This window comes from Pseudophryne corroboree, chromosome 6 (assembly GCF_028390025.1).
Source record: "Pseudophryne corroboree isolate aPseCor3 chromosome 6, aPseCor3.hap2, whole genome shotgun sequence".
NCBI classification, from domain to species: domain Eukaryota; kingdom Metazoa; phylum Chordata; class Amphibia; order Anura; family Myobatrachidae; genus Pseudophryne; species Pseudophryne corroboree.
Window position 1 is genome coordinate 754,502,275 of NC_086449.1, and position 144,179 is coordinate 754,646,453.

General features: G+C 46.7%; 1 long non-coding RNA gene across 1 annotated transcript; it reads left to right on the forward strand.

Moving 5' to 3' along the window:
• The first annotated feature begins 7,259 nt into the window (after positions 1–7,259).
• LOC134935670 (uncharacterized) lies at positions 7,260–80,353 on the forward strand. Its single transcript, XR_010180329.1, has 3 exons — positions 7,260–7,378; positions 79,597–79,795; positions 80,089–80,353. It is a non-coding gene; the product is annotated as an uncharacterized LOC134935670 (long non-coding RNA).
• The last annotated feature ends 63,826 nt before the right edge of the window (positions 80,354–144,179 follow it).

Sequence of the window (144,179 nt, forward strand, 5' to 3'; positions counted from 1 at the left end):
CCGGATTGCTAATACACAGGCCGCTGCTAATGTGTCACTATTCTCTCAATATATTCCTACAGAGGGGTTAATACTGTTACTGATTACATGGGGATTTCAAGTCATTCTACTTTGCTGCCTATTTTTTAAAAAAAGTAATCAAGTTTAGTATGTGAGAACTTTTTGTCACTGCTTATAAAACTGTAGCAGGTCCAACCTTTCAGGTTATAATTACTTCCATCCCAAACATAGCTACACCTATACTATTACACGTCTACAGTGGCGTAACTACCACCGCTGCAGCCACTGCGGAGGCTTGGAGGCGCATGGCTGCGGGGGCGCCACGACTGATTGCTGCTATGCTATGAGCCCAGGAAGGAGCCAGAGGGCGCAGTGCCCGCCTCTCGTGTGTCCCTCTTGGGTCTCCGGAGGCAGCGGCGTGTCTGTCAAATGGAGTGCCGGTTCGTAAGCCAATCAGAGCTTGCGAACCGGCAGCAAATCAGGAGCCGCAGCTGCCGATCCGTGAGCTCTTATTGGCTCACGAACCGACGCTTCATTTGACAGACACGCCGCCAGAGACACAGGAAAGGCTCATGCTGTGCCCTCCGTCTCCTTCCCGGACTGTACCTCTACCCTCCTTCCTGGACAGCACAGCAGCGGGGGGAGGGTGTGTAGCTGGTACTGGGGGGGCATATTTGGCACTGGGCGCATATGTGTAGCTGGCACTGGGGGGGGGCAGATGGGGCACTGGGGCCATATGTGTATCTGGCACGGGGGGGTATATTTTGCACTGGGGGCATATGTGTATCTGGTACTGTGGGGACATATGTGGCACGGGGGGCACAGCCCTAGCAAAAAACATTACCCCCTGGTAACAAGCACGACACCCAGCTAATGAAATCTCTGGCAACAAGCATTACCCCCTAGCAACGAGCATGACACCCAGTGCATGAAATCCCTGGCAACTAATATTACCCCCTGGCAACAAGCTTGACACCCAGCACATGATACCCCTGGCAACAAGCATAACACCTGGTGCATGAAACCCCTTGCAATGAGCATGACACCCTAAGCATGAAAACCCCTGGCACCGTGCATGGAACCAAGAGCATGAAACCCCTGGCAACGAGCAGGTCATTTCAAAGTAATTAGAAGCCTTACTGTAGGGCTTAATGTGTAATGGGCATTGCGGTGTGTGGCATAAAGTATCACGGACATTGCGGTGTGTGGCATAATGTATCACAGACATTGCGGTGTGTGGCATAATGTATCACGGACATTGCGGTGTGTGGCATAATGTATCACGGACATTGCGGTGTGTGGCATAATGTATCACGGACATTGCGGTGTGTCATAATGTGTCACAGGCATTATAGTGTGTGGTATACTATATATCGGGCATTGTGGTATGTGATATAATGTCTCAGGGGTATTGAAGTGTGTGGCATAATGTATAACAGGCATTGCGGTGTGTGTCATAATGTGTCACAGGCATGACGGTGTGTGGTGTACTGTATCACAGGCATTGTATGTGCTATAATGTCTCAATAGGCATTGCAGTGTGTAGCATAATGTATAACGGGCATTGCGATGCATGGCATAAAGTGTCACAGGCATTACGGTGTGTGGCATAATGTCTAAGGGCCATTGCAGTATGTGGCGTAATGTATACTGGGCATTACTATAAGGAGAAAAAATGAAAAATAATGTAAGGGGCATGAATCAGGATAATTTTTTTTCCTGTGGTGGCCAACGTCTGGGCGTGCGGGTTGCAAAACTGGGGTATAAGGTAGTCTTTTCTTGCAATGCCACGCCCCTTTAAGCAAAGCCACACCCATTCCAGCAAGACCATGCCCCATTTTTGAGGCGCGCGCAGATTTATCACTTTACTAGTGGCAATTAAGGGTGGGGGGGGGCGCCAGAGAATGTTTTGGCTTGGGGGAGAAAAATTTCTAGTTACGCTACTGCACGTCTAGTACATTTTTTTTACGGCTTTAGCTTTCTCTCTCTATCTATCTACCTGTCTCCAGTTACATTATGGCTGCTGCTTGCCAGTGCGCTAGCTTCAACACTGGCAGACTGGCGCTAGCCACAACATTGCCACCCAACCCCATTTCTGACTGGGCATGGGACTGAAGTCCCACCATTCCTCCCTTAATGGTGGCCCTGAGCCCAGTTACTTAACCAGTGGTAACCTTAGTAAACTCTTCAGCAGTGCTCTATTTTCTAGTGTCAGCGGACCCGGCTCCTTGGTGTGACATCATGACATCACAAGTTCAGGGGGCAGGATGGCTTATGGTGGTGCAGAGCCTTGCTCAGGCCCGTGCTGCAATGGAAATGAACACAACTTTGCATTACCCCCCACTTGGATAGGCTGAAAGCCAGGGGTTTACTTGAGACCCTCTCCAGCATAGCAGCCGCACAGGGGCACAACCTCATAGTGGGAGTGGAATGGCCTATGCTGCCAGGATCCACACCCTCTGCGGAACATCCTCATAACCTTGCTCAGACATCAATGGGCTTTTCCAGGTGGAAGATATCATACTGTAGGTCATACAGCTGCACCCATCAGCATGTAGTAAGTGAGACACTTATGCAGAATAGTCTGCGGTGCTGAGGGCGTGCTGCTGGGGTGTGGTACAGAAGATAGACATTAAAAAGATCGACAGTCATTAGGTCTACACCATAGGGTCGACAGTCAAAAGGTCGACAGGGTCAAAATGTTGAGTCAAAAGGTCGACACAAAATGTATTTATTTTTGGTGTTATTTTGTGTTTTTAAACATTTTTACAAATTTGTTAAAATGCGTCCCCTCGTGGGCTCACTCCACTCGCCACACTTCGGCTTGGTGGCTCACCATAAGGTTACTGTTACTAATGGTAATAGTTTGTGACATGGATAGTAAATGCAGTAAAAGTTGTAAAAACATAAGAGATCATGCGTGTTGATTTTTTTAATGTCGATGTTTTGACCCTGTCAACTTTTTGACCCTGTTGACCTTTTGACTGTCGACCCTATGGTATCAACCTATTGACTGTCTACCTTTTAACTGTCTATCAACCACCTCCCATGTGCTGACTTTTGGTGATGACTCAGACTGCAGTGATTACTTGACTGCAGTGATGACTCCAGCTGTGGTGCTGTGGGTGTGGTGCTGACTCAGACTTCGGTGATTACTTGACTGCAGTGATGACTACAGCTGTGGTGCTGCGGTGCTGAGTGTCTGAGAAGCCGAGTTGCAATAAAATTTAATCAATGTGTTTTATTTTTTTTGTGTAGGGGCCTATGTGTTTGTTCTTTTCCTATTGGGGCCAATGTGGATTTTTTTTTTCTGTGGGGAACAATGTGCTTGTTTTTTCCTGTCAGGGGCCAATCTGTTATAACAATAACAGTGGTGGTAGTATTAATTCTAGATATATCTGGATGGGTTCCGGTATGAATGGTCGACCATGTTATGGTCGACAGTCATTAGGTCGACCACTATTGGTCGACATTGACATGGTCGACATGGGCACATGGTCGACACTTGAAAATGGTCGACACATGAAAAGGTCGACATGAGTTTTTTAACTTTTTTTTGGTGTCGTTTTTTGCGTAAAGTGACTGGGAACCCTAATTAGTGCACCGCGTCCCCTCGCCATGCTTCGGGCATGGCGCCTTCGCTTGGCACACTTTACCGTTCCAATCGTAGTCCATGTGGATCGTAAAGTATGGAAAAGTTCCCCAAAAGAAAAAAAAGTTAAAAAACTCATGTCGACCTTTTCATGTGTCGACCATTTTCATGTGTCGACCATGTGTCCATGTCGACCATGTCAATGTCGACCAATAGTGGTCGACCTAATGACTGTCGACCATAACATGGTCGACCATGTGAACGGATACCATCTGGATGGGGGGAGGGGCACCCCAAAATTTCTTGCACAGATTGCTAGTAGACTTGGAGGCTTGGATGGTGTACGGACAGTGTAATGGTTAGAATTACTGCATCATAGCACTGAGGTCATGGGTTCGATTCCCACCATGGCCCTAACTGTGTGGAGTTTGTATATTCTCCCTGTACTTTCGTAGGTTTCCTCCGGGTACTCCAGTTTCCTCCCACAATCCAAAAATATACTGATAGGTTAATTGGATCCCAACAAAAATTCACCCTAGTGTGTAAGTGTGTGCGTGTGCATGTGACAGGTATTTAGTATGATATCCCGGCTGTTGGGATCCCGGCAGCCAGAATACATGCAGCGAGCAGAGAGTGTCAACGCAGGTTCGTTGCGCTTGCCATGCTTCGGGCCTGGTTGCGAGCTATGGTCACCCTCTGTTTATATTAACCCTCGGGTGGTGGCATGGACGAGTGGGGATTACAGGCAGCGGTTGGTATTTCACCGGGTGTTGGCATTCCGGTATCGGCATTGATTGCCTCCCTGTGTAAGTGAATATAGATTGTAAGCTCCACTGGGGCAGGGACTGATGTGAATGGCCAAATATTCTCTGTAAAGCTCTGCGGAACATGTGTGTGCTATATAAATATGGTAATAATAAATAAAATAAAATAAATTATGTAATAGCCTGTGAGCTGCAGGTTGTGTGTGAATTTCAGTGAGTCTGCCCGTATTCTTAAAGCGGCAATCATTTACAAGGCAAACCAACCTGGTTTTGCGTTGTAAATGATTGCCGCTTTAAAAATAAATTCCCACACAGCCTGCAGCCTGGGGCCAGCCCTGCTGATAATGTTGGGGCTAGTTGTGAAGTACACAGTGTATTCATAGCTGGCCTTAATTTCAATTCTATAAAAAAAACTGTAAAACATTATGGGGTATATATTCAATTGGTGTCGAATCCCTCATTTTGTCGCAAACCGGGCCTTTTCCGACAGAAGAAAAACTGTTGAATTGCATTCGACAATTCAATACGCCACTTTTCAACAAAATTACTGTCTGATCGTTACGACTTTTGACTTTTCGACAGTCGAGTGTCTGTAATGGTAAAAAACTGGGTTTTCGACAAAACCATATTCAATTGAAGATTGTCGAATTGGTGTCAGTGGTTTTCGATGTGACTTTCGACAATTTCACTCCAACAAGTTTTTCTGTCGTGAGCTGACGAGGAATTTTAAATACTTGAATTTTTTTTTCCCTCCTAGCATATAAATTTATATTTTAAGTAATTATATAAATGGTTTTTGTATTTATGAGCCACATTATTATATTTTGATTTTTTTTTCCGAATAGTTTTTTCTTTACTGGGTTGAGGGAAGGAATATACCCATGATTCCATATTTTTACCCAGGTTACACTTCACCAAAGCCTGAGCTTAAGACTTCAGGGAGAAGAGCAACCATTACAGTCAGCTGTCTTGTGGAATTGGTGTTTTTTAGGGCAATCTGCGTTTTTAACATATATTTAATATTTTTTTTTACACTGACTACAATAATGCCGGTTCCCAAAATGGCTGCTTAGCACGCAGCAAACAAGACTTTAAGCTGTCGAGGAGTGCGGGAAGTTGAATCCCGGCCGCCCACAATCCGAGCATAGGTCACTTTCCGACAGGAGGCGTGTCGAATCCATTTCAAATTTAATATGTCGATTTCAGTGACCGGGAAGGAGGGATTCGACAGTCGAATGCTGTTGGATCGACAAACTGTCGAATTCGGTGCGGGATTCGACACCAATTGAATATACCCCTATACATCTTGTTTAAACACAAGTTCCTGACTTGTCCAATAAAAGTGTAGCACCCACACTGCCTGCTGCAAGAGATGCTATGCTTTATCTGTTAAGTAAAGAAAGCATAAAAACTAAATGCCATCTCTTACTAACAATGACTTCACACATTTGTGTCTATTTAATAACCTCCACTGAATTTATTGGAGTAAAATTCAAAACCCTCGAGCCATATAAATGACATATTCTTCTGCGTAGATAAATTGAGAGGTTATTATAATCCAAGTCTCCAAATGGAAAAAATTAGCTTCTTAAAATATACACAGGAAACATTACTCTGCGTTCAATGTAACACAACAGTGCAGGTCTACTACCTCCAGACAGTTTTTCATTTTAATTCATTATTAAAATACATCTGTTCCTTTGTTTAATAAACAAACCCTGCGCAATGTTTTGCTATACACACAATCTCAGTATCCACCTTATTGATTACACCAGTACACCTGCCTATTAATGCAAATATCTGATCAGCCAGTCACGTGGCAGCAACTCAATGCATAAAAGCATACAGAATGGTGAAGAGGTTCAGTTGTTGCTCAGACCAAAGACCAGAATTAGGAAGAAATGTGATTGGATGTTACTTTGGTGTCAGTGTGGTGATGGGGACAGTGAGGTAAAACACATATTACAGATATCAACTGATATGTGTTACGTTCCCTGTACTTGGTACTCCAGAGACTGGGCGGATGATCCCCAAGTACAGGAACGTGATGCTGCGGTAAGAACAGGGGTACAGCAGCAACCCCTACAGAACCCTGACTCCGTTGTCTCGCCTACGTGGTCAGTCTATGCCTGCGAGACTATGTTTGCTTGGGCCCACGGCATCCGCGTTTGAAGGGCGGATTAGGTGTGCCCAACTCCGATGCCCCCGCTCTTAGTAGGAGACAAGGCGTAAACCGAGACGTGGCGAGAACAAGGAGAACCTCTAACTAAACGGAAATGCCGGAGGTAGGGGAAGGCTACAGAAAACTGCAACAAAGGTATGTGCGGTGCGGCCGCCAAAACAGACAGAAACAAAGGTATGTGCGGCACGGCCGCCCAGACAAACGGTAACAAAGGCGACGCTGTCCTGACGCCAAACACGACACCTGTCCTATCTCGTCAAGGACAGCAAAAAGCGGAAACCTCCGCAGAAAAGGTCAAAGTCAAACTAAGAGAGTGACACGGCCTAGGCAGTAAGGTGCAGCAAAGCGGCTACTCACAACACCGATACAGGTGCACGCAGGTGAACTGGAATCCCACGGCTGTACACACTGGAACACAGGACTGAAAGGCTGGATTGTCTCCAATAACAGATTCCGGACACCAGGATTCAGGATTCAGGACTCAGGATTTCTGGATCACAGGGGAGCAGGATCACAGAACAGAAACACTCCTAGGCAGGAAGCAGCTCAACAAGAAGCTATCACCAGCGAGGCTGCCTTGGTCTGGCTTCCATAAAAAGCCCTGCAGACCAATCAGGCAGCCCAGCCCCCGGATCCTGATTGCTGCAGCTGTCCGTGGGCGCGCGGCGCACAGCGTCCCGGCTGCTTAGCAACTGCCGGGACCGCTGTGCAGAGCGGCCGCCTGGCGTCCCTGGTTGCTGAGCAACCAGCCGGGGAGCCACAGACGGAAAGGACGCACCGGCCCTGTTGCCACACAACAACCGGGAGCCAGCGCGACCCGCTACACCACCACCGCTAACAGTATGTTGCAAACAATGCCCTGAGATTTGTACATTTTTAGGGGGTGAGGGTAGTGCCAAAGGAAATATTCATCCTGGGCTCCACTTGGTCTAGAAATGGCCCTGTTTGAGGGATTTGTCCCAATGTCCCAATCAAGACTGCATTGTCCAGATCGGCGTGAGAGTTATGAGCTATGACCCATTTATGCTGCTCTGCATAGCACATGCTTTTTTTGCGAGTGGCAGCGGATAGTTCTCTGCGAATGGACTGGAGTGGGGTGTGGTATGTTAGGTAAACAGTCCTTGTGTTGACATGCATCAAGTCAACATAATGTCAGCCTGCAGCATGTCGGCATGTTCAGCATGTTGACAGTGACCATTTTGATATTCATTATATCTAAACAGACATGTCGATATGATAGAACGTCAACATAATGTTCCTGGTTGCCCAGTGGTCACTTACCTGTTCCCACGGACTACAGTGGCTCCAGCATCTCCTTCAGAGCACTGGTGTATCTAGAATGGGTGTAATGTGTGCGGTACACACATGCCCCTGGAGTCTAGGGGTGCTCACACCGCGCACACCCTAAACTAATTTATTCAATACTTACACTCCGGAGTCCAGTGTCGGCTGCTGCAGAAACCGCTGGGAAAGTGGTGCCATGGTAATTTTCCCGCATTTTGCGCATGCACAGTTGGTAAATTACAAGGAAAATGGCCGACGTGTCTTCTATGATGGTCTGGGTTCTGTGAGAGGCCGGATTTGGCCCTCTATGAGGGGCAGTATTCAGCCCTCTCTGAGGGTGGCTGAATTCTATCAGGGATCATATTCAGCCCTCTGTGATAGGCCTGGATTCTATGATGGGCCCTATGTAATGTGTAGTGGCCACATTCAAGGATGTAATCGGCCCTCTATGAGGATTCTCTATGAGAGACCAGATTCTATGAGGGTCCGTATTTGGCCCTCTCTTGGGGGGCATATTTGCCCTTCAATGAGGGGCCATGTTTGGCACTCTCTGAGGGCCATGTTTGGCCCTCTAAGAGGTGCCATGTTCAGGGCTGAACATGAGGGTCCATGTTCAGGACATTATCAAGGAGCCAATTTATCATATCTAGCATTTTAAGATTGGTGTGAATATGATAATAAAGAATAAATTAGCAATAAGAAAATGCAGTTGTTTTACTGAAATTTAGTCTTCTTCTATTGTTGGGACATAGCCATCCTGGTCAGCAACCTGTGCATGCATCATCAATGGGTGCCGACAATGAGGGATCCTGAGGGTCTCTCTTAGGAAGAATTGCAGGTACAGTAGCCCATAGACTGTTATGGACTAACACCATCTTGAAATGCTGTTAGTGGCCAGAGCCAGACTCCACCATCATAGCAGTCCCCATAGAAATGTTTGAGGGCTGCTTGTAGTCAGAAATGGAAGGACATTTGCTACTCTGGTATAGATGTTTCCCTCTGTATCTGGGAGGTGAGTACATGTAACTGCAATGTACCGGTGTGCTGGGCTTATATGCTGTGTAGGGACTTGCAGAAAATTGGGTTACCTTGACAAAGGGGTGAAACTTAAATGTTTTGATCAATATACTGTATGACAGGGTGTAGTATGGCTGACCGGCGGTCAGGAGACCGCCGGTCAGCTTACCGACGCCGGGATCCCAGCAGCATACCGACGCCGGGATCCCGGCAGGGAGGGGCGAGTGCAGCAAGCCCCTTGCGGGCTCATTGCGCTTGCCGCGCTGCGGGCTCGGTGGCGACCTACGGGACACCCCCACGAGTGGAAATAGTCCCTGTTGGTCGGCATGCCGACCATCGGGATAGTGAGGGGTCGGGATGGTGGAGGAGGTCATGTGACTGTCGGTCTCTCGACCGCCGGTCACAAGAATACCACCCGTATGACAAAATCCCCTGTGTTTGCTACATAGAAACAGGTTTGCAGTATATTATTGTTAGTGCCAATAGCAAATGTATTTCTGTTTTGTAAACATACATGGCATTAATACTGCCATGCATCTGGTACCATGTACAATATGGTTAAAAGCGGGCATGGACATATTTCTTTCCAAAAAAATTTGCCTGGTGCTATCATGGCAGATTTCAATTAAGGCTATAAAAGGCGTAGGGCCGGATGCATGAAGCATTGCATTTTGCGTGCGATGCATCCCGCCACTCTTTGCAAGCATAATGACATTTATGAACGCCGTATGCTGGAAGAAGATCCCAAAGGATAGCTGTAGCGGTAACAGCTGTCCTTTGCGACGATAGGACTTCCAGGTTTATGACCCGGAGTACTATCTGCGCATGCGTCTAGTGAGGCACACGCCGTGTGTGCCGAGAGGGATTCATTTGGATCCCTTTCAGCTGGATATTGCAAAGGGAAGCCCACCGCATCCATGGCCCGGAATCTATTGCATACCGGGGTTTGGTGTTTGTACGGTAAGTGACCAAACCTCTGAAAATGTCATTTTCTGATGTCTGCCCACATTTTAAAGCTTGCTGCGTCCTGCTCCTAGTCGGGTAAGGCTCACAAGCCAGCTATGCTATAGTGTTCCCTCTGTATCTGGAAGGCGAGTATATTTAACTGCCACCTCTGGGAGGGGTCAGCCGGATTGGCACAGTGGGGGGCATGCAGGGTGTGTGGCTCAGCATTGGTGGCGTAGGGGGTGTGACATCGTGGTCACACACATCACCAGAGATTCGGGAGACTTCTGGCCATTCCAGTAGACAAGTACAAATATTAATTTGCTATACATGTGAAAGGGATTCTTTTCACGCTAGTAAAATCACAACTACAGATGAGTATCCCTTATCCAAAATGCTTGGGACCAGAAGTATTTTGGATATCGGATTTTTCCGTATTTTGGAATAATTGCATCCCATAATGAGATATCATGGCGATGGGACCTAAGTCTAAGCACAGAATGCATTTATGTTTCATATACACCTTATACACACAGCCTGAAGGTCATTTAATACAATATTTTTAATGACTTTGTGTATTAAAGTAAGTTTGTGTACATTGAGCCATCAGAAAACAAAGGTTTCACTATCTCACTCTCAGTCAAAAAATTCCGTATTTCGGAATATTTGGATATGGGATACCCAACCATATTTGGCATGTGTAATTCCTATACTGTATGCCCACTATTACATGGACGACCTGGCAAACTTAGACTGAAGAAGAAGTAGAAATTGTGATTTTCTGTAAGTACACAGAGCTGTGTGATGACCAGATAAAGATAAGACAGCACTTTTCATCCTTTGCAATAAGCCAATAACCAATGAAAAATACATTCTCAGCATTGTTTTTAACTTTAAGCTATAGCAACTTAAATAGCTAACTTCACAAATCCATTAACACTGTTCCCATCTCCAATGAAGGCCAAGGAAAAATACATGTTATTTTCTAGTGTTGTACAAAATATGTCTATTATTGGAAGATTTTGTTAGAACAGGGATAATATGTGTGAAGTTCTGCTACCTAAGACTGTGACACATTTCTTCTTGTACAGAAGAAAACGAGATATTGGAAAGCGTATCATTATCAGCTGAGGCTACCACTTGTTAATTGGTTTTCTGATATGGGGGAAAAATATAATTAAAGACATACTGTAGAAAAGTTTCTTTGTTCTATACATTTAAAGGACACGTTGTTGCTGTAAAGACAGTGCAAAGTCAAATTAACTTGGAAGATTTTATTTTAAGTGGACTTTATATCTACATGAAGAACTGCCTCCTACCTTCCACAATTTACTGTACAGCGTCTTCGTGTGACTGTACTTGCTGGATTCCATGAAGCTCAGTCTACAGCAGAGACAGGCGACCTGATACAATTGTGTCACCCTTCAGCCTTCATAAAGGCCACACAATAGACATAATCTTAGTAATGTATTATGGGGGTCATTCCGATTTGATCGTAGCTGTGCTAAATTTAGCACAGTTACGATCATCTTCCCTGACATGCGGCGGGACGCCCAGCACAGGGCTAGTCCGCCCCTCATGTCAGTGCCGGCCCACCCACAGAAATAAAGGCATCGCACAGCAGCGATGCTTTTGCACTTCAAGAGTAGCTCCCGGCCAGCACAGCTTTAGCGTGCTGGCCGGGAGCTACTCATTGCTCCCTGGCCCGCAGCAGCTGCGTGTGACATCACGCAGCTGCTGCGGCCCGCCCCCGTTCGGTCCGGCCATGCCTGCGTTGGCCGGACCACTCCCACGTACTGGCGGCCAAACGCTGCCGTTCCGCCCCCTCCCACCCAGCAATCTCCTCTGCCTGTCAATCAGGCAGAGGCGATCGCAGCCCTGCTACGGCCTTCGGCCGTCTGGCATGCGCAGTAGAGACCCGTTCGCTCGGCTGCAAAAAACAGCAGCGAGCGAACAGGTCAGAATGACCCCCTATATCAATAAATTAACAACAATGAAAGAGACATCTACAGTATTTCCAAGAACTAAACCAGCAGGAATTTTAAATGAGCATTACAAGCTACACAAAAACATGACAATTAAACAAGAACGTGCGGCAGGCCACATAGGTAAACGCAGGGGTGGAGCGGAGGGGGGTTCTTCCAGTTGCCCGGAATCCCCCGTCCTCTTGGCAAGTGGCTCACATTATGACAACAATAGCAATGGTGTATAATACGAATCCTAGAGCTGCCACCACATCATGCAGTTTAAGGGACAAAGCAGAGCTGCTGCACATGCCCAGTGGTAGCAACTTCTTCTTCCAAGTTTGATGTGGGTGTGGATCTGAGTCCTCAATCAGTGCACTGGACCAGAGAGTAGCTGCCAGGAAGAAGAGACAGGAGCCTTATCAAGAGGTGGGGAATAGAAACATAGAAACATAGAATTTGACGGCAGATAAGAACCACTTGGCCCATCTAGTCTGCCCCCTTTTTTTTTTTTTTTACATTCTTTTTTTCTCTAACCCTCAAGATGAATAGGGAACTGTGGGGGCAGAGCACCAGGACCAGGCTCAGCAGGGACATCCCCATTGCTTCTGAGTATACCCCCCACATTCTCATACCCACCCGTACTATGATCTTATCAAAATAATGTTAGGCCAATTCTTCTTGTGCCACTAGTTACCTGCTATTGTTGTGTGTTTTTTTTCTTCCTTCCTCTCTTCTACCCCACCGTGTTTTTTTCCTGTTATGTTTACCTCCACTGATTGCACACCCTGCCATTGCGCCCTACATAGAGGGTACATCATACTACTACATAAGCATCAGTTTTCCCATATATGAACTTGGCCCTTGTATGGCTCACCTCCCACAGTGTAACCCTCATAGTGCGCCCAACATGGCTGCCCCTTATGGTACACTTGTGGATGGGATGAAAAATACATAGGCCTGATGGTTTTGATGGAACCCTACTCTGAACTGTAGGACTCTGAAATCACCCCCATTTTGTGTCATCTCTTCTAGGGGTGGACTATTCCACCCTGGGTAATCCTATGCTGAGCGCCCAAGATGGCTGCTGCACTTGGTACCTTGTGAGGGTGGAATACAAAACCCTTGGAAGTTATTACCCAAAATGCCTACACAAATCATGCCTTATGCTTTCTGTGTGCTTAAGGTTTTCTTTTATGTCTGTGTGGCTTATCTATTGCTGTATTACTCAAATCCTCTGTGCATTGTTTTTGATATCTGTAAAGCGCCTTGAGTCCTGTTGGAGAAAGAGCGCTATATAAGTAAAATTATTATTATTAATTATTATATTATTATTATTAACCTTGGTTGATCCTTATTTCATTGTAAGGATATCCTTATGTCTATCCCATGCATGTTTAAATTGCTCCACTGTCTTAGTCTCTACCACCTCTGATGGGAGGCTATTCCATTTGTCCACTACCCTTTCTGTGAAGTAATTTTTCCTCAAATTTCCCCTGAACCTTCCCCCCTCCAGTCTCAATGCATGCCCTCGTGTCCTATTGCTTTTCTTCATTTGGAGAATGTTTCCCTCCTGGACTTTGTTAAAACCATTTGATATATTTGAAAGTTTCTATCATGTCTCCCCTTTCCCTTCTCTGCTCCAAACTATACATATTGAGATTGTCTTTCTGGGTATGTTTTGTGATGTAGGCCATGCACCATTTTAGTTGCCCTTCTTTGTACAGTTTCTAATGTATTAATATCCTTTTGAAGATATGGCCTACAGAATTGAACACAGTATTCTAGATGAGGCCGTACCAATGACCTATACAGTGGCATTATTACTTCTTTTTTTCTGCTGCTGATTCTTCTCCCAATGCAGCCAAGCATCTGACTAGCCTTCCTCATTGCTTTGTTACATTGCTTACCTGTCTTTAAAGTCACCTGAAATAGTGACTCCTAGATCCCTTTCCTCCTCAGTAGTTTCCAGTATAGTGCCATTAATACTATATTTAGTCTTTGGATTTTTGAGACCCAAGTGCATGATTTTGCATTTTTTGGCATTAAATTGTAATTGCCACACTCTTGACCATTCCTCTAGTTTACCTAGATCCTCAATCATTTGTTTTACCCCACCTGGTGTATCTACCCTGTTGCATACCTTTGTGTCATCTGCGAAAAGGCATACTTTCCCTTTAATGCCATTTGCAATGTCACCAATGAAGATATTAAAAAGTAGTGGCCCAAGTACAGATCCCTGGGGTACTCCACTGGTAACATTTTCCTCCTGTGAATGCACTCCATTTACCACAACTCTCTGTTTTCTATCCTTCAACCAAGATCTTATCCATTCAATAATCCTAATATCCAATTCCAAACTTTCAAGTTTATTTAGCAGTCTGCGATGTGGAACAGTGTCAAAAGCCTTAGTAAAGTCTAGATAAGCTATATCCATGGCTCCATCTTTATCCATCACTTTAGTCACACAGTCAAAAAAGTCAATAAGATTAGTTTGACATGATCTCCCCCCAGTGAATCCATGTTGTTTGGGATCCTGTAAATTGCCGGATTTGAGATAATCTACAACTCTTTCTTTTAAGAGTGTTTCTATCAATTTCCCTACTACTGATGTAAGACTCACTGGTCTGTAGTTGTTTGCCTCTTCCTTGCTTCCACTTTTGTGCAGTGGGACTACGTTTGCTCTTTTCCAGTCCTCTGGAATTTCTCCTGTAGCTAATGACTGGTTAAATAATTCTGTCAATGGTGCTACCAGCACCTCTTTAAGTTATTTTAGTATCCTTGGATGTATCCCATCTGGCCTCATAGATTTGTCCACTTTCAGCTTTGAGAGTTCTGTTAGGACCTTCTCCTCTGTAAATGTACTAGTTCCATTTTCCTGAATATCCCTGCAACTTAACTGTGGCACCTTCCCCTCTCTTTCAGTAGTAAATACCAGGGACGTGTGGTGAGCTCAATGGCTCAGGAGGCACTGGCTGACCCCAGAGCCAGATTTACATGCAATATATGAGCCAAAGGGTACATCTGGGCATTATACACAGGTGCAGCACTATAAACTCCTGGAAATTTGGTGAGTTTTGATCTGAGATATGTGGAAAAGATAAGCAGGTGAGGCACTGCCTCACCTGCCATAGACTTTTTACCCCAGAGTTTGGGCTATAAAAATTATTAGAATAATGCAAAGAAGATATTTCAAAAAATTATTAGTATTTTTCATATACTTTATTCAGTCACTCTGGTTTAAACGTAATTATGACAGGAAAGGCTCTGCCTCACCTGCGTTACCCCACCGCTCGTCACTGGTAAATCCTGAGCAAAAATAATTATTAAGATGATCTGCTATTACATTGTCTCCCTCAACAAGACCCCCAGTCTCTGTCTATAGTTTTATTATTCCGCCTTTTGTTTTTCTCCTTTTGCTTATATACCTAGAAAAAGTTTTGCCTCCTTTACCCACTGACTGGGCCATTTTCTCCTCAGCTTGTGCCTTTGCACATCTGATTACCTTCTTAGTCTCCTTCTGTTAACAAGATATATCTCTTTGTCTTCATTATTTTGTGTCTGCTTATATTTCCTAAAAGCCATCTTTTTTGCTTTCACAATATTTGCTACTTCTTTCGCAAACCACACTGGCTTCCTTTTCCTTGTGTTTTTCCTAACACTTTTGATACAAAGGTCTGTTGCCTTTAATACTAGAGACCAGGCTAGGACTGGCCCACAGGGATACAGGGGAAACCACCGGTGGGCCCCACTGCCTGGGGGCCCACCTCCTGTTCTAAGGATCAGATTCTAGACTGTGCAGGTGAATTATACTTGATACATATATTACCTTATTCTGGACTATGGTGTATTTTCTACAGTGCATTGCTGGTATTAATCTGGTACATTATCATAGCTGAATTTACTGCATATATTTATGAAGGGGCCCCCTCTGCATACTGGCCACACCCCTAACATAGGCCCCTACCACTGCATTCCCCCGGAGGGCCCTACATGCCCCAGTCCGACACTGCTAGAGACCATCTATGATGTTAAATGTTAATACTGTATGGCATACAGTATACAGTGTATAAAAAGACCAATGTTTAATGTCAAGGGTTGTTACTAGGTTCTTCTACCGCTCCCCCAGACTCCAGCACTTACTTTAATGGTCCACAGAGTGGGAAACTGTGGATTGCCTTTGGAAACCCCCCTAAAGAAATCCTGCGTTTGTAACTGGGCCCCAAGTGAAGGGTTAGAAGGCCTCATGAGACCCTAGGGCCACTTATTGCCCATCAATGGTCTCTAGTACAATATACTTGGTGACTTTTTTTTTTTAAATTCTTTATTTATGTGTGGTTAAACAGAGTAGGCAGACATTACATAGGCATGTAGGGCAGATGGTCGTATGACCGGATGTCAATCAGAAACCACAATTTTTCAAATAACATCTAAAACAAACAGAAAAATTAACGATGGGAAATAGTTATAGGGTTCAGGGAGGGGGGGGGAAGGGAGGAGGGGGGGGGGCATAGGGAGGGGAACCGGATAGTATCCTACTCACAGTGTCTCCTGGAGTGAAATAGAAGAAGGAGAATGGGAAGAAACAAGGCTTAGGAGAGAGACAGGAAGAGGTGACAGTGAAGAAAAGGAGAAAAGATAGGGAATAGAGAGAAGGTGGAACAGGAAGGAAGAGAAGTAAGTCAGAGCGACAAGCGGTGCCCATGGGACTGCGATATGGTCTAGGGGGGGGGGAAGAGGAGGGCGGAGGTCCGCGTTCAGCGAAGAGCCAGGGGGCCCAGACCTGCTCAAAGATATGGCCTCGATCATGGAGATAGTATGTGATCTTCTCCATGGATGCAATATGCCATATTTTGGCTTTGAGAGACAGGAGGGAGGGCGCAGAGGGATTTTTCCAATTGAGGGCTATCAGGGATTTAGCCGCTGCTAGAATGTGCGCAACCAGTTTTTGGGATAATTTGGAAAGTGTCGGGGGAGGGTAGCACATCAGAAAGATCCATGGATCCTTCTGGACAGGGGAATCCAGAAGCGAGTTAAAGGAGGGAGTGGACCAAATTCCAGAATGGGGTGATGGATGGACAAGTCCACCATATGTGTAGCATCGTTCCTCTGGCTCCACAATTTCTCCAGCAGCTAGGAGAGGAGGACGGAAAAAGTTTGTTGAGCCTGTCAGGGGTGTAGTACCAGCGATAGTAGAGTCTGTAGGCCGTCTCCTTAAAAGCCGTAGCAATAGAGGATTTAGCTATCCCGAGTCTCATGTCCTCCCATTCCGCACCCTCTGGGGGGGGCCCCAGGTCGCGTTCCCAAGCAAGTTCGTGGAGTCGGGAGGAAGAGAGAGAAGAGTCTAGTAAAGGGAATAAAGTTGGGAGATCAGGCTTTTGGAGAGGTGGGAAGAAATGCATAGATTTTCAAAAGGGGTGAGGGCACGGAGCAGGGAGGGAGAAGGTAGAGAGCTTAGGAAATGGCGGATTTGTAAAAATTGGAAGGGGTTAAGCGAGTGTGAAGGGGTCCTCTGTTGAAGATCAGGTAGAGACAGCCATTGGCCTCGATCGGCAAAATTAATCGGGAATTTAAAGCCCAACGTCGTCCATAGACGAAATCTCGTAGTCGAGAGTCCGGGGGGGGGGGGGGGGGACATCGGGTTCTGCCAGATAGGGGTCAAGGGTGAGGGGGTAGTGGAGAGGCCCATCTTCCGGGAGAGAGAGTCCCAAATTTTGAGGTTAAATGTGACCGTGGGGGGGAGTTTGGAGGTTGAGGGCCGGGAGGCAGGCGGGAGACCCCACAAGGGGGTCATATCGGAGAGACCAACAAAGGCTGCCTCGATATCCAGCCAGGCTGTGGATCCCGGCGGGGCATAGGAGGCGACAATATGGGACAGGTGGGAGGCCAGGTAATAGAGTTTAATATCAGGGAGCCCCCTACCGCCAGCGGAGGTAGGTCGCTTCAGGGTATTAGCGGCGATGCGGGGGGGGGGTCTATGATTCCAGATGAAACGCATGAGGGCACGATGAATGGTCCGGAAAAAGGAAGCCGGAACGGCCACAGGGAGGGTCTGGAAAAGATAGAGCCATTTAGGGATTATAGACATTTTAACCACTATGATCCTACCCAGCCACGAGATGAACAGGTTGTTCCAGGAAGAGAGGTCAGCAAGGGATTTGGTGAGAAGAGGTGGAAAGTTTTCCCGGAAAAGGGAGTCATAACGTGTGGTTAGGTAGATTCCTAGGTATTTAATCTTGGTGGATTGCCATTTAAAATTGAAATTGGCCCAAAGGGATTCAGCTTCTCGACGTGGGACATGAAGTAGCATAGCCTCAGACTTAGAACAATTAATCTTGTAGCCAGATACGAGGCTGTAAGAGTGCAGGACTGAAAAAAGATTAGGGAGTGAGATTAGGGGTTGGGTCAGTGTGAGTAGAACATCATCAGCGAAGAGAGAGATTTTGGGATCAGTACGGCCTACTTGTATACCATGTATATTTGGGTGGGCTCTGATTTGAGAAGCGAGGGGTTCGATAATAAGGGCAAAAATTAGCGGTGAGAGAGTGCACCCCTGACGTGTTCCGTTTGCGATGCGGACCGGAGCGGACGGAATTCCATTGATTAAAACCGTGGCGGAAGGGGTGGAGTACAGCGCCAGGATACCAGTAAGGAAGCCACCAGACAAGCCGTAGGCCTCCAAGGCCGCTCTCAAGAAGCTCCAGGAGATCAGATCAAATGCCTTCTCAGCATCTAAGGAGAGCATTATGGCAGGGGAGCCCCTGGAGTTCGAAATATGTATAAGGTCAATAGCACGTCTGGTGTTATCCCTCGCCTGGTGGCCCGGGATGAACCCCACCTGGTCATAGTGGATAAGGGCAGGGAGGTACGGGTTAAGGCGGTTGGCTAGTATTTTGGCAAAAATTTTCAAGTCCAGGTTCAGGAGGGATATTGGTCGGTAGCTGGCACAATTGAGGGGGTCCTTACCCTCCTTGGGGATCACCACTATTCTCGCCTCCAGCATCTCAGGTGGGAAGGGGTCGCCATGGACAATCCTATTAAACAGGGAGTGGAGGTGGGGGGACAGGAGATCGGAGAATTTTTTGTAGTAGAGAGCCGTGAACCCATCCGGGCCCGGAGATTTACCAATTTTAGTCTGTGCAATTTCCTCCATCGAGATCTCACTGTTAAGATGGTCCATGGCGTCCTGGGGGAGCTGGGGTAGGTTGGCCGCTGAGAGAAAGTGAGAGACCAGGTCAGGGTAGGGTGGGGTGGGGGGGGGGGAGGCAAGCAGGGGTGGTGGGAGGTTATAGAGATCAGCATAGTAGGATTGAAAGGCAGCCCTGATGGCGTTGGGATCATGAACAATCTGATTAAGAGAGTTTCGGATGGAGATAATATTGGTTTTGGCTCTCGTGGAGCGGATTCGTGCCGCCAGGATCTTGTCTGCTTTGTCTCCCTTCTCGTAGAAAGACTGGCGAAGCCATTTAAGACGTTTGGCCACCCGTCTGGAGAGAAGGAGATTAAGTTCCGCTTTAACCGTACGGAGTTCAGACAAGACCGCCGGATCGGAGGACGCCTTATATTGGGTCTCAAGTGTGTGGAGTCTGATGGAGAGTCTGTTAACCTGAGTGAGGGATTGCTTTTTGAGTTTGGAGGCCAAATTAATGATGTGTCCCCGAAGAACTGCCTTGTGTGCCAGCCAGAGAGTGGGCCTCGAAATATCAGGGGAGTCGTTTAAGGCAAAATAGTCGGAAATCGTGTCCCAAAGTTGGGAGGTTATTTCCGGGCTATGGAGTAGGGAGTCATTTAGGCGCCAAGTCATGGGGCGAGGGTGGGAGAGCAGTCCTGAGAGATCGCAAGAGATAGGGGCGTGGTCAGACCAGATCAGGGGATGTATGTGGGCAGCGCGGAGGTTCAGGGCGAAATCGTGGCTGAGCAGGATCATATCAATGCGGGAGTAAGAATTGTGAGGGGCAGAATAATAGGTATAGTCCAGAGCAGAGGGGTCTTTTATCCTCCAGGAGTCATAGAGAAGCTGGGATCGCATAAGGCGGAGGAGGGATCGGGAGTGACGAGAGTCTGACGGGGAGGTAGTAGGAGGGGTAGGGGAACGGTTTAATTTTGGATTCGGTACTGAATTAAAGTCCCCAGCAAGAATAAGGTCGCCTTGCCGGACTTGGGTGAGGAGGGTGTCTAATTTTGTAAAGAATGAGTCCTCCTGCTGGTTAGGGACATAAATGTTGGCGAGGGTGCAAAGTTTGTTATTAAGTTTCCCCACTAAGATAAGAAACCTGGCCTCTTTATCAGCGTGGGAGTCCTGAAGCTCAAATGTAAGGTGACGGGCGAGCAAAATCGTGACCCCGCGTTTTTTGGCAGAGTGATCACAGGCATGGAAGGAGTCAGGATATGGTTTGCAGCGCAAGGCGGGGTGGGAGCCGTGGAGGAAGTGGGTCTCTTGGAGGAAGACCAGGTCGCCCTTGTGAAGTTTAAGGGAGTCAAAGAGCTTACCTCGCTTCTGGGGGCTGTTCCTGCCCTTCACATTAAAGGACAGTACTCGAAGACCCATGGGCAAGCCACAAAGAGGTAGGCAGAGAAGATGAAGCATAGAGCATCAAGAGTAGAGGAAAGAGAAAGAAAGAAAGAGGGCAAAGGAAGAGAAGAAACAAGAGACACTGTGGTGTGAGAGGGGGGAAGAAGGGAAGGAGACTGCAAGGGGGAGGAAGGTAGGTGGTCGTCCGGCAGTAGGGGCCAGGACCAGTAGTGCTGACAGGGGGGAGGGATACCAGGTGCCTGGGGGGCACCTAGGTCAGCAAGAGGGCTCAAGGTTCTAAGGGGGCACGGGATGGAGACCGGGGGGTGGATTACCAACCGCATAGTCACAGCCAGGAGGCCCACCACCCCCGGGGAAGCCTGAGGGAGAAAACTGGAAAGAAAGCGAGGAAGAGGGACAGACGGAGCGCCAACTCCAAAGGGAGAAGAAGAGAGGAGCAAGGAGTCAAAACAAGACAAGAAAGAAAGAAAGAAAGGAAGCAGTTTAGCATTACTCATCATAGAGGCAAATAAACATATCAACATTGTAGTAAGAGATAACAATCAAACAGTTAAAAACCATCGAAGGGTTCGGGAGAACAAGATGTATGAGAACAAAAGTGAAACTACTCCCCGGGTAGGGGGGTCGACCATGGAAGGTCGAAACAATTACAGAAAAACAATAACTCAGGAAGCTGGAAGTCCATCAGGGAACTGGAGGTGGAATCGTCGAGGTTGCTGACGTTGGGATCGTGAACCATTCCGATAGAGGAGGCTGAGGCGGGTTTCGTTGTGTCCGCGGTGGAGGGCGTTGAGCAGAAACCTCTTGTTCGGTGGTGTGGATGCCCAGCTTGGATAGGAGAGCTTGAGCCTCGGGGAGATTCCTGGCTGTAAGCAGCTTCCCCTGATGCCACACCAGGATACGAAAAGGGAAGCCCCATCGGTATTTCACATTGTGACGGGTAAGCAGGGAAGTGATGGGCTTAAAGTCCCTACGTTTGGCGAGGGTGAGCGGGGAGAGATCCTGGAAGATCTGCAGGGGGACATTCTGGAAAGTCACGGATCCCATCCATCGGGCCTCCCTCATAATAGCCTCCTTTGCAGTAAAATAATGTAGTCGGAGGATGACATTCCTGGGTTGAGAGGAGTCCTGGGAGCGAGGGCGGAGGGCTCGGTGTGCTTGGTCCAGGAGGAGGTGTTCCTCAGGGGTGTCAGGCGACAGAAGGGCAGGCGCTTAAGGTAGAGGTCAAGGTGCGCTGCCTCGACCTCTTCAGGGATGCCCCGAATCCTCAGGTTGTTTCTCCTCGCCCTATTGTCTTGATATTCATGCTCCTCCCTCAATTGGGCGACATCTTGGCGGAGTTGATGAAAGTCGGTCTCAACCGTTTGCTGGAACGTCACCACCTCTTCCATCCGACGTTCAAGGTGGTCCGTCCTGGAGCCGATGTCGGCAATGTCGGATTTCAGGGAGTGAAGAGCCTGGACGGAGGTTTTAACATCCCGCACCTCCTTGAGGAGGGAGAGGAAGTCTCTTCTGGTAAGGGGCGTGAGGTCATCGTCATCGGCCTCCGAGTCGGAGGCACCCTGGGGAGGGTCCGGAGCATCGGGGTGCTCTTTTTGGTGAGAAATGGTGTGAGGTCGGAGCCCTGCGACTTTTTGCTGCCCCTGGGCATCGTGGATATATAAGAAAGAGGGTGATGAGGAGGGTGAGAAGTAGAGAAGGCGCTCCAGCAGCAGAGCTCAGGGCCAGGGTGGGTGAGCCAGGAGCTCTAGGGAGACATCACGGCGTAGTTCGCCTAGCAAGGCAGGTGGCCCAGGTCCAGGGGGGCCTCGGCAGAGGCGTGGGTCCCCACGGTCCCGTGGAGAGGCTAGGCCATCAGGAGGAGTATATGGCAAAGCCTTTCGGTGCAAATGGGGCCTGGACACGTACCAGCCAGTGGCCGGGGTCACACCACGACCAGACAGCAGAGGCGGGGGGGCCTAGACCCGGCTCTCCCGGAGGGCCCACAGGGGGTGGGGGGAGCAAGGTGGTGTAGGGCCTCGTGGAGCCGTGTGTAGTCAGGGAGAGGGCCCTGGTCTCCTATAGAGGCCTGACTGTAGGCGCCAGAGGGGCGCAGCAAGGGGCCCAGCAATCCGGGGGCCCGGGCTTGAGTGTAATACGGGGGCACAGGCGGTCAGGGGGGCAGGGTGTGCTGCACCCACCGGGAAAAGGCTTCACAAGGGATGGGGGCCGGTCAAATTACCTGACGGGCCGTAATCACACCGAGGGCCCACGAATCCGGCACCAGAGCACGGGCACAGGGAGAGCCGGCTGATGTCCCCTTCAGTGTCACAAGCAAGTCCTCCGGGAAGCAGCGTCTGGATGGTTGCAGGAAAGCAGCTGCTGTCCCCCATCTGGATTGCAGCAGGAGAGAGCCCCCTGTCCCCCGCCGGAAGTGTAGAGGCGGCGGCCAGGCGTCTCCCGCAGCGCCCTCCGGCACACGAGGGGGAAAGACGGCCGCCACCGCCGGGAGCACGGAGCCTGTGCGGCCGAGTCTGGTTGGGTCCCCAGGCCTCCTCGGGCGCGGAGAGGCTCAGCGGGGCTCGGGGTAAGGGTCTAGGCAAGGGGTGCCGAGCGCAGACCCTCGGTAGAAGCCGCGGGGAGGGCCGCTACGGACTTCCGGCCCCACCGGTCAGGAATCGAGGCCCCGACCTCTGAGTATCGGACAGGCCGCAATCCGCAGGAGCCAGTATACCGGCTCCCCGACTCCGCGGCCGTAGTCCAGCGGGAGGCAGGGGTCACAGAAGAGAAGAGGACGGGATTAGGAGGGGGGAGAGGCACGGGGGGAGAGATATGGGGATGAAAAGGTGAAAGCAGCCTAGGAGCTCCCCGTCCGTGCTGCCACCTTGGTCCGGCTCCAGGCCACGCCCCCCTTGGTGACTTTTTAAATCCTTCCCACTGGTACAATACAGTATTAGCACGAGGAACGTGGTGCTGCGACTCTGCATCATTGCTACTACAAAATAGTAAATGGTGTGGGGTGGCATTTCTTTGGGGGGCTGTGCGGCCCCCCAAAGAAATGCCACCCCACACCATTACTGACCCACTGCCAAACCGGTCATGCTGGAGGATGTTGCAGGCAGCAACACCGCACACACTGCACCCATTTCTCCTATACTTACCTTTCTGGCGTCCATCGGTGTCCGTGTGTGGGCCCCCTCCTCTTCCGAGTCCCGTAGCTGGCATCGCTGTTAGTGCTCTGAGAGAGCACTAGAGACTCTGGTACAGTGCCAGAGTCTACAGCTCATGCGCAGGTCTCCAAAAAAATGGCCGCCACACCAATTTTCTGGAGACTTGCGCATGCGCTGTAGACTCTGCCACTGTGCCAGAGTCTCTAGTGCCCACTCAGAGTGCTAGCAACACCGCCGCTGCCACGGAGACTGCACACGGGTCCCCTCCTCTCTAGATACACCCGTGCAATGGGGGGCAAATAAGGGTGTGTCAGCTTGCAGCATGAGTCAGTGCATGCATGTGCATCAGGTGGTACAGCAAAACTAGGTGAAACTCAGCAGGGTTTACTTTTTATGCCAAGGACCAGAAAGTGGCTTACACAGTTTGCAAATAAATATGAGCATCTCACGACTTCAATAGGAAACAGTCTGTCAATATTAATGTGGTTCAGATCACATTTTCTGCATAAAGTACTGTAAAGTAATACAAAGAATTATATAATTTCACCAACAATGGGTGGTATCTTATTACCCATGGTAAAACATTGATTCACGATTTTTCCCCAATTTGTTTTTACTGGCTATCCTATTAGATCGCCTGTAAAAAAAATGCGCTTTCTCCCGAAAACACACAGGTTCAGTGAAACCTGTGTGTTTTCATGAGAAACAAGCAAAAATGGGCTATTTCTGGGGATTTTGTTTCGCCTACCTGAGGCAGGTGAAACAAAATCCCTGATGGCCGCAGTGACCTGCAGTGTCCCATGCCCGCTGGAGGCCACCATGGCCTGAGAGCCAGCACTCAGCTCTGTGACCCCCGGCTGAGCTATGTGACCTGCATCATTCCCCCCCCCCCCCCCCAAGGTGGAACGCTGCACTGGGAGCAGTCAGGAACTGGCACCTGGTGAAGTACACAAAAGCCCCAATGAGCCGCAGCTTGTGCCAGCTTATCTGGCCTAATAGGATAGACCTGGGCAATACCAATACTCGTGGTAATGTACAGCGGGTAATAGGATACTGCCCAATGGGTGTAAGCCCCTCCAATTAATTTAGGCCAAATTTTAGCCATTCAGAGATTTCAAATGTTAATAACTTGAAAGTTGCCTCAGTTAACTGCACTAGAAATAACAGCAAAATATATGCGTGGAACAGGCCTCTTTCATTTTAGTGTTATTACATGTGCTGGATGCTGCAAAAAGCAACTTGAACAGATGAATATGAAAATATTCAACAATGGTGAAGAATATCTCAAAATATACTGGCTATAAATAAGCAGTCGTTACATGCAAATGTGTTATTAAAAGTTGCAAAATATTCATCTACAGTATATGGAATCACTCTGATGTATTCACATAAATAAATGTTTACTTTCTCACTTCTTTGTATGTATTGACAGAACTGGGGCTGCTTGGAATATAATATGCATTGTATAAGAATCTTGTGCTCTCCAATCACTTCCTCTCTAGTATAAGGGAGTAGTTGCTATTTATGTGTATTGAGAGTTTTAAGATTTACAGTATAGGGGCCCATTTATCAACAAGTGATAATACTTGTTGTGAATGAGAAAACTTGCTGCGTATGATAAATGTTGCTACAGTCCTATCATGTGTTCAGCTCCCAACTGTCATGTGTTCAGCTCCCAACTGTCATATGTTCAGCTACCAAATGTCACGTGTTCAGCTCCCAACTGTCACGTGTTCAGCTCCCAACTGTCGTATGTTCAGCTCCCAACTGTCATATGTTCAGCTCCCAACTGTCATATGTTCAATTCCCAACTGTCATGTGTTCAGCTCCCAACTGTCACATGTTCAGCTCCCAACTGTCATGTGTTCAGCTCCCAACTGTCATACAGTATGTTCATCTCCCATCTGTCATGTGTTCATCTCCCAACTGTCATATGTTCAACTCCCAACTGTCATATGATCAATTCCCAACTTTCATGTGTTCAGCTCCCAACTGTCACGTGTTCAGCTCCCAACTGTCACATGTTCAGCTTCCAACTGTCATATGTTCAGCTCCCAACTTTCATGTGTTCAGCTCCCAATTGTCATATGTTCAGCTCCCAACTGTCATGTGTTCAGCTGCCAACTGTCATGTGTTCAGCTCCCAACTGTTATGTGTTCAGCTCCCAACTCATGTGTTTAGCTCCCAATTGTCATATGTTCATCTCCCAACTGTTATGTGTTCAGCTCCCAACTGTCATATGTTCAATTCCCAACTGTCATGTGTTCAGCTCCCAACTGTCACGTGTTCAGCTCCCAACTGTCACGTGTTCAGTTCCCAACTGTCATAAGTTCAGCTCCCAACTGTAATATGTTCATCTCCCAACTGTCACGTGTTCAGTCCCTTACTGTCATGTGTTCACTGCTCCCTTACTGTCATGTGTTCAGCTCTCAACTGTTATGTGTTCAGCTCCCAACTGTCATGTGTTCGGCTCCTAACTGTAATGTGTTCTAAAAATTACAGTTGAAAGCTGATTGGCTGGAGCACCATTTATCATACGTTTTATCATTCACAACAAGTTTTATCAGAGATTTCTTGCATTCCCTTCAGGCCACCTCCCAGTCTCCGCCCATCGCCTGACTGCACCAGCTCTCCCGTATGCAATAGCAACTTTGTGCGAACACTATGGCTTCTGTAGGGATTTTCAGAAAAATGTGCGCATACACAGTAATAAATAATCACTCAACTGTATTCAATTACCATCCACCTCTGAATCAGGTATTTAAACTGGCCAAACACTATATACTGTCCAATCTGGCTGGTTGGAATAAAAATCTGGTAATGCATGGAAGCAACTGACAATCGTCCATTTGCTCCCAAACACTGGGAATCAGACAAATTGGTTATATCCGTGATTTAACCAATTTATCTGAATCAATTTCCAGTGTTTGGAAGCAATTGGTTAATTGTCATTTGCTCCCATACATTACCAAATTTTTATTCCAGCCAGCCAGATTGGACAGATGGTCTGCCAGATAATTGTATAGTTTATGCCCAGCTTTAGGGGGTAATTCAGAGTTTATCGTAGATGTGGTAAAGTTAGCACATCTACGATCAGTTACTCAGACATGCGGGGGGACACCCAGCACAGGGCTAGTCTGCCCCGCATGTCAGTGCATCACACGCCCCCCCCCCCCAATGGTCCAGACACGCCTTCATTGTTCATTGTCCGACACCCCCCCTCCCGCCCCTCGATCACCTTTGCTTGTCAATCAGGCAGAGGCAATCGCAGCCCAGAGATGCTGATAACATCTCACTGGGCTCCTGGGGTGCGCACGCACAGTGGGGCCGCTGTACGTGCGCACTCCACAAAAAAATTCAGACTGTGATCACTGCCGCTGCAGCGATCCAGTCTGAATTAGTCCCTTTGTTATCTACAAACAGATCAACCTACTTTACACGCAACCCAAGCATAGTCGCCTGCTCTGGGAGAGGGCAGCCAGGTCGGCACAGAAGGGAGCAGTGTGGGGGGGCTGATTAATGCCGGATTACCAAATAGGCAGAGCGCGTGTGGGCCCCGCGCCTTTTAGAGTCACCACGACAACAGATCAAAATAATATTGATTTGAGCTTGAAAGAAAATTACAACCAAGCTTTCTTAAATTGTTTCCAAAAAATAGAAAAAATGAATCAACTCAAAGAAACAAAAACTTTACATTAAAGACTCTATAGAGAAAATATTATACTGTATTAATGTCATGTACCCGTTAAAAAATTATAGTACATAAACCATGGACATCAGATTCACATTACAGTTTCCAGATTGTAGACTGTTGGTAAAATTAAAAAAATAGGATTTTAATACCTACCGGTAAATCCTTTTCTCCTAGTCCGTAGAGGATGCTGGGGACTCGAAAAGGACCATGGGGGTATAGACGGGATCCGCAGGAGCTTGGGCACACTAAAAAGACTTTGACTGGGTGTGAACTACCCCTCCTCCAAACCTCAGTTATAGGAACTGTGCCAAGGAGAGACGGACATTTCGAGGAAAGGATTTTTGTTAAACTAAGGGCGACAAACATACCAGCCCACACCACAAACATACTGTACAACTGGAGTAGCATGAAACCAGATAACAGTATGAACTAACAACAGCAACAAGCTGAACATAACTGATACACAACCCCGTGTAACCGAAAATAACCAGTATCAACCTAACTGCAAGGAACAGTCCGCACTGGGATGGGCGCCTAGCATCCTCTACAGACTAGGAGAAAAGGATTTACCGGTAGGTATTAAAATCCTATTTTTTCTTACGTCCTAGAGGATGCTGGGGACTCCAAAAGGACCATGGGGTCTATACCAAAGCTCCAGAACGGGCGGGAGAGTGCGGACGACTCTGCAGCACCGATTGAGCAAACATGAGGTCCTCATCAGCCAGGGTATCAAACTTGTAAAACTTAGCAAAGGTATTCGAACCCGACCACGTAGCTGCTCGGCAAAGTTGAAGTGCCGAGACCCCTCGGGCAGCCGCCCAAGATGAGCCCACTTTCCTGGTAGAATGGGCCTTCACTGACTTCGGCAACGGTAGCCCAGCTGAAGAATGAGCTTGCTGAATCGTACTACAAATCCAGCGTGCAATAGTCTGCTTAGAAGCAGGATTTCCAATCCTTTTGGAAGCATACAGGACAAACAAAGCCTCTGTTTTCCTGGAAAGCGCCGTCCTGGCGACGTAAATTTTCAAAGCTCTTACAACATCAAGAGACTGTGGAACCGCCACAGCATCTGTAGCCACAGGGACCACAAAAGGTTGGTTAATGTGAAACGAAGAAACCACCTTCGGCAGAAATTGTTGACGAGTCCTCAATTCCGCTCTATCCGAATGGAAGATCAAATATGGACTCTTGTGAGACAAAGCCGCCAGCTCTGACACTCGCCTGGCAGACGCCAAAGCCAAAAGCATGACCACTTTCCAAGTGAGAAACTTTAACTCAACCTTACGCAAAGGTTCAAACCAGTGAGACATAAAAAACTGCAACACCACTTCAAGATCCCACGGCGCCACAGGCAGCACAAATGGAGGATGGATATGCAGCACTCCCTTCACGAAAGTCTGAACCTCTGGAAGGACGGCCAATTCTTTTTGAAAGAAAATAGATAAAGCCGAAATCTGCACTTTGATGGAACCCAATTTCAGGCCTGCATCGACACCTGCCTACAAAAAATGGAGAAACCGACCCAAGTGAAACTCCTCTGCAGGAGCTGCTTTGGTTTCACACCACGAAACATACTTTCTCCAAATACGGTGATAATATTTCGCCGTAACCTCCTTCCTAGCCTTAAGGAGAGTGGGGATGACCTCCCTGGGAATACCTTTTCGAGCTAAGATTTAGCGCTCAACTTCCACGCCGTCAAACGCAGCCTCGGTAAGTCCGGAAACACGCAGGGCCCCTGCAGTAACAGGTCCTCTCTTAGAGGAAGCCGCAAAGGATCTTCCACAAGCAATTCCCGAAGATCCGGATACCAGGCCCTGCGTGGCCAATCTGGAACGACGAGAATCGCCTGAACTCTTGTTCGTCGTATGATCCCCCAGCACCTTTGGAATGAGAGGAAGCGGAGGGAACACATACACCGACTGAAACACCCACGGAGTCACCAGGACGTCCACTGCACTGGCTTGGGGGTCCCGTGACCTGGAACAATACCTCGGAAGCTTCTTGTTGAGGCGAGACGCCATCATGTCTATTAGAGGAATTCCCCAACGCCTTGTCACTTCTGCAAATACCTCTTGATGAAGAGCCAACTCTCCCGGATGGAGATCGTGTCTGCTGAGGAAGTCTGCTTCCCAGTTGTCCACGCCCGGGAGGAAGACTGCTGACAGAGCGCTCACGTGCTGTTCCGCCCAGCGAAGGATTCTTGTGGCCTCCGCCATAGCCGCCCTGCTCCTTGTTCCGCCTTGGCGGTTTACGTACGCCCCCGCTGTTATGTTGTCCGACTGGATCAGGACAGGACGACCCTGAAGAAGGTTCTTCACTTGCAGCAGGTCGTTGTAAATGGCTCTTAACTCGAGAACATTTATGTGGAGACAAGATTCCTGGTTTGACCATTTTCCCCGGAAATTTCTTCCTTGCATGACTGCGCCCCAGCCTCGAAGACTTGCATCTGTCGTCAGCAGGACCCAGTCCTGGATTCCGAATCGGCGTCCCTCTAGATAGGCTTATTTTCCGGTGCATGTGCAGGTGAGACCCGGACCATTTGTTCAGCAGATCCCACTGAAACACCCGGGCATGAAACCTGCCAAACGGAATGGCTTCGTAAGCCGCAACCATCTTCCCTAGAACCCGAGTGCACTGATGAATCGACACACTTGTCGGCCTCAGAAGCTCTCTGACCATTGTCTGTATTTCCAGAGCTTTGTCTTCCGGAAGAAACAACCTCTGTAACTCCGTGTCTAGAGTCATGCCCAGAAAGGGCAGCCGAGTGGCCGCGATCAACTGAGACTTCGGCATATTTAAAACCCAACCGTGTTGTCGCAGAACCGACAGAGAAAGATCCACATTTCTTAACAGCTGTTCCTTGGACCTCGCCTTTATCAGGAGATCATCCAAGTAGGGGATAATTGAACCCCTTGCTTGTGAAGGAGAACCATAATTTCTGCCATGATCTTGGTGAAGTCCCTCTGGGCCATGGAAAGCCCAAACGGTAACGTCTGAAATTGGTAATGACAATCCTGCACCGCAAATCTCAAATCTGAAAAAGCTGCTGAGCCAGGCAGCGAAACGCGTCGGTGGGCATTTGGTCACCCTTATTTTGAGGATCCCCTATTGATGTACATGCTGACCTTCTCTTTGGATTGGACTTAACCAATTTATGGACCATCTCCTATCATCTATCTACCACAGACTGCAATACTGAAGACAACCGTAGCTTTGGTGGGGACCCTTACTGAATTTATCCTTGGAACTATCCTCTAGCAGATGTTATGCAGTCGGTATTACATAATGGACTGTGCCATCAGTTCTAAAGGAGATATAAACTGTCCTTTGCTGTGATAAGCCATCCAATAATCAATTGGCCAATTTGCGTCAAGTTGGGGTGACCTTTTTAATTATAATTTCTCTATGTATATGTGTTATGTGTATTTATGAATTTTTATTAAATTAAATGCACCGGTACAGACAATCCAGTTTTACTTAAATTATTAGCGCTGCCACTTTCCCCCTTTTTTTCTGTTGCAAATCTCAGGAAGGCCTGATGCGGAGGATATATCGGGACGTGTAAGTAGTAGAGATGAGCGCCTGAAATTTTTCGGGTTTTGTGTTTTGGTTTTGGGTTCGGTTCCGCGGCCGTGTTTTGGGTTCGAACGCGTTTTGGCAAAACCTCACCGAATTTTTTTTGTCGGATTCGGGTGTGTTTTGGATTCGGGTGTTTTTTTCAAAAAACACTAAAAAACAGCTTAAATCATAGAATTTGGGGGTCATTTTGATCCCAAAGTATTATTAACCTCAAAAACCATAATTTACACTCATTTTCAGTCTATTCTGAATACCTCACACCTCACAATATTATTTTTAGTCCTAAAATTTGCACCGAGGTCGCTGTGTGAGTAAGATAAGCGACCCTAGTGGCCGACACAAACACCGGGCCCATCTAGGAGTGGCACTGCAGTGTCACGCAGGATGTCCCTTCCAAAAAACCCTCCCCAAACAGCACATGACGCAAAGAAAAAAAGAGGCGCAATGAGGTAGCTGTGTGACTAAGCTAAGCGACCCTAGTGGCCGACACAAACACCGGGCCCATCTAGGAGTGGCACTGCAGTGTCACGCAGGATGGCCCTTCCAAAAAACCCTCCCCAAACAGCACATGACGCAAAGAAAAAAAGAGGCGCAATGAGGTAGCTGTGTGAGTAAGATTAGCGACCCTAGTGGCCGACACAAACACCGGGCCCATCTAGGAGTGGCACTGCAGTGTCACGCAGGATGTCCCTTCCAAAAAACCCTCCCCAAACAGCACATGACGCAAAGAAAAAAAGAGGCGCAATGAGGTAGCTGTGTGAGTAAGATTAGCGACCCTAGTGGCCGACACAAACACCGGGCCCATCTAGGAGTGGCACTGCAGTGTCACGCAGGATGTCCCTTCCAAAAAACCCTCCCCAAACAGCACATGACGCAAAGAAAAAAAGAGGCGCAATGAGGTAGCTGACTGTGTGAGTAAGATTAGCGACCCTAGTGGCCGACACAAACACCGGGCCCATCTAGGAGTGGCACTGCAGTGTCACGCAGGATGTCCCTTCCAAAAAAACCTCCCCAATCAGCACATGATGCAAAGAAAAAGAAAAGAAAAAAGAGGTGCAAGATGGAATTGTCCTTGGGCCCTCCCACCCACCCTTATGTTGTATAAACAAAACAGGACATGCACACTTTAACCAACCCATCATTTCAGTGACAGGGTCTGCCACACGACTGTGACTGATATGACGGGTTGGTTTGGACCCCCCCCAAAAAAGAAGCAATTAATCTCTCCTTGCACAAACTGGCTCTACAGAGGCAAGATGTCCACCTCATCTTCACCCTCCGATATATCACCGTGTACATCCCCCTCCTCACAGATTATCAATTCGTCCCCACTGGAATCCACCATCTCAGCTCCCTGTGTACTTTGTGGAGGCAATTGCTGCTGGTCAATGTCTCCGCGGAGGAATTGATTATAATTCATTTTAATGAACATCATCTTCTCCACATTTTCTGGATGTAACCTCGTACGCCGATTGCTGACAAGGTGAGCGGCGGCACTAAACACTCTTTCGGAGTACACACTTGTGGGAGGGCAACTTAGGTAGAATAAAGCCAGTTTGTGCAAGGGCCTCCAAATTGCCTCTTTTTCCTGCCAGTATAAGTACGGACTGTGTGACGTGCCTACTTGGATGCGGTCACTCATATAATCCTCCACCATTCTATCAATGTTGAGAGAATCATATGCAGTGACAGTAGACGACATGTCCGTAATCGTTGTCAGGTCCTTCAGTCCGGACCAGATGTCAGCATCAGCAGTCGCTCCAGACTGCCCTGCATCACCGCCAGCGGGTGGGCTCGGAATTCTGAGCCTTTTCCTCGCACCCCCAGTTGCGGGAGAATGTGAAGGAGGAGATGTTGACAGGTCGCGTTCCGCTTGACTTGACAATTTTGTCACCAGCAGGTCTTTCAACCCCAGCAGACTTGTGTCTGCCGGAAAGAGAGATCCAAGGTAGGCTTTAAATCTAGGATCGAGCACGGTGGCCAAAATGTAGTGCTCTGATTTCAACAGATTGACCACCCGTGAATCCTTGTTAAGCGAATTAAGGGCTGCATCCACAAGTCCCACATGCCTAGCGGAATCGCTCCCTTTTAGCTCCTTCTTCAATGCCTCCAGCTTCTTCTGCAAAAGCCTGATGAGGGGAATGACCTTACTCAGGCTGGCAGTGTCTGAACTGACTTCACGTGTGGCAAGTTCAAAGGGCATCAGAACCTTGCACAACGTTGAAATCATTCTCCACTGCACTTGAGACAGGTGCATTCCACCTCCTATATCGTGCTCAATTGTATTGGCTTGAATGGCCTTTTGCTGCTCCTCCAACCTCTGAAGCATATAGAGGGTTGAATTCCACCTCGTTACCACTTCTTGCTTCAGATGATGGCAGGGCAGGTTCAGTAGTTTTTGGTGGTGCTCCAGTCTTCTGTACGTGGTGCCTGTACGCCGAAAGTGTCCCGCAATTCTTCTGGCCACCGACAGCATCTCTTGCACGCCCCTGTCGTTTTTAAAAAAATTCTGCACCACCAAATTCAAGGTATGTGCAAAACATGGGACGTGCTGGAATTTGCCCATATTTAATGCACACACAATATTGCTGGCGTTGTCCGATGCCACAAATCCACAGGAGAGTCCAATTGGGGTAAGCCATTCCGCGATGATCTTCCTCAGTTGCCGTAAGAGGTTTTCAGCTGTGTGCGTATTCTGGAAAGCGGTGATACAAAGCGTAGCCTGCCTAGGAAAGAGTTGGCGTTTGCGAGATGCTGCTACTGGTGCCGCCGCTGCTGTTCTTGCGGCGGGAGTCCATACATCTACCCAGTGGGCTGTCACAGTCATATAGTCCTGACCCTGCCCTGCTCCACTTGTCCACATGTCCGTGGTTAAGTGGACATTGGGTACAACTGCATTTTTTAGGACACTGGTGAGTCTTTTTCTGACGTCCGTGTACATTCTCGGTATCGCCTGCCTAGAGAAGTGGAACCTAGATGGTATTTGGTAACGGGGGCACACTGCCTCAATAAATTGTCTAGTTCCCTGTGAACTAACGGCGGATACCGGACGCACGTCTAACACCAACATAGTTGTCAAGGCCTCAGTTATCCGCTTTGCAGTAGGATGACTGCTGTGATATTTCATCTTCCTCGCAAAGGACTGTTGAACAGTCAATTGCTTACTGGAAGTAGTACAAGTGGGCTTACGACTTCCCCTCTGGGATGACCATCGACTCCCAGCGGCAACAACAGCAGCGCCAGCAGCAGTAGGCGTTACATGCAAGGATGCATCGGAGGAATCCCAGGCAGGAGAGGACTCGTCAGAATTGCCAGTGACATGGCCTGCAGGACTATTGGCATTCCTGGGGAAGGAGGAAATTGACACTGAGGGAGTTGGTGGGGTGGTTTGCGTGAGCTTGGTTACAAGAGGAAGGGATTTACTGGTCAGTGGACTGCTTCCGCTGTCACCCAAAGTTTTTGAACTTGTCACTGACTTATTATGAATGCGCTGCAGGTGACGTATAAGGGAGGATGTTCCGAGGTGGTTAACGTCCTTACCCCTACTTATTACAGCTTGACAAAGGGAACACACGGCTTGACACCTGTTGTCCGCATTTCTGGTGAAATACCTCCACACCGAAGAGCTGATTTTTTTGGTATTTTCACCTGGCATGTCAACGGCCATATTCCTCCCACGGACAACAGGTGTCTCCCCGGGTGCCTGACTTAAACAAACCACCTCACCATCAGAATCCTCCTGGTCAATTTCCTCCCCAGCGCCAGCAACACCCATATCCTCCTCATCCTGGTGTACTTCAACACTGACATCTTCAATCTGACTATCAGGAACTGGACTGCGGGTGCTCCTTCCAGCACTTGCAGGGGGCGTGCAAATGGTGGAAGGCGCATGCTCTTCACGTCCAGTGTTGGGAAGGTCAGGCATCGCAACCGACACAATTGGACTCTCCTTGTGGATTTGGGATTTCGAAGAATGCACAGTTCTTTGCTGTGCTGCTTTTGCCAGCTTGAGTCTTTTCATTTTTCTAGCGAGAGGCTGAGTGCTTCCATCCTCATGTGAAGCTGAACCACTAGCCATGAACATAGGCCAGGGCCTCAGCCGTTCCTTGCCACTCCGTGTGGTAAATGGCATATTGGCAAGTTTACGCTTCTCCTCCGACAATTTTATTTTAGGTTTTGGAGTCCTTTTTTTTCTGATATTTGGTGTTTTGGATTTGACATGCTCTGTACTATGACATTGGGCATCGGCCTTGGCAGACGACGTTGCTGGCATTTCATCGTCTCGGCCATGACTAGTGGCAGCAGCTTCAGCACGAGGTGGAAGTGGATCTTGCTCTTTCCCTAATTTTGGAACCTCAACATTTTTGTTCTCCATATTTTAATAGGCACAACTAAAAGGCACCTCAGGTAAACAATGGAGATGGATACTAGTATACAATTATGGACTGCCTGCCGACTGCAGACACAGAGGTAGCCACAGCCGTGAACTACCGTACTGTACTGTGTCTGCAGCTAATATAGACTGGTTGATAAAGAGAAGATGTCTATGTAACTATGTATGTATAAAGAAGAATGAAAAAAAACCACGGTTAGGTGGTATACAATTATGGACGGACTGCCTGCCGAGTGCAGACACAGAGGTAGCCACAGCCGTGAACTACCGTACTGTACTGTGTCTGCAGCTAATATAGACTGGTTGATAAAGAGAAGATGTCTATGTAACTATGTATGTATAAAGAAGAATGAAAAAAATCCACGGTTAGGTGGTATTACAATTATGGACGGACTGCCTGCCGAGTGCAGAGACACAGAGGTAGCCACAGCCGTGAACTACCGTACTGTGTCTACTGCGACTGGATGATAAATGATATAAAAAATATATATATATCACTACTGCAGCCGGACAGGTATATATTATATATTATATAATGACGGACCTGCTGGACACTGTCTGTCAGCAGAATGAGTTTTATTTTTATAGAATAAAAAAAAAAAAAACACACAAGTGAAGTCACACGACGAGTGTTTAACTTTTTCAGGCAATCACAATATAAGTATACTACTAACTATACTGGTGGTCAGTGTGGTCAGGTCACTGGTCAGTCACACTGGCAGTGGCACTCCTGCAGCAAAAGTGTGCACTGTTTAATTTTAATATAATATGTACTCCTGGCTCCTGCTATAACCTATAACTGGCACTGCAGTAGTGCTCCCCAGTCTCCCCCACAATTATAAGCTGTGTGAGCTGAGCAGTCAGACAGATATATAATATATATAGATGATGCAGCACACTGGCCTGAGCCTGAGCAGTGCACACAGATATGGTATGTGACTGACTGAGTCACTGTGTGTATCGCTTTTTTCAGGCAGAGAACGGATATATTAAATAAACTGCACTGTGTGTCTGGTGGTCACTCACTATATAATATATTATGTACTCCTGGCTCCTGCTATAACCTATAACTGGCACTGCAGTAGTGCTCCCCAGTCTCCCCCACAATTATAAGCTGTGTGAGCTGAGCAGTCAGACAGATATATATAATATTATATATAGATAATAGATGATGCAGCACACTGGCCTGAGCCTGAGCAGTGCACACAGATATGGTATGTGACTGACTGAGTCACTGTGTCTATCGCTTTTTTCAGGCAGAGAACGGATATATTAAATAAACTGCACTGTGTGTCTGGTGGTCACTCACTATATAATATATTATGTACTCCTGGCTCCTGCTATAACCTATAACTGGCACTGCAGTAGTGCTCCCCAGTCTCCCCCACAATTATAAGCTGTGTGAGCTGAGCAGTCAGACAGATATATATAATATTATATATAGATAATAGATGATGCAGCACACTGGCCTGAGCCTGAGCAGTGCACACAGATATGGTATGTGACTGACTGAGTCACTGTGTGTATCGCTTTTTTCAGGCAGAGAACGGATATATTAAATAAACTGCACTGTGTGTCTGGTGGTCACTCACTATATAATATATTATGTACTCCTGGCTCCTGCTATAACCTATAACTGGCACTGCAGTAGTGCTCCCCAGTCTCCCCCACAATTATAAGCTGTGTGAGCTGAGCAGTCAGACAGATATATATAATATTATATATAGATAATAGATGATGCAGCACACTGGCCTGAGCCTGAGCAGTGCACACAGATATGGTATGTGACTGACTGAGTCACTGTGTGTATCGCTTTTTTCAGGCAGAGAACGGATATATTAAATAAACTGCACTGTGTGTCTGGTGGTCACTCACTATATAATATATTATGTACTCCTGGCTCCTGCTATAACCTATAACTGGCACTGCAGTAGTGCTCCCCAGTCTCCCCCACAATTATAAGCTGTGTGAGCTGAGCAGTCAGACAGATATATATAATATTATATATAGATAATAGATGATGCAGCACACTGGCCTGAGCCTGAGCAGTGCACACAGATATGGTATGTGACTGACTGAGTCACTGTGTGTATCGCTTTTTTCAGGCAGAGAACGGATATATTAAATAAACTGCACTGTGTGTCTGGTGGTCACTCACTATATAATATATTATGTACTCCTGGCTCCTGCTATAACCTATAACTGGCACTGCAGTAGTGCTCCCCAGTCTCCCCCACAATTATAAGCTGTGTGAGCTGAGCAGTCAGACAGATATATATAATATTATATATAGATAATAGATGATGCAGCACACTGGCCTGAGCCTGAGCAGTGCACACAGATATGGTATGTGACTGACTGAGTCACTGTGTGTATCGCTTTTTTCAGGCAGAGAACGGATATATTAAATAAACTGCACTGTGTGTCTGGTGGTCACTCACTATATAATATATTATGTACTCCTGGCTCCTGCTATAACCTATAACTGGCACTGCAGTAGTGCTCCCCAGTCTCCCCCACAATTATAAGCTGTGTGAGCTGAGCAGTCAGACAGATATATATAATATTATATATAGATAATAGATGATGCAGCACACTGGCCTGAGCCTGAGCAGTGCACACAGATATGGTATGTGACTGAGTCACTGTGTGCTGTGTATCGCTTTTTTCAGGCAGAGAACGGATTATAAAGTAAACTGCACTGTCCTCACTAGTAAACTCTCTCCACTCAGTCTCTACACTTCTACAGTAACAGTACTCCTCCTAGTCAGCTCCAGTAAATCTCTCTCAGTCTCTTATAATCTAAATGGAGAGGACGCCAGCCACGTCCTCTCCCTATCAATCTCAATGCACGTGTGAAAATGGCGGCGACGCGCGGCTCCTTATATAGAATCCGAGTCTCGCGATAGAATCCGAGCCTCGCGAGAATCCGACAGCGTCATGATGACGTTCGGGCGCGCTCGGGTTAACCGAGCAAGGCGGGAAGATCCGAGTCGCTCGGACCCGTGAAAAAAAACATGAAGTTCTGGCGGGTTCGGATTCAGAGAAACCGAACCCGCTCATCTCTAGTAAGTAGGCATCCTTTATGTCGACTGACACCATAAAATCCCCCCCTTCTAGGCTGGAGATCACAGCTCGAAGAGATTCCATCTTGAACTTGAAAGTTTTCAAGTATGGATTGAGGGATTTTAGGTTCAGAATCGGTCTGACCGAACCGTCCGGCTTCGGTACGACAAAGAGGCTCGAATAGAACCCCTCCCCCTGTTGGGATGGGGGAATGGGAACAATGACCCTCTGTTGACACAACTTTTGTATCGCAGCATTTACCACATCTCTTTCCAGAAGATACACTGGCAAGGCCGAAATGAAAAAGCGGTGAGAGGGCATCTCCTGAAACTCCAGCTTGTACCCCTGAGACACTATGTCTAAGACCCAAGGATCCAGGGCTGATTGAACCCAGACCTGACTGAAGATACGGAGACGGCCCCCCACGGCCCGGACTCCCGCAGGGAAGCCCCAGCGTCATGCGGTGGACTTGGTAGAGGCGGGGGAGGACTTTTGGTCCTGGGTGCCTGATCCTGCAGGCGACTTCTTTCCCCTTCTTCTACCCTTAGAAGCGAGGAAGGACGAGCCTTTACCTCGTTTGTATTTATTAGGCCGAAAGGACTGCATCTGCTGATGGGGTGCCTTTTTCTGTTGTGTGGGAACATAAGGAAGAAAAGATCACTTACCCGCAGTCGCGGTAGACACCAGGTCAGCCAGGCCGTCACCAAACAAGACACTACCTTTGAAGGGGAAAGCTTCCATATTTTTCTTGGAGTCGGCATCAGCATTCCATTGATGGATCCACAGTGCCCTCCTGGCCAGGACCGCCATGGCATTGGCTCTTGATCCCAAGAGGCCAACATCCCTCGCCGCATCCTTTAGGTAATCTGCAGCGTCCTTGATATAACCAAGAGTCAAAAGAAAATTATCTTTATCAAGGGTATCCATATAAGAAGCTAAATTATCAGCCCATTTAGCAATAGCACTACTCACCGATACCGACGCCACAGCAGGTCTGAGCAATGCACCCGTATTAACAAAAAATGGCCTTCAAAGACGTTTCCAGCTTGCGATCCACCGGGTCCTTGAGAGCAGCCGTGTCAGGGGACGGAAGCGCCACCTTCTTGGACAAACGGGATAGAGCCTTGTCGACAGTCGGAGACGACTCCCATTTTTCCCTGTCATCAGAGGGGAAAGGATATGCCATAAAAATTCTCTTGGGAATCTGCCACCTCTTGTCCGGCGACTCCCAAGCTTTTTCACAAAGAGCATTCATTTCATGAGAAGGGGGAAACTTCACCTCAGGTTTTTTCCCTTTAAACAGGCAAATCCTTGTTTCCTGAACCGCAGGTTCGTCAGAAATATGTAAAGCATCTTTAATAGCCACAATCATGTACTGAATACTCTTAACTACCCTTGGGTGTAAAGTAACCTCATTAAAATCGACATTGGAATCTGAGTCCGTGTCGGCATCTGTATCTACCATCTGGGTAAATGAACGTTTTTGTGACCCTGAGGGGGTCTGCACCTGAGCCAAAAGCATCCTCCATGGATTTTCTCCATGTCTGTGTCTGAGAATCAGATTTATCCAACCTCTTAGACAACAAAGCAAAATTAGCATTAAGTGTACTCAACATAGCAACCCAATCAGTGGTCACCTGCGTCGACAGAGCCATTTCCAGCTCCTTTTCTGTGCCCCCAGTAACTTCCTCCGGGGAGGAACACTCAGCCTCAGACATGCCGACACAAAGTACCGACACCCACACACACACTGGCCAATAAAGGGGACAGCCTACAGGGAAGCCCAGAGAGAGAAACACAGAGGAAGTATGCCAGCTCACACCCCAGCGCCCATATATTACACCACACTAATATATGCCAGCAGCGCTGTACCAATAATAATAAAAGCAGCAAAAAATGTGTGCCCCCCACCCCCCTGCTTTGCTCCCTTTTACTTGAGGGGAGCCTGGAGGTCCGGGCCAGCGTTCTCTGCAGCGGCTGTGGAGAGAAGAAAATGGCGCTGGTGAGCTGTGCGGTTAAGCCCCGCCCCTTCCCGGCGCGCTTCAGTCCCGCTTGAATTTGATTTTTTTTATACTGGCGGGGGTCTGCTATACGGTGCCCGGTCACCGAATATCATTTTTACCAGTCTCCAATACTTCAGTAACTGCTGCCCAGGGCGCCCCCCAGCGCCCTGCACCCTGCGAGTGCCGTTGGAGATGTGTGTGGGAGCATGGAGCGCAGTGCTACCGCTGCGCTGTACCTCGTTACTAAAGTCTTCTGCCGTCACTGAAGTCTTCCGTTCTTCTAATACTCACCCGGCTTCTTTCTTCTGGCTTCTGTGAGGGGGGTGACGGCGCGGCTCCGGGAACAAGCAGCTAGGCGAACCAAGTGATCGAACCCTCTGGAGCTAATGGTGTCCAGTAGCCTAAGAAGCAGAGCCCTTGAACTAAGAAGAAGTAGGTCTGACTTCTCTCCCCTCAGTCCCTCGCTGCAGGGAGCCTGTAGCCAGCAGGTCTCCCTGAAAATAAAAAACCTAACAAAAGTCTTTCTAGAGAAACTCAGTAGAGCTCCCCTAGTGTGTGTCCAGTCACTCCTGGGCACAAAGTCTAACTGAGGTCTGCAGGAGGGGCATACAGGGAGGAGCCAGTTCACACCCAGTGAAAGTCTTTTTATTGTGCCCAAGCTCCTGCGGATCCCGTCTATACCCCCATGGTCCTTTTGGAGTCCCCAGAATCCTCTAGGACGTAAGAGAAAACGTATTGGGAGATCATTTGCGAGGGGAGCACCGAGATTTTGACTACCTAGGGGCCTCTATAGGGTTTAATCCGCCACTGTGCGTGATGCAAAACAGGGGACGGGCAGAGGCGCAGCAAGTAAAAGGAGAATGGACTGGGAGCGTGGTTTCCGCAATTGTGTCATTTGGGGTAATATCATGAGCCTCTCGCCCGTTCCAGGAGAGCAGGCAAGTATGATTTCAAGTCACAGATTTACATGCAATGGGCTTACTCATAGACATTGTATATAATAACATGCAATCGGACACAAGGTAGAGCCGGTGTGACAAATCAAAAGAAGTTTAAATAGCAGAATTCTTATTATACCTTTATTGAGTTTATGCTGCTACTTTATTTTGGGTAAGAAGGGGTAAACCAGGAGCGGCATACAGCTAATGGAACAGAGGCTTGTTTATAACCAGATGCATAAAAGTACTGGGAAATGCATAAGTAAGCAGAATTCTTTGCCTTTGAAAGTGACAGTAATATACAATATTTAATTATAAAGCTATTGATTTTGTGCAGTGGGAGCCCAGAAAATTTACACAATATTTATTTTTTGTTGTAAAGAATTATCGATGTTACATTCAGAGTTATTCTTTCCGGCATGGTGTAGAAATGTTATTTTTTGTTTTTATTTGCATATTTACTTTCTGAAAGAGTTTGGCTAGTAGACTAATGGCACAAGGGGTTCGAAGACGTCCCATTACACCAAGTAATAACTTATCTGAATATTTTACCTTGTTAAAGTACAAAGGAATCTTGGTTCATAATGTTTCTCCTTCAACAGCTTCTACAGAAAAACAAAACCATCCTCTTGAGTTAAGGACGCTAATCTAATATTATTTACACTGGATAAATCTCTGAAGTCCCTTCTGTAGCACAGTAGGCACAAATGCAGCTAGTGGGTCTCTCCTCCGGGAGATCCTGGAGGGGGAGGTCCTAGGGGCAACTGTGGGGGTCACAGCATATGTCATAACAGCCCTGCCCATCTGCTTTGCTGAATAACTGGACAGGATGTGGGATGGTTTTCTTCTTAGCTGGGATTGGGAAATTTGGGAGTCCACCACACACTTTGGGAGAATAAGCAAGTATGGTCTGCACTACAGCACTTTGGCTTTAAACTGTTGGCAGAGTGGTGTGGTGTCGGATAGGGATGTTAGTCCACACAACGGCACTTAACCAGGATGATTGGTTTATTCAGATAACAGAGATAACAGCCTGTAGTATATAGAAGATGTTCTGCAGCAGCAGGAACTCACAGTATACATGTTAAGCAGTACAGCAGTGACACAGTGATTTAGTACACACAGGGTGCGGCTGCGGGGCAGACAAGGTCACACACTCAGGAGAGCAGAAGCTGCACGTCAGTGCAGTTGTCTCTCCCAGGAAGAACTCTCTCAGACTGTGCACTAAGCTCCTCCTCCTGCACTGAGCTGACACTAGGAGGGAAAACACTAGAGCAGGGAAGCTGCCTCTAGTGCTGGGAACGGAGACAGACAGCAGAGTAATCCACTGTCTAAACAATGACAAAATGGCATGGTTGGCAGAAGGCCAGCAGTTTACACTAACATATAGGAGAAGTTGTAAAGAGTGATGGAGTTTCTGATAAAGTACAGAGTAGAATAAGTGCAAAGAGGGGGGATGCTGGTACATATTACACGGGCTCAGGCCTCTGTAAGGGCCCAAGAGGGAAGGCATGGCATTGTGATAGATCGCCATTAGTGGTTTCCTGCCATTGAGGTAAAACACAGATAGCACCATTGAAAGTGGCCATCGATAACCAATCCTATGATGGCCATCCTTACTGCACACAATGTTTTCAATGAGGGAGCATAGCTATTCCCCTCATGCAACCACTCCCTCAGAGCAGTCCTGCAGAGTAGCCACACATGCAGGGCTGCCAACTTGGGGGTACAGGTGGAACACAGGAATAGGACCTGGGAGACAAGGGGGCTCCCGATAGACAAAGTGCTCAGATGGAGGTATTTTCCCCCCGGGCCCTCCTCTCAAGCTCCCAAGCTGCTCTGTAAAGTTTTACACTATGCAAATTGTAAATGTTGCTTAAGTGCTGATTGGTTGCAATGGGTAACTTCTTCACTGACTCACTTCTCCACACTTATCACTGTTTCATACATTTACTCCCAGATCAGCTGTCTTTCCTTTAGAGCTGCCTCCTGAGTTGCCCCTCTCCCAGCTATTCTCCTCTCTTCTTCTCCTCCCACCTATTCCCATTGGACAGGCGACAAGCATAGTGTGCACCGCACAGAGGGCAATGGGACAGGTTCCGAAGTGAATGCAAACCACACACTATTCCAAAGTTTACGTAGTTAAGTGATTATTTGATACCATGCTGCACAAGCGTTACCCTGAATATATGCACAAAGGCACCACTGCGTGTTGAGGGTGTGACAGTGAAACGGCTGTGTCCTCAGATACATAGCCACTTCTAAAGTAGTCATGTTCAGCCTGTCTGCTCTATGCGGGCAGGTCTGAGGGAGATACAGTATAAGGGGCATGTGGGAAGTCTGATGGAGCATATGGAGAGGTCTGTGGGGCACACAGAACAAGCTCCAGGTACTAGAAGTCAATGTCACAACTCTAAATCAATCAGGCCTTAAGGGTTGATTTGGGGAATTGAGGAAGTGGAGGGCCCTGGCTTTTTCATTTGTCCCATGATTTCTGATGGCAGCCCGGCACGAGATGTAGTCAGGATCCTGGTGGTCACCATATCGATGATAACAGAACTGGCTACGAAATCCTGGCGGTCAAAATACTGACGAACCCCAATGGTGAGTATTAGGGTTAGGCTCTAAGGGGAGGGTTAGGATTAGGCTGCGGGAGGGGGCAGTCAGGGTTAGGCTGCCGAAGGGGGCGCTTAGGGTTAGAATACTTACCAAAATTCATCGGGATTTTGACAGCCAGGATTCCGCTATTAAGACCATTGGGCTGGTCAGTGCCGGGATATCAGGTCCAACCCACCCGGCAGATCTGTGCACCTCTATTGGCAAAGTACTAGAAAAATGAGAAATCCTTTGGAAAGGATTATTTTTGCGCAGTGATTTGTAGGCATTCTGCTTTATGCGCAGAGGGGCACATGGCTATTGCACACCACAGAAGGTTTTTGCACCAGCTCTGAATTGCATATGAATTGAACAAACTACATGACATTACTGCATTTAGGCCCTCATTCCGAGTTGATCGCTCGCTAGCTGCTTTTAGCAGCAGTGCAAACGCTAAGCCGCCGCCCTCTGGGAGTGTATCTTAGCTTAGCAGAAGTGCGAACGAAAGGTTCGCAGCGCTGCTACAAAAAAAGATTGTGCAGTTTCAGAGTAGCTGCAGACCTACTCCTACTTTGCGATGACTTCAGACTATTTAGTTCCTGTTTTGACGTCACAAACACGCCCTGCGTTCAGCCAGCCACTCCCCCGTTTCCCCAGCCACTCCTGCGTTTTTATCAGTTACCACCCAGAAACACCCACTTCCTGTCAATCACTCAACGATCAGCAGTGCAACTGAAAAGCATCGCTAGAGCTTGTGTAAAACTGCATCGGCTTTTGTGAAAGTACGTCGCGCGTGCGCAGTGCGCACCATACGCATGCGCAGAAGTGCTGATTTTTTGCCTGATCGTTGCGCTGCAAACAACGGCAGCTAGCGATCAACTCGGAATGACCCCCTTAGTTCACATGCACAGTATTCTGCATACCTGAATACCAGATACTGTACTTCCATGTTGCATAGTAACACGTGACATGCGTGTCTACTTATATCCGTACGTACGTATCCGTATTTACTGTACATGTGTAATATAAGCTGAAATCCATTTCTATACATGGACACTGTTGCTTGGAGTAAGGATAATACTGAACACATCTGATAAAATTGATTATTGTGTAATGTCGAACAAAACTTATAATGATCCCATAATCCAGACTAAGCTTTTATTTTAGGAAGTGTTGTTGTTTACGGCTTACGTGGGAGATTGCTCACAAATGTACATCTAATACCTTAAAGATCAAAAAAGGGGATTTGTCTAGAACATAAAGTCAATGCTGCCTACAACAGAGAGGTTCAATAATGACCACATGTAAAAGTAGCATTTAAATTCAATTACTAAATTGACACTAGAGAAATCCCAGAAAGTACTACCCACCAGAGATGATCGGGATTCTGGCGTTGGTATTTTGACTGCCGGGATCCTGCCCAGATCCCAGTGAATTGTATTGGTATTGTTACTATGCCTGTGTGTTAATCTCGATACAACTGCATTGTTGAAACAAAAGCAGTCAAGTCAAATGTTTTATCTGCAAACACCATGATTACCCCGGGAAGACATATGAGAGATCAGTCCTGACGATTCCAGCTGTAAAATGGATGGTTGAGGTGTTTGGCCATCTAAAACAAAGGCGTCAACTGGCATCGGTCTAGGCCTCCACAATACACGATTTAGTGACATGCTGAACCTGCAACAATGCGGCTGTCAATGAAGCATGCTAGCAGAAATGTGGACAGATGTTGTGGATATTTGGAAATTGCGCATGTGCTATAGAAAGCATTCTGCAATTGCACATACACACATGCAGACATACTAATCCGTCCATTGACGAATCACTTTTTCCTTGAAATTGGCGTTTATGGCTGGTACAATTATCTCAGTAGGGTACCCAAAAATGTGGGATTTTGAATTTTGGATAAGGGATACTCAACCTGTAACCGGGTGTTGACCATACGAATGCACGGAACTGATCAGTCTCTTGGGATGTCATGGGCGTGTAAAGTGACTGCCATTCTTGTTGTAGCATACGGATGGCGATAGGATGCCTGTTTCAGGTATATATTATGCACCCAGCAGCATGCAGTGAGGGCATATCATGATGAGGGCTGCAGGAGGAAGACCAGTGGGTGGAGGAAGACCAGTGGGTGGGCCCGGTCTTCTGCATGCAGCTCATGGATACTCAATATAAATGGGCGGTATCACACTTTAGCATAAAGTAGTCGAGAAGGCTGCGACTGACGGATGGAAAAGTTACCACACAGTCCACAGATGAGCAGCCTAAACTCACAGAAGGACGCTGAATGGCGAGCAGTGTGGATGGGCCGTGATGATGCAAATTGTGCCCACCCCTTCTCTACAGATATTAAAAGTAGGAAAGTTTGGATCAACTGTGATTTATCTTTTCTCTAACGTCCTAGAGGATGCTGGGACTCCGCAAGGACCATGGGGAATAGACGGGCTCCGCAGGAGACATTGGCACTTTAAGAAAGACTTTGACTCTGGGTGTGCACTGGCTCCTCCCTCTATGCCCCTCCTCCAGACCTCAGTTTGAGACTGTGCCCAGAGGAGATGGGTGCACTGCAGGGAGCTCTCCTGAGTTTTCTGCTAAGAAAGTATATTTGTTAGGTTTTTTATTTTCAGGGAGCACTACTGGCAACAGACTCCCTGCATCGAGGGACTGCGGAGAGAGAAACAACCCTACTTCTCTGAGTTTCAAGGTCTTGTTTCTTAGGCTACTGGACACCATTAGCTCCAGAGGGAGTCGGAACACAGGTTCGCCCTGGACGTTCGTCCCAGAGCCGCGCTGCCGTCCTCCTCACAGAGCCAGAAGAAAGAAGCCGGGTGAGTATGAGAAGAAAAAAGGCTTCAAAAGGCGGCAGAAGACTTCATGAGCTTCACTGAGGTAACGCACAGCACGGCAGCTGTGCGCCATTGCTCCCATACACCTCACAAACGGCAGTCACTGAAAGGGTGCAGGGCGCAGGGGGGGGCGCCCTGGGCAGCAATATAAACCTCTTATTTGGCAAAAGAGAGCATATATACAGCTGGACACTGTATATATGCATGAGCCCCCGCCAATTTTACACTTTTAGCGGGACTGAAGCCCGCAGCCAAGGGGGCGGGGCTTCTCCCTCAGCACTCACCAGCGCCATGTTTTTCTCCACAGCACCGCTGAGAGGAAGCGCCCCGGACTCTCCCCTGCTTGTACCACGGTAGAAGAAAGGGTTTTAAAGAAGAGGGGGAGCACATAATTCGGCGCAGATAATAATAACAGCGCTACGGGGTAAACATTAAATTGCTGTGTTTTTCCTGGGTCATATTGCGCTGGGGTGTGTGCTGGCATACTCTCTCTCTCTGTCTCTCCAAAGGGCCTTGTGGGGGAACTGTCTTCAGAAGAGCATTCCCTGAGTGTGTGGTATGTCGGTACGTGTGTGTTGACATGTCTGAGGTAAAAGGCTCTCCTAAGGAGGAGATGGAGCAAATGTGTGTGTGTGTGTGTGTGTGTGTGTGTGTGTGTGTGTGTGTGTGTGTGTGTGTGTGTAGTGTCTCCGTCGACAATGCCGACGCCTGCTTGGATATGTGAAATTAAGTGCTAAGATTAATTTATTACACAAAAGATTAGAGAACAGACAGGGAATCTACCCATATCTGTCCCTATGTCACAGAGACCTTCAGAGTCTCACAACGCTCACTATCCAAAATAATAGACACTGATATCGACACGGAGTCTGACTCCAGTGTCGACTACGATAATGCAAAGTACAGCCAAAACTGGCAGAATAGTATTCAATATATGATTATTGTAATAAAAGATGTTTTGCATATCACTGATGACTCATCTGTCCCTGACACGAGGGTACACATGTTTAAGGGGAAGAAAGCTGAGGTAAATTTCCCTCCTCTCATGAAGAAAAAGAGCGTGAATCTCCAGACAAGAAGCTGCAGCTTCCCAAAAAGAATTCTCAGGGAGTATCCTTTCCCTAGGGGGGCCAGGATACGATGGGAATCTTCCCCTAGGGTGTACAAGGCATTGACACGTTTACCCAAAAAAGGTAGCTCTGACTTTACAGCTATCCTCAGGGATCCTGCAGATAGCATGCAGTAAAAGTACTTTGAAGTCCATTTACACACATTCTGGTACACTACTCAGACCGGCGATTGTGTCGGCGTGGGTTTATAGCGCTGTAGCAGCGTAGACAGATACCTTATCAGCGGAGATTGAAACCCTAGATAAGGATACCTTGTTATTGTCCCTAGTATGTATGTATGTATGTATGTATGTATGTATGTATGTACGTACGTACTACGTACGTATGTATATATATTTATATGTAAAAGATGTTGTTGTTATATATATATATATATATATATAAGACATGCCCAAAGAGACGTTAGTCTACTGGGTTCTAGAGTCAACGCTATGGCGATTTCTGCTAGACGTGTCCTGTGGAACATGCAATGGACAGGTGATGCCGACTAAAAGAGGCATATGGAGTTGTTGCCTTACAAGGGTGAGGAATTGTTCGGAGAGGGCATCTCGGATCTCGTCTCCACGGCTACGGCAGGTAATTCAACATTTTTGCCATATATTCCCTCACAATCTAAGAAAGCGCGTCATTATCAGATGCAGTCCTTTCGTTTCAATAAAAGCAAGAGAGCATGTGGATCGTCCTTTCTTGCCAGAGGTAAGGGCAGAGGGAAAAAGCTGCACAACACAGCTAGTTCCCAGGAACAGAAGTCCTCCCTGGCCTCTGCTAAATCCACCGCATGACGCTGGGGCTCCCCTGAGGGAGTCAGCTCCTGTGGGGGCACGTCTTCGACTGTTCAGCCACGTCTGGGTCCACTCACAGGTGGATCCATGGGCAATAGAAATTGTTTCCCAGGGTTACAGGCCGGAATTCGAAGAAGTGCCTCCTCGCCGGTTTTTCAAATCAGCCATACCGAAACAACCCCTGGAAAGGGAGATAGTGTTACATGCGATTCACAAATTGTGTCTGCAACAAGTGGTGGTAGAGGTTCCCCTGCTTCAAAGAGGGCAGGGGTGCTACTCAACTCTGTTTGTGGTTCCGAAACCGGACGGTTCGGTCAGACCCATTTTAAATTTAAAATCCCTGAACCTTTACTTAAAACGGTTCATGTTCAAGATGGAATCACTCAGGGCGGTCATCGCCAGCCTAGAAGGGGGAGATTTTTTGGTATCTCTGGACATAAAGGATACATACCTGCATGTCCCCATATATCCTCCTCATCAGGCGTACCTGAGATTGACGGTACAGGATTGTAATTACCAGTTTCAGACGTTGCCATTTTGGGCTTTCCACGGCCCCGGGAATTTTCACCAAGGTACTGGCGGAAATGATGGTGCTCCTGCGCAGGCAGGGTGTCACAATTATCCCGTACTTGGACAATCTCCTCATAAAAGCGAGATCATGGGAGAAGTTGCTGAGCAGCGTATCACTTTCACTGAATGTGTTACAGCGACACGGCTGGATTCTCAATATTCCAAGGTCGCAGCTGAATCCTACAACTCGTCTGCCTTTCTTGGCCATGATTCTGGACACAGACCAGAAAAGGGTTTTTCTTCCGAAGGAAAAAGCGCAGGAACTCATGACTCTAGTCATGAACTTTTTGAAACCAACACAAGTGTCAGTACATCATTGCACTCAAGTTCTGGGAAAGATGGTGGCAACATACGAAGCCTTTCCATATGGCAGATTCCATGCAAGGGCCTTCCAATGGTACCTATTGGACAAATGGTCCGGGTCGTATCTGTAATTGCATCAGCGGATCACCCTGTCCTCCAGGGCCAGAGTATCTCTCCTGTGGTGGCTAAACAGTGCTCACCTTCTAGAGGGCCGCTGGTTCGACTCAGGACTGGATCCTGGTGACCACGGACGCGAGCCTCCGAGGTTGGGGAGCGGTCACACAGGGAAGAAATTTCCAAGGACTTTGGTCAAGTCAAGAGACTTGTCTTCACATCAACATCCTGGAACTAAGGGCCATATACAACGCCCTACGTCAAGCGGAGATCTTACTTCGCAATCGACCAGTTCTGATCCAGTCAGACAACATCACCGCAGTAGCTCATGTAAACCGCCAAGGCGGCACAAGAAGCAGAGTGGCGATGGCGGAAGCCACCAGAGTTCTTCGCTGGGCGGAGAATCATGTAAGCGCTCTGTCAGCAGTGTTCATTCCGGGAGTGGACAACTGGGAAGCAGACTTCCTCAGCAGACAAGATCTACATCCGGGAGAGTGGGGACTTCATCAGGAAGTCTTCGCGCAGATTGCAAGTCGGTGGGAACTACCCCAAATAGACATGATGGCATCCTGTCTCAACAAAAAGCTACAAAGGTATTGCGCCATGTCAAGAGACCCTCAGGTGGTAGCTGTGGATGCCCTAGTGACACCGTGGGTGTTCCAGTCGGTATATGTGTTTCCTCCTCTTCCTCTCATACCCAAGGTGTTGAGGATAATAAGAAAAAGAGGAGTGAGAACAATTATCATTGTTCCAGATTGGCCACGAAGGACCTGGTATCCGGATCTGCAAGAAGTGCTCACAGAAGATCCGTGGCCTCTTCCTCTATGGCAGGACTTGTTACAACAAGGTCCCTGTCTGTTCCAAGACTTACCGCGGCTGCGTTTGACGGCATGGCGGATGAACGCCGGATCCTAGCGGAAAAAGGTATTCCGGATGAGGTCATTCCTACGCTAATAAAGGCTAGGAAGGACGTGACATCTAAACATGGTCACCGAATATGGAGAAAATATATTTCTTGGTGTGAGGCCAGGAATGCTCCTACGGAAGAATTCCACCTGGGCCGTTTTCTTCACTTCCTACAAACTGGAGTGAATTTGGGCCTAAAATTAGGCTCCATTAAAAGTTCAGTTTTCGGCCTTATCCAATTTCTTTCAAAAGGAATTGGCCTCATTACCTGAAGTACAGACTTTTGTGGAGGGAGTACTGCATATTCAGCCTCCTTTTGTACCTCCGGTGGCGCCTTGGGACCTTAACGTGGGGTTAAGTTTCCTTAAGTCACATTGGTTTGAACCACTTAAGACAGTGGAGTGGAAATATCTCACCTGGAAGGTGGTCATTTTGCTAGCCTTGGCTTCGGCTAGGCGAGTTTCGGAATTGGCAGCTTTATCACATAAAAGCCCCTATCTGGTTTTCCATATGGATAGAGCGGTATTGCGGACCTGTCCTCAATTCCTGGCTAAGGTGGCCTCATCTTTTCATATGAACCAACCTATTGTCGTGCCTGTGGCTACGCGTGACTTGGAGGATTCCGAGTCCCTTGATGTGGTCAGGGCTTTGAAGATTTACATGGCCAGAACAGCTAGGGTCAGGAAGACAGAAGCTTTGTTTATTGCTCGCTGGATCTGTAACACGATTCAGCAAGCGCATTCTACGGCAGGATTGCCGTTGCCAAAATTGGTTAAGGCCCATTCGACTAGGAAGGTGGGCTCTTCTTGGGCGGCTGCCCGAGGGGTCTCGGCGTTGCAGTTGTGCCGAGTAGCTACTTGGTCGGGATCAAACACCTTTGCAAAGTTCTATAAGTTTGAAACCCTGGCCGAGGAGGACCTCCTGTTTGCTCAATCGGTGCTGCAGAGTCATCCGCACTCTCCCGCCCGTTTGGGAGCTTTGGTATGATCCCCATGGTCCTTACGGAGTCCCAGCATCCTCTAGGACGTTAGAGAAAATAAGATTTTAAACCTACCGGTAAATCTTTTTCTCGTAGTCCGTAGAGGATGCTGGGCGCCCGTCCCAAGTGCGGACTACTCCTGCAAGACTTGTATATAGTTATTGCTTAAATAAGGGTTATGTTGTAGTTTCATCGGTTTGGACCGAAACTATGTTGTTTTTCATACTGTTAACTGGTTAGTTTAACACAAGTTATACGGTGTGATTGGTGTGGCTGGTATGAATCTTGCCCTTGGATTAACAAAAATCCTTTCCTCGTACTGTCCATCTCCTCTGGGCACCGTTTCTCTAACTGAGGTCTGGAGGAGGGGCATAGAGGGAGGAGCCAGTGCACACCCAGAGTCAAAGTCTTTCTTAAAGTGCCCATGTCTCCTGCGGAGCCCGTCTATTCCCCATGGTCCTTAAGGAGTCCCAGCATCCTCTACGGACTACGAGAAAAAGATTTACCGGTAGGTTTAAAATCTTATTTTATCTGTGATGAGTACATGAAGTCCTGAACTATTTATCTCTCTGAGTCTGTACTCAAAGTGTTCTAACATGGGCCCTCATTCCGAGTTGTTCGCTCGCAAGCTGCTGCTGGTGATCATAATGTGATTGACAGGAAGTGGGTGTTTCTGGGCGGAAACTGGCCATTTTATGGGAGTGTGTGAAAAAACGCTGCCGTTTCTGGGAAAAACGCGGGAGTGGCTGGAGAAACGGGGGAGTGGCTGGGCGAACGCTGGGAGTGTTTGTGACGTAAAACCAGGAACGAAACTGACTGAACTGATCGCAGTTGCCGAGTAAGTGTGGAGCTACTCAGAAACTGCTAAGAAGTGTCTATTCGCAATTCTGCTAATCTTTCGTTCGCAATTTTACTATGCTAAGATTCACTCCCAGTAGGCGGCGGCTTAGCGTGTGCAAAGCTGCTAAAAGCAGCTTGCGAGCGAACAACTCGGAATGAGGGCCATTGTCACAGTCCAGCAGTTGTTGATTATGTCCATGAAAGAATGTTTCACTTATTCCAGAACGCTAACAGTTATTATGGATAAGTAAGAACCTTTTGCTTAGAGATGAGCGGGTTCGGTTTCTCTGAAACCGAACCCGCACGAACTTCATGTTTTTTTTACGGGTCCGAGCAGACTCGGATCCTCCCGCCTTGCTCGGTTAACCCGAGCGCGCCCGAACGTCATCATGACGCTGTCGGATTCTCGCGAGACTCGGATTCTATATAAGGAGCCGCGCGTCGCCGCCATTTTCACACGTGCATTGAGATTGATAGGGAGAGGACGTGGCTGGCGTCCTCTCCATTAGAAATTAGATTAGAAGAGAGAGAGAGATTGTGCAGAGTCAGACAGAGTTTACCACAGTGACCAGTGCAGTTGTTGTTAGTTAACTTTTATTTATTTTAATATATATCCGTTCTCTGCTATATCCGTTCTCTGCCTGAAAAAAAACGATACACAGCAGCAGCCAGTCACACAGTGTGACTCAGTCTGTGTGCACTCAGCTCAGCCCAGTGTGCTGCACATCAATGTATAAAAGGCAAAGCTTATAATAATTGTGGGGGAGACTGGGGAGCACTGCAGGTTGTTATAGCAGGAGCCCCCAGGAGTACATAATATTATATTAATTTAAAATTAAACAGTGCACACTTTTGCTGCAGGAGTGCCACTGCCAGTGTGACTAGTGGTGACCAGTGCCTGACCACCAGTATAGTAGTATATTGTTGTATGTATTGTATACTATCTCTTTATCAACCAGTCTATATTAGCAGCAGACACAGTACAGTGCGGTAGTTCACGGCTGTGGCTACCTCTGTGTCGGCAGTCGGAACTCGGCAGGCAGTCCGTCCATCCATAATTGTATTACAATATATACCACCTAACCGTGGTATTTTTTTTTCTTTCTTTATACCGTCATAGTGTCATACTAGTTCTTGTTACGAGTATACTACTATCTCTTTATCAACCAGTGTACAGTGCGGTAGTTCACGGCTGTGGCTACCTCTGTGTCGGCAGTCGGCAGGCAGTCCGTCCATCCATAATTGTATTATTATTATAATATATACCACCTAACCGTAGTTTTTTTTCCATTCTTTATACCGTCGTCATAGTGTCATACTAGTTGTTACGAGTATACTACTATCTCTTTATCAACCAGTGTACAGTGCGGTAGTTCACGGCTGTGGCTACCTCTGTGTCGGCAGTCGGCAGGCAGTCCGTCCATCCATAATTGTATTATTATTATAATATATACCACCTAACCGTGGTTTTTTTTCCATTCTTTATACCGTCGTCATAGTGTCATACTAGTTGTTACGAGTATACTACTATCTCTTTATCAACCAGTGTACAGTGCGGTAGTTCACGGCTGTGGCTACCTCTGTGTCGGCAGTCGGCAGGCAGTCCGTCCATCCATAATTGTATTATTATTATAATATATACCACCTAACCGTGGTTTTTTTTCCATTCTTTATACCGTCGTCATAGTGTCATACTAGTTGTTATGAGTATACTACTATCTCTTTATCAACCAGTGTACAGTGCGGTAGTTCACGGCTGTGGCTACCTCTGTGTCGGCAGTCGGCAGGCAGTCCGTCCATCCATAATTGTATTATTATTATAATATATACCACCTAACCGTGGTTTTTTTTCCATTCTTTATACCGTCGTCATAGTGTCATACTAGTTGTTACGAGTATACTACTATCTCTTTATCAACCAGTGTACAGTGCGGTAGTTCACGGCTGTGGCTACCTCTGTGTCGGCAGTCGGCAGGCAGTCCGTCCATCCATAATTGTATTATTATTATAATATATACCACCTAACCGTGGTTTTTTTTCCATTCTTTATACCGTCGTCATAGTGTCATACTAGTTGTTACGAGTATACTACTATCTCTTTATCAACCAGTGTACAGTGCGGTAGTTCACGGCTGTGGCTACCTCTGTGTCGGCAGTCGGCAGGCAGTCCGTCCATCCATAATTGTATTATTATTATAATATATACCACCTAACCGTGGTTTTTTTTCCATTCTTTATACCGTCGTCATAGTGTCATACTAGTTGTTACGAGTATACTACTATCTCTTTATCAACCAGTGTACAGTGCGGTAGTTCACGGCTGTGGCTACCTCTGTGTCGGCAGTCGGCAGGCAGTCCGTCCATCCATAATTGTATTATTATTATAATATATACCACCTAACCGTGGTTTTTTTTCCATTCTTTATACCGTCGTCATAGTGTCATACTAGTTGTTACGAGTATACTACTATCTCTTTATCAACCAGTGTACAGTGCGGTAGTTCACGGCTGTGGCTACCTCTGTGTCGGCAGTCGGCAGGCAGTCCGTCCATCCATAATTGTATTATTATTATAATATATACCACCTAACCGTGGTTTTTTTTCCATTCTTTATACCGTCGTCATAGTGTCATACTAGTTGTTACGAGTATACTACTATCTCTTTATCAACCAGTGTACAGTGCGGTAGTTCACGGCTGTGGCTACCTCTGTGTCGGCAGTCGGCAGGCAGTCCGTCCATCCATAATTGTATTATTATTATAATATATACCACCTAACCGTGGTTTTTTTTTCATTCTTTATACCGTCGTCATAGTGTCATACTAGTTGTTACGAGTATACTACTATCTCTTTATCAACCAGTGTACAGTGCGGTAGTTCACGGCTGTGGCTACCTCTGTGTCGGCAGTCGGCAGGCAGTCCGTCCATCCATAATTGTATTATTATTATAATATATACCACCTAACCGTGGTTTTTTTATACCACCTAACCGTGGCAGTCCGTCCATAATTGTATACTAGTAAACTATCCAATCCATCCATCTCCATTGTTTACCTGAGGTGCCTTTTAGTTCTGCCTATAAAATATGGAGAACAAAAAAGTTGAGGTTCCAAAATTAGGGAAAGATCAAGATCCACTTCCACCTCGTGCTGAAGCTGCTGCCACTAGTCATGGCCGAGACGATGAAATGCCAGCAACGTCGTCTGCCAAGGCCGATGCCCAATGTCATAGTACAGAGCATGTCAAATCCAAAACACCAAATATCAGAAAAAAAAGGACTCCAAAACCTAAAATAAAATTGTCGGAGGAGAAGCGTAAACTTGCCAATATGCCATTTACCACACGGAGTGGCAAGGAACGGCTGAGGCCCTGGCCTATGTTCATGGCTAGTGGTTCAGCTTCACATGAGGATGGAAGCACTCAGCCTCTCGCTAGAAAACTGAAAAGACTCAAGCTGGCAAAAGCACCGCAAAGAACTGTGCGTTCTTTGAAATCCCAAATCCACAAGGAGAGTCCAATTGTGTCGTTTGCGATGCCTGACCTTCCCAACACTGGACGTGAAGAGCATGCGCCTTCCACTATTTGCATGCCCCCTGCAAGTGCTGGAAGGAGCACCCGCAGTCCAGTTCCTGATAGTCAGATTGAAGATGTCAGTGTTGAAGTACACCAGGATGAGGAGGATATGGGTGTTGCTGGCGCTGGGGAGGAAATTGACCAGGAGGATTCTGATGGTGAGGTGGTTTGTTTAAGTCAGGCACCCGGGGAGACACCTGTTGTCCGTGGGAGGAATATGGCCGTTGACATGCCAGGTGAAAATACCAAAAAAATCAGCTCTTCGGTGTGGAGGTATTTCACCAGAAATGCGGACAACAGGTGTCAAGCCGTGTGTTCCCTTTGTCAAGCTGTAATAAGTAGGGGTAAGGACGTTAACCACCTCGGAACATCCTCCCTTATACGTCACCTGCAGCGCATTCATAATAAGTCAGTGACAAGTTCAAAAACTTTGGGTGACAGCGGAAGCAGTCCACTGACCAGTAAATCCCTTCCTCTTGTAACCAAGCTCACGCAAACCACCCCACCAACTCCCTCAGTGTCAATTTCCTCCTTCCCCAGGAATGCCAATAGTCCTGCAGGCCATGTCACTGGCAAGTCTGACGAGTCCTTTCCTGCCTGGGATTCCTCCGATGCATCCTTGCGTGTAACGCCTACTGCTGCTGGCGCTGCTGTTGTTGCCGCTGGGAGTCGATGGTCATCCCAGAGGGGAAGTCGTAAGCCCACTTGTACTACTTCCAGTAAGCAATTGACTGTTCAACAGTCCTTTGCGAGGAAGATGAAATATCACAGCAGTCATCCTACTGCAAAGCGGATAACTGAGTCCTTGACAACTATGTTGGTGTTAGACGTGCGTCCGGTATCCGCCGTTAGTTCACAGGGAACTAGACAATTTATTGAGGCAGTGTGCCCCCGTTACCAAATACCATCTAGGTTCCACTTCTCTAGGCAGGCGATACCGAGAATGTACACGGACGTCAGAAAAAGACTCACCAGTGTCCTAAAAAATGCAGTTGTACCCAATGTCCACTTAACCACGGACATGTGGACAAGTGGAGCAGGGCAGGGTCAGGACTATATGACTGTGACAGCCCACTGGGTAGATGTATGGACTCCCGCCGCAAGAACAGCAGCGGCGGCACCAGTAGCAGCATCTCGCAAACGCCAACTCTTTCCTAGGCAGGCTACGCTTTGTATCACCGCTTTCCAGAATACGCACACAGCTGAAAACCTCTTACGGCAACTGAGGAAGATCATCGCGGAATGGCTTACCCCAATTGGACTCTCCTGTGGATTTGTGGCATCGGACAACGCCAGCAATATTGTGTGTGCATTAAATATGGGCAAATTCCAGCACGTCCCATGTTTTGCACATACCTTGAATTTGGTGGTGCAGAATTTTTTAAAAAACGACAGGGGCGTGCAAGAGATGCTGTCGGTGGCCAGAAAAATTGCGGGACACTTTCGGCGTACAGGCACCACGTACAGAAGACTGGAGCACCACCAAAAACTACTGAACCTGCCCTGCCATCATCTGAAGCAAGAAGTGGTAACGAGGTGGAATTCAACCCTCTATATGCTTCAGAGGTTGGAGGAGCAGCAAAAGGCCATTCAAGCCTATACAATTGAGCACGATATAGGAGATGGAATGCACCTGTCTCAAGTGCAGTGGAGAATGATTTCAACGTTGTGCAAGGTTCTGATGCCCTTTGAACTTGCCACACGTGAAGTCAGTTCAGACACTGCCAGCCTGAGTCAGGTCATTCCCCTCATCAGGCTTTTGCAGAAGAAGCTGGAGGCATTGAAGAAGGAGCTAACACGGAGCGATTCCGCTAGGCATGTGGGACTTGTGGATGCAGCCCTTAATTCGCTTAACAAGGATTCACGGGTGGTCAATCTGTTGAAATCAGAGCACTACATTTTGGCCACCGTGCTCGATCCTAGATTTAAAGCCTACCTTGGATCTCTCTTTCCGGCAGACACAGGTCTGCTGGGGTTGAAAGACCTGCTGGTGACAAAATTGTCAAGTCAAGCGGAACGCGACCTGTCAACATCTCCTCCTTCACATTCTCCCGCAACTGGGGGTGCGAGGAAAAGGCTCAGAATTCCGAGCCCACCCGCTGGCGGTGATGCAGGGCAGTCTGGAGCGACTGCTGATGCTGACATCTGGTCCGGACTGAAGGACCTGACAACGATTACGGACATGTCGTCTACTGTCACTGCATATGATTCTCTCAACATTGATAGAATGGTGGAGGATTATATGAGTGACCGCATCCAAGTAGGCACGTCACACAGTCCGTACTTATACTGGCAGGAAAAAGAGGCAATTTGGAGGCCCTTGCACAAACTGGCTTTATTCTACCTAAGTTGCCCTCCCACAAGTGTGTACTCCGAAAGAGTGTTTAGTGCCGCCGCTCACCTTGTCAGCAATCGGCGTACGAGGTTACATCCAGAAAATGTGGAGAAGATGATGTTCATTAAAATGAATTATAATCAATTCCTCCGCGGAGACATTGACCAGCAGCAATTGCCTCCACAAAGTACACAGGGAGCTGAGATGGTGGATTCCAGTGGGGACGAATTGATAATCTGTGAGGAGGGGGATGTACACGGTGATATATCGGAGGGTGAAGATGAGGTGGACATCTTGCCTCTGTAGAGCCAGTTTGTGCAAGGAGAGATTAATTGCTTCTTTTTTGGGGGGGGTCCAAACCAACCCGTCATATCAGTCACAGTCGTGTGGCAGACCCTGTCACTGAAATGATGGGTTGGTTAAAGTGTGCATGTCCTGTTTTGTTTATACAACATAAGGGTGGGTGGGAGGGCCCAAGGATAATTCCATCTTGCACCTCTTTTTTCTTTTCTTTTTCTTTGCATCATGTGCTGATTGGGGAGGGTTTTTTGGAAGGGACATCCTGCGTGACACTGCAGTGCCACTCCTAGATGGGCCCGGTGTTTGTGTCGGCCACTAGGGTCGCTAATCTTACTCACACAGCTACCTCATTGCGCCTCTTTTTTTCTTTGCGTCATGTGCTGTTTGGGGAGGGTTTTTTGGAAGGGACATCCTGCGTGACACTGCAGTGCCACTCCTAGATGTGCCCGGTGTTTGTGTCGGCCACTAGGGTCGCTAATCTTACTCACACAGTCAGCTACCTCATTGCGCCTCTTTTTTTCTTTGCGTCATGTGCTGTTTGGGGAGGGTTTTTTGGAAGGGCCATCCTGCGTGACACTGCAGTGCCACTCCTAGATGGGCCCGGTGTTTGTGTCGGCCACTAGGGTCGCTAATCTTACTCACACAGCTACCTCATTGCGCCTCTTTTTTTCTTTGCGTCATGTGCTGTTTGGGGAGGGTTTTTTGGAAGGGACATCCTGCGTGACACTGCAGTGCCACTCCTAGATGTGCCCGGTGTTTGTGTCGGCCACTAGGGTCGCTAATCTTACTCACACAGTCAGCTACCTCATTGCGCCTCTTTTTTTCTTTGCGTCATGTGCTGTTTGGGGAGTGTTTTTTGGAAGGGCCATCCTGCGTGACACTGCAGTGCCACTCCTAGATGGGCCCGGTGTTTGTGTCGGCCACTAGGGTCGCTTATCTTACTCACACAGCGACCTCGGTGCAAATTTTAGGACTAAAAATAATATTGTGAGGTGTGATGTGTTCAGAATAGGCTGAAAATGAGTGTAAATTATGTTTTTTGAGGTTAATAATACTTTGGGATCAAAATTACCCCCAAATTCTATGATTTAAGCTGTTTTTTAGGGTTTTTTGAAAAAAACACCCGAATCCAAAACACACCCGAATCCGACAAAAATAATTCGGTGAGGTTTTGCCAAAACGCGTTCGAACCCAAAACACGGCCGCGGAACCGAACCCAAAACCAAAACACAAAACCCGAAAAATTTCAGGCGCTCATCTCTACTTTTGCTTACGCAAAGGCTAACGATTTCAGCATATCCCGGGCAAGCAGTGCTAGAGACTGAACACACAATATATATACAGAAAAAAAAATACAGTAAAAATTAGACAGAGGGTAAGAGATTCTGCGGTTTCCATGGTAACATTATGTGATGCCTCCAGGTTTTTGTTTTTTTTAGTAACTCATAACAATACCGAGTACAAGTGAAATTGTAACTCATTGCAGATTTATCTATCTATCTATCTATCTATCTATCTATCTATCTATCTATCTATCTATCTATCTATCTATCTATCTATCTATCTATCTATCTATCTATCTGTCCACCCATCCATCTATGGGGTCTATCTATCTATCTATCTAGTTGGATACAATATCCTGGCTGACAGGCTGCCGGCTGTCAGGATCCCGACAGCCGCATCCCGCCAATCATAATACCGGCAGCGAGCTGCGCTCGCCATGCTTCGAGCCCGGTGGCGGGCTTAGCTCACCATGGATTCTATTCTCCCTCAGGTAGTGGAATGGACCCACCACCCGAGTGGGAATACTGGGAGGCAGTTGGTATTCTGTCTGCCAGCATTTTACCAACTGTCTGGTTTCCGGCGTCGGGATCCTAAATGCCAGGGTCCTGACAGCCAGTATATTAACTACATCCCCTATCTATCTATCTATCTATCTATGGGGCCCGTTAAAACTCACTGTGTATGATAAATGATGCTCCATTTAATCAGCTCCCAACTGTCAATTTTTAAACACATGACAGAAGCTGATTGGCTGGAGCACCATTTACCATACACAGTGCGTTTTAAATAGCTAATACTCATTGATAAATGGGCCCCAATCCCTCTAAAGACTCAAATTACTCAAACAGGCTGCCATGTTCAGGTGGAGAAATTGCGCCTTAACATGATGGTGTGCCTACTGACTCACTGAGGTGGATTTGCGCTGCTGTAAGGGGGTTTCAGTATGAAAATCATTAGCCACAACATTAGCATAAAGATGCAGACGTGTCGGTAGCAAAGGCACAACCATGTCTGCGTCTGACTCAGAATGAGCCCCAGTCTGAGGAGAGGAACTGAGATGAGAACATTCCTTTATGAGCACACAGTTGGCCTAATTGTTAAGAAACATTGCAGAAAAGCTGCACTTTTATTTTACAGAGAACCTACTGGAATGGGGTAAATGCCGGGTGAAGAGGTGCAGTTTTAGATATCTGCTGTGCCATCTTTCACTGTACAAATGCTTCTATATTTTGCATCAGAAACTATGTTTAGAATGAGAGTAGGATATACCTGATAATCATATGCTGTCCATATTCTGGATAATTGCTAGTCACATGTAAAGCCTCATCTTGGACATATTATATACTGTCAGTGTCGGACTGGGGCATGTAGGGCCCACCAGGGGAATGCAGTGGTAAGGGCCCATGTTTAGGGGTGTGGCCAGTCTCTAGAGGGGGTGTGCCAAGCCACCACATTGGTTTGCCTAACCATTTTGAAAGAGTTGGTCCCCTAGGTAAGTTTATACAGTAAATACTGTAGTGCATGCAAGATAATGTACTAGATTAGTAACAGCACAGTCTGGAGCCTGATCCCAAGAAGAGGGGGTGGGGTCACAGGCAGTAGGGCCCACCGGTGGTTTCCCCTGTACTCCTGTGGGCCAGTCCAACCCTGCTTACTGTAGTCATCACACTACACCTTGGTTGACATATTGGGCAATATTAGAAGATCGCGGGGGTGATAGTCAATTGTTTCTGTTTTTTGCACTGATCACACCCATAGTGGTTGGGTTTAGCCTAAACGGGTCACTTTTTGTGCATTTCAGCTCGCCACCCATCACGCCTGAATGGAGCTACAATTGAATAGCTCCATTTTGGGTCATTCCGAGTTGTTCGCTCGCAAGCGGATTTTAGCAGATTTGCTCATGCTAAGCCGCCGCCTACTGGGAGTGAATCTTAGCATCTTAAAATTGCGAACGATGTATTCGCAATATTGCGATTACACACCTCGTAGCAGTTTCTGAGTAGCTCCAGACTTACTCGGCTTCTGCGATCAGTTCAGTGCTTGTCGTTCCTGGTTTGACGTCACAAACACACCCAGTGTTCGCCCAGACACTCCCCCGTTTCTCCGGCCACTCCTGCGTTTTTTCCGGAAACGGTAGCGTTTTTTCCCACACGCCCATAAAACGGCCTGTTTCCGCCCAGTAACACCCATTTCCTGTCAATCACATTACGATCGCCAGAACGAAGAAAAAGCCGTGAGTAAAATTCCTAAGTGCATAGCAAATTTACTTGGCGCAGTCGCAGTGCGGACATTGCGCATGCGCATTAAGCAGAAAATCGCTGCGATGCGAAGATTTTTACCGAGCGAACAACTCGGAATGACCCCCATGGTACGATGTATTGTTGGCACTGAGATATTATTCTGCGCTTCATCTAACAATATAATTTATTATTAGATTATCCTTTCATCACACTGTGCATGTTAAGTATCTCCTTATCTGCTGTGGCACACATCTCAGTTTCAGATCGCAGAATGACAAATCTTGTGGTTTAGAACTGAAAAACCACACTCTAAACACTTTGCTTCCCTAGATCATAATACTGTGGTTGTCACATATAGCTCTGTCCTCACTAACATAAGGACATGACGAGCTTTTAAACAGGGCACTGCTTGCCATGAGATCAGCTCACCACCTGAAATACTTTGTGCTGCATTCCAGTGATTCGATTGGCTATCGATTTATCCCCAACCCACTTCATAATATGATCACATAGACATACAGGAGATGAAGACTTCTCCAAGTAATGTTGCTATGACTTGTTTCAAAATGACCTCACTAAGTAAGCCAAGTTCACTTAAATAATAGATAAATAAATATATTGTGATGCAGAAATATATTTCTATAGAGTTCTTTTTGGAACATTCCCATCTCCTGCACTACCGAAGATAAATCTCTTCAATCGCCATGCCCAAGACACTGTCCGCCTCTCGCCTCCCTCCCGCCGCGACAGGCCTGCGTTAGCAGAGGAACCTTTTCTATTAACATTCAGACTTATTCCCAGCAAAGCTTAGAGATTATTCCACTATTGCTGGGAAATGACAATCCACACCTCCCCCTCCGAGTATGCATTAGTAAACAAAAAATGTTGATTGTATTTAGTTTTTTTTTCTTTACTGTCAGAAGAGTGAATTAACCACTTTACAGCTGACAAGGCCAAGAGTAAAGAATCTTTTTTGTGCAAAGCTGGTAGAAGAATGTTTATGGAAACAATACATACAATCATGTACTCAGTATATGTGGGCTCTCGAGGTCAAGATGATGAAGAAGTTAAATGGAAAACATTGTAAAATAGGAAGAGATATTAAAACTAGTGATGTGCACCGGACATTTATCGGGTTTTGTGTTTTGGTTTTGGATTCGGTTCCGCGGCCGTGTTTTGGATTCGGACGCATTTTGGCAAAACCTCACCGAAATTTTTTTGTCGGATTCGGGTGTGTTTTGGATTCGGGTGTTTTTTTCAAAAAACCCTAAAAAACAGCTTAAATCATAGAATTTGGGGGTCATTTTGATCCCATAGTATTATTAACCTCAATAACCATAATTTCCACTCATTTCCAGTCTATTCTGAACACCTCACAATATTATTTTTAGTCCTAAAATTTGCACCGAGGTCGCTGGAGGGCTAAGCTAAGCGACACAAGTGGCCGACACAAACACCTGGCCCATCTAGGAGTGGCACTGCAGTGTCAGACAGGATGGCACTTCAAAAAAATTGGCCCCAAACAGCACATGATGCAAAGAAAAAAAGAGGCACACCAAGGTCGCTGTGTGACTAAGCTAAGCGACACAAGTGGCCGACACAAACACCTGGCCCATCTAGGAGTGGCACTGCAGTGTCAGGCAGGATGGCACTTCAAAAAAATAGTCCCCAAACAGCACATGATGCAAAGAAAAAAAGAGGCGCAATGAGGTAGCTGTGTGACTAAGCTAAGCGACCCAAGTGGCCGACACAAACACCTGGCCCATCTAGGAGTGGCACTGCAGTGTCAGGCAGGATGGCACTTCAAAAAAATAGTCCCCAAACAGCACATGATGCAAAGAAAAAAAGAGGCACACCAAGGTCGCTGTGTGACTAAGCTAAGCGACACAAGTGGCCGACACAAACACCTGGCCCATCTAGGAGTGGCACTGCAGTGTCAGGCAGGATGGCACTTCAAAAAAATAGTCCCCACACAGCACATGATGCAAAGAAAAAAAGAGGCGCAATGAGGTAGCTGTGTGACTAAGCTAAGCGACCCAAGTGGCCGACACAAACACCTGGCCCATCTAGGAGTGGCACTGCAGTGTCAGGCAGGATGGCACTTCAAAAAAATAGTCCCCAAACAGCACATGATGCAAAGAAAAAAAGAGGCGCAATGAGGTAGCTGTGTGACTAAGCTAAGCGGCCCAAGTGGCCGACACAAACACCTGGCCCATCTAGGAGTGGCACTGCAGTGTCAGACAGGATGGCACTTCAAAAAAATTGTCCCCAAACAGCACATGATGCAAAGAAAAAAAGAGGCGCACCAAGGTCGCTGTGTGACTAAGCTAAGCGACCCAAGTGGCCGACACAAACACCTGGCCCATCTAGGAGTGGCACTGCAGTGTCAGACAGGATGGCACTTAAAAAAAATTGTCCCCAAACAGCACACGATGCAAAGAAAAATGAAAGAAAAAAGAGCTGCAAGATGGAATTGTCCTTGGGCCCTCCCACCCACCCACCCTTATGTTGTATAAACAGGACATGCATACTTTAACGAACCCATCATTTCAGCGACAGGGTCTGCCACACGACTGTGACTGAAATGACTGGTTGGTTTGGGCCCCCACCAAAAAAGAAGCAATCAATCTCTCCTTGCACAAACTGGCTCTACAGAGGCAAGATGTCCACCTCATCATCATCCTCCGATTCCTCACCCCTTTCACTGTGTACATCCCCCTCCTCACAGATTATTAATTCGTCCCCACTGGAATCCACCATCTCAGATCCCTGTGTACTTTCTGGAGGCAATTGCTGGTGAATGTCTCCATGGAGGAATTGATTATAATTCATTTTGATGAACATCATCTTCTCCACATTTTCTGGAAGTAACCCCATACGCCGATTGCTGACAAGGTGAGCGGCTGCACTAAACACTCTTTTGGAGTACACACTGGAGGGAGGGCAACTTAGGTAGAATAAAGCCAGTTTGTGCAAGGGCCTCCACATTGCCTCTTTTTCCTGCCAGTATACGTACGGACTGTCTGACGTGCCTTCTTGGATGCGGTCACTCATATAATCCTCCACCATTCTTTCAATGGTGACAGAATCATATGCAGTGACAGTAGACGACATGTCAGTAATCGTTGCCAGGTCCTTTAGTCTGAACCAGATGTCAGCACTCGCTCCAGACTGCCCTGCATCACCGCCAGCAGGTGGGCTCGGAATTCTTAGCCTTTTCCTCGCACCCCCAGTTGCGGGAGAATGTGAAGGAGGAGCTGTTGACGGGTCACGTTCCGCTTGACTTGACAATTTTCTCACCAGCAGGTCTTTGAACCTCTGCAGACTTGTGTCTGCCGGAAAGAGAGATACAACGTAGGTTTTAAATCTAGGATCGAGCACGGTGGCCAAAATGTAATGCTCTGATTACAACAGATTGACCAGCCGTGAATCCTGGTTAAGCGAATTAAGGGCTCCATCCACAAGTCCCACATGCCTAGCGGAATCGCTCTGTTTTAGCTCCTCCTTCAATATCTCCAGCTTCTTCTGCAAAAGCCTGATGAGGGGAATGACCTGACTCAGGCTGGCAGTGTCTGAACTGACTTCACGTGTGGCAAGTTCAAAGGGTTGCAGAACCTTGCACAACGTTGAAATCATTCTCCACTGCGCTTGAGTCAGGTGCATTCCCCCTCCTTTGCCTATATCATAGGCAGATGTATAGGCTTGAATGGCCTTTTGCTGCTCCTCCATCCTCTGAAGCATATAGAGGGTTGAATTCCACCTCGTTACCACCTCTTGCTTCAGATGATGGCAGGGCAGGTTCAGGAATGTTTGGTGGTGCTCCAGTCTTCGGCACGCGGTGGCTGAATGCCGAAAGTGGCCCGCAATTCTTCGGGCCACCGACAGCATCTCTTGCACGCCCCTGTCGTTTTTTAAATAATTCTGCACCACCAAATTCAATGTATGTGCAAAACATGGGACGTGCTGGAATTTGCCCAGATGTAATGCACGCACAATATCGGTGGCGTTGTCCGATGTCACAAATCCCCAGGAGAGTCCAATTGGGGTAAGCCATTCTGCGATGATGTTCCTCAGTTTCCGTAAGAGGTTGTCAGCTGTGTGCCTCTTATGGAAAACGATGATACAAAGCGTAGCCTGCCTAGGAACGAGTTGGCGTTTGCGAGATGCTGCTACTGGTGCCGCCGCTGCTGTTCTTGCTGTGGGAGGCAATACATCTACCCAGTGGGCTGTCACAGTCATATAGTCCTGAGTCTGCCCTGCTCCACTTGTCCACATGTCCGTGGTTAAGTGGACATTGGGTACAACTGCATTTTTTAGGACACTGGTGACTCTTTTTCTGACATCTGTGTACATTTTCGGTATCGCCTGCCTAGAGAAATGGAACCTAGATGGTATTTGGTACCGGGGACACAGTACCTCAATCAAGTCTCTAGTTGCCTCGGAATTAACGATGGATACCGGAACCACGTTGCAGCAGTATGACTGATGTGATATTTCATCTTCCTCACAAAGGACTGTTGGACAGTCAATTGCTTACTGGAAGTAGTACAAGTGGTCTTCCGACTTCCCCTCTGGCATGACGATCGACTCCCAGCAGCTACAACAGCAGCGCCAGCAGCAGTAGGCGTTACACTCAAGGATGCATCGGAGGAATCCCAGGCAGGAGAGGACTCGTCAGACTTGCCAGTGACATGGCCTGCAGGACTATTGGCTTTCCTGTGTAAGGAGGAAATTGACACTGAGGGAGTTGGTGGTATGGTTTGCAGGAGCTTGGTTACAAGAGGAAGGGATTTAGTGGTCAGTGGACTGCTTCCGCTGTCATCCAAAGTTTTTGAACTTGTCACTGACTTATGATGAATGCACTGCAGGTGACGTATAAGGGAGGATGTTCCGAGGTGGTTAACGTCCTTACCCCTACTTATTACAGCTTGACAAAGGCAACACACGGCTTGACACCTGTTGTCCGCATTTGTGTTGAAATAATTCCACACCGAAGAGCTGATTTTTTTTTGTATTTTGACCAGGCATGTCAATGGCCATATTCGTCCCACGGACAACAGGTGTCTCCCCGGGTGCCTGACTTAAACAAACCACCTCACCATCAGAATCCTCCTTGTCAATTTCCTCCCCAGCGCCAGCAACACCCATATCCTCATCCTGGTGTACTTCAACACTGACATCTTCAATTTGACTATCAGGAACTGGACTGCGGGTGCTCCTTCCAGCACTTGCAGGGGGCGTGCAAATGGTGGAAGGCGCAAGCTCTTACCGTCCAGTGTTGGGAAGGTCAGGCATCGCAACTGACACAATTGGACTCTCCTTGGGGATTTGTGATTTAGAAGAACGCACAGTTCTTTGCTGTGCTTTTGCCAGCTTAAGTCTTTTCATTTTTCTAGCGAGAGGATGAGTGCTTCCATCCTCATGTGAATCTGAACCACTAGCCATGAACATAGGCCAGGGCCTCAGCCGTTCCTTGCCACTCCGTGTCATAAATGGCATATTGGCAAGTTTACGCTTCTCCTCAGACGCTTTTAATTTTGATTTTTGGGTCATTTTACTGAACTTTTGTTTTTTGGATTTTACATGCTCTCTACTATGACATTGGGCATCGGCCTTGGCAGACGACGTTGATGGCATTTCATCGTCTCGGCCATGACTAGTGGCAGCAGCTTTAGCATGAGGTGGAAGTGGATCTTGATCTTTCCCTATTTTACCCTCCACATTTTTGTTCTCCATTTTTTAATGTGTGGAATTATATGCCAGTATCAATAGCAATGGCCTACTACTATATATACTGCGCACAACTGAAATGCACCACAGGTATAGAATGTAGATGGATAGTATACTTGACGACACAGAGGTAGGTACAGCAGTGGCCTTCCGTACCGTATTGCTATATATACTGGTGGTCACTGTGTCAGCAAACTGCAAAACTAAAATGCACCACACGTATAGAATGTAGATGGATAGTATACTTGACGACACAGAGGTAGGTACAGCAGTGGCCTTCCGTACCGTACTGCTATATATACTGGTGGTCAATGTGTCAGCAAACTGCACAACTGAAATGCACCACAGGTATAGAATGTAGATGGATAGTATACTTGACGACACAGAGGTAGGTACAGCAGTGGCCTTCCGTACCGTACTGCTATATATACTGGTGGTCACTGTCAGCAAACTGCAAAACTAAAATGCACCACAGGTATAGAAAGTAGATGGATAGTATACTTGACGACACAGAGGTAGGTACAGCAGTGGCCTTCCGTACCGTACTGCTATATATATACTGGTGGTCACTGTGTCAGCAAACTGTACAACTGAAATGCACCACAGGTATAGAATGTAGATGGATAGTATACTTGACGACACAGAGGTAGGTACAGCAGTGGCCTTCCGTACCGTACTGCTATATATACTGGTGGTCACTGTCAGCAAACTGCAAAACTAAAATGCACCACAGGTATAGAATGTAGATGGATAGTATACTTGACGACACAGAGGTAGGTACAGCAGTGGCCTTCCGTACCGTACTGCTATATATACTGGTGGTCACTGTGTCAGCAAACTGCACAACTGAAATGCCCCACAGGTATAGAATCTAGATGGATAGTATACTTGACGACACAGAGGTAGGTACAGCAGTGGCCTTCCGTACCGTACTGCTATATATACTGGTGGTCACTGTCAGCAAACTGCAAAACTAAAATGCACCACAGGTATAGAATGTAGATGGATAGTATACTTGACGACACAGAGGTAGGTACAGCAATGGCCTTCCGTACCGTACTGCTATATATACTGGTGGTCACTGTGTCAGCAAGCTGCACAACTGAAATGCACCACAGGTATAGAATCCAGATGGATAGTATACTTGACGACACAGAGGTAGGTACAGCAGTGGCCTTCCGTACCTTACTGCTATATATACTGGTGGTCACTGTCAGCAAACTGCAAAACTAAAATGCACCACAGGTATAGAATGTAGATGGATAGTATACTTGACGACACAGAGGTAGGTACAGCAGTGGCCTTCCGTACCGTACTGCTATATATACTGGTGGTCACTGTGTCAGCAAACTGCACAACTGAAATGCACCACAGGTATAGAATCTAGATGGATAGTATACTTGACGACACAGAGGTAGGTACAGCAGTGGCCTACTGTACCGTAATGCTATATATTATATACTGGTGGTCAGAAAACTGTGCAAAACTGAAATGCACCACAGGTATGGATGGATAGTATACTTGACGACACAGAGGTAGGTACAGCAGTGGCCTACTGTACCGTAATGCTATATATTATATACTGGTGGTCAGCAAACTGTGCAAAACTTAAATGCACCACAGGTATGGATGGATAGTATACTTGACGACACAGAGGTAGGTACAGCAGTGGCCTTCTGTACCGTACTCCTATATATTATATACTGGTGGTCAGCAAAATTATGCACTGTACTCCTCCTATATACTACACAATGCAGCACAGATATGGAGTGTTTTTCAGGCAGACAACGTATACTGGTGGTCACTGGTCAGCAAAACTCTGCACTGTACTCCTCCTATATAATATTATACTGGTGGTCCCCAGTCCCCACAATAAAGCAGTGTGAGCACAGATATATGCAGCACACTGAGCACAGATATGGAGTGTTTTTCAGGCAGACAACGTATACTGGTGGTCACTGTCAGCAAAACTCTGCACTGTACTCCTCCTATATAACACAGCTGCTCCCCAGTCCCCACAATTAAGCAGTGTGAGCACAAATATATGCAGCACACTGAGCACAGATAAGGAGCGTTTTTTTCAGGCAGAGAACGGATAAAACTGGTGGTCACTGATCAGCAAAACTCTGCACTGTACTCCTCCTATATTAATATACATCTGCTCCCCAGTCCCCACAATTAAGATATAAGCAAGCACAAATATTTGCATCAACAATGAATAAATGGAGAGGACGCCAGCTACGGCCTCTCCCTAACATTTCCAATGCACGAGTGAAAATGGCGGCGACGCGCGGCTGCTTGTATAGAATCCGAATCTCGCGAGAATCCGACAGCGGGATGATGACGTTCGGGCGCGCTCGGGTTAACCGAGCCATACGGGAGTATCCGAGTATGCCTCGGACCCGTGTAAAATGGGTGAAGTTCGGGGGGGTTCGGTTTCCGAGGAACCGAACCCGCTCATCACTAATTATAACATAACACATCAGAGGAAATAATCGCTGTAATCATATGGAGTGCACAGCTTTATGTACAGTAGAACAAAGAAATTCTTTTTTAGGTGACAAATTGTTTTGACCAGGCAACCTTAGCACCTAACTTTGGTGACAGGTCCATACGGTGGTAGCCACCAAAAGCAGCAATGCAAGCTCATTGATACTGGTCCAAAGTAGGGCATGTCTCAGGGTCACTCAGTGCTGAGATACAGAGGCGTAGCCAGAACTTAATGGTCCCCATAGCAACATTTTGAAGGGCCCCTGTCCTGTTAATTTTATGCCCCATAATAGTGCCTTAGCTCATTTTCTGAACCACAGTAGTGCCTTCGGGAATGTTATTTCCCATAGTAGTGTGCTAGTATATTTTATGAACTACAGTAGTGCTCTAATTCACATTATGTCACATTGAAGGGCTGCCTGGCTCTACACATTATGCAACACAGTTAGGGCCAGTGCAAGGTTGCTCGGCACCCTAGGCAAAACTTTTCCTACTGCCCCTTCCCCCCTACCCACCCCACAAGTCTGTTGCATGGCAGCTGCTCTATTCCCCACCCCCCAATCCAATGTGCATGCTGCTGCTGTTCCCCACCCCCAATCTGTTGCATGGCTGCTCTCTTCGCCCCACCTTTCATGGCTGTGTGGGTGCCTGCTGCTCCCTTCACCCCCCACACACACTCTGTTAAATGGCTGCGGTTCTATCCCCCCCCCCCCCACACTGTCTGTGTGCATGCTGCTGCTAACCCCCCCCCCCCCATTTGTGTGCATGCCTGTGGCTCATTTGCACCCCTCCCCCACCCAGGTTGCTGCTCTCCTCTACTTCCCTTATCAAATGCAGACATGCACTCTGCAGCCACCTTACCTGCGGGCCGCAATGCAGAGTTGGGACCGAGTAGCCTGGGAAGGAGTCTGGAATGAAGGGCAGTGCCGCACGTCACCCCTGGCCAGGACTCCAGCAACTGTCAAAGTTACGGCCTGTGCCTGGTGGAGCCATAGCTGGTGACTGCAATATGGGATCACTTAGTGGCCATGGTTATTGCAAGATAGGGTCCTGGGAGGGTTACGGCGGCTGTTACCGGTTTGACGCCACCTTTTCCAGGCAGCCTCAGCAGACCGCCCCCTCAAGTCCTGTTGCCCCTAGGCAGCTGCCTAAGCTGCCTAGTGGAAGAGCCGGCCCTGAACACAGTATCCCCAATTCACATTATGATACAGTTCCTATTATGTCACACTACAGTGCCTCCACTTTATATTGTGCCACATTACAGTGCTTTAGTTTATATTATGTAACAGTATAATGCCCTCCAGTTCATTTTATATCACATTACAATGAGCAGGTCCAGGGGACCAATATAAATAGATATATTGTAGCCCCCAAGGTAAAAGTTTGTAAGTGCCCCTGCAGTATGTATCTACCAATGGTGAAAAATGTATACTGTACAACACATTTAATTTTGACAGGGAAGATGGGCCCCTCTCAGGTCTGGGATTTATGCCCAGTTTGCGTAGCGTAAAATCCAGAAACTGGTTCTGCACAAGCTCAAAAAACAAGAGGCATACTCATAGGTGTACAGTAAGTAACTAGACCTATGGTTACCCAATAGGAAAATTTCCATGGGCCCCCCAACTACACGGTGTGGGGCAGGCAGTCACCAGTGGCAGGGATGATATGGGGGGGAGCAGTGATGGCCCTCCCCTCCAACACACAGTCACAGCCCCTGCCCCATGCTGCAGCGCCAGACAGAGGATGAGCCTTGGCCATCTGGCCACATACAGTAACCAAAATAAATGACTGTTTGACTACAACTATACTACTAAGCTGATTAATTAGTGAATCATAGAGTTCTTAAATACCAAGGTATATCCTAAGCAATTAGGATTAGGGAGACTACTGTATATCATTTATTTTTAAAATATATTTTATCATTTGTACTTACTTTATGTTAGTCACCATACACTTAACGCTGTTTATAAACTAAACAGACAGATAGGTCAAATATTAGATCAAGTACAATCATAATGGATAAGGGGCAAAATATATACTACAAATTTATGCTACTGATGATGGTGATGACAGCAGCCCTAGCTAACCACTTCTGATTGGCTGAATAGTGCTTTCTTTATTGATCACATTTATATTATATGATTTTTTTTACAACATACTTGTTTTTTTTGTTACTTTCGTTCATACACAAAATGCAATAGTGTACCTGTTTTATTTGTATTTTATTTTTTTAATTAAGCCTTATAGCAAGTGTGTTTTTTTTTTTTTTTATTATTATTTGCTAATAAAACAAATGGTAAATTACTTTTTTTGTATACATGGAGCTGGTTAGGTGTATGTGTATCTGGATGTATCTATGCCTGACCGAACCCTGGTGCATATGTAACTGGTTCAGAACTGGGTACTTTTGAGATAATTATGGTTCAGCACGGAGGTGTAAATAAAGGCAATGTTACAAATGAGAATGCTTCAAAATTGTATGTCTAATGATGTAGGATATTCTGGGGCCAGCGGTCCCAAAAGTGGAACCAAAAGTCATTTTGATCATATATTCTGGTCTCCACTCGCAGATGTATTATAGTGGGACCTACAAATCTAAATAAAAATGCATAACGTTTTCTGGAGCAACTCGATCACAGATGTTTTTAGTATACTTTGCGCAATAAAACTTAATATGCAGCTACAGTATGCGCAAATTGATGTGTACCCCACACATCAACAAAACTAGAAGCACAAAGAAAAAATTTTTTGCACACAGGAATGAAGCTCTTATCAAGTATCACATAACAATATGTACATATCAGTGTGCATATATAAATAAATACAATCACCTTTAAATGGAGTGCAGTCCTCAATAGATAGAGGAATTTAATGAATGAATAGTCTTTCTGAGGGATCTCTCCTCCAGATGCAGAGCACAATCTGAACTTATATTATCCTTGGATGGACCTGTAAAATAAGTGGCTCTTTTCCCTAATATGAATGAGGAAGGTGAGAGACACTATAAAACACAGATCATAGTGTAGTAGTATTAAAAACCACACGAGTTTAATGCCACAGAGTAAACTTACAAGACATAAGAATAAAAACAGCACATCACAAAAGTCTCCATAGGACAACACAGCATATATCACCAAAGGGGATTCCTGGAGCCACAGATGGTCCTTGAGTGGATGGTCACCAGGCTTTCCTTATGCCTAATTCCATGCAGGATAAATGCCCAGAGCGATAGGTTTGTCCGTGTGTCCCAGAGTCCATATAATATTCTATGTGTGGCAGGTTATAAAGTCCTTTATTGGATATGTGTGACCATTAACCGTGTATTCGGTAAACTTCCTCACTGGAGTGGCTTCCATTTTTATTTGCTGTTGGACTCTGGGACACACAGACAAACCTATCGCTCTGGGCATTTATCCTGCATGGAATTAGGCATAAGGAAAGCCTGGTGACCATCCACTCAAGGACCATCTGTGGCTCCAGGAATCCCTTTTGGTGATATATGCTGTGTTGTCCTATGGAGACTTTTGTGATTTGCTGTTTTTGTATTCTTATGTCTTGTAAGTTTAATCTGTGGCATTAAACTCGTGTGGTTTTTAATACTACTACACTATGAGCTGTGTTTTATAGTGTCTCTCACCTTCCTCATTCATATTAGGGAAAAGAGCCACTTATTTTACAGGTCCATCCAAGGATATATAAGTTCAGATTGTGCTCTGCGTCTTGAGGAGAGATCCCTCAGAAAGACTATTCATTCGTTCGTTCGTTCGTTCGTTCGTTCGTTCGTTCGTTCATTCATTCATTCACTCTATCTATTGAGGACTGCACTCCATTTAAGGGTGATTGCATTTATTTATATATGCACACTGATATGTACATAATGGGGGTCATTCCGAGTTGTTCGCTCGCAAGCTGCTTTTAGCAGCTTTGCACACGCTAAGCCGCCGCCTACTGGGAGTGAATCTTAGCTTATCAAAGTTGCGAACGAAAGATTAGCAGAATTACGAATAGACACTTCTTAGCAGTTTCTGAGTAGCTCCAGACTTACTCGGCATCTGCGATCAGTTCAGTGCTTGTCGTTCCTGGTTTGACGTCACAAACACACCCAGCGTTCGCCCAGACACTCCTCCGTTTCTCCTGCCACTCCCGCGTTTTTCCCAGAAACTGTAGCGTTTTTTCACACAAACCCATAAAACGGCCAGTTTCCGCCCAGAAACACCCACTTCCTGTCAATCACATTACGATCACCAGAACGAAGAAAAAACCTTGTAATGCCGTGAGTAAAAAACCTAACTGCATAGCAAATTTACTTGGCGCAGTCGCACTGCGGACATTGCGCATGCGCATTAGCGACTATTCGCTCCGTTGCGAGAAAAAATACAGAGCGAACAACTCGGAATGACCCCCATTGTTATGTGATACTTGATAAGTGCTTCATTCCTGTGTGCAAAAAATTTTTTCTTTGTACTTCTAGTTTTCTGGAGCAAGTCAGACCCTCTATTTTAGTGAACTCCAAATAATTAAATCCATCTGATGTCATGGATGCTCATTAGGATTGAGTTTTGGGGTCTGGGATGCCACTTTTATGTTCCTGGAACCATTGCAGGACATTTCTAGCTTACATATCACACTGTTCACCATACATTGAAACGGGATACGTTAAGCATCCTAGCTGACGGGATGTCGGCGTTCATGTGACCGACGGCAGAATCCCGACACCACTCAGGAGACTGGCACCAGGTCACCGATAGCCAACATCCCGAAGGCGAGTCTTGGAATTTTCGGTTAGGGTTAGAGCCTGGGGGAGGGTTAGGATTAGGCACAATTGTGTGTGTGTGGGGGGGTTAGGGTTAGGTACAAGGGGGGTGGTTAGCCCGAGGGTTAGCCGAGGTTTAGCCGTAACCGACACCCCTGGAAGGGTTAGTCATAACCACCACCTCCCAAGGCATAGTGGACAGTGGAGGGGGGCTAGAAATACCCCCTCCGAAGTGTCTTCAGTGTCGGGTTGTCACTGTTGGTCATATGACCGCCGGCATCCCAACCGCTGGGATGTCATAAGTATTCCATTGAGACAGTGACTATGAAGACAACAATGTGGCATGTATACCTTGGTTTATGGATCTTGAGAGTCCAAATATGTGCCACAAAAACGTGTTCTCTAACCCATTATCAGGACAGACACTTATTGTAGTTGAAGAAGCCTCACCCTCTTTTGTCAACAGTACTGTATGTTTTCAAGGACCACTTTTGACTGAATGCTGTTTGGTCTGTTCTTGATACATCAACAATAATATTGTGTGTACAAATCCCAGCAATGTTATTTTTCATATATACCCATTTCACCCCCCCCCCTTACAATGCTTTGATCAAATCACTTACATTTTTTGTCTATCCTACTCTTCCTCTGAATTGCATGCACACAATCCATTAGCATCGTACTGATTTCCTTAATTGCATTGTCTGATCAGTCAGTTACATAATAGGAAGGGCCGGTAGTCTGAGTACAATGGTTACTCTGTGTGTTTATCCCAAATTTATCACTTAACAGGTACTTTCACTATTTCAAAAATATTTGGGTAACCCAACGACTCCTTTACTCAGTAGAGAACACTAATGGAAAAAAGCCTCCACCAGGACCTGATGTGCAGAGCAAGCCTTAGCAGAGCATAGTCTTAGTTACCTTATTATTACATTGCTTCTGTTTGCCAACACTGCAACAGCTATTGCACTGGGGGGAGATGTATCAAACCTTGGAGAGAGATAAAGCACCAACCAATCAGCTTTTAATTGCCATTTTAGAGGTGTTTGCAAAAGTGATAGTTAGAAGCTGATTGGTTGGTACTTTATCTCTCTACACTGTATGTCTCTCCAAGGTTTTATACATCTCCCCCTGTGCCTCAAATCTTAGGGCAATTTAGAGAGGCAGCAGCATTATAACACAGGCCTGACATTACGTTCTGACATGACCTGCTATTTGACAAAATAGTGGAACTTAGGCCCAGATTTTTCAAGCTTTGGAGAGCGATACATTGCACGGTGATAAAGCACCAGCCAATCAGCTCCTGACTGCCATGATAGAGCATGTGTTTGAAAAAGGACAGTTAGGCTGTTTGGTTGGTACTTTGGGGTCTATTCATAAAGCAGTGAAAAGTGTGGAGAAGTGAGCTAGTGGAGAAGTTGCCCATGCCAACCAATCAGCATTGAAGTAACATTTATCATTTGCATACTATACAATTGTATGGAGCAGCTGATTGGTTGCCATAGGCTCACTTCACTTCCACAGGCTCACTTCTCCAAACTTTTCACTGCTTCATGAATAGACCACTTTATCACCATGCAATTTATCACAGTCCAAGGCTTCCTAAATCTGGGCCTTACTCCGTGTTACATCACTAGCCAGATGTTTCTTCTAAATGAAACCTGGATAACTCTAGGTAACTTTTTTGAAGCATGCAATTTTTAAGCGGAAGCACACACGTACAGCAGATTTTTTACTTCCGCAATAGCTACAGTAGACAATATCATATTTGTTGACCAGCTAGTTATTGACCATGTTTTTAAAAATGTGGATGCTATGAATAAAGGAGAATATTTTAGTAATAGCTTAGATTGTGTCCAAAATATTGAAGAAGAACAAGAAGATGGAAAATGAAAGAGAAGAGTGGGAGTGAGAAAGAAAATGACAAGAAGCGACAGTCACCTTTTCTTTGAGAACAGGATAAAAAAAATGGCACTCCTTTTTTTCTCTCGTAGCCAGACAAGAGATCATTAGCGACTGGGACACCCAAAAATAAAAAAGATAATAGGAAAGCAGCTGTAAGGTCAGATTCTTTAGCAGGATTTTTCAAGGAACAAGGTATATAAGATATCAAACTTGTTAAAGACTAGAAGAAGAAGGTGGAAAAAAAATGTTTCATTTTTGGCTAAAAGGCACATCCAGATATCCAGCTACAGAGGCAAGAAACTTTCCTTCAGTCGAACAAGAGCACCGAGTAATGAATGACAAAAAGAGGCAGCATAACTTTTCTCTACCAAAGATCCAGACATTCTTCAACTCTTTTTGATGTCTAAACAAGAGATGTTCGCTGTGCGGAGACAAAAGCAACACAAAGAAGGAACCTCGGATTAAATGACTGCAAGAACTCCTTAATCTGTTACTTTTCCAGGGAGAAAAACCATGTAACAAAGACTCTACAAATGCAATATTCAAAAAGTAAAAATACACTGTCTACTTGTAAATGGCAAACTCTCAGATTTAAGGTCTGCTCATCTTATGAATGTTCGTTTTCTCACTTAAAGTTAAAATAGGTCACATGCATGTCAATAGGGAGAACGAGGTCTTTGATGAAGATACTGTTGAGGTTGTATTAATGGATCCTATCTAAAGCAGGCAGGCAGAACTGCTGCTTGTTACGTGAAAAGTCACACTAGATGGTTACTCTACCAAGGTGAGTGAAGTTAAGTCTTATGGCATCGTTGGTGTTTATGCTCCTGGTAATGAGCTTGAGGATAGAGGACATAGCGGCGGTAGATAGTTAAATTCTGCAGGTAGAAGGTAGAACTCAGCATGACATACAGATACTGTACTTATATTGGAAAAGGTAACATTACATAAAGTCTATTCTGATGTCAGGAGAACACTGTCATGGGTCAACTATAGTAAAAATCAGATGAGTAGATTAGTATGTACAGTGCATCCGGAAAGTATTCACAGTGCTTAACTTTTTCCACATTTTGTTATGTTACAGCCTTATTCCAAAATGGGATAAATTCATTTTTCCTCTCAAAATTCTACACACAATACCCCATAATGACAGCGGGAAAACTAAGAAATCACATGTACATACAGTAAGTATTCACAGCCTTTGCCATGAAGCTCAAAATTGAGCTCAGGTGCATCCTGTTTCCACTGATCATCCTTGAGATGTTCCTACAGCTTAATTGGAGTCCACCTGTGGTAAATTCAGTTGATTGGACATGATTTGGAAAGGCACACACCTGTCTATATAAGGTACCACACTTAACAGTGCATGTCTGAGCACAAACCAAGCATGATGTCAAAGGAATTGTCTGTAGACCTCCGAGAAAGGAATGTCTCGAGGAACAAATCTGGGGAAGGGTACAGAAAAATATCTGGTCCCAATGAGCACAGTGGCCTTCATCATCCATAAATGGAAGTAGTTCGAGCCACCAGGACTCTTCCTAGACCAGGCCGGCCGTCTAAACTGAGTGATCGGGGGAGAAGGGCCCTAGTCAGGGAGGTGACCAAGAACCCGGTGTTCACGATGTCAGAGCAACAGCATTCCACCGTGGAGAGAGGAGAACCTTCCAGAAGGACAACCATCTCTGCAGCAATCCACCAATCAGGCCTGTATGGTAGAGTGGCCAGACGGAAGCCACTCCTTAGTAAAAAGCACATGGCAGTCCACCTGGATTTTGCCAAAATGCACCTGAAGGACTGTCAGACCATGAGAAACAAAATTCTCTGGTCTGACGAGACAAAGATTGAACTCTTTGGTATGAATGCCAGGTGCCATGTTTGGAGGAAACCAGGCACCGCTCATCACTAGGCCAATACCATCTCTACAGTGAAGCATGGTGGTGGCAGCATCATGCTGTGGGGATGTTTTACAGTGGCAGCAACTGGGAGAATAGTCAGGATAGAGGGAAAGATGAATGCAGCAATGTACAGAGATATACTGGATGAAAACCTGCTCCAGAGCGCTCTTGACCTCAGACTGGGGCGACGATTCATCTTTTAGCAGGACAACAAACCTAAGCACACAGCCAAGATATCAAAGGAGTGGCTTCAGGACAACTCTGTGAATGTCCTTGAGTGGCCCAGCCAGAGCCCAGACTTGAATCCAATTGAACATCTCTGGAGAGATCTGAAAATGGCTGTGCATTGACGCTTCCCATCCAACCTGATGGAGCTTGGGAGGTGCTGCAAAGAGGAATGGGTAAAACTGCCCAACAAATAGGTGTGCCAAGCCTGTGGCATCATCTTCAAAAAGACTTGAGGCTGTAATTGCTGCCAAAGGTGCATCAACAAAGTATTGAGCAAAGGCTGTGAATACTTATGTACTTGTGATTTCTTAGTTTTCTATTTTTAATAAATCTGCAAAAATCTAAAAAAAACTTTTCACATTGTCATTATTATTGTCATTATATGTCATTAGTATTGTATGTAGAATTTTGAGAGGAAACATGTATTTATTCCATTTTTGAATAAGGCTGTAACATAACAAAATGTGGAAAAAGTGAAACGCAGTGAATACTTTACGGATGCACTGTACATAGAACACAGTTTTGTGATACTACAAAAAGTTGCAAATGCAGTGGTGCCGAGTTTGTAGAGGGTTTATAATAGTTAAAATCCCCATATACTCCGCATTTATAAAGATTGGAGAACCTTGAAATAATTGTTTTATACGGTAATATAAAATACTGATCACTCCTATTTGTTTCCACAGATATCTCCTGTGTTTACTAAACTTTCACTGACAAACACCGACTTCATATTCGTTATGGAGACAATGATGAGGGGCTTGTCTCCAATAATGAGACATTAAAGTCTTTATGCTACGATTTGACCATGTTTTGGTGGAGATGGGTCATTGGGTCTCAACCTGGCAGCCTACACTTGGCCTGATAGCCAAGTACTTATTACAGGTTAGACTCTTACCAGATCCACTGCGATAAAATGTTTATAAGGAAAAAAATATTTTAAGAATGTCGCAAAATATGGTGATAAGAAATTACAGTCACAGGGATAATTTCTATTTAAAAAAGTAACTAGACCCCTAAAAGTGTACTGCATTTTCTCATCATCCTCATCCTCATCTGTGTCAGCACTGATGACAAGGTCATCATCCCACATAAATTCATCCCCATTGGAATCAATCATTATAGATTCTCAATTGTTGTTTAGAATATGTAACATGCTTTTTCTTTATGGTTGACAGGTGTCCAGCTTCAGCAATACCAGTCATAGCACTCAAGTCCATGCTTTAGCATAGGAACTTAAAAAACAAGTAACTTCTATTTCTTGATCATCGTCATCATCATCATCATCATCATCATCATCATCATCATAACTAGTGATCCTCCTTCATAATTACTAGTCATCCTCCCATTTCCAAATAATTGAGGGTATGTGGATGCAAAAGGCTGTACATTGTCTAAAATTTCAGCTGACACCCTAAGGCTGTCTTCAACGTTATATAAAAGCCCAACTGGTTCTTTTTTAAACTTAATTTTGCTCTTCTGATTAATGATTTGGAGGTGAGATAAATATATTAGAGCTAGAAGGAGAAGCAGACAAAGTTACAGAAGTTTCATGACCTTGGTGGACACATGCTTTTGTACTGGACATGCTAACTCAAGTAGAATCAGGAGCGGTACTGTAGTAAGTGCCCATGTTCTGAGCCATTACCACTATGGAGCAGTACAGTAGTAAGTGCCCATGTTCCGAGCCATTACTACTATGGAGCAGTACAGTAGTAAGTGCCCATGTTCTGAGCCATTACCAATACGGAGCAGTACAGTAGTAAGTGCTCATGTTCTGAGCCATTACAACCACGGAGCAGTACAGTAGTAAGTGCCCATGTTCTGAGCGATTACCACTACGGAGCAGTACAGTAGTAAGTGCCCATGTTCTGAGCCATTACCACTATGGAGAAGTACAGTAGTAAGTGCCTATGTTCTGAGCCATTACCACCACGGAGCAGTACAGTAGTAAGTGCCCATGTTCTGAGCCACTACCACTACGGAGCAGTACAGTAGTAAGTGCCCATGTTCTGAGCCATTACCACTAGGGAGCAGTACTGCAGTAAGTGCCCATGTTCTGAGCCATTACCACTACGGAGCAGTACTGCAGTAAGTGCCCATGTTCTGAGCCATTACCACTACGGAGCAGTACAGTAGTAAGTGCCCATGTTCTGAGCCATTATCACTACGGAGCAGTACAGTAGTAAGTGCCCATGTTCTGAGCCATTACCACTACGGAGCAGTACTGTAGTAAGTGCCCATGTTCTGAGCCATTACCACTATGGAGAAGTACAGTAGTAAGTGCCCATGTTCTGAGCCACTACCACTACGGAGTAGTGCAGTAGTAAGTGCCCATGTTCAGAGCCATTACCACCACGGAACAGTACAGTAGTAAATGCCCATGTTCTGAGCCATTACCATTACGTAGCAGTACTACAGTAAGTGCCCATGTTCTGAGCCATTACCACTAGGGAACAGTACTGCAGTAAGTGCCCATGTTCAGAGCCATTACCACTACGGAACAGTACTGCAGTAAGTGCCCATGTTCTGAGCCATTACCACTACGGAGCAGTACTGCAGTAAGTGCCGATGTTCTGAGCCATTACCACTACGGAGCAGTACAGTAGTAAGTGCCCATTTTCTGAGCCATTATCACTACGGAGCAGTACAGTAGTAAGTGCCCATGTTCTGAGCCATTACCACTACGAATCAGTACTGTAGTAAGTGCCCATGTTCTGAGCCATTACCACTACGGAGAAGTACAGTAGTAAGTGCCCATGTTCTGAGCCACTACCACTACGGAGTAGTGCAGTAGTAAGTGCCCATGTTCAGAGCCATTACCACTACAGAGCAGTACAGTAGTAAATGCCCATGTTCTGAGCCATTACCACTAGGGAGCAGTACTGCAGTAAGTGCCCATGTTCTGAGCCATTACCACTACTTTATGGGATGTCAGTTATTTTATTGTTGTTTTCTTCTTTTTTTTAATCCATCTCCATTATTATTTTTCTCATTATGTTTTCTCTTAAAGGGCGGGATGGACTAAAGGGAAAATGCATCCAAAAATCTGAAAACTCCCATTTTTCGTAATTTGGCTGCATTTCCCATATGTACCAAGCTCCAGAATGCGATACATTTTAGGAGCTTGGAGCCGGTGGGTAACGCCATGTTTAGGTGGCATTACCCAATAGAAGCCTACTGTATGGGTCCTATCCCCGGAAGACCTTCAATCGCAAAGGACAGCTCTTATCGGGAGAGCTGTCTTTTGTGATTTTAAATGCATTTCTAAGTACATTCCAGAGTAATTAACACCGATTTGTACCTGATAAGTGGCAGGATGTGCTGCATCATGGTTGTGGTGCTTAGTACATCTTGCTCAAAGTTTTAAATAGTTGTTGCTTTGGGGGAAATAGTTTTTGCTTTGTTATTTTCTTATTATGGCAGGCCTAGTATTAGGCACAATATCCGGCACCTGTTGATAACCAGATTAACCACTTGCCTGGCGTGGTCGTATTGTATGCAACAACAGAAGGCTGGGCGTTATCTGACCTGGTCACGAACAATGCAACCCACCAGAAAAACATAGTGGCCGACTTCCGGAAGATAATCTTCCTGCAGCCAGCCAATCACAGAGGTACCTCCTGGTCCCTCTGCATGACTGCACCCTCTCCCAGTGTCTGCCGTGCTGCCGATAACTGCTGATCAGTTAGCACAGTAGGACCCCTACCTGGTGGTTGCACAGACAAGCAGCTTCCCAACAAATGTAAATAACCCCCCCCCCCCTAATCCCAGTCCACTAGTTTGTACCTGGTGGCTGTTCCGATGGTGATGTTTGGATGTTTGAAAACTGATATTTTACAAATGTGAAAGAAAAAAACATTTTTTTGTAATTAAAATAATTTTGGATAAGCTTTAATTAATTCTTAAAAAAAACCTCCAACAAATTCTGAGTGGTTTTTGGAAGAAAATTTGCCAGGTAAGTGGTTACTGAGGTAATCATATGACCACTGATGTCATCAAAGGTCCCTGAATAAAAAGTGTTCTGCTTATAAAAAGCAACTGTGTGCCAGAGTATTATACTCACTACATGAGCCAAAGCATTCCTGGTTTCCATTTCATCTCTATCCAGTACTCTGTGAACATTTCCCCTCCAGTATATAGGACCCGGTTTGTTATGACCGTTCTTCTCCATATATCTGCAATGGCATGTTACATCTGGGAGAAGGTCACAACCTACGGACCTTTCAGGAGCAAGGCCCAAATATCCTCCCAGGAGTCACTGGGGAAAGTGGGGGCTCACTAGATTTTATGTCTCTGATGCTACCAGTGCAAATCCAGAATGGTTTAAGCCAATGCACTAAACCAGTTAGAAACCGGGACATCCTGTTTGAAACTTCTTTCATGACTTTTGTAATAAGTAGAACTGTTAATATTAAGATGCTCCTATTCCGTATACTGATCCATGGCAGCAGCAGTAAAGCAGTATACTTCAGTGTATTAGTTGTATCAGTTGTTACCACACAAGATGTAGAGAAAGGAGGTAGTCCAGAACTCTAATACTCTATTACATATTAGCCACTGACACACAATACTGTTTAATATCTTTTGTTTGCTCCATGATTACTATTGCTACCCCGAGGATCATGTATTTATTTTACATAGTATTATTTTGTATTAAGGCCACAGAGCTGTCTATAGGGCCAGTTGAGAGTTGCATGCACTTGCACTACATGCGCAGATTTTCCCGCATGCAGAGCTGCCCGTGTCTGTGTGGCTGCTTCACCCCACCTACATGCTGACTTTGTAGCCGTCATATTCCTCCAGCACTGAAGTACAAGATACAGTATGCATCTGAATTCAGATGGATCTCTGCATGCGCACAACTCAGCAGGGCCCGCAGTTGAGGCTGCCCGCCCTCCACACGTCCTCATGATACTTAGGGGGACATTTACTAAGCAGTGATAAGAGCGGAGAAGTGAGCCAGTGGAGAAGTTGCCCCATCAACCAATCAGCAGCTCTGTATAATTTTATAGTATGCAAATTATAGATGTTACTTCAGTGCTGATTGGTTGCCATGGGCAACTTCTCCACTGGCTCACTTCTCCGCCTTTATTACTGCTTAGTAAATGTCCCCCTTTGTCTAGGTGCAAATGCCTGCTGCCCGCCAGGGATGCCCATTCAGCCACAAGTGAAGAAGCGACTTAGATGTGTACAACTCTGAAACATCTTTAGATTGGCTCGGACGCATGTGTCGTGCAAAAAATCACACAATCCGTCTGCAAAACGGACTAGCGGGCAGCACTGTTATGTTCCGCTCTTCCCCCTGCTTTTCGCTGCCTGCTGCTCTGCTACTCAATACTGATTTGGTCAGTTCCATACCTTTGCAGGGAATTAAAGTGAAATTAACAATGACTTGCTGAACAATGCTGTTGCTGGTGTGTATCTGTATAAACGTTTGGAGAGAGATAGAGTGGAGAGAGATAAAGTACCAATCAATCAACTCCTAACTGTCATTTTCAAACACAGCCTGTGACATGGCAGCTGATTGGCTGGTACTTTATCTCTCTCCACTTTATCTCTCTCCAGGGGTTGATACATCTCTCCCATAATAGCATAAGACTTCAATATCAATACTATTCAATATTAATGGTAATAGTTCAAATAGCAGTCTTCTTAATTTAAATTGCTCTTTTTTTCCCCTCGCTGATTACTTTTTCTTTTACTATAGTACATTTATTTTAGATAGTATTTACTTAAATAATGCTTTGCTGCTGCATTAACGATGCTGCATTAATAAATGATTTATTAAGCATAACGTCACAAGTTGTTTGAATGAAAGTACAGCAATCAAACATTCCAGAGAACCTAATGGATCCTACACACTGGGCGATATGAGTGAAAGATATGAACAATCTCGTTCATTAATGAACGAGATACCGTTCATATCTTTCAGTGTGGAGGCACCAGCGATGAATGATGCACGGCCCCGCGCTCGTTCATCGTTGGTGCCCCGTCGCTTGTGCATGCAGGCCAATATGGATGATTTCGTCCATATTTTCCTGCACTGCTATGGTGTCAGGTGACGGGGGGAGTGAAGAAACTTCACTCCCCCCGTCACTGCCCCCCGCCGCCGGGTCGCCCGTCGGCCGTATCTGCCGTCGGGCAGCTCGGCTGGGGATCTCTCAGTGTGTAGGGCCCATAACAGTCACCAGTGTCACTCTGATATATTATTACATCCTCCAACGGCAGGTATGCATATGGTTCCCCATTCATTGTACAGTAGCAAACAGCGCACTCCTCTTCTGTGCTGAACCCAAAGATGGACAGTTACTATAGAAACATAGAATTTGACGGCAGATAAGAACCTCTTGGGCAATCATGGGGTATATTTACTAATTTACGATTTTGATAGTTTTCAGATCGATTAAAAACGATCTTCATCGATGTTGTGCATACAGGGCTAAAACACACATTTACAACAGGTGATTTTTTAATATATATTTTTCAATATGCACTGGTGTATTTATAATGGGTGCAGTGTGTGTGCAGTACACATGGGCCCCCAGGGGTCCAGGGGGGCGCACACCCTGCACCCATTAATTTAAATAATCAACAGCCGGCGTCCCGTGGCGCAGCAGCAGCACTGCAGAAATCACAGGGCCATTTCCCCAGGGATTCACGCATGCGCAGTAGCAAAATCACTGGGAAAATGGCTGCCATGCCATTTTCCCGGTGATTTGCACATGCGCTGTAGGTTCTGGGACAGTGCTAGGGACCCAAGTGATCAGAGCTGGACAGAGCTGCTGGCTAGAGAGGAGGGGGCCCAGACGGATCCAGCACACGGGCCTCCTCCTCTCTAGAAACGTCCATGCCTGGATGCCCAACATCGATTAAGATTGATTTTAATCGATCTGAAGTCTCTTAAAATCAATCAAAATCGACCTTTAGTAAATAAACCCCTTCTGCACCTTCTGCTTTTATCCTTTTGGTATCTTCAACCTTATTTGTTCCTTAAGTCTTTGTAAGTTCTCTGTTCTACAACTTCCCATTACATTAAAAATGATGAAACTATTTGATAATGAATTCATTATATTTTGCATGATAATTTATTTACTGTTCTTTAAATACCCTGCTTGTGTCTTTTCCTACCCTTGCCTCAATACAAAATAACAGAAGGAATGGTACACTAGAGTACAGTGTTTCTCAGTCTCAACCCTCAAGTTCTTCCCTACAGGGCGTGGTGTGAGGATTTCTGTCTATGAAAGCAGGTGGAATAGATTAACTCACCTGTGCATGACTTAAGAAATCCACAAAATATGACTTGTTGGTGATATTTAAGGACTGGAGTTGAGAACCCCTGGTGTAGTGTATTACATGTTACATAGCTACAAGCTGGTAAGACAAGGGTATCATTCAAAAATGAAATGCTGCCTCACTTTCAAATCATACTTGCATACCTCCCAACATGACCATCTCCAGGAGGGACAGAATGCTCCGCTTCTGGACTTCCTTCTAACTATATGATTGCCATCACCTGTGAAGAAACACCTTTGTTATCCATTACCTGTTCAACACAGGTGAGGGCAATCATAAATTAAGAGAAAAGTCCAGGAACAGAGCATTTTGTCCCTCCTGGAGAGGGTCATGTTGGGAGGTATGTACTTGCCTACCTGACCCTCTCCATGAGGGAGAAAATGCTCTGTTCCTGGACTTTCCTGGTAATGTATAATTTCCATCACCTGTGGTGAGCTAGTTGATTGATAAGAAAGGTGTTTCACCACAGGTGATGGCAATCATACATTACCAGGAAAGTCCAGGAACAGCGCATTTTCTCCCTCATGGAGAGGGTCAGGTAGGCAAGTATGTTTTAAATCGGAGGTAATGGAAAAATTCCGAATCACTCTGAGTTCTGACTTTGACAGGTAAAGTTCGGGACTGTCAGATTCAATGGAGTCTTCTTTTCTTCAATACAGTAGCTTACAGTACAATATGTAATGACCACAACTGACTGTCCGGTGTTTGTGGAACTGGCAGGTCACTGGAACCAGTTATGCATCCTTCAGGTTATTATTGCAAAAAGTTTATATTCCCAATTTGAAATGTTTTTTTTTTTTTTCTGAATCACATATTTCCCAGCAGGCAAGATAAGTGTTGAGAAACAATAAAATATTGTTTGGATAGAGACATATACAAGTCGTGTACCAAGTTGCGGCTTTAATCTAGATGTGTTGTACAGTACTGTAGGTTTGGACAAACTTTGATATTACAACTGTTGTAGAACTACCTTACACAACTTAAGTAATAGTTTCATAGTAGTTATAGAATTGTAGGAAACCTAAACTCACTGCAAGTATTAACCATATTTCTTTATATTAAATGACAATAATTCAAAGTAATACATGTAGTAGTAGTAATAATAATAATAATAATAATAATAATAATACATAATTATTATCATTATTGACATTCACAATTACTAATGCACTTCAATTGTACTATAGTCATTCTACAGATTGTTGCAAAGTGAATGACTTACTACATGCCTTTGGAGTGAAATCAGCTCTAAAGGGCCCTACTCATTTGACGATGCGCCGCCGAGGTGCCCGACGGCCGAAACGACCGACGAGCGACCCGGCGGCGGGGGGGCAGTGACGGGGGGAGTGAAGTTTCTTCACTCCCCCCGTCACGCGGCTGCATTGAAGTGCAGGCAAATATGGACGAGATCGTCCATATTGGCCTGCATGCACAGCCGACGGGAGACCAGCGATGAACTAGCGCGGGGCCGCGCATCGTTCATCGCTGGAGTCTCCACACTGAAAGATATGAACGAGTTCTCGTTCATTTATGAACGAGATCGTTCATATCTTTCCAAAAATCGGCCAGTGTGTAGGGCCTATAACTGCTGCCAAACAAGCCAAAAAGAGCACCTCAGCTAATCAGCTTTATATAGGAAATTAGAGAACTGTTAGCCTCAGGAAAAGGAAAACATGGGCAAAGCTTAACCTTTAAAAAGGCATTGGTTCCATTGGGTGCGGTGATTAACGCTGAACCAACTGGCCGATCATAATAAAAAATGGGTTTATTCTGGCAATTGACAATAATGATTCATAAGGTCAGTCAACATCATCCTTATGTCTTATATGAAATTAAATATTGGGCTGACTTTGACAAGTGACAATGACTGACAAAGTCATCATTAGGCCTGCATTAATTTAAAAACATGTTAAAAAGGCACAATGATTTTTGACAAGGCTAGGTACAGCTATCAGCCTTAAAATGAATGACTGATGTTTGAATATGACATTTGACAAAGTCCTTAAAAGGACACTGTACAAAAAAATATAAATGTATGCTTGAAAAACAGCTATTCATTGTACCCATGGTGAGCAAAGTCTTTACAAAACACAGAGGGGCCAAGCTGCCTAAGTGGTGCCTGCACACCCCCGACCAAGACCAGGAGCCAGCTGGGAAAATGAAGTGACTGCAAAGACTGAAAATGACATGTTATGAAAAGACTGTTTGCCGTGCGATGTGAGTGTGGTCACGATATCTGAGCGGGTTTGTTATATTACCAAAAATCGTCTTGATTTCTCATAGTGATGGCCATGTGTCTGTGTGACACTCTGAAAACGGATCCCCCTTGTGATCTGGACGTATGGGGATTATATAAATGCAGGCACCCTCACTCATTGACTGAGAAACCTAAATGAGCCCTTTGCATTAGCTGGCCCAGTCGCGCTGAAGGGGTTAAAACTTCTCCTTTACACAGACCTGGTGGCGTCAGCAGCACCACGGCCCGAACTTAGCAGGCACTAGGACCTTGGCTGACCTGCAGGGTATGTGGAGAGCGGGATTCTGAGGAGGAAGCTGATTGACTGCCGCGGAGCGGGAAAGGAGGGTGGGGGTGGGGGGTTCACGCCTTTTGAGGAGAGTAGCCACCATTGAGGTGACCGTGGAGAGGAGCACTCTGACGGGAGGTGACAATGTGAGGGGTGCGTGTGAGGTGCCGTCCTGAGGAGCGAGGTCACCGCTGGGAGCGAGAGCCTGCAACCGACGAGACCCGCGGGAAGAGCCGCCAGATGCTGCCATGACAGGAGCTGGGACTTCAGCACTGCCGCCAGACTGCGCCCCGTTGAGAAGAACTGCGAGAGCTGTGGTGAGCAGTGCTGGGAATGGGGCAGTAGACAGAGAAGGAAGACTTACTGCTGGAGGGACTCTGAGCCTTGCACCTGTCGGCGGGATCCGGAGAGCTGAGTTTCGCGATGTGCGCCTGTCAGCACGTTGCAGAGTCTGCCCGGTGACTGGAGCAGCTAGAGCGGGAGTCCCCACAGAAGACCGGAACCGTGACCCGGGTTTAGGAGCTCCAGGACAGCCATTGGTGGGGTAAGCTGAAGGGGAACATTCACTGTACCGGCAATCGGAACCAGTTGCCACCGCTAGCCGGCCCGTCAAACCCTGCCCCATTTCACCTCAGATAGACGGAGGATATTACCTCACTCCAGCTGACTGGTGTCTACACCACACAAGCAGGACACCTACCTATACTCAGAGGCCCCAGTGATAGCAGCCAAAGTCAGTGAGCCTGGCAGTCAAATGTTTCTGATGCTCCAAAGACACTACATCACTTATACCTACCAGTGTTGCTTTTACTCTCCTGCTTGCATGATCTACTTTACTTCTCTGCACCCCGCTGAACTCTACTGCTTGCATATCATATTACGTCTGACAGACTCATTTGTAAAGCTTGTCCTGTCTATTACAGGAACAGTCAACAGTTAGTGCCTTGCTTTGTGAGAGGATATCCACTGTAAGCTAATATCTTTCCATAAACTGTCGCTACACTGGCCTCTGCCAATTACCACTTTTAGCTATCTGTAACTTTTAGCTATCTGTACTAGATGTACCTCTAGTGTAATCGCTTATAGAAAGAGACTTGCTCTTCACCACTGTGACTAAAGCAACTGTAATATACAGTGTGTGATGTTGTTATCCAGGTAATGGTCCTCAGGTGCTGAATAAGGCTACCTCAGGTTATAGACTGCCACCTGGTGGAAATAGTTTGTATACTGACTTTCCTGTGAGGAACTTTGATTTCGTGTATACTTTAAATCTGCTTGCAACCAGTTTCGCACACTATCATTAAGATCGCTATTGATAGCCCAACTCTGCTACGGAATAATAGTGTATTATCCCTGCTTAAGAGGTTGCATTTGTAACTGAAGATAGATAGTTAAAACTGACTTTGAGTGTCTGTGGTGTTATGTTGCCACCTGTTGTACAATTTGGTTAACACCCATTGAATATCATTTTACTGTCCATGTCAACTATATGCTGAATTATTCTGTTGTACCACGGAAATCCTACGTTGGGTTATTTTAGCATACTTTGTACCCTGTCTTTAACTATTTAACCTTACAGTGGTGACCAATTTTGTTCCTGAATAATAAATATTATGTCACCGTCCTAACGTGTGGTGACTACTGTGTTGGGTCCTCCAGGGTTGGGGTTCCTCGCCTTTCTGCCTAGGGTCCAGCCATGAGATCCGGTCCAAGAGGTAATTCCGGGTGAAGAATCCAGGTACGTCATCTGAAACCTGCACCGATACAGCATTACATTTACTTACCTGTTACAACTGTATTCTAAAATGTGTTCAAATATATGTAAATTATTCACTAATATGACTTCCATTTTGAAAATTCCTTACTCATGGAGCTAGTAGTGAAGCCTCCTATAGCACAAGTGGAGCACTGACATGCAGCTGATTGGTTGTACCCCTGATTCCTGAAGCACAGTTAGCATAGAAGAGATAAGATGGTGGGTACTATACCGTCACCATGCTACTAAAATAAATGTAATACAATTACCAGGCACTGTACAGTCATGGCATGTGGTATACAGTATTTCTGCTGCACTTAGTTGTTCGTTGTGGCAATAGGTCACAAAGTAAAAAAAACAGCTGGAATGCAGTCTTTACATTGCATGTGATTCAGTTAAGTTATATTTTGCATTGTGATCTTGTATTATATCTAAACATAGGGGTCTATTCATGTTGCAGTGAAAAGAGTGGAGAAGTGAGCCAGTAGAGAATTTTCCAGTGGCAACCAGTCAGCTGCTATGTATAATTTTATAGAATGCACTTGATAAATGTTACCTCAGTGCTGACTGGTTGCCATGGGCAACTTGTTCACTGGCTCACTTCTCCACTCTTTTCACTGCTTCATGAATAGACCCCATAGCTTTGTTTTATCTTCCCTGTGTACACTTCTGCCGTAGATGTCTGCACTTTACAAATAAAATAATATTGGTTAGTGAAAGAAAATTAAACATGATTAGACAGATAATAATTGAGCTATTTAATTGTAAAATGACCCCAATGTACTATAATAAGCTGTCTCTGCTAGGCCCCAAACCAAGTACACTGCTTTGCATAAGCTCCTAGCCCTAACCTTTCAGGGAACCCATCAGGGGCACGGTCCTTTTAGTTAGGTGTAATTCTTCAGGGATTGGGTACCATGTTACATTCATCATGTCAACATAGATGATATTTCAACATGATGAACTGTCGACAAACATTCCCTGGTGGTTTAGTGATGTATCACCTTGCCCCGGTTTCTGCAGTTGCTCCAGCAGATCTTTCAAGTCCCGGCAATCACGTATCAGGCGCCTGTGTTATGATTCTGTTATTGCAACAATCAAGTCCTTGTATTTGCATTTGTACTTACCTTGTCATCTGACCTGCAGGTCAGGTTTCCTGTTTGTCATGTGAACTTTTGTTGTTTGATCATGTCAACTGATTGAATTTCCTCCAGTCGTAATGCACCTGGTGTCAGCTGACTTTAGCAACCTATTAGAGACTTGCATTCCCTATGTATTCCCTGTCTGCCTTGTGTCCTGTGTACTAGTGATGTGCACCGGAAATTTTTCGGGTTTTGTGTTTTGGTTTTGGATTCGGTTCCGCGGCCGTGTTTAGGATTCGGACGCGTTTTGGCAAAACCTCCCTGAAATTTTTTTGTCAGATTCGGGTGTGTTTTGGATTCGGGTGTTTTTTTACAAAAAACCCTCAAAAACAGCTTAAATCATAGAATTTGGGGGTCATTTTGATCCCATAGTATTATTAACCTGAATAACCATAATTTACACTCATTTTCAGTCTATTCTGAACACCTCACACCTCACAATATTATTTTTAGTCCTAAAATTTGCACCGAGGTCGCTGGATGACTAAGCTAAGCGACCCAAGTGGCCGACACAAACACCTGGCCCATCTAGGAGTGGCACTGCAGTGTCAGGCAGGATGGCACTTAAAAAAAATAGTCCCCAAACAGCACATGATGCAAAGAAAAAAGGAGGTGCATCAAGGTCGCTGGATGGCTAAGCTAAGCGACACAAGTGGCCGACACAAACACCTGGCCCATCTAGGAGTGGCACTGCAGTGTCAGGCAGGATGGCACTTCAAAAAAATAGTCCCCAAACAGCACATGATGCAAAGAAAAAAAGAGGCGCAATGAGGTAGCTGTGTGACTAAGCTAAGCGACCCAAGTGGCCGACACAAACACCTGGCCCATCTAGGAGTGGCACTGCAGTGTCAGACAGGATGGCAGATTTAAAAAATAGTCCCCAAACAGCACATGATGCAAAGAAAAAAAGAGGCGCAATGAGGTAGCTGTGTGACTAAGCTAAGCGACCCAAGTGGCCGACACAAACACCTGGCCCATCGGAGTGGCACTGCAGTTTTCTAGCGAGAGGATGAGTGCTTCCATCCTCATGTGAATCTGAACCACTAGCCATGAACATAGGCCAGGGCCTCAGCCGATCCTTGCCACTCCGTGTCGTAAATGGCATATTGGCAAGTTTACGCTTCTCCTCAGACGCTTTTAATTTAGATTTTTGGGTCATTTTACTGAACTTTTGTTTTTGGGATTTTACATGCTCTCTACTATGACATTGGGCATCGGCCTTGGCAGACGACGTTGATGGCATTTCATCGTCTCGGCCATGACTAGTGGCAGCAGCTTCAGCACGAGGTGGAAGTGGATATTGATCTTTCCCTATTTTACCCTCCACATTTTTGTTCTCCATTTTTTAATGTGTGGAATTATATGCCAGTATCAATAGCAATGGCCTACTACTATATATACTGCGCACAACTGAAATGCACCACAGGTATGGATGGATAGTATACTTGACGACACAGAAGTAGGTAGAGCAGTGGCCTACTGTACCGTACTGCTATATAGTATATACTGGTGGTCAGCAAACTGTGCAAAACTGAAATGCACCACAGGTATGGATGGATAGTATACTTGACGACACAGAGGTAGGTAGAGCAGTGGCCTTCTGTACCGTACTGCTATATATTATATACTGGTGGTCAGCAAACTGTGCAAAACTGAAATGCACCACAGGTATGGATGGATAGTATACTTGACGACACAGAGGTAGGTAGAGCAGTGGCCTACTGTACCGTACTGCTATATACTATATACTGGTTGTCAGCAAACTGTGCAAAACTGAAATGCACCACAGGTATGGATGGATAGTATACTTGACGACACAGAGGTAGGTAGAGCAGTGGCCTTCTGTACCGTACTGCTATATACTATATACTGGTGGTCAGCAAACTGTGCAAAACTGAAATGCACCACAGGTATGGATGGATAGAATACTTGACGACACAGAGGTAGGTAGAGCAGTGGCCTTCTGTACCGTACTGCTATATATTATATACTGGTGGTCAGCAAACTGTGCAAAACTGAAATGCACCACAGGTATGGATGGATAGTATACTTGACGACACAGAGGTAGGTAGAGCAGTGGCCTTCTGTACCGTACTGCTATATATTATATACTGGTGGTCAGCAAACTGTGCAAAACTGAAATGCACCACAGGTATGGATGGATAGTATACTTGACGACACAGAGGTAGGTAGAGCAGTGGCCTTCTGTACCGTACTTCTATATATTATATACTGGTGGTCAGCAAAATTATGCACTGTACTCCCACTATATACTACAATGCAGCACAGATATGGAGCGTTTTTCAGGCAGAGAACGTATAATACTGGTGGTCACTGGTCAGCAAAACTCTGCACTATACTCCTCCTATATAATACTGCTGGTCCCCAGTCCCCACAATAAAGCAGTGTGAGCATAGATATATGCAGCACACTGAGCACAGATATGGAGCGTTTTTCAGGCAGAGAACGTATAATACTGGTGGTCACTGGTCAGCAAAACTCTGCACTGTACTCCTCCTATATAATACTGCTGGTCCCCAGTCCCCACAATAAAGCAGTGTGAGCACAGATATATGCAGCACACTGAGCACAGATATGGAGCGTTTTTCAGGCAGAGAACGTATAATACTGGTGGTCACTGGTCAGCAAAACTCTGCACTGTACTCCTCCTATATAATACTGCTGGTCCCCAGTCCCCACAATAAAGCAGTGAGCACAGATATTTGCAGCCACCTGAATAAAACTGAAAGGACGCCAGCCACGTCCTCTCACTATCATTTCCAATGCACGAGTGAAAAATGGCGGTGACGCGCGGCTCCTTATATAGAATACGAATCTCGCGAGAATCCGACCGCGGGGTGATGACGTTCGGCCGCGCTCGGGTTAACCGAGCAAGGCGGGAAGGTTCGAATCTGCCTCGGACCCGTGTAAAAAGGGTGAAGTTCGGGGGGGTTCGGATTCCGAGGATCCGAACCCGCTCCTCACTAGTCCTGTGTCGGTAATAGTTTCTTGTTGGATCCTTATTATTCGGCCCCTGTTCCTTGAAACAGTTGTGACTTGCAAGCTGTCTGTCCTGAAATGATTATCTCAGCTAATTACCTGAATTACTGAACCTTTCTTTAGTTGCTTCCTCGTATTTGCTGAGTGATTTGTGCATTTAAAAACTGCTGGGATTTCAACCTGTGCCTTGCTGGAATCCCTGGTTAATTGCCAATGCTATCTTTTCTTTGGATTGCTGTATAAACTGGACATATCTCTCAGCCGTAGACTTTAACTGTGGTTCTCGTGTTTCATACCATATTACTACTACTGCTGTGGATACCATTGTGTTTATCCATTGCTACTGCATTCTAAACTATGGTGCAGATCTGTGTATTCTTTCCTTCCTTGAATTAATCAGTGGTAAAGTATTGTGCTGCACTCCTGGATTTATACTGCTCTTATGGTTAATGACTACATCTATTGTCTGCATATTATTACACTGAGATATCCTTGCAATTATTTGCTCCAACGTCCTGAGCATATCTAGTGTTTTACGTTAGTACTCCAGTTAATTGGGACCTTGCCATATTGTTGTTACCTTATACTACTACTCCAGGTATATCCAGCGATCTCCTATCAATTATATCAGTCTCTACTGATTGAGGTTTAAGACCTGGTGGCATCCTAAGTACCAGTGTGTGCATAATACACTAAGGCAACAACGGGTGGCTATTGTAGACAGAATACCCTCACTATTGCTCTAGGGGTCTGATATAATTGTACAGGAGTTATCTAACAGTCTGACTGGCATTCCGGTAAGTACAGATGGAGCCACGCTAATCGTAGCACCATCTGTGCCTGGCCGTGCCCACCTGGGTGCGCCTATTACCGGGTCCAGGGCTCGCACGCGTCCGTGATGTGCACGTGCCCCATTCACTTGAATGGGAGCGTCTCAGTACACTCCAGGCGTGACTAGACGGATGGATTGACTAGTCATGCTGGGTGCTCTCGTATGCAATGGAGCCGCCTCAGATGAGCGCAGCTCCATCTGTAGTTCTCCACTAACCCTAATCCCTAACACTAACCCTCCCCCTAGTGCCTAACCCTAACCTCCCTCCAGAGCCTATCCCTAAACCCTCCAGCTGTGCTTAACCCTAATTGTCGGAATCTTTAGAATGTCAACATTTTGCATATCGACAATTCAGATGTGGACATACATTGTGAAATTATTGACAGTTTAAGGATGCTGACATAGGTGCCTGTCAACATTTTGAACCATGTTGACATTTTGATGTCGACATAGTGGTGTTGACATTATGGATGTCAACATGGTTACTTTGTACCTTCTGAATGGATATCGCCTTCAGCATCTGCCGCCATGCAGTTTCTTTAGTGGACCTAATATTCTGAATGGGGTGTGGTCATAAAACCATTCTTGGTCACAACTGTCAAAGTCGAAAAATATAGCGACCTATGATGCCTTGTACTAACCCCAATGCACGTGCCCGCTGCTCGCGCACCGACTCCCCCGTGCGTACGCATCCCCTCAGGTTGCGTAGGGGACGCTCTGACGTCGCCTGCGCATGGAGATGGGTATTTAGGGCGGTGTTTGTGTGCGACTAGCGAGCGACTCGATCGCTACATATTTAACCAATATAATGCGTTTTATAGTTAATATTCCCCTTCATAATGTCAGCAAGTATGGTAAGTTTAAAACGGCTCTTGGACCTGAGAGATTCCTCTTTGCATGCTGGGAGGACTCAGACAAAGGTTGGAGGGTAGTGTATGGTGTCCAGCTGTGGGGTATTGAAGGGATGTTGTGCCTATGATAATTGGGAGGGACTCGCATAGTTCCTGCTCATGGTTATGCACAGAAATAGAAAAATAAGATTAATTGCATTCCGAATAAATTACACATAAATGCAGGGTGGGTGAATGGAATTCAGTCACTTCTTTCCCACAGACTGAAAACTAATAGCCTTATTTACACTAAGCTTTGAGATTCTATGAAGAGGGCTTACACCTTTGTTTATGAATAGAACCAGGTTTCTCTCCAGAATAATGAGTGCTGAGTAGTCAATTGTCTCAACTGAAAGTGGGGTAAACAAAGCCCAAAGACAGAGTTTGTTTGGAAGATCCAAACAATAGCTTTCCTCAATATAACAAGACAAAGAGGAATTTAGAATACTAACTAATCCTAGCCATCGCCCACTTCTTGAACTAACCAATGATCCCAGGTGCAGTACATGTCCCACCCCCTAACCAATGGAAAGAGGGCACACAGTATCTATTGTAGTATGTCTTGAGCTAGTAAATAAATATAGTTTGCAATAGGCTTGGGGACACAAGACTCTTCTCTCCACAACGGTTTTCATCACTGATTAACTGGGAGCTGGATATCCAGATAGCGCAGGCGATTCATTCCCATATGTGTAAGTTATTCTCTGTAACCAACTTATTCTCTGTATTTGCCATACTATCTCTCTCTCTCTGTTATTGTTAAACTGTTGTATATTGTATATGTGTAGTTATTATGTTTAGATATTGATGTTAGCCTGTAGTGTATGAACTGTTAACTGTTTTCCCCTTTTTACATAGCTAGATATTGTTAGTAAAGGTTTTGGAACCTTAGCAAGGTATTGTGTGTATATTACATTGCTGAGAGTATTCAGAGCGTCTCAATCGCTCAAGAGGCTCTCATACAATAGAGGTTAATTAGCATTGCATTGTGCTCACATTACAAAACCAAGGTTTACAGTATAGGCTCAGCCTTTCATTGTGTTGCATACAAGGTTTACTGAGTGTCATCCCGTGAGCATCTGCGCCGCTCGTGTTCCCCTCGTGGTCACGAGCGTCCGCTACGCTGGTAGCATAGCATTACGGTAGTTGGCCGCCTATAGCGTGCTCGACACCAAGTGTTAAGCTGTGAGCGAGCGTGCCGCATGTGCGTCTCGACCACGGCTAAGCGTCTGCTACACTAAGTGCATACCCTTACGGTACCCCATACGCCAATTGCGTACTGAGTCTCTTACCCGCATATAGTGAATGTTATAAGATAAATATTTAGCTTTATCAATTGGGGCCTCATCCTTCCTCCACATATCCGCACTAGCGAACACAAGCAGACTTTATCTGTCAGCAAAGGGGGAAGGTAGTATCCCTTGGTATCCGTGTTGGTGGTTGGGGATACAGTAGTGCTGACTAGATAAGCGTCTGCATCGCTACGTTGTAGGAGTGCTGGTGGAATCCGGGAACCGAAGAAGGTAAGAACATTAAGCTATTGTCTTTTTAAATCTGGTTTTTATTTCTATTTGGTTCCAACTGCACATGCAGATTGGATTGCTTGTCTGTTTAAATAGGTTTAAAAGTATTTTTTTTTGGTCGCTCTGCATGGCTTGATAGTTTTATTTTTTTTAGCTCAGGCCTAGAATAACTTAAGGGGCTGGAATGATGATTTTCTTTGTGACAAAAGAAGCCGCATGGTCTGTCCTCCATTTTGTGTAAACCTCATGGATATGGAAGGGGGAGGAGCAGCGGCCATTTTGGGAAGGTCAATTTTTTTTTTCTCTGAATGGCTGATTTTCAGTTGACTCGGGAAATAATCAGCCATCCATTGTCAAAAAGAAATCATCATTTAATGAGTTTTTTAATGCATTTATCTAATCCATATCATAAATCAATTATAAATAGTTCAGATGGGGATTAATATAAGTTAATAGTAAAATGAATATTTGATTTAGGAAATACACAAATAAAACAAAGTTGTGGGGTTTTTTTTGTTTCTTTTCTCTTTCCCCAGTGTAGCCTGTTTAACTCTGCTACTTGTGAGATGGGCCATTGAAATGCAAATGAACCTGTGTAACTGGGTTTTGTTTTGTTTTTCTCTCCCAGCAGTGAGAGAAATCACCTTCACAAATGGTTAAAAAGCACATTCATATGCAAATTAGAAGCACTGAATAAGGGGGGTCATTCTGAGTTGTTCGCTCGCAAGCGGATTTTAGCAGATTTGCTCATGCTAAGCCGCCGCCTACTGGGAGTGAATTTTAGCATCTTAAAATTGCGAACGATGTATTCGCAATATTGCGATTACACACCTCGTAGCAGTTTCTGAGTAGCTCCAGACTTACTCGGCATCTGCGATCAGTTCAGTGCTTGTCGTTCCTGGTTTGACGTCACAAACACACCCAGCGTTCGCCCTGACACTCCTCCGTTTCTCCGGCCACTCCTGCGTTTTTTCCGGAAACGGTAGCGTTTTTCCCCACACGCCCATAAAACGGCCTGTTTCCGCCCAGTAACACCCATTTCCTGTCAATCACATTACGATCGCCAGAATGATGAAAAAGCCGTGAGTAAAAATCCTAACTGCATAGCAAATTTACTTGGCGCAGTCGCAGTGCGGACATTGCGCATGCGCATTAAGCGGAAAATCGCTGCGATGCGAAGATTTTTACCGAGCGAACAACTCGGAATGACCCCCCAGGTCTCATATATGTAATAGTGATTAGTACATATATGTAATATCTATATGTGCGTGCTTACATCAATGTATGTTATTAGATTAATTTAGAATTGCATTTTTTTATTTGTGTATTTTCACACCTCACCTTCCTGCTTGCCATTTATCATTGATAACGTGCTGAGAAAGATTTGTCGCTATTGGTAGTTAAAAGTAATATTAATACGTTAAGGAGTAATTTGTAAAACACGCGCACGGCTTGCCTAAGATACAAGGAAGTTCTGTGTGGTGCTCGGTAGATGATTACAGTTAAAGATCATTTACATTGATATAAACGTGTTAGTTGTATTTCTGTGGATATACCTGGCTTGCGTACATGTGTCTCTAACAAAGGGCGGGACTAGCGTACGCGACGCAAGGGCCGACGCACGGAGCGTATATTACGCAACAGAGCGTCTGGGTATGCCCACATAATACAAATCACACGATAGTATTGTTTTAGTAGGCGATATGGAGGCAACGAGATAATAGCGCAAGTAAATCTCAGTGTCCTAAATTTTAAGCTAATAGATCCTTCTCTAGTTGCAACTCCTCGGGATTAGCCTGCGATACTGAATGAAAGGGATTTCTGCGCAGAAACGAAAGTAAAGAGTATATGAGGTGAAAGAGTGTGTATACATATATATAAGTTTCTAATTTTTGGGTGGAACCACAGGAAATCATCGAGTTCTCGTGAGGTACATACGTGTAAGTGACGGCACAGTGGCTTGGGAGGCATCCCTTGTTAAACATATTAGATAAAGAGCACTAGAGTATAGCAGACCAGGAGGTCTACTGTAGACACAGACCAGGAGGTCCAGAAACAGACCAGGAGGTCTAGGTACAGCAGACTAGGAAGTCTGCTATAGATAAAGAGTAAAGGAGCACAACACCAGGAAGGGTTGGTGCGGTACCCATATAGGCCATTAAGCTCTGGCTGAAGGAATTCGCAGCCACAATTTTCGATTCCACTGGTCGCTCCGCACATAAGATTAGTTGCTTATGTGCAGAACGATTGTATCGCATGTAATTGTGTGCATTAGTTAGTAACTTGACCCAGTACCATTTGCGTACGCTAGAAGGGTCATAAATGCTATTTGTACATTCTAACGTGATTTGTGTAATTTTTTTATTTTAAGGGAGGTTCGCTGGTCACTCGGGAATTCTCTAACAACCAATAGTTACTGGGAAGGGTTAAGTGCTCTTCGGATCACATCCACATGTTCCAGTAAATAAAGGTTCATAGGGGCCCTAGGTTGGGTACAGCAGCTCTGAGTCAGTGATTGCAGTACTGGCCAACGTGGGCGAGGAGTGAGTGGAGGTACTCGGTAAACTTCCGCCGCCGGCCTGCCCCGGACATCTTGGTTTTTGTAAGGGTTCGCTGAAGACCCTGATTTGAAGGTCAGAGGTAGTGAAAGCAACACCTGCAAAGATGGGGGCCAGTTGTTCAGGTAGGGGGCGATCAACCTCGGTTCAGGTTGACTTAGTAAACCGACCAATCGGGTCGGCAAGGTATATAATGTGTGAGAAATACGGTTCACACACAGAGGTTTTGTGCGATGAATGGGAAAGAATGACTGTGCATGACGGGGAAAAGTTCCCACGGGTAGGCAGTTTTAGTCCCGAGGTGTTACAAAATCTAAGGAGAAGGATATGTCTCATTAAATCTGCAAAGAGACGGATCAAACATTATGATTATTTACAGTCATGGCAACGGGAAAGTGAGATACAAAGGGAATTAGCTTACACAGCTGACTCTCACTTTGGTAAGAAAAATATGGCAACAAGAGAGAAGGTGGTTACAGAGAATGGCACACTGGGGTGTGATAAACATGCACTTAGCAACTGTATAGATGATAAGAATAATTGTAACGAATGTAACAATGATAAAAGTAAAACTGTTAAATGTACAATTGTTAACCCGTGCAAGTTTCACTCCATGTTAAACTTCCCTCAGGATTACCAGCAAGAAAGTGAGCCCAGCACGAGGTCGGCACCATTTCCAGCAGCCATCATACAAGACATCCAGGTGGACTCGACCAAATCGGTAAAGGCAGTAATCAAACCCCCTAACGGAGGGTCAGGTGAGGTCGTGTCCACAGGTACGTACAGTGTTATATATCACGCACAAACAAATGTATCTCATATTGTAGAACCAACACAAGATGATGTTATAATTGAATGGAACATCAAAAGACACCTGGAGTCACAGGGCAGTAAGCAAATGACAATCAGTATACAAGCCCTGACAACGAAGCCACACCAGCTTAAGCCACAAACCCCTGTGAGAAATTCAAATGTGATAGTTTGTTATCATTGTCACAAAGAGGGACATTTTGCAAGAGATTGTAGATCAAGAAATATACAAAAGTCATATCAACCCCCTAGACAACGACATGACCATGATATCCAAAGAAACAGGGAAGCACAGGGAGGTAAGAAGCCTCAGATCCCTGTGGGTAAGTCAAAGGTGATAAGGTGTTATAATTGCCAGAAGGAAGGTCATTTTGCACGTAGTTGTAGGTTTAAAGATCCACAGAAGGTATATCAATCCCCTAGACAAAAACACGAGCAGAGTTATGACACACAAAATTGTAATCAGGGATCACATAAGAAGAATTTTGGGCCGCACCTGTAAGATGCAGTCAGGAAAGGTGATCATTAGGACTGATAGTAAGCCTGAGGTTATAGTTAATGAAATTGGGAGGTCAGTTCCTTGTAGACACAGGAACGGCCGGGTAAACGTTGTAAATTTATCTATAAATGTTTCTTTTTCCCTATCTCTGACGTTCATCGGCAGAACTCAAACATCACATAGCTACTTGATCTTTGCAGAAGTCTACCTAACCCCAGTGTGACCTACCGACATCGGTGTGTCCTGGCCAGGCACAAAAGGGTGGAGTGTGGAAATACTGGTGGGGGAGACTGCGCAAAGATACCAATGGATGTGTTGGTGTGACAGCCTGATGGTGAACGGAAGATCTGACAATGTTTTTTTTTTTGTTTGTTGTTTAATGAAAAATGTGATGAATTGTTCTCTCTCTCGTTTGTTTTTTTCCCCCCTCTTCTCTCTCATGTTCTTATGTTTTAAAGATGGTATGTCACACATCAGTTAGACAAATGGTAATGCAAGATTTTTGCTCCTTACAGAAAGATCGCAGATTTGGAAGGAATATTGTATCACCAGAATGTTCGTTTGGAAGACTGAGAGACAGCACCTTTGAGATGACAGCAGAGCAAGAAGAACAACGAGACTAGAGGACATAAGACATCGTAACATTTTTCTTTCCCCTCAAAGTATTTTTTTTTTGTACCCCCATTACAAATTTCTCCTTTTCCTCCTATAAGATGGACTTGCCCCAAGAGACTGTGATCCGGATTTTCCTGTTGACCATGATGTTGACCAGAGCAGTCTGTTTCGGTGAGAGTACCATGGAGGTCGAGAAAAGATCGGGAATGGGTTCTGATGACCAGGATGGAGGCGTAGATTTCCAAGAGCAACACAATCACTGAGTAAAGGCGAGTATCAGAAAACGATCTGATAGCATTGACAATAGAAGGAATTGTGAAGGATTGTTAGCTGAAGAGAACTGCATCTGTAGGCATTGTGACAATTTAGTTGAGGATGGGTGCATCAAGAAATGTCAGTCCAGTTTTAATGTCCACATGGACCGACATCCATTGAGTGACTATCACTCCTTAGTGGGTAAAGTGTTAAACCAGACAGACTGTTGGGTATGCTCTCAAGTACCTCAAGGTCATAGCAAATCAGGACTAGTACCATTCCCTTTAACTGTAGGAGAGGTACTTGAGTTAAGTGGTGGGAGGCCGGTGGACAAGAGGTTCAATATCTCTAGTCCTCCTAGTTTGAAACTCCACCAGTATCATGTGGATAGGTCTTTAGTATGCTTTAACATTTCCAATCCCCGAAAGCCGGGAAATTGGGAAGTGTCATGGAGTAATCAAACCATGACATTTTCATATAGAGCCGATAGAATGCTCATAGACACAGAACTTATACGCCAGATAGCGACCATGGAAAATATTTCCGGTATAGGTATACTCTAGGAAGTAGGACCATGCGAGTTGGAGAAGTATCACCAGGATACTGTGCACATATCGTACAACCTTATACGTGTACTAGACAGATGGGAGAGTTAGGGTTAGGAGAGTTCACATGGAAAGTTTGTAACATGGTTATGTCATACTCAGTCCCATATGTTCTCCCCGATGATGCATATTTCATATGCGGGAGGAAGGCGTATAGGTTCCTCGCCCCAAACTCAGAGGGATTGTGTTATGTTGAAAAAGTACTGCCTGAAGTAATGACTGTATCCCATAACCAAATGAAAGATATTCACCGTGGTGCCCAAGCTCCTTATACTCACACTCATTACGAGCACGTCGTTAAAAGGCACCTGATAGAGAAGACAGAGCATCATGCCTCTGATCTGATCCATGAATCCTCCGGGATTCAATTCCTACTCGTGTTAGATATCACTCGTACCGCCAGAGGAGTGATAAATTATAGATATATATCTGCGCTTGCAAATTTATTAGACAATATCACCGAAATGTATGACGACACATTCAGGTATACTGGGAGAGAGTTACAAGCCTACAAAACAGAGCTGGTTCAGCATATGATGATTCTCAATTACCTCACAGCTGTGACAGGCGGGTATTGTGTTACCCTAGCGACTCAATATGGTGTAAAGTGCTGCACGTATATTACAAACAGCACTGAGGACCCGGCCGAGGTCATAGACCAAAAGATGGATGACATTTTGCAATTGCAGTGGGAGTTTCGAAGGAAACATAATCTCACTCTCGCTGCTGTGGGTAATGAGCTGACCAGTTGGGTGTCATGGTTGAACCCACGAAATTGGTTCTCTGGTTTAGGAGAATGGATCCAAGGTATTATAATGGACGTAGGGAAATTTCTCTTGTGTATTCTGGGAGTCGTCATATTGGTTGGCCTGATATTTAGATGCGTTCGGACTTTAACGAAGTGTAAAGGTAGTACTAGAGTGATGAGTCTGAGGAGCGAGGACACTGTAATAACAACAACTAATTTGACTTATGACCCAACGATAGAGACAATATTGTGATGAAAATGTGATTCCACGGTCCGTTTCTTTCACCCGTTTACCCTTTGTTTTCCTCCAAGGTACAAAGACATCCGCTTGGAAGAAGAATTTGACAACCTCTTTTATACAGACCATTGATGAACTATGCTACAAGCCCCCAATATCCCTAGTGACTTTAACTTTTACGATAGCCCAATACTTTAGAGACTGTAACTTTATGGACAATGGAACAACTTTTGCTCGCTATTTATAGCAAAAGCACCGAGAGACATCAGACAACATGTACATCAAGACAAGACATCAGACAAGACCTCAATCGGCGACTGTTTATATAAACTCACATAGTTTACGACTGCATTTATAACGATTGTTTCTTATCCTCATCTCTACAACCTCCAGGTAATGACACACATAGTCGATAGGGAATATAGACACATATATCAGCATTCACACGTCCCCCCCCTTCATGTATCATCAACTAAATGTGCTCCCCATTTGTTGCAACCAAAAGCCGAAAAGAGCTCGGTAGAGTTTGACAGGCCATCCACAGATCCCTGACACGGGATAAGAAGGATTCAAATGTATACTTCGCAATACCTCGAAGCTTGATTTAAAACACGTACGGCACGATGATACATGACCCCTCAAACATGGATTCATACACACACGCTTCTACTATCTCACTAGGTCATACTTTTCCCACCTTCTCCTCTCCTCCCTCTACCCAATCATAAAAAGGTATTCCATGATGACATATATTTTTCTGTTTGAATTGTTTAGGAAGTGGCAGTTATTGATGACTGCCAAAGGGTCGACTGTCAAAGTCGAAAAATATAGCGACCTATGATGCCTTTTACTAACCCCAATGCACGTGCCCGCTGCTCGCGCACCGACTCCCCCGTGCGTACGCATCCCCTCAGGTTGCGTAGGGGACGCTCTGACGTCGCCTGCGCATGGAGATGGGTATTTACGGCGGTGTTTGTGTGCGACTAGCGAGCGACTCGATCGCTACATATTTAACCAATATAATGCGTTTTATAGTTAATATTCCCCTTCATAATGTCAGCAAGTATGGTAAGTTTAAACCGGCTCTTGGACCTGAGAGATTCCTCTTTGCATGCTGGGAGGGCTCAGACAAAGGTTGGAGGGTAGTGTATGGTGTCCAGCTGTGGGGTATTGAAGGGATGTTGTGCCTATGATAATTGGGAGGGACTCGCATAGTTCCTGCTCATGGTTATGCACAGAAATAGAAAAATAAGATTAATTGCATTCCGAATAAATTACACATAAATGCAGGGTGGGTGAATGGAATTCAGTCACTTCTTTCCCACAGACTGAAAACTAATAGCCTTATTTACACTAAGCTTTGAGATTCTATGAAGAGGGCTTACATCTTTGTTTATGAATAGAACCAGGTTTCTCTCCAGAATAATGAGTGCTGAGTAATCAATTGTCTCAACTGAAAGTGGGGTAAACAAAGCCCAAAGACAGAGTTTGTTTGGAAGATCCAAACAATAGCTTTCCTCAATATAACAAGACAAAGAGGAATTTAGAATACTAACTAATCCTAGCCATCGCCCACTTCTTGAACTAACCAATGATCCCAGGTGCAGTACATGTCCCACCCCCTAACCAATGGAAAGAGGGCACACAGTATCTATTGTAGTATGTCTTGAGCTAGTAAATAAATATAGTTTGCAATAGGCTTGGGGACACAAGACTCTTCTCTCCACAACGGTTTTCATCACTGATTAACTGGGAGCTGGATATCCAGATAGCGCAGGCGATTCATTCCCATATGTGTAAGTTATTCTCTGTAACCAACTTATTCTCTGTATTTGCCATACTATCTCTCTCTCTCTGTTATTGTTAAACTGTTGTATATTGTATATGTGTAGTTATTATGTTTAGATATTGATGTTAGCCTGTAGTGTATGAACTGTTAACTGTTTTCCCCTTTTTACATAGCTAGATATTGTTAGTAAAGGTTTTGGAACCTTAGCAAGGTATTGTGTGTTTATTACATTGCTGAGAGTATTCAGAGCATCTCAATCGCTCAAGAGGCTCTCATACAATAGAGGTTAATTAGCATTGCATTGTGCTCACATTACAAAACCAAGGTTTACAGTATAGGCTCAGCCTTTCATTGTGTTGCATACAAGGTTTACTGAGTGTCATCCCGTGAGCGTCTGCGCCGCTCGTGTTCCCCTCGTGGTCACGAGCGTCCTCTACGCTGGTAGCGTAGCATTACGGTAGTTGGCCGCCTATAGCGTGCTCGACACCAAGTGTTAAGCTGTGAGCGAGCGTGCCGCATGTGCGTCTCGACCACGGCTAAGCGTCTGCTACACTAAGTGCGTACCCTTACGGTACCCCATACGCCAATTGCGTACTGAGTCTCTTACCCGCATATAGTGAATGTTATAAGATAAATATTTAGCTTTATCACACCCTTCTCTAATTTTAAGATCTGGGCAATTTATTTGCATCTCCAGCCACTTGTAACATGGTCTGTGGTGCCGAGTGTATGGGGGGGATCCTCTCTCAGTCTCCCCCACTCCCCAAACCACCCCTGGCTGACCATCAATCGGTGTCCCTTTGTGCATAGTGTATTCGTAAAAAATTTTGAAGACGGGGGCCTGGACAAACCTCCAGAGTGGGCCATGCCCCCTCACAGTGCTGGGGCCCGACAGAGCTGTGGGCTCCCTGCACATGGCTACAGTATAATTCTATGATTTGCTTAAATCCAGGGACAAAAAACTTGGATGGCACTCCCACTACTATTATCATAATATAGAATGGAATAAAAGAACAATGTAATGCATTAAAAAAAAAAAAATGTTAAATAGTCACAGGGTTATGGAAATAGAGCATTGAGTCTGAGTAGACAGGACACGGGTTTTGGAATGAACTTTATGTAAGTGAACAATGAATGGCCAAGGCTTTGTATTTCATACCATTTGTGAACAAAGTCTTACAGCTGACTCTTCCTGCGCCAGATTTAATGCTAACATTCTTTTTAATCTTTTTGTCTTTTAAGCAAACACAATGGCACTTGGCATTTGCACTAAGGTAAGGTATTTTTTTTTGAAGATCCCTGACTTTCAACTAACCAAACAGATGAAAGCTTGCCAAAATTAATGTTCCACTTTCCACTGTAAATTTATAGACGTTGTACGACTTGGCAAAGCTTGCAGTTTAGTGAGTGCAGAAGGAACTGTGGAGTCTGCATAAAAGAAAATTTGTTTTTCCTCCGACTACTTGTCTTATTTACATCAATTCAATTCGCACCTAGAGACGCCACAACCATTTGATATAAAATGAAAATAATTTGGGAACATTAATTCATACAATCCATTATGAAAAGAGCAGAGGCATGTTTTGGAACCTTTATACACAAAACGGCAGGAGATACTATGGAAAAAGCGAAATAGCGAATAAAAGGGAACACAATTCCGATCACTGCGGGGGCCCCAACAAGGTGCCTGGCGGACGTTCATACAGCCCTCTTTAGCGTGGTGGGGGGTCTCAAAGTTGCAGTGTTGTTTGCAAATATCGTTTAAAACCATGCAGCAATTTTGGCCATTCATTTGATTCAGTAATAATGCTGCCACAGTCAGAATATTAACGTCCTTAACACTATTTGCTCACTTGTAACTGCTGAATAGGCGGCAGTATATGTACAATATATATAATTTATAATGAGCTGGAAAACAGCGAATAGTAGGTCATTAGTAATTTGGGTAAAAATGTTTTGCTGATGTGCTATTTATGCTGACAATGGGGGATAAACAGGACAATCTTAAATTGGCTGCACATGGCTGTTTCAGTCTACGAAATAAGATTTAGCTTTTCCTATGAAACTTTCATCATATTACCAATTTCCAGCCGTAGACTTCATAGATATACAGTATGTCTAATATATCAATTGGGCGGAATGGTGTCAACATACAATACATGTAAAATTAAGAGCTGCTGAATATATAGCTATATATACTGTACAGTATATGTAGAACTACCTATACTTTGCTTTGTAAGATATTGTTAATTATGTACTGGCAGGGTATGCTGGGACTTGAAAACTTTGTTGTGGACACCCACAAGTGGGAATAGCCCTGGTGCTCCGGGATTCCGTCTGTCGGCATTGTCGGCTGTCGGGATTTCTGCACGCCATAACGCCGGCATTTTAACTGCAACCGATTGCTCAGAGGCATTGATCCATTCCCATAATTTCTCCATAAACTCCTCTCATTTGTATTGTTACCCCAGGCCTGCATATGTCACACCATGGGGGTAATTCAGACCTGATTGTAACAGCAAATTTGTTGGCAGTTAGAGTTGGGTGGGTTATTTTGTTTCTGTTCAGGGTAAATACTGGCTGTTTTATTTTTACACTGCAATTTAGATTTAAGTTTGAACACACCCCACCCAAATCTAACTCTCTCTGCACGTTATATCTGCCCCCCCTGCAATGCACATGGTTTTGGCCAACTGCTAACAAATTTGCTGCCGCAATCAACTCTGAATTGCCCCCACGGTGTTGCCGAACTGCTAACAAATTTGCTGCTATGATCAGGTCTGAATTACCCCCCCCCCCATGTGCTGCTGCGACTTTTAACAAAGTCGCTGCATTGCTAATATGCAAATGTTAGCGTCAACCTTCCCCTTGTTTACTAGCGTGTGTCGGAATGTGCAAGCCTGTAGATGTCAACTTTCAATGCCCCTGGACAGTGCAACTCCACTTGATATGATATATCTGCATTCTCTGTGTTGACAGTGACTATGTAGACCGGAGAAAGCAAGTACCGGAATACCGGCACGTTTCAAATGCTACAGTACCTAAGGCTTTATAACTTAAAACAATCTGCTTTAGGAGCATGTTTAAAGCATACTTGCCTACTCTCCCGGAATTGCCGGGAGGCTCCCAAAAATCAGGTGGCCCTTTCCGGCCCCCTGGAAAAGCAGGCAAGTCTACCGATTTTTAAGGTCCCCCACTGCCCGGCTGCCCACTTAGTGAGTAAAGTGGGCGGTCTGAACAGTTAAAAAACGCGATTCTTGCTGAATTGCGTCATTATAGCCACACCCCTGCTGTATAATGCAGGTAATATCAGCATTACAGAATGGCGGGCGTGGCTTCAATGATGCAAAGTGGTGACCCTGCCCCCTCTGAACATCATAGCCCTGCCCCACCCCCCTGCTGAACCGACCTGGGTGCTCTCTCCCACAGAGAGCAGCCTGGATGTCGACATGTATGCTGCTTTAACTAGCATTTTCATAGTGTTGGGGTATACTGAGTCACTGTCGTCATAGCGACTGAAGGCATCCCTGTGAATGCTGTCCAGTGCCCAAAGACTGCTGGTGTTATATCTTTTATCATCTCCATGCAAAATAATATTACTTCCTTAACTCTGTTCTATTTTGGTAGCAACTGGTCAGGATAAATAAAATGCACAAGTCTCCTGACAAATGTCAGAAGTCAGAACATATGTTCTGCTGGTTGGGCTGTCCAATTATCAGAGCCAGTTCACCGTCAAGGTCAATTTGTTGTGTCAGTAAGTGAAGGTGGTGGCAGACTGGTGTGTGTCTGTGCCATGCATACTTCAGCCACACATATCTGCTATGTAGCTGTGGCATCTGGTTGCACATAGCAGGCAGTGTAAATGTGACCTGGTGTTGGTAAGTTCTGTCCAAGGAGTGGATACAGGCCTGATTAATGTGGCTGGTCTAAATATGGTACAGAGGGTACCAGTGTGCCACTGACCTTGTAGTCTACGTTATTATGAAGTGCTGTTTCTGCTGTTATTGCTTTAGATGGGTGCCATTTCTATTTGTGATATGGGTGGATAGGAATGGCAGACAGTGAAGCTGTTATTTTTTGTTTGTTTTACTTGGCTCTGGTAATCTGGCCATACACTGAGCACAAGTCATTCGGTGCAGCCAATCAAACAACTGTTCTGGGTGATTATCATGCAGTATATAGATGTGTCCTCTTACACCCCTGCTGCAGTCATGCTAATCAGCCCTCCATGTCGTGCCATGCTGTGGCGGGACTCAGTAGCGCAGAGCGGTTTTTTTTTGGTGTTTTTGCAGGTCTGCTCAGCCGGGGGTGTGACACGGCACTGGGCACTGGAGAAAGGGGGGGGGGGGTGATGGGGAGGAGCGGGGTGTGTGGTGTGGAACAAAGAGGCGTGGTGGGGAGGAGCAGGGGGCATGGCCGCGTGATAACATCATTGTGGCCCCACCCCTGCTACACTGTGCTGAGACTGCCGGCAGGGGTCACGATATCGGCACCCCCGCTACAAAGGATATATGAGTGTTTCTTCCGGGGATACGGGGGCTTGGCTCCCGGCCGGGAGACTTGACAACTTTTCCAGGAGGCCGGTAGCGCCACCCGATTTTTGGGAGCCTCCCAGCCATTCCGGGAGAGTAGGCAAGAATGACGTTAGAGTGAATTCCAGGAAGACACTGTAGCATAGCATTTTGTATGCAAATACAGGGCTAGATACGTCATCGCTTGAAAAGTGATAAAATGGAGTTAGAAAAAGCACCAGCCAATCAGCTCCAAACTGACATGTTACAGGCCCTTTTTGAAAAATGACAGTTAGGAGCTGATTGGCTGGTCATTTATCACTCTCCATTTTATCACTTTCCAAGCGATGCTGCATCTAGCCCACAATCTCAGTTATATCATACTTGCCGACTCGGGTCATCAGGGGGCGGGGCTCAGCATCCGAGGGTGGTCCAGGGGCATGGAGACGCGATTGCGTCATCGCGGCCATGCCACCCGCTATGCAATGCTCACATTACCGCCATTGCAAAGCAGGTGGTGGAGCTACGATGGCGTGATTCACCGCGAATCGCGGCATCACTCTGCCCACTTTCCCTCGGTGCAGGCCACTTTTCCGGGTGGCCAGGAGTGCCACCCGATTTTCGGGAGCCTCTCGGCCATTCCGGGAGAGTAGGTAAATATGAGTCATACACAGAATATAGGCATGCTGCATATTATTCTAATCAGCAGGATCTGCTTGTGCTTCTATTGCATTACATTGCAACTAAGACGCATTTTCATGGCAAAAATGCAAAATAAGAGTCAAGCAGCACTCACATGTTATGTGTAATACGACTTGTAGCGCATGGAACAAATCTGTAAGAGGACACATCTGTATGTTGACAAATGGCAATTAACTCAAGAACATCCATAAATGGCAAAAAAAAACAAAAAAATTGTTCAAGTTTTGTTTATTTCTCTGACGTCCTAGTGGATGCTGGGAAGTCCGTAAGGACCATGGGGAATAGACGGGCTCCGCAGGAGACTGGGCACTCTAAGAAAGAATTAGGACTACTGGTGTGCACTGGCTCCTCCCTCTATGCCCCTCCTCCAGACCTCAGTTAGAAGTTAGAATCTGTGCCCGGCTCGAGCTGGTTGCACACTAGGGGCTCTCCTGAGCTCCTAGAAAAGAAAGTATTTATTAGGTTTTTTATTTTCAGTGAGATCTGCTGGAAACAGACTCACTGCTACGAGGGACTTAGGGGAGAGAAGCGAACCTACCTGCTTGCAGCTAGCTTGGGCTTCTAGGCTACTGGACACCATTAGCTCCAGAGGGATCGAACACAGGCCCAGCCTCGGTCGTCCGGTCCCGGAGCCGCGCTGCCGTCCCCCTTGCAGAGCCAGAAGCAAGAAGAACATCCTGGAAATCGGTGGCTGAAGACTCCGGTCTTCATTAAGGTAGCGCACAGCACTGCAGCTGTGCGCCATTGCTCCCCATGCACCATGCACACCACATACTCCGGTCACTGATGGGTGCAGGGCGCTGGGGGGGGGCGCCTTGGGCTGCAATTAGATTACCTTAAAATGGCAAAAAAAAGCACATAATATAGTCTAATAAACTATATATGTGTAAAAATCCCCTGCCATAATATTAATATAAAGAGCGGGAGAAGCCCGCCGAAAAGGGGCGGGGCTATCTCCCTCAGCACACTGGTGCCATTTTCTCTTCACAGCTCCGCTGGAAGGACGCTCCCCAGGCTCTCCCCTGCAGTTTCCAGGCTCAATAGGGTAAAAAAGAGAGGGGGGGCACTAAATTTAGGCGCAAAACTGTGTATTATAGCTGCTATAGGGAAAATCACTTTGTGTAGTGTAAATCCCTGTTTATATAGCGCTGTGGTGTGTGCTGGCATACTCTCTCTCTCTGTCTCCCCAAAGGACTTTGTGGGGTCCTGTCCTCAGTCAGAGCATTCCCTGTGTGTGTGTGTGCGGTGTGTCGGTACGGCTGTGTCGACATGTTTGATGAGGAGGCTTATGTGGAGGCGGAGCAGGTGCCGATAAATGTGATGTCACCCCCTGCAGGGTCGTCACCAGAGTGGATGGATATGTGGAAGGTATTAACCGACAGTGTCAACTCCTTACATAAAAGGCTGGATGACGTAACAGCCGTGGGACAGCTGGCTTCTCAGCCAGTGCCTGCCCAGGCGTCTCAAAGGCCATCAGGGGCTCAAAAACGCCCGCTACCTCAGATGGCAGCAGGGGCGGATTGGGAACAGAAAGCGGCCCTGGAAAAATTTGTAGTAGTGGCTCCACATGGGCAGCACCAGAGGTGTAAGTTCTAGCCATGGGCCATGGCAGCAGCACCCTCCCCCCAAGACTTTTCAGATAGTGGGCATGTCCAGCATCAAGGGGGAAGTTAAAAAGAAATAACATTAAATATTATGAGCACATTATATGATACACCTTCAGAATTTAGGAAACTATATCATTCTTTAGAAAGATATATTTTCTTGCTTATTACACCAACCGTATCCCAATCACTATTCACTCAATCTTATATGTCAGCCAAGCAGGCAGGCAGAGCATACACTAGATCATCTGCAATCACAGGCTAAGTGGCAAAGTAATTTTCATATATGCAAATTATTTAGCATCTTATTCATTATGTCTTTAAAAAGGACCACATGTCCTCAAACTAAACAGGCCCCACGGGTGTGTCGGCCCACCGGGGATCTTCCCTGTAAACCCTATGGCCAATCCGCCTCTGGATGGCAGACACAGATGTCAACACGGAGTCTGACTCCAGTGTTGACGAGGATGAGACATATACACAATCCACAAGGGGCATCCGTTGCATGATTACGGCAATAAAAAATGTGTTGCACATTTCTGACATTAACCCAGGTACCACTAAAAAGGGTATTATGTTTGGGGAGAAAAAGCAACCAGTGGTTTTTCCCCCATCAGATGAGTTGAATGAAGTGTGTGAAGAAGCGTGGGCTTCCCCCGATAAGAAACTAGTGATTTCTAAAAAGTTACTGATGGCGTACCCTTTCCCGCCAGAGGACAGGTTACGCTGGGAGACATCCCCGAGGGTGGATAAAGCGCTCACACGCTTGTCAAAAAAAGTGGCACTGCCGTCTCAGGATACGGCCGCCTTAAAGGAGCCTGCGGATAGAAAGCAGGAGGCTATCCTGAAGTCTGTATATACTAGTGATGAGCGCCTGAAACTTTTCGGGTTTTGTGTTTTGGTTTTGGGTTCGGTTCCGCGGCCGTGTTTTGGGTTCGACCGCGTTTTGGCAAAACCTCACCGAATTTTTTTTGTCGGATTCGGGTGTGTTTTGGATTCGGGTATTTTTTTCAAAAAACACTAAAAAACAGCTTAAATCATAGAATTTGGGGGTCATTTTGATCCCAAAGTATTATTAACCTCAAAAAACATAATTTACACTCATTTTCAGCCTATTCTGAACACATCACACCTCACAATATTATTTTTAGTCCTAAAATTTGCACCGAGGTCGCTGTGTGAGTAAGATAAGCGACCCTAGTGGCCGACACAAACACCGTGCCCATCTAGGAGTGGCACTGCAGTGTCACGCAGGATGTCCCTTCCAAAAAACCCTCCCCAAACAGCACATGACGCAAAGAAAAAAAGAGGCGCAATGAGGTAGCTGTGTGAGTAAGATTAGCGACCCTAGTGGCCGACACAAACACCGGGCCCATCTAGGAGTGGCACTGCAGTGTCACGCAGGATGTCCCTTCCAAAAAACCCTCCCCAAACAGCACATGACGCAAAGAAAAAAAGAGGCGCAATGAGGTAGCTGACTGTGTGAGAAAGATAAGCGACCTCACAATATTATTTTTAGTCCTAAAATTTGCACCGAGGTCGCTGTGTGAGTAAGATAAGCGACCCTAGTGGCCGACACAAACACCGTGCCCATCTAGGAGTGGCACTGCAGTGTCACGCAGGATGTCCCTTCCAAAAAACCCTCCCCAAACAGCACATGACGCAAAGAAAAAAAGAGGCGCAATGAGGTAGCTGTGTGAGTAAGATTAGCGACCCTAGTGGCCGACACAAACACCGGGCCCATCTAGGAGTGGCACTGCAGTGTCACGCAGGATGTCCCTTCCAAAAAACCCTCCCCAAACAGCACATGACGCAAAGAAAAAAAGAGGCGCAATGAGGTAGCTGACTGTGTGAGAAAGATAAGCGACCCTAGTGGCCGACACAAACACTGGGCCCATCTAGGAGTGGCACTGCAGTGTCACGCAGGATGGCCCTTCCAAAAAACCCTCCCCAAACAGCACATGACGCAAAGAAAAAAAGAGGCGCAATGAGGTAGCTGACTGTGTGAGAAAGATAAGCGACCCTAGTGGCCGACACAAACACCGGGCCCATCTAGGAGTGGCACTGCAGTGTCACGCAGGATGTCCCTTCCAAAAAACCCTCCCCAAACAGCACATGACGCAAAGAAAAAAAGAGGCGCAATGAGGTAGCTGACTGTGTGAGAAAGATAAGCGACCCTAGTGGCCGACACAAACACCGGGCCCATCTAGGAGTGGCACTGCAGTGTCACGCAGGATGGCCCTTCCAAAAAACCCTCCCCAAACAGCACATGACGCAAAGAAAAAAAGAGGCGCAATGAGGTAGCTGACTGTGTGAGAAAGATAAGCGACCCTAGTGGCCGACACAAACACCGGGCCCATCTAGGAGTGGCACTGCAGTGTCACGCAGGATGTCCCTTCCAAAAAACCCTCCCCAAACAGCACATGACGCAAAGAAAAAAAGAGGCGCAATGAGGTAGCTGACTGTGTGAGAAAGATAAGCGACCCTAGTGGCCGACACAAACACCGGGCCCATCTAGGAGTGGCACTGCAGTGTCACGCAGGATGGCCCTTCCAAAAAACCCTCCCCAAACAGCACATGACGCAAAGAAAAAAAGAGGCGCAATGAGGTAGCTGACTGTGTGAGAAAGATAAGCGACCCTAGTGGCCGACACAAACACCGGGCCCATCTAGGAGTGGCACTGCAGTGTCACGCAGGATGGCCCTTCCAAAAAACCCTTCCCAAACAGCACATGACGCAAAGAAAAAGAAAAGAAAAAAGAGGTGCAAGATGGAATTGTCCTTGGGCCCTCCCACCCACCCTTATGTTGTATAAACAGGACATGCACACTTTAACCAACCCATCATTTCAGTGACAGGGTCTGCCACACGACTGTGACTGAAATGACGGGTTGGTTTGGACCCCCACCAAAAAAGAAGCAATTAATCTCTCCTTGCACAAACTGGCTCTACAGAGGCAAGATGTCCACTTCATCATCATCCTCCGATATATCACCGTGTACATCCCCCTCCTCACAGATTATCAATTCGTCCCCACTGGAATCCACCATGTCAGCTCCCTGTGTACTTTGTGGAGGCAATTGCTGCTGGTCAATGTCTCCGCGGAGGAATTGATTATAATTCATTTTAATGAACATCATCTTCTCCACATTTTCTGGATGTAACCTCGTACGCCGATTGCTGACAAGGTGAGCGGCGGCACTAAACACTCTTTCGGAGTACACACTTGTGGGAGGGCAACTTAGGTAGAATAAAGCCAGTTTGTGCAAGGGCCTCCAAATTGCCTCTTTTTCCTGCCAGTATAAGTACGGACTGTGTGACGTGCCTACTTGGATGCGGTCACTCATATAATCCTCCACCATTCTATCAATGGTGAGAGAATCATATGCAGTGACAGTAGACGACATGTCCGTAATGGTTGTCAGGTCCTTCAGTCCGGACCAGATGTCAGCATCAGCAGTCGCTCCAGACTGCCCTGCATCACCGCCAGCGGGTGGGCTCGGAATTCTGAGCCTTTTCCTCGCACCCCCAGTTGCGGGAGAATGTGAAGGAGGAGATGTTGACAGGTCGCGTTCCGCTTGACTTGACAATTTTCTCACCAGCAGGTCTTTGAAACCCAGCAGACTTGTGTGCGCCGGAAAGAGAGATCCAAGGTAGGTTTTAAATCTAGGATCGAGCACGGTGGCCAAAATGTAGTGCTCTGATTTCAACAGATTGACCACCCGTGAATCCTTGTTAAGCGAATTAAGGGCTCCATCCACAAGTCCCACATGCCTAGCGGAATCGCTCTGTCTTAGCTCCTCCTTCAATGTCTCCAGCTTCTTCTGCAAAAGCCTGATGAGGGGAATGACCTGACTCAGGCTGGCAGTGTCTGAACTGACTTCACGTGTGGCAAGTTCAAAAGGTTGCAGAACCTTGCACAACGTTGAAATCATTCTCCACTGCGCTTGAGACAGGTGCATTCCACCTCCTATATCGTGGTCAGTTGTATAGGCTTGAATGGCCTTTTGCTGCTCCTCCAACCTCTGAAGCATATAGAGGGTTGAATTCCACCTCGTTACCACCTCCTGCTTCAGATGATGGCAGGGCAGGTTCAGGCGTTTTTGGTGGTGCTCCAGTCTTCTGTACGTGCTGCCTGTACGCCGAAAGTGTCCCGCAATTTTTCTGGCCACCGCCAGCATCTCTTGCACGCCCCTGTCGTTTTTTAAAAAATTCTGCACCACCAAATTCAAGGTATGTGCAAAACATGGGACGTGCTGGAATTTGCCCAGATGTAATGCACGCACAATATTGCTGGCGTTGTCCGATGCCACAAATCCACAGGAGAGTCCAATTGGGGTAAGCCATTCCGCGATGATCTTCCTCAGTTGCCGTAAGAGGTTTTCAGCTGTGTGCGTATTCTGGAAACCGGTGATACAAAGCGTAGCCTGCCTAGGAACGAGTTGGCGTTTGCGAGATGCTGCTACTGGTGCCGCCGCTGCTGTTCTTGCGGCGGGAGTCCATACATCTACCCAGTGGGCTGTCACAGTCATATAGTCCTGACCCTGCCCTGCTCCACTTGTCCACATGTCCGTGGTTAAGTGGACATTGGGTACAGCTGCATTTTTTAGGACACTGGTGACTCTTTTTCTGAGGTCTGTGTACATTTTCGGTATCGCAACCCTAGAGAAATGGAACCTAGATGGTATTTGGTACCGGGGACACAGTACCTCCAACAAGTCTCTAGTTGGCTCTGCAGTAATGATGGATACCGGAACCACGTTTCTCACCACCCAGGATGTCAAGGCCTCAGTTATCCGCTTTGCAGTAGGATGACTGCTGTGATATTTAATCTACCTCGCAAATGACTGTTGGACAGTCAATTGCTTGGTGGAAGTAGTAAAAGTGGTCTTACGACTTCCCCTCTGGGATGACCATCGACTCCCAGCAGCAACAACAGCAGCGCCAGCAGCAGTAGGCGTTACACGCAAGGATGCATCGGAGGAATCCCAGGCAGGAGAGTACTCGTCAGAATTGCCAGTGACATGGCCTGCAGGACTATTGGCATTCCTGGGGAAGGAGGAAATTGACACTGAGGGAGTTGGTGGGGTGGTTTGCGTGAGCTTGGTTACAAGAGGAAGGGATTTACTGGTCAGTGGAGTGCTTCCGCTGTCACCCAAAGTTTTTGAACTTGTCACTGACTTATTATGAATGCGCTGCAGGTGACGTATAAGGGAGGATGTTCCGAGGTGGTTAACGTCCTTACCCCTACTTATTACAGCTTGACAAAGGGAACACACGGCTTGACACCTGTTGTCCGCATTTCTGGTGAAATACCTCCACACCGAAGAGCTGATTTTTTTGGTATTTTCACCTGGCATGTCAACGGCCATATTCCTCCCACGGACAACAGGTGTCTCCCCGGGTGCCTGACTTAAACAAACCACCTCACCATCAGAATCCTCCTGGTCAATTTCCTCCCCAGCGCCAGCAACACCCATATCCTCCTCATCCTGGTGGACTTCAACACTGACATCTTCAATCTCACTATCAGGAACTGGACTGCGGGTGCTCCTTCCAGCACTTGCAGGGGGCGTGCAAATGGTGGAAGGCGCATGCTCTTCACGTCCAGTGTTGGGAAGGTCAGGCATCGCAACCGACACAATTGGACTCTCCTTGTGGATTTGGGATTTCGAAGAACGCACAGTTCTTTGCTGTGCTTTTGCCAGCTTGAGTCGTTTCATTTTTCTAGCGAGAGGCTGAGTGCTTCCATCCTCATGTGAAGCTGAACCACTAGCCATGAACATAGGCCAGGGCCTCAGCCGTTCCTTGCCACTCCGTGTGGTAAATGGCATATTGGCAAGTTTACGCTTCTCCTCCGACAATTTTATTTTAGGTTTTGGAGTCCTTTTTTTTCTGATATTTGGTGTTTTGGATTTGACATGCTCTGTACTATGACATTGGGCATCGGCCTTGGCAGACGACGTTGCTGGCATTTCATCGTCTCGGCCATGACTAGTGGCAGCAGCTTCAGCACGAGGTGGAAGTGGATCTTGATCTTTCCCTAATTTTGGAACCTCAACTTTTTTGTTCTCCATATTTTATAGGCAGAACTAAAAGGCACCTCAGGTAAACAATGGAGATGGATGGATTGGATACTAGTATACAATTATGGACGGACTGCCACGGTTAGGTGGTATAAAAAAACCACGGTTAGGTGGTATATAATACAATTATGGATGGACGGACTGCCTGCCGAGTGCCGACACAGAGGTAGCCACAGCCGTGAACTACCGCACTGTACACTGGTTGATAAAGAGATAGTAGTATACTCGTAACAACTAGTATGACGACGGTATAAAGAATGAAAAAAAAACCACGGTTAGGTGGTATATAATACAATTATGGTTGGACGGACTGCCTGCCGAGTGCCGACACAGAGGTAGCCACAGCCGTGAACTACCGCACTGTACACTGGTTGATAAAGAGATAGTAGTATACTCGTAACAACTAGTATGACGACGGTATAAAGAATGAAAAAAAAACCACGGTTAGGTGGTATATAATACAATTATGGTTGGACGGACTGCCTGCCGAGTGCCGACACAGAGGTAGCCACAGCCGTGAACTACCGCACTGTACACTGGTTGATAAAGAGATAGTAGTATACTCGTAACAACTAGTATGACGACGGTATAAAGAATGAAAAAAAAACCACGGTTAGGTGGTATATAATACAATTATGGTTGGACGGACTGCCTGCCGAGTGCCGACACAGAGGTAGCCACAGCCGTGAACTACCGCACTGTACACTGGTTGATAAAGAGATAGTAGTATACTCGTAACAACTAGTATGACGACGGTATAAAGAATGGAAAAAAAACCACGGTTAGGTGGTATATATTATAATACAATTATGGATGGACGGACTGCCTGCCGAGTGCCGACACAGAGGTAGCCACAGCCGTGAACTACCGCACTGTACACTGGTTGATAAAGAGATAGTAGTATACTCGTAACAACTAGTATGACGACGGTATAAAGAATGAAAAAAAAACCACGGTTAGGTGGTATATAATACAATTATGGTTGGACGGACTGCCTGCCGAGTGCCGACACAGAGGTAGCCACAGCCGTGAACTACCGCACTGTACACTGGTTGATAAAGAGATAGTAGTATACTCGTAACAACTAGTATGACGACGGTATAAAGAACGAAAAAAAAACCACGGTTAGGTGGTATATATTATAATACAATTATGGATGGACGGACTGCCTGCCGAGTTCCGACACAGAGGTAGCCACAGCCGTGAACTACCGCACTGTACACTGGTTGATAAAGAGATAGTAGTATACTCGTAACAACTAGTATGACGACGGTATAAAGAATGAAAAAAAAACCACGGTTAGGTGGTATATATTATAATACAATTATGGATGGACGGACTGCCTGCCGAGTGCCGACACAGAGGTAGCCACAGCCGTGAACTACCGCACTGTACACTGGTTGATAAAGAGATAGTAGTATACTCGTAACAACTAGTATGACGACGGTATAAAGAATGAAAAAAAAACCACGGTTAGGTGGTATATAATACAATTATAGTTGGACGGACTGCCTGCCGAGTGCCGACACAGAGGTAGCCACAGCCGTGAACTACCGCACTGTACACTGGTTGATAAAGAGATAGTAGTATACTCGTAACAACTAGTATGACGACGGTATAAAGAACGAAAAAAAACCCACGGTTAGGTGGTATATATTATAATACAATTATGGATGGACGGACTGCCTGCCGAGTGCCGACACAGAGGTAGCCACAGCCGTGAACTACCGCACTGTACACTGGTTGATAAAGAGATAGTAGTATACTCGTAACAACTAGTATGACGACGGTATAAAGAATGAAAAAAAAAACACGGTTAGGTGGTATATATTATAATACAATTATGGATGGACGGACTGCCTGCCGAGTGCCGACACAGAGGTAGCCACAGCCGTGAACTACCGCACTGTACACTGGTTGATAAAGAGATAGTAGTATACTCGTAACAACTAGTATGACGACGGTATAAAGAATGAAAAAAAAACCACGGTTAGGTGGTATATAATACAATTATGGTTGGACGGACTGCCTGCCGAGTGCCGACACAGAGGTAGCCACAGCCGTGAACTACCGCACTGTACACTGGTTGATAAAGAGATAGTAGTATACTCGTAACAACTAGTATGACGACGGTATAAAGAATGAAAAAAAAACCACGGTTAGGTGGTATATAATACAATTATGGTTGGACGGACTGCCTGCCGAGTGCCGACACAGAGGTAGCCACAGCCGTGAACTACCGCACTGTACACTGGTTGATAAAGAGATAGTAGTATACTCGTAACAACTAGTATGACGACGGTATAAAGAACGAAAAAAAAACCACGGTTAGGTGGTATATATTATAATACAATTATGGATGGACGGACTGCCTGCCGAGTTCCGACACAGAGGTAGCCACAGCCGTGAACTACCGCACTGTACACTGGTTGATAAAGAGATAGTAGTATACTCGTAACAACTAGTATGACGACGGTATAAAGAACGAAAAAAAAACCACGGTTAGGTGGTATATATTATAATACAATTATGGATGGACGGACTGCCTGCCGAGTTCCGACACAGAGGTAGCCACAGCCGTGAACTACCGCACTGTACACTGGTTGATAAAGAGATAGTAGTATACTCGTAACAACTAGTATGACGACGGTATAAAGAATGAAAAAAAAACCACGGTTAGGTGGTATATAATACAATTATGGTTGGACGGACTGCCTGCCGAGTGCCGACACAGAGGTAGCCACAGCCGTGAACTACCGCACTGTACACTGGTTGATAAAGAGATAGTAGTATACTCGTAACAACTAGTATGACGACGGTATAAAGAATGAAAAAAAAACCACGGTTAGGTGGTATATATTATAATACAATTATGGATGGACGGACTGCCTGCCGAGTGCCGACACAGAGGTAGCCACAGCCGTGAACTACCGCACTGTACACTGGTTGATAAAGAGATAGTAGTATACTCGTAACAACTAGTATGACGACGGTATAAAGAATGGAAAAAAAACCACGGTTAGGTGGTATATAATACAATTATGGTTGGACGGACTGCCTGCCGAGTGCCGACACAGAGGTAGCCACAGCCGTGAACTACCGCACTGTACACTGGTTGATAAAGAGATAGTAGTATACTCGTAACAACTAGTATGACGACGGTATAAAGAACGAAAAAAAAACCACGGTTAGGTGGTATATATTATAATACAATTATGGATGGACGGACTGCCTGCCGAGTTCCGACACAGAGGTAGCCACAGCCGTGAACTACCGCACTGTACACTGGTTGATAAAGAGATAGTAGTATACTCGTAACAACTAGTATGACGACGGTATAAAGAACGAAAAAAAAACCACAGTTAGGTGGTATATATTATAATACAATTATGGATGGACGGACTGCCTGCCGAGTTCCGACACAGAGGTAGCCACAGCCGTGAACTACCGCACTGTACACTGGTTGATAAAGAGATAGTAGTATACTCGTAACAACTAGTATGACTATGACGACGGTATAAAGAAAGAAAAAAAAAAACACGGTTAGGTGGTATATAATACAATTATGGATGGACGGACTGCCTGCCGAGTGCCGACACAGAGGTAGCCACAGCCGTGAACTACCGCACTGTACTGTGTCTGCTGCTAATATAGACTGGTTGTTAAAGAGATAGTATACAATACTACTAATATACTGGTGGTCAGGCACTGGTCACCACTAGTCACACTGGCAGTGGCACTCCTGCAGCAAAAGTGTGCACTGTTTAATTTTAATATAATATTATTTATCAGGTACTCCTGGCTCCTGCTATAACAACCTGCAGTGCTCCCCAGTCTCCCCCACAATTATAAGCTTTATATACAATACATTGATGTGCAGCACACTGGGCTGAGCAGTGCACACAGACTGAGTCACTGTGTGACTGTGTATCGTTTTTTTCAGGCAGAGAACGGATATATTAAATAAAACAAACAACTGCACTGTCTCTGGTGGTCACTGGTCACTGTGGTCGTCAGTCACTAAACTCTGTCTGCACTCTCTTCTAATCTACAGTATCACAGCAATCTCTCTCTCTCTCTCTCTTCTAAATCTAATCTAAATGGAGAGGACGCCAGCCACGTCCTCTCCCTATCAATCTCAATGCACGTGTGAAAATGGCGGCGACGCGCGGCTCCTTATATAGAATCCGAGTCTCGCGAGAATCCGACAGCGTCATGATGACGTTCGGGCGCGCTCGGGTTAACCGAGCAAGGCGGGAAGATCCGAGTCGCTCGGACCCGTGAAAAAAAAAGTGAAGTTCGTGCGGGTTCGGATTCAAAGAAACCGAACCCGCTCATCTCTAGTATATACACACTCAGGTACTATACTGAGACCTGCTATTGCTTCAGCATGGATGTGCAGTGCTGCAGCAGCGTGGTCTGATTCCCTGTCTGATAACATTGATTCCCTTGACAGGGACACTATATTGCTAACCATAGAGCATATTAAAGACGTAGTCTTATCTATGAGAGATGCACAGAGGGATATTTGCCGGCTGGCATCTAGAATAAATGCAATGTCCATCTCTGCCAGGAGAGTATTATGGACTCGGCAGTGGACAGGTGATGCGGATTCTAAAAGGCACATGGAGGTTTTGCCTTACAAGGGTGAGGAATTGTTTGGGGATGGTCTCTCGGACCTCGTTTCCACAGCAACAGCTGGGAAGTCGACATTTTTACCTCAGGTTCCCTCACAGCCTAAGAAAGCACCGTATTATCAGGTACAGTCATTTCGGCCCCAGAAAGGCAAGCGGGTTAAAGGCGCGTCCTTTCTGCCCAGAGGCAGGGGTAGAGGGAAAAAGCTGCACCATACAGCCAGTTCCCAAGAACAAAAATCCTCCCCTGCTTCCACTAAATCCACCGCATGACGCTGGGGCTCCACTGGTGGAGCCAGGTGCGGTGGGGGCCCGTCTCCGGAACTTCAGCGACCGGTGGGTTCGCTCACAGGTGGATCCCTGGGTTCTACAAGTGGTACCTCTGGGATACAAGCTGGAATTCGAGATGTCTCCCCCTCGCCGTTACCTCAAATCAGCCTTGCCAGCCACTCCCCCGGACAGGGAGGTAGTGCTGGCGGCAATTCACAAGCTGTACCTCCAGCAGGTGATAATAAAAGTTCCCCTCCTTCAACAGGGACGGGGTTACTATTCCACAATGTTTGTGGTACCGAAACCAGACGGTTCGGTGAGACCCATTCTAAATTTGAAATACTTGAACACTTATATAAGGAGGTTCAAGTTCAAAATGGAATCGCTCAGGGCGGTTATTGCAAGCCTGGAAGAAGGGGATTACATGGTATCACTGGACATCAGGGATGCTTACCTGCATGTCCCCATTTACCCACCTCACCAGGTGTACCTCCGTTTTGTGGTACAAGACTGCCATTACCAATTCCAGACGTTGCCGTTTGGTCTGTCCACGGCACCGAGGGTATTTACCAAAGTAATGGCCGAAATGATGATACTCCTTCGAAAGAAGGGAGTTATAATTATCCCATACTTGGACGATCTCCTTATAAAGGCGAGGTCCAGGGAGCAGCTGTTGGTCGGAGTAGCACTATCTCAGGAAGTGCTACAACAGCACGGCTGGATTCTGAATATTCCAAAGTCGCAGCTGGTTCCTACGACGCGTCTGCTGTTCCTGGGTATGATTCTGGACACAGAACAGAAGAAGGTGTTTCTCCCGGAGGAGAAGGCCAAGGAGTTGTCATCTCTGGTCAGAGACCTCCTGAAACCAAAACAGGTGTCGGTGCATCACTGCACGCGAGTCCTGGGAAAGATGGTAGCTTCTTACGAGGCAATTCCATTCGGCAGATTCCATGCAAGGATCTTTCAGTGGGATCTGTTAGACAAGTGGTCCGGATCGCATCTTCAGATGCATCGGCTGATCACCCTGTCCCCGAGGGCCAGGGTGTCTCTGCTGTGGTGGCTGCAGAGTGCTCATCTTCTAGAGGGCCGCAGATTCGGCATACAGGACTGGGTCCTGGTGACCACGGATGCAAGCCTCCGAGGTTGGGGGGCAGTCACTCAGGGAAGAAACTTCCAAGGACAATGGTCGAGTCAGGAGGCTTCCCTACACATAAATATTCTGGAACTAAGGGCCATTTACAATGCCCTAAGTCAGGCAAGACCCCTGCTTCAAAACCAGCCGGTGCTGATTCAGTCAGACAACATCACGGCGGTCGCCCATGTAAACCGACAGGGCGGCACAAGAAGCAGGATGGCGATGGCAGAAGCCACAAGGATTCTCCGATGGGCGGAAAATCACGTGATAGCACTGTCAGCAGTGTTTATTCCGGGAGTCGACAACTGGGAAGCAGACTTCCTCAGCAGGCACGACCTCCACCCCGGAGAGTGGGGACTTCATCCAGAAGTCTTCCAACTGATTGTAAACCGTTGGGAAAGGCCACAGGTGGACATGATGGCTTCCCGCCTAAACAAAAAGCTAAAAAGATATTGCGCCAGGTCAAGGGACCCTCAGACAATAGCTGTGGACGCTCTAGTGACACCGTGGGTGTACCAGTCGGTTTATGTGTTCCCTCCTCTTCCTCTCATACCAAAGGTGCTGAGGATAATAAGAAAGAGAGGACTAAGAACTATACTCATCGTTCCGGATTGGCCAAGACGGACTTGGTACCCGGAACTGCAAGAAATGATCTCAGAGGACCCTTGGCCTCTGCCTCTCAGACAGGACCTGCTACAGCAGGGGCCCTGTCTGTTCCAAGACTTACAGCGGCTGCGTTTGACGGCATGACGGTTGAACGCCGGATCCTGATGGAAAAGGGCATTCCGGTTGAAGTCATTCCTACGCTGATAAAAGCTAGGAAAGATGTGACAGCAAAGCATTATCACCGCATATGGCGAAAATATGTTGCTTGGTGTGAGGCTATGAAGGCCCCCACAGAAGAATTTCAGCTGGGTTGTTTTCTGCACTTCCTACAGTCAGGAGTGACTATGGGCCTAAAATTGGGTTCCATTAAAGTCCAGATTTCGGCCCTGTCTATTTTCTTTCAAAAAGAACTGGCTTCCCTGCCTGAAGTTCAGACGTTTGTTAAGGGAGTGCTGCACATTCAGCCCCCTTTTGTGCCCCCGGTGGCACCTTGGGATCTCAACGTTGTGTTGGATTTCCTAAAATCACATTGATTTGAGCCACTTCAGACCGTGGAATTAAAATATCTCACGTGGAAAGTGGTCATGCTTTTGGCCTTGGCTTCGGCTAGGCGGGTGTCAGAATTGGCGGCTTTGTCCTGTAAAAGCCCCTATCTGATCTTCCATATGGACAGAGCAGAATTGAGGACGCGTCCCCAATTCCTCCCTAAGGTGGTATCAGCGTTTCATTTGAACTAACCTATTGTGGTGCCTGCGGCTACTGGGGACTTGGAGGCCTCCAAGTTGCTGGATGTAGTCCGGGCCCTGAAAATCTATGTTTCCAGGATGGCTAGAGTCAGAAAGACTGACTCGCTGTTTATCCTGCATGCACCCAACAAGCTGGGTGCTCCTGCTTCTAAGCAGACTATTGCTCGCTGGATCTTCTCCACGATTCAACTTGCACATTCTGCGGCTGGACTGCCGCATCCTAAATCTGTGAAGACCCATTCCACGAGGAAGGTGGGCTCTTCTTGGGCGGCTGCCCGAGGGGTCTCGGCTTTACAACTTTGCCGAGCTGCTACCTGGTCGGGATCAAACACGTTTGCAAAATTCTACAAGTTTGATACCCTGGCTGAGGAGGACCTTGAGTTTGCTCATTCGGTGCTGCAGAGTCATCCGCACTCTCCCGCCCGTTTGGGAGCTTTGGTATAATCCCCATGGTCCTTAAGGAGTTCCCAGCATCCACTAGGACGTCAGAGAAAATAAGAATTTACTCACCGGTAATTCTATTTCTCGTAGTCCGTAGTGGATGCTGGGCGCCCATCCCAAGTGCGGATTGTCTGCAATACTTGTATATAGTTATTGCCTAACTAAATGGTTATTGTTCTGAGCCATCTGTTCAGTGAGGCTCAGTTGTTATTCATACTGTTAACTGGGTATAGTTATCACGAGTTGTACGGTGTGATTGGTGTGGCTGGTATGAGTCTTACCCGGGATTCCAAATCCTTTCCTTGTTGTGTCAGCTCTTCCGGGCACAGTTTCCCTAACTGAGGTCTGGAGGAGGGGCATAGAGGGAGGAGCCAGTGCACACCAGTAGTCCTAATTCTTTCTTAGAGTGCCCAGTCTCCTGCAGAGCCCGTCTATTCCCCATGGTCCTTACGGAGTTCCCAGCAACCACTACGGACTACGAGAAATAGAATTACCGGTGAGTAAATTCTTATTTTTTCCAACTTCTTTGATTTTCCAGACCTCCAATAAGCAGATACAGATGTAGCCATGCTCACCTTTGCTGCGATGCAGCATGCTGCATCACGGCTTACTGCGTGGCGTGCCAGGCTGTGACTATTTAAGGAATGTAGCATGCCGTGATGCAACGTGCCGCATCGCAGTAAGATGAGTGTGGCTACATCTGTATCATTCAAACTGTTTATGTGTATGGGTACTGAACAATAAACATCCTAGTGATATTTGGTGGACCCCTTTTATTGAAGTAAACCTTAGTTACCTTCTATACCAGTAAATAAAGACACGGAGACATGATTTTGGCAGAAAAATTGCTAGCTATTTATTTGACCCTAACCATAGCAAAACCTGTAATTGGGAAAATTTTGTTAAGATGCCGAATCAGCCGGCATAATGGTGGCAGAAAAAAGAACGGCTCTATTAAACTATTGGTAAACTTAAATTGGTAAACTGACCGGAACCGTCCAGCACCCTATCCAAACCGGTAATAGGTGTCAACACAACCCCCACAGTGACTTCCCACCGCTCCTGGGTGCCCTGCCGCTGCCTCCCGGATGGGTGGTCGAGCGGCCATTAAGTCGATGGAGGTGAGTGCACCTAAACCATAATAACACTGAAACTTACTACCTATAAAAAACCATACAACTACAAACTGACGTTCTTTTCCGCCTATACATAGCCAACGAATGAAAACAGCTAATCAATTAACCGCCAATGCACTCCGCGTCAAACAAAACAACCTCTACCCTTAGGGCGGGAGGGCGGGAAGAAATTTCAGCAAGCAAAGAGACCTAAAATGGCCACTCCAGCCTATATATACCTTAACCCTCCCCCTTTCCTAAGGCTGTACTACCTCACAGCTAGGTCCACCCCTCACAGGATGTTTAACCCATTCCTCTCCTATGTTAGTCAATTCTCTCTCCTAAACATCCTAGTGATATTTGGTGGACCCCTTTTATTGAAGTAAACCTTAGTTACCTTCTATACCAGTAAATAAAGACACGGAGACATGATTTTGGCAGAAAAATTGCTAGCTATTTATTTGACCCTAACCATAGCAAAACCTGTAATTGGGAAAATTTTGTTAAGATGCCGAATCAGCCGGCATAATGGTGGCAGAAAAAAGAACGGCTCTATTAAACTATTGGTAAACTTAAATTGGTAAACTGACCGGAACCGTCCAGCACCCTATCCAAACCGGTAATAGGTGTCAACACAACCCCCACAGTGACTTCCCACCGCTCCTGGGTGCCCTGCCGCTGCCTCCCGGATGGGTGGTCGAGCGGCCATTAAGTCGATGGAGGTGAGTGCACCTAAACCATAATAACACTGAAACTTACTACCTATAAAAAACCATACAACTACAAACTGCCGTTCTTTTCCGCCAACAGCGAAGGACTCCATCCCAGAGTCCTCGCACCGCCACCATAAACTACCCTAACTCCTGCAACACAAGGAACAGATCCTCCAGGAAAAACATCATCCCCTCATTGGATAGATGCACACCATCAGGCCGAAAAAGGTGTTTGTCTCGGAACCGAATCTTAGGGTGGCGAACGACTTTACCTCCGTGGGTCAAGACCCACTTCGCCACCGCCCCATTCACCTTTATCCTGGCCTCATCTATTACGCGTCCGTCCTCCACACCTCGCCAACTCAACCTTGGCACCATCAGGGAAAATACCAATATACAATTGGTCCATGCTGCGGCCACCTTTGCCAGATCTTGTATCATGGCCCACCGTAGCTCCAAGGAAGTCCTCTTCCCTAGGTCGTTGCCACCTAAGTGGACAACCAAAACCTTGGGAACTCCATGCTTCCTGGCCTGACTGACTAGTCTACTCAATAGATCTGTCCACATCATACCTCGCCAACCAAGCCATCTGATTCCCTGACCTCTAGGAAACCTCTGAGAAGTATCAGAGGCCAAAAACCTTGCTGCCCAGAAGACATACGAGTGGCCGACCACCCAAACGGACAAGCCATCAGCGAAACAACCTGAATGGAAGGAAAAAGGGGTAAAATGTGTTACTATAATTCTACGCCATAGCATGTATTATGTTAACCTGAAGGATCTGCCAAAAGAAATTTTTTTTTTATTGTTTCCTAATGTCGCAGCAGTCACGGCCTAGCCGATCTCCCGAGCTCCTATCCAATTTGAAGTAAAAGCATTAAGACATTAAGGGAAAGGCAAAAAAAAAAAATCAAAACGAAATTAACAAGGGGGGGGGGGTATAAAAAGGGGTAAAACATGAAATAACTCAGCTGGAGGTGAAAGCATAAAAACCTGCTGAGGGACTTTGATTAGAACAGATTAGCCGAATTAAAGATTAGAATTCAGTCCGTCAAGTCAGGCAAAAATCGCAAAATAACTCCAGACCCCCGCTGCCGGCTCACGCCCGCAGCGGCAAGTGGCTAATCCCTGAGTAGGATCACACACGGGTAAACGAACCAACATACAGCGAACATAACATATGCATAACACCAAGCAAAACATAATCTTACTCTAACTTATTGATGCAAGCTACGCTTAAGCAAAGTATCTCAGGCGACGGGGCGAATGTACCGCTTATAACAGGACGACTTCCATCGTCCCACCGCCTGGATTTGGGCTCCCGAAAAACCCGCGGCCGCTGCCGCCGTAGCAGCCCCAATGCGGAAGGAGTGTGTACCAAAGTGGGAGGGGGAAAGGCCAATGCTCGTCAGACAGCGACCCATCATCCACCGAAATTGGAACTTCGTTACTGGCAGCCCGTCATAGTGCAGCAACCACGACCCCCGACAGTCGGGCCTCACTGCCTCATATTGTACTGCCAACCGTACTGGGCATATGCTCTCCTCAAGTGCCGGAACCAGGGTGACCCATCGGCCCTTCCCCACCTGGTCCGTTTTAGAGCGTCGCAATCTGCACAGCAAGGACCTCCCACTCACCACTACGTCCTCTACTAGCATGCGCGAATCAGTTTGCTTAGAAGGCGCTACCAACTCCGATATCCTAAAGGCGCCGTGGTAAGCCATAGAGAACGCCAATCTAAAAAGCAGCGATTCAAACATAGATGATGCGATGGCTCCAACCGACCCAATGATGCCTGGCAGCAACGCCGCATCAATGGGCCGCCTTCTGTCAGGCGGCGTAGGCGCCACGCGCGCCCATCCTTTCATAGCCTTAAGCAGAATGCCACTTTTCGTCAAATCGGGAACACCCTTAATTCTGCAGAAGAATGCAATGCCAGCCAAGTACCGGGACACCACCGCTCTAGACCTACCCGAAACATAAAGCTGCCAAATAAAAGAAAGCATCATCCGATGCCCGCTCTTACCTCGTTGCTTCCGTCCTCTAGCAAATTCTTCCCATTCGCCCCAGGCCTGCTTGTAAGCCTTAAGCGTGGATGGCGCTACCGAACGTAGTGCTAGACCTTCCAGTCCGGCTCGATGACCTGCCACACATAACCGGGACAATGAAAACCTTGTTCCTCGGCTTCAGGAGCCAACCAGTAAAACCTCTCCCATTGCCCTCGTGATAGCGCGTCAGCGACCCCATTCTCTAAACCCGGTACGTGTTGTGCCCGGAACCACACGTTCCTGCGCAGGCAAGTAAGCAGCAACTGCCCTAGCACCCGAAGCACTACCAGCAATTTTGCCCTCTGGTTGTTAATCGCGTGCACCACGCCCAGATTGTCGCATCTGAACAGGATGCGGCGATGCGCTAGCCGCTCGCCCCAGATTTCCAGCGCAACCATGATGGGAAAGAGTTCCAGGAGCAGAAGGTCCTTAGTCAAACCCGCCTGGTGCCAGCCCGCCAGCCATGATGCCGCGCACCAAGATCCCTCAAGATAGCAACCAAAACCGGAGGCTCCTGCCGCGTCGGTGAAAAGCTGCAATCTGGCGCTGTCGACCGTTGGTGCCTGCCATATGCGCACACCGTTGAAATCCTCCAGGAACGAGGCCCATACAGCCAGATCCCTTTTTAACTCAGCGGGCAAGCGTACAAAGTGGTGCGGCCTAGCACACCCCGCGGTCGCTCTTTCTAACTTCCGGCAGAAAACCCTGCCCATCGGGATGACCCGACAAGCAAAGTTAAACATGCCCAGCAAGGATTGTGCCTGCCGCAGCTTAACCTTGCGCGAACCCATGCATTGGCCAATGGCTTCGCGAAGCTTAGCCACTTTGTCCAAAGGAAGGCGACATTCGCCTGCCACCGTGTCGATCTCGATTCCCAGAAATGAGAGGCAAGACACCGGTCCCTCCGTTTTGTCCTCGGCCACTGGCACTCCGAAGTGACAAAACAAAGCTCGTATACTGAAAAGCAAGTTGCCGCACCGTGGCGAATCCGCCGGCCCTGTACAAAGGAAATCGTCGAGGTAGTGGGCAACCCCGTGCCCACCCGACGAAGACTCCACGCACCAATGCAGGAAGGTGCTAAAACGTTCAAAATACGTGCATGAAACAGAACATCCCATCGGCAAACATTTGTCAATGAAATATTCCGATCCAATCCGGAAACCCATAAAACGGAATGAGTCCGGATGGAGGGGTAGCAACCGAAAAGCGGATTCGACGTCAATCTTTGCCATGAGGGCCCCAGCGCCGTAGCTGCGGACCAAATTAAGCGCCTCGTCAAATGACTGATACACTACCGAGCAATGACCCGGAGGTATAGCGTCGTTGACCGAGGACCCCGCTGGGTAGGAAAGGTGTTGGATCAGTCGGAAGGAACCGGGTGTTTTCTTGGGGACCACCCCCACCGGGGAGATGACGAGACCCGCCACTGGGGGTGTTGCAAACGGCCCCTCCATCCTGCCCAGCCTGACCTCCTTATCGACCTTTTCCCGCAACACTAAAGGCAAGGCCCGAGCAGACTGGAGGTTCCTCTGTGCCCGAACTGTAACATCGCTCGCAACAGGCAAGCGGAAACCAAAACTAAAACCTGCATATAAAAACCTGGCATCCTCCCTATTCGGATACCAATCCAACCATTTACTCATAGCCTTTAACCTAATTGGCGTTGGCGCCCTGTGGGGCGCCCCCGCCGGGTGCCCCTCTCGAGTAGGATTGCTTAGAACGGGGACCCTGCCGAGTATTCTTGAAGCAGGAGGAGGCAGGGTGGGAACCCCCGCAATGGAGGCAAGCGTGACGGAACCGACACTGCTTGCCGTAGGAACATGCAGCGTTGTTAAACGCGAAACATAATCCTTTCGTTGCGGGCTGTTTCCCAGCCCGGACGGCCGACCTACCCGGCTTGGCCGACCCGCCGTCCGCGCCGGGCGCATGGGCGGACGGCCCAGCACGGTGTCCGTCCGCCCCTGCGCTCCGGGGCTCCTTGGCCTGCTGCGAGGCCCTGGTGACCTTAAGCCATACCTCCACGTCCTTGAAACCGAAGTCCATAACGTGTAACCCGTCCTGCTTCTCTCTGAATTCCTCATCATACCTACGCCATTCGTCACCCGCCGACGTGCGTTGCATATCGTGCACGAGATGCAGGTACCGAATGACATTCATATGTTCGTCTGGCCTGTCTTCAAGGTAGCAAGCCGCGAAAACCCAAAACCCCGCCAGCCAGTTATCAAACGTGCGGAACGCCTCGGCCCCTATGCCCTTCTTAGCGGTTGCCGCCTTAAACTCTTTTTTAGCGTCTTTAGTCAAGACGAAGACATCTACGTAGTCCCCCTTGCGAATACTCTTGCTGCAGCTATCCCTAAGCCCCCGCATGACAGCGGTATATTCGCAGCGGACCACGCCTGGCAAGTCGCGTCACTTCCTGGCCTTGCGAGATTCTTTGCTAAGCCGCCTTCGCCTCTTACGCCTCTCCTGTTGCCCAGCCGCCTTCTTGGCGTATTTAATCGCCCTTTTCTTCGCCTTTGTCGCACTACTGACGTCGGACTTTGCCGAAGAAAGGGAAGAGGAGGAAGCAGAGGAAGAAAAGGAAGAGGAGGAGGAAGGGGAAGAGCTGCGCGAACCCGAGGGCGTACTAGAAACCGACCCCAATTGCTCCGCCTCACCTGAAGCCGTAGATTGGTCAGATCCAGACTCCTCAGTCGCGACATATGTAACATCCTCGTCCTCCGATTCCGACACCCTTGCATCCGCTTGAACATCTGTGGGCAGAAAAGGGGGAGGGGACCCGGACAACAAAAATGGCGTGCGCCCAGCCCGACCTAAGGCCGGCGTGCGAGGTGACTGCAAACTCTCGTCCCGCCTTGGCTGTAAATGCAGCTGCGCTGCGGCCGCCCCCAGCTCCCGTGCAACCCTCTGGGTGGCTGAAAAGGCACCTGCGCCCGCGCCGTCCGCCGCCTCCCTGGACCCGCCCTCGAGCTCCGGGGCCGCGGCGAGCGGACCCAATGCCGCCACCACCGTGGCAAGGGCCGCCGCGAATGCCCCGGGCGGTTCAGCGTGACCTTGTAACGCCGCGTCGTCACCTGATGACTACCTTGCCGGGGGCACGCGGCGATTAGAGCCACCGCTGGGCATAGGCAACCCAGACCCATCTGGCCCGCGGCCAGGCCGGCCCCGGGGGGGGGGGGAAATAACGCCAGGGTCTCTAAAAACGGGTATACTTCCGGACCCACCCCGCCCCCGCCCCCCTGGAGTGATGCCTGACCTCTGCTCTAACCCCTCACTGAGGCCCACCCCCCGCCTGACGGAGCCAGCACCGCCAGCAGGGTTGGCCCCGCGCCGTGAGGAAATAATTGCCCGTGGTACTGGGTCCCCAGCACCACTGTTATAGATCACCCCACTACCTGGTTGATCCCTGCCAGGCCTCCTCCCCCCCCTCGTCGCGCCGGACTCCGGCCGTAACGAAGAGGGCTGGGGGGACACGGAGGGCTGCGGCGCCGCTGCGCGCACTCGAGCGCGAGAGACGCCGCCGGAGCCTCGTGTGGGCGCGCGCGCACGCTGTGCGCGCGCCCCACCACTTGCTGCCTGAGCGCCCACAGCTGCGGTCTCTCCCAGAGCACCCGCCGGCAGGCCCAGGCTCCTGGTCGATCGCGCGCTGGGCACCGCAACAGGCCCAGCCCGGATCGTAGCGTTCTCCCGACCGGTTCCCGCCCCCCGCCTGAGGCCTCTACCCGGCCCCGGCAAGAGAGCGGGTGCGGGAGCTACCAGAGCGGATGCCGAAAGGCGCCCGGCAGGGCGCGTCGACGCGCGCCCGCGGGCGCCCGTGTACCCGGCACCCCTGGCCGACCCCGGAGGTGAGGGCTGTTGGTCGCCCCACTCCGTGCGGCCAGACTGCCCAGCCGCCCCGGACCGCCGAGTGCGCCCTCTCGTAGAGGGGGACCCGTCCATCTCCCCAGCGGAGCGGGTTCTACGCTCCGTACCCCTAGCTCTCAGAGGGGCCCCAGGGGAAGAAATGGCCACATCGGAGCCGGGCACCCCTGCCCCGGGGCCAGCCTCACCAGACAGGTAACGGGCTGGGGCGCCAGCGAACCGGTGTGGGCGGCTGGAGGCCATGCTTTCAAGGTAAATAAACTTGTAAATTTAAACGAATGAAATTAAATTCGAATGAATTTAAATGAAAATCTGCCAAGCAGTACTCACAAGAAATTTCAGCAAGCAAAGAGACCTAAAATGGCCACTCCAGCCTATATATACCTTAACCCTCCCCCTTTCCTAAGGCTGTACTACCTCACAGCTAGGTCCACCCCTCACAGGATGTTTAACCCATTCCTCTCCTATGTTAGTCAATTCTCTCTCCTTCACCCAATAAAAACATCACCATTGTAGGTGGACATATTATAAATGTGATTTTTAATTAATACATGTTTCCTATATCCAAATTTTCTGAAATACGGAATATTCCGAAATACGGAATTTTTTGAATGAGACTAAGTAGATAGTTTTCTGATGGCTCAATGTACACACACTTTGTTTAATACACAAAGTTATTAAAAATATTGTATTAAATGACCTTCAGGCTGTGTGTATAAGGTGTATATGAAACATAAATGCATTCTGTGCTTAGACTTGGGTCCCATCGCCATCATATCTCATTATGGTATGTAATTATTACAAAATACGAAAAAATCAGATATCCAAAATACTTCTGTTCCCAAGCATTTTGGATATAGGATACTCAACCTGTAAATAAATTTTTACAAAGCATGGGTATTCCCCTAATTCCAAAACAACACTAGTGCTTTTATCCTAGTGCAGGCTACCCCAAAATCAGGGCAACACCAATGTTGGGGTCCCACTTGATTTTAGGGTAACCAGCAGTGCAATCATAAAGGGGATACCAGCAGTGTGGGCGTCACTCCTCCATGGTTGCAAGCAGCTGTAGGTGAGTTGGGACCAGAGCTGCGTTTCCCAGGGTGATCAGGTCAGGAGGGAGCCCCTCCTAGGTGTACCCAGCCATAGTGACAGCAGCGCTAGATCTCTTCCATCATCTGTGTAGCTGTGGGTGCTGGGCAATCGTGAACGAAAAAAATATTAAACACGCTTTGCCCTTAGCACACTATAGGCAACATAACGAGTGCAGCTGAAAAAAATGCAAATGAAAACACAAAGATGGTTCACTGTATTTATTCCACATTCATCATGTTGACACTCATGTCGATACCAGAATGTTGACACCGTCATAATGCTGGCATAATGTTGTTTTTATGTCAACATTCTTGGTATAAAAACAAAGACGATTGATTCCAGAGAGGAAATAGATCAAAATCAACTAGTCGCCAACCATGCGCGTTACAGGGCACCTCATCACTAGCAGCGGCAGCCTCCCACCATCAGAGCGGAGAACACCAAAGAGAATGGAGGAGTCACCAAGCCTCACCAAAGGGGTAAGTAATGTTTAATCAATAACATAGCCGTTAGTATAGCTGCAATACTAAACAGTACTATATATTAACAATACTATGCCGTTCAGGGACGTGCAGTCAGGGGAGGCAGGGGAGGCCGTGCCTCCCCTGTCATTAATGAGTAAAATAATACAAAGAAGATACTTATGACACATAAGTATCTCCTTTATTATTTTACTCATGATTATACAGTGTCAAATGTGTTTTGGAGGCACGGATCGTGGTGCCTCCCGTACTGAATAGGGAAAGATATGGGTGCGGGTGGCGGGCAATGAGCAGGAAAAGCCAGTTGAAATAACATGGGAAAGCGGCACCATTAGAGGTGCCGCTTTCATACAGGGACGTGCTTTCAACCTATGAAAGCACGCCCCTATGAGTGAGGCCATAGTGATTGGCCAGCGGATCCGTCACTGGATCTGCTGTCAATCACTGTGTGGGCGTCGGTGGCAGAGGAGGTGCGAGCGGCGGAGGTGCGGGATGCGGCAGGCCGGGCGGTGGAGGTGCGGGCGGCGGGATGCGGCGGAGATGCAGGCGGCGGTGGCGGGACACGGCAGTCAGGGCCATTCAGCAGAGTTTTGCAGCAGAGCGGTACCCTTTTGAAAAATGGCGCCTCAGCGTCATTGTTGAAATTCAAGATGGCCGCGAGCCAATCACAGCTCGCTGCATCATCGCCCTGCCCCCTCCCGCTGACTTATATAAGTCAGTGTAAGGCAGCGGCTGTCAGTCCGACGGCGGAGGAGGAGCAGTGAAGAGCTCCGGAAGACGGAAGACGCCGTCCTGGATGGGCGGCGGCTATGCAAAAGAGCTTAGCAGCTGCCGCCCACCAGGTGAAGATGCCGGAAGTCCTGGGAAGGCGGCGGCCATGCAAAAGAGCTTAAAGGCCGCCGCCTCCCAGGTGAAGACGCCGGAGGAAGACGCCGGAAGCCCTGGGGAGGTGCCCCCCCCCGATGAAGACGCCGGAAGCCCTGGGAAGGCGGCGGCCATGCAAAAGAGCTTAAAGGCAGCCGCCCCCAGGTGAAGACCCTGTGCAATAAAAGAACGTGTTTTTAAAAAATATATTTTCTTTGCAGGTGGACTACAGGTGCCAGCGGGCATTTTATGTCCGGGCATGCTGGCAATTGTGGTTCTCCAAGTGCCAGCATGCTAGGGCAGGCTTGCTGGGACCTGTAAAGAACAATATTAACAATGAACCCCGCACCCACCGCCAGCAGGGGTGCGGGGCATAGCACTGGGCTGTTGCTCGGGAGGGGGGACCCCATTTTAATTTTTTGGGGGCCCCACTTTTCAAGGAATTCCAGCCCTGGGCTGACTGGTTTGGGGGGTGTTTAATGGCATGGCAGGGTGACCCCACACTGCGTGTCTCCCCTGCTATGGCATTACCCCCCCCCCCTCCCCCCCCGACTGGTTCTGCCTGGTGCTGGTTTTAGTGGGGGGGGGGGGGGGGGAGGTTCCACCAGTGCCTCCCCAGCTGGTGAGCTCACCGCACGTCACTGATGCCGTTGGTATAAGTCTTGTTAATATATGTAGCCCTAAATAACAAAACACAATGGGGGTCATTCTGACCATTTCGCATGCAGCGGTTCTTCGCTGCGGTGTGAACGGGTCGGGACTGTGGCTGCACGGTGCCCGCAATGCGCACACACGTCGTTGCCCGGCAACAGCCAGCGACGCCGCCAGCGCAGAAAGTGATCGCAGCAGCGATCGCATGAAGACTGACAGGCGGGAGGCGTTCCGGGGCGGCAACTGACCATTTTCAAGGTGTGGTGAGGCGAACGCAGGTGGATCCAGGCGTTTGGAGGGCGGATATCTGACGTCAATCCCGGGACCTTTGTTGCTGGATCCGTCGCACAGGGTAAGTAACTCTTACCCTGGTCTTGTTATGCAGGAAACTTTTTTAGCACAGCAGAGCTGCACACGCGATCGCATCCCTGCTATGCTAAAATACACTCCCCCATAGGCGGCGTCAAGTTGATCGTACGAACAGCAAAAAGTTGCTACGTGCGATCAACTCGGAATGAGGGCCAATGTACAAAAAAAAAAAATTGAAACAAGAAAAACTAAAAGAATTTTAAGTAAATTGGAAGTTCAGTGTTGGCAAATGTTCTATGTCTTCTCTTCCAGAACAGCTATAATTTTATAGAGAATCTAAACTGGATATTTTAAATCAGTTTGTTGTTGTAAGTAAATGCTATTTAAATGTCTATATTATTCAATGCAGAAGAGGAGCATTTTGGCAAGCTACCTTATTCTGGGAAGCTGCTCGCTACACGGAAGCCATGCCACATTTCTGTGAAAGTAAAGCATTGTTCTCGTAAATTGGTTATCATGTGAAATGGTTTGTTATATGACGTTCAATCAGTTATTTTAGGTGCAAAATCTCCCACTCCTCTGTCAGGCGTTCAGATTGGATGTTTTATTTATTTACTCTTCTTTTGGGAAAGACATGAATGTAAGAGAAAATCTATTTGCTTCCAGCCATTTGCAGAATTTATTCTTGACTATTATTAGTTGGCACATATATTGATGAAATTACAAATTATTTCTGGAAGTGAATGAGATGCCCAATAGAAAAAATAATCACGTTTTAAACACACGCTGCTCAGTCATCTATTGACCAAGTGCCAAGATGCTATTGTCATTTATTTCATCATTTTATTATATTGACAATGTTTAATAATTAAAAAAAAAATATGTGGGTGGGTGTTATTGGTGCAAACCTACGTGTATAGTTCCTTCACCCAGAGTGTTGACTTTTACAGTCTTCAAACTCTCCAGCCTGAATTAGTTAAAGATGGCAGTAATATAGCAACCTATTTCTCTCACTGCGTTACCTCCAGAGCTGGCACTAACCTATTTAAAGCCCTAGACAAGATTTTGGCTTTTGCCCCCTACCACCAACGCTAGTTACGCCTCTCACCCCAAAAATCAATCTCTACCCAGAAAGCACAATACCTAATGATTTAGGGATGGAGGTAAAGCCTTCAAGACAAAGGGGTATATTCAATAGGAGTCGGATCCTTTCAGACCTGCAGTTGTCGGAATGGATCCGACAACTCCTATTCAATGGACGGCCAAATCTGACTGTCGGATTTGGCTGTACACAGGGTCCTGTCAGGCCACTGCTGTCAGCGGCTGCGGATGCGCTGACAGCAGCGGCCGGGGGAGCAGAGATCGGCGGCCATGGGCGGGAGGCGCTGGCTGCGGGGGACATGTGTGGAGCGGCAGGAGGAGCTGGCAGCAGCCAGGGAGGTGCTGTGGTCGGCGGGGGGAGCAGAGATCATCGGGAAGTGCTGGCAGCGGGAGAACATGTCTGCGGTGGCGGGGGGAGGTGCTGCAGGCAGAGAGGTGCCCGCCACAGCAGACATGTCCCCCGCAGCCAGCTCCCCCTGCTGGCCGTCGATCTCAGCTCCCCAACCGCCCGCCGCACCGCTCCTCTCCTCACCTCAATCCGATTTATTTTGTCGGAAAGGGGGCCAAAACCTGTTGGATTTGGCCCCATTTCCGACAAAAGCACGTGGATCAGCGTTTATTCCGCCGATCCACGTGAATTCCCGACTTGTCGGAAAAAATCAGCCCCTATTGAATAGGTTGGAACCCCTTCCGACCTATTTCTGTCGGAAGCTGCCATCTTTCCGACAGGACGGCAGCTTTCGACAGTTATTGAATAGACCCCTAAGAGGGAAACAGGAAGTTGCACACACCAGAGAAACATTTCAGAGTCCCACCCATCATGTCCTGACCAAGCACACTGCCTATCACTCTTCTAAAACTTTAGCCCCTTCGATCTCTTATCTAATGAAACCATTCACCATGCACACCCGTGCCCCATGATACAACAGTTAAGATCATTCGGCATTGCTCAATAAGCAAGGACCTGGAGGGATATAACTTAGACAGAATCTAACAGCTCTCATAAGTCTAGAAGTCTAGATAGGAATCCATGCATAACCTATAACTACACTACATGCCCTTTCTCACAGGGGCGTTTTTAAGAGAGGAGGGGACGCGCGTGCAGCCTCCGTCGCTGGCCGCCCCCTCTCCGGCAGCTAGTAGACTCTGGCTTAAAGCCAGAGCCTACTGCACATGTGCAGGTCTCCAGGAACATGGCACCCACGGCTTGTTCCCAGGGACACCTCCAGTGCGCATGCGCAAATCACTCAAAAATGAGTGCGGCGGCCATTTTCCAAGTGATTTGTGCCCGCACTACAGAGCAGCTGCTGCAGGACTCCGGAGTGGTAAGCATACTCTATGGGTGCAGTGTGGGTCCCCGTGGACCTAGGGGCCCGTGTGCACCGGAGACACTGCGCCTATTATAAAAATGCCTATGCATTCACGGGATTATGAGCTCCACTTTTTTGAAACTGGGAATGGCCATCAATGATCAATGGTTGGTATCCATACTCCATAGATAGTCTGACACCAATAATAAATACTTATACCACGGCTGGATGTTCACAGGTCGTAAACACCAGCCATAGAGATCCGATGTCGTATGGCAGCTGCGGTCTGTGCATGAGCAATCAGGGCAATTAATGATTTAAACATCTTTGGTTTTTCCCAAAAAAAATCCATTAGCCACCGGTGGTCAATCCATTAGCCACCGGTGGTGATGGCCGGCATCCCACGTTACAAGGGGTGTGACATTTGGTTGCGTGCACCACAGTTGATGTTACAGTTGTTTATAGAGATTAATTTTGATTTTAAGAGAATTAGCAAAAGGTGTTTCTTTGACCTGACTGAATGTGAGGAAAATGTGGAAAACATTATGATGCTGATAAAAAGGATACTGGGTTTGATCTTGGCTAAAAGATATTGATGAGGAAATGTTGGGTGGTAGAAGCAAATATGTCTATAGATCAAGGAGCTAACGGAAGCTTTGAACTTGGGTGGAAAGTAAATAAAACCTTAGAAAAATTCCTCACCTAAACCTCAAAGGGTGTTAAGTGGAAAAGGCTGTAAGGTTCTATGATTTGTTACCGTCTTCCGGAGGTGTCCTGAATGCACAATACTATTGGAAAAATAAATTATAAGTGCACTGTATTGTTTTAAACAATGTTTATGAAAGGGAAATTTGAAAGTGGGAATAACGTATTGATCCAGGCTCCAATCTGGGTTTTTTTTTTCTAAACAAAGAGTATAATTGAAGCTTGGAGGTCTGTGCTGAGAATATATAATAAAAGATAATAACACACATATATATTCATGTCAGATATTTTTTTTTTTTGTAAAATTAAACAAAACTACAGTACAAGGCTTCTTTTAATGTGATTGTTGCTGTTATTGTAAGGCCTGAGAGCATTAATGAGCTATTATCTAACTTCTAGCTAAAGTGTTTTTTTATTTTACTTTTAAAGTGCCAAAATTTAGTTTGAGCCTTTTCATATTTTATTTAGTTTTCCATTTTAAAGTTGTAATTTTTTTTTCCATTTTTCAAGTACATAAACAATATTTCATGCAAATCCCTCAGATCCATTGCCTATCCACCCGCCTTGCTGAACTATAAAAAAAAATTGAGATAAGAAGAAAAGTTTTGCTAATACAAATAAGTATTACTGTGCAATGCTAGGGACCTATGGGCTTTATTCAGGTTTGTTAGGAACCCAAAAAATCACATTAATGGGCAAAACCATGGGCCTAATTCAGACCTGATCGTAGATATGCTAAATTTAGCACATCTACGATCAGTCACACTGACATGCGGGGAGACGCCCAGCACAGGGCTAGTCCGCCCCGCATGTCAGGCCCGACCCCATCGCACAAGTACAAAAGCATCGCACAGCAGTGATGTTTTTGTACTGAAAGATTAGCTCCCTGCCAGCGCAGCTCCTGCGTGCTGGCAGGGAGCACTTGTCGCTGTGAGGGTCGCAGCGGCTGCGTGTGACATCACGCAGCTGCCGCGGCCCGCTCCCCCCAACGGTCAAGGCACGCCAGCGTTGCCAGGACCGCGCCCCCCTAAACAGCAGCCAAATGCCGCCAGCCCGACCCCTTCCGCTCAGCAACCGCCTTGGCCTATCAATCAGGCAGATGCGATCGCAGGGCTAAGACAGCCGTCGGCTATCTGGGCGCCGATGCATGCGCAGTTCAGACCTGATCGCTGCTGTGCGTTTTATCAGGTCTGAATTAGGCCCCGTGTGCACTTCAGGTGGGGCAGATGTAACATGTGCAGAGAGAGTTAGATTTGGGTGGGGTGTGTTCAAACTGAAATCTAAATTGCAGTGTAAAAATAAAGCAGCCAGTATTTACCCTGCACAGAAACAAAATAACCCACCCAAATCTAACCCTCTCTGCACATGTTATATCTGCCCCACCTGCAGTGTAACATGATTTTGACCATTAGTGCCTTTTTGTTTGCTAACATAATATCCCCGCTATATCTTAAAAAGTAAATGCCCCCATACATCAGAGATTTCTAGACTGGATGCCGGGGTCATCTTTTGACGACATGACCGAAGATGGCACTGCTGGCAGATTAAATGAGGGGGACCCGCTGCAGACACACTGGAGTTGTGCAAAAATCAGTAGGGGCAATGGGGGTCATTACGACGGTTTATCGCTGCGTTGCGAACAGGTGCGGAATGCGCATGCGCGGCGGCCGCAGTGCGCGTGTGCAACGTTGCCCGGCGACAGGGGTCGCCGGGTTACATCGCGCCTTGAGTAGAAAGCAGTCGCAGAGCGGAACGCAAAGAAGATGGACAGGAAGATGGCGAACCTGGGCATCTCCACAGCGTTTGCAGCCGTTTTCGGGAAGTGGATTGGAAAACGCAGGCGTGTCCAGAACAATAGAGGGCGGATGTCTGACGTCAGAAGCAGCTTCAGCATCGCAAGGATCATCGCACAGGGTAAGTATGTCCAGGGCTGGTCAAGTTCTGCTTGACATTTTTTTAGCTTAGCAGGGCTGCACAAGCGATCGCAGCCCTGCTAAGCTAAAATACACTCCCCCATAGGCGGGGACTATTGATCGCAGCAGCAGCAAAAAGTTGCTGGCTGCGATCAACTTGGAATGACCACCAATATTTTAACTCTGTGAGTGAAATAGTAGGCGCTCATCTAGAAGAAGGATGCCAGTCCTCTTGCATAGATCAAAAGAAAACCCAGGTGGCGCTACTTACGGGAAGCAGTTAGCTCTATTATTTATAATACTTGTATATGAATATTGATTTTGTGAGTAATAAGCGCCACCTAGGTTTTCTTTTAGACACACTGTAGTGTCTGTTCTGGGTGGAGGGTGTATAGTACGGGGCTGGCCTTGACTCTGGGGCCCATGAGCTCACCCTGCACCCATTACAGATATGCCACTGCCTTCTTTAACCCTACTCTTGGTACCATCGGAGTTAAGTCCTGTTCCGCTCAGTTGTTGCCACGTGCTCCATGCTTCCACAGCCTGGAGGGCAGAGGGATTGCAGACACATACAGTAATGCTAATAAAGGGAACGTGACACCCCCCCATAGTAGCATGGGCAAGCACCCAATGTGGCATGGTCCCTCCCTCAGAACGGGCAATATCAGAAATGAATAGAAATAGCGACATGTTACCAAAACGTTAATCTACAGTATAATCTGTCCTACACTGGCGTTTCTATAATGGGTGCAGTGTGTGCAGTGCACACAGGCCCCTGTAAGAGCCCACACTGCACACCCTGCACCCATGTTTTTTACTTACCTTTCCGGAGTCCCACATCGGAGCTGTAGTTGCAGTAAAAAATCACCAGCAAAATGTAAGGTTTTAGTCTCTGGAACATGACTGGCACCATGTTTCCAGAGAACTGCGCATGCCAGAGTCTACTGCACCGTGAAGAGTAGGGGGACCGCCTGGAGTCTCCACACGGGCCCCCACCTCTGTTATAACCCCTCTGCTGTCACATATTTGTTTTACTACTTAATTTAGTTTCTGCAAACACTTTTATGGAGCCTGAATTGACTTCAGTTCTGTATGAAAGGTTTAATAACCTGTAATATTTTGTTATCTATGATATTCAAGTTTGCCTTATATTTGTCCATATTACTAGAAGTTGCTGCAATTGTCACAGTTACAGGTTAATCTCAATAGAGTAACCGTAGTTTCTACCTCTAGTTATTGTTTCTGTGGGGGAAGGAGGGGTAATGAATGCACGCATACACTGAACTC